Below are 144,179 nucleotides of genomic sequence, written 5' to 3'. Positions count from 1 at the left end.
CACGCACGCTGCTACTAGGTAATAACTGAATACAGGAAAGGTATATAAGCACACACACATTTGCAAATATATTTAGCTTTTACATACAATTTCTTTTTCATATTGGTTATGAATTTAGAGCTGCATGCGTGCTAAGTCGCTTCAGTCGTGGACTATAGCCTGCCAGGCTCCTCTGTCCGTGGGATTCTCCAGGCAAGAACACTGGAGTGGGTTGCTATGCCCTTCTCCAGGGGATCTTCTTGATCCAAGGATCAAACCCATGTCTCTTACATCTCCTGCATTGGCAGGCAGGTTCTTTACTACTAGTGCCACCCAGAAAATCCTTACAGCTGCCTTCAGTTTGGCAAACCCTTGCTTTCCTAATTTGAACAGTCTCCTTTAACAACATTTTTAATTGTTAAACTCTAAGCAGCCTCAGTGTGCAAGACACTTCAAGGTACCTGGTGACTGCTGTCCAAGTCTTTCTGTCATGTTGATGGAACAACTTACCCCCTGGGGAAAAGATTAGAAAAAGCTGAAAGCTTAGTGAGATAATAAAAAGGCCTTCTGCCTGCCTTCATCGTCCCTTTATTTATTGACCAACTGGGGACTGGACTCCAGAACTGTATAAAGCACTGAGATTATAGTGGTAAATAAGACTCACTTTTGAGGTTGTACTTGCTCTCCCATAAAGAAAAACTATCAGAACTTTAGAGACAGATGTTTATAAAATGACATTTAAATCATATAAGGTGACAGTTGTTTCTCAGAAACTGTTAGGCATTCTAAGAGAGAAATAGAGGTAAATTCAAAATGTTTCTGATCAAGACCTGAGAGTTTCTGCTTTCCACTTCCCAGGAAAATTAAAAAGGTGTGCTTCTCCATTCTAACCTTTGGTTCTCTGTGGCAGTGAGGCCAAGAATAGCTGCACTTGAACATTCTTGGGAGAGACCTCAGCAGAGAGAGAAAGAATAAGGGAAGAGAGACAGGAACATAAAGGGAACAATGGGTGAGGGAAATACGGGAAGAGTGGCCAAGGATGAACCGTGTAAATTCTTGCCACAAAATCTGAACCTTCAACCTTTGATGTGGAGAGAGTAAGACCATATTTTAAGATCAAAAAGTAAGGTAAAAAGGCCAATAAAGCCAAATCAAAACACCATAGTATTCCTAAATCCAGTGTTTCCAGAAATTGTAGAATCAGGGGTGGAGAATGAACTTAGACTAGTGTGAAATTTCACTTCTTTCTAGAGTGGCAGAGATGTGATGCAGCAGAGAGCTGGCAGCAACCCATTTTCATCCATCTACAGATAACCCCCATCAGTACATCTCAACACAGCTAAAGCCAGGTCTATCAGTCTCCCCCCAAGGCTGGCTGCTCTTGTTCACCCTGACATCTGCGACAACAGTGCTGTCCTTCTGTGAAACAGCAGACGCAGGAGGGTCCCCTTGGGCCACTCTCTGCCCTTCCCTGCAACATGGAAGCACTCTGGTTTCCCCCAAGATCTCTCACACCAGTCTCTTTGGTCACCCTTCCCCCCGTGTAACCCCCTCCCCCAAGCGCTTTCCTCCAAGAGTACAGACAGCTCTCCTAAAGGAGAGCTGTGTATCCTACCCCTCAACTTTCAAATCACCCGATGTCCATTACTTTAAGCGTGTAGATTTCCAGCCCCTAGTCCTTCCGGAGCTGCGTGGTGCCTACTGGATAAGGTCCAAGTTCCCCTCACCGTGTGTGTGTGTGTGTGTGTGTGTGTGTGTGTGTTCAGTCACTCAGTTGTGGCTGACTCTTTGCAACCTCATGGACTCTAGCCTGTCAGGGTCCTCTGTGCATGGGATTCTCCAAGCAAGAATACTGGAAAGTGAAAGTGAAAGTCGCTCAGTCATGTCTGACTCTTTGCGACTCCATGGACTATACAGTCCATGGAATTCTCCAGGCCAGAATACTAGAGTGAGTAGCCTTTCCCTTCTCCAGGGTATCTTCCGGACCCAGGGATCGAACCCGGATCTCCCACATCGCAGGCAGATTCTTTACCAGCTGAGCCACCGCCCCTCACCTCACTAACACTTAGATCTTCCACAGTCTGGTTCCAACATGAGCTTCCTGGCCCTCATGGCAACGTTTTCTCACTCACTTACCTTTGCTGCTTGCTCCTGAAACCCCTCTTCCCTCTGCCCACTCCTCACGCTCTCTGAAGCTCCCATTCTCTTCATGTTTGATGCTCCATGGGGTTACCTCCCACTCTTCCCCTCTCCCTAGGAAATCCCATCCTTACAGTGTTTATAGTTACCCTCCCCCCGCGGTTTTCTATGAACCTCAGCACTAAGTCAATATCCACCTGCATGCCTCAAAGGTGGCCCCAAAGCAATATGCCTCAAACAGAATACACCCCCAATGTGACCATCATAAGACCTTCCCAACCACTTCTTTCCTGTGATCCTATTTCAGTAATGCCATCTCCACCCACGTATTTGTCATGTCAGAAACCTGGGACTTCCTCTGAACTCCTGCTTCTGTCTCATGCATTCATCCAGCCAATGACTTGGCCTTCGACTCTACCCTGAGTCTCTCCTACATATATGCGCCCCTCCTGTCCTCTGCACCATCATATCTTGCCAAGGCAATAGCAACAGTCTCTTATGCAGTCTGTCTTCCTATCTCCTGTGTGCCTCTTGTCCAGTCCATCTGCCCCGCTGCAGTCTTTCATCCGCACGAGTCAGATCACTCCCCTTCCTGCTCATACACACTGTGACATGTAGAACAGCTGACCAACAAGGACTTACTCTATAGCACAGGAAACTCTGCTCAATGTTCCCTAACAACCTACATGGAGAAAGAACGTGAAAAACTTGCTGTACGCCTGAAACTAACACAACATTGCTAATCAACCATACTCCAGTATAAAATAGAACTTAAAAAAAAAAGATTTAGAGGCTTCCTATTGCCCCCAAGACACGACTTTAACTCTTCTCTATAAAAAGATAGATAAACATCTAAAAAAATATATATGTATATATGTACATATCCTGGAGAAAGAAATGGCAACACATTCCAGTATTTGTGCCTGGAAAATTCCATGGACAGACTCCACTGGTGGGCTACAGTCCATAGGCCGCCAAGAGTCAGATGTGACTGAGTGACCAAGCATGCATGCATAATATGTGTGCATATATCTATATATTTATATGTATCTATATATTTATATATAGATATTTACAAGTATAATATAAATATATCTGAATCACTTTGCTATATACCTAAAACAAACACAACATTGTGAATCAACTGTATTTCAATCATTTTTAAAATTAAAATAAGATAAAAACTTCCTTCCTCGATATGGCCCCCCCTCGCCTTGTTCTTTATCAAGCACCTCCCAGTTCGTTCTGCTCCTCACACTTGACCTCAGAGCCCCCAGCAGACTTTACTTGCTGCCTTTGTTTAGTTAACCGCTATCTATCCTTCAGTCGCAGAAAGCACTCCATCAGGAGGATGCTCCTTGACCCTCCGTTAGGTAAGGTCAGGTCATCCTGTGTCTTCTTGTGGCCTCCCAAGCTGGCCCATCACAAACCTCCCACTGCGTCCTTGTGTTCATGGCCTTTGTCTTCCCCCCTAGAATGGAAATTCTGTGCATGCGGTGAGTATCTAGGGCCTTGATCACATCCTCCATGGAATGCTGTGGCACAGCCTGATCTACATCTGAATTCCTAAGAGCTGTTACCAGAGATCTCAGCCGGAGCCCCAGGCAGGTCTCCACTGGTGCATCTGTTTAATGAGAGGATAGCCCCAAGGGGGACGTATTGACTCTCCAGAGGTTTGAACGTGCCTACTGGAAGCTAGTTCATCCAAGGGAAAATGACACATTTAGCCACTTATAGAACCTCAGAGTCCAAGGGGAACAGTGTATTTTAGGACAAAATGATGGCTAACACCCATATCAAATTTATCTTGAAACCCACCTCTATATATCCATAGTGTATTCTAGGGAGAAATAGCATTCAGTTCAGTTCAGTTCAGTTCAGTCACTCAGTCATGTCCAATTCTTTGCAACCCCATGAACCCCAGCATGCCAGGCCTCCCTGTCCATCACCAGCTCCCGGAGTCTACACAAACCCATGTCCATTGAGTCGGTGATACCATTCAGCCATCTCATCCTCTGTCATCCCCTTCTCCTCCTTCTCTCAATCTTTCCCAGAATCAGGGTCATTTCAAATGAGTCAGCTCTTCGCATCAGGTGACCAAAGTATTGGAGCTTCAGCTTCAACATCAGTCCTTCCCATGAACACCCAGGACTGATCTCCTTTAGGATGGACTGGTTGGATCTCCTTGCAGTCCAAGGGACTCTCAAGAGTCTTCTCCAACACCACAGTTCAAAAGCATCAATTCTTCAGTGCTCAGCTGACTTTATAGTCCAACTCTCACATCCATACATGACCACTGGAAAAACCATAGCCTTGATTAGATGGACCTTTGTCGGTAAAGTAATGTCTCTGCTTTTTAATATGCTGTCTAGTTTGGTCATAACTTTTCTTCCAAGGATCAAGCGTCCTTTAATTTCATGGCTGCAATCATCATCTACAGTGATTTTGGAGCCCAAAAAATAAAGTCTGACACTGTTTCCACTGTTTCCCCATTTATTTGACATGAAGTGATGGGACTGGAGGCCATGATCTTAGTTTTCTGAATGTTGAGCTTTAAGCCAACTTTTTCAGTCTCCTCTTTCACTTTCATCAAGAGGCTCTTTAGTTCTTCTTCCCTTTCTGCCATAAGGGTGGTGTCATCTGCATATCTGAGGTTATTGATACTTCTCCTGGCAATCTTGATTCCAGCTTGTGCTTCTTCCAGGCCAGCATTTCTCATGATATACTCTGCATATACATTAAATAAGCACAGTGACAATATACAGCCTTGACAAACTCCTTTTCCTATTTGGAACCAGTCTGTTGTTCCATGTCCAGTTCTAACTGTTGCTTCCTGGCCTGCATACAGATTTCTCAAGAGGCAGGTCAGGTGGTCTGCTAATCCCATCTCCTTCAGAATTTTCCACAGTTTATTGTGATCTACACAGTCAAAGGCTTTAGCATAGTCAATAAAGCAGAAATGAAAGAGCATTACCCTTTAAAATTATCATTTGAAATCCAATGTGGCACAAGCAAGTTGCAATGTTTACTTCTATTACAGTGTGCTCCAACACACTGAGATTGTCCCTAGATTCATGCCTGGTCTCCAAACAGCACTGGTGGGACTTCCCTGGTGGTCCAGTGGTTAAGAGACTGCCTCCCAGTGCAAGGGACTCAGGTTCAATCCCTGGTCAGGGAACTAGATCCCACATGCTGCGGAGCAACTAAGCTCATGTGCCACAAATATGAGCCTGAGTACCACGAAGAGAAGCCCCCGCACCACAGCAAGAGAAGCCTCCATGCTGCAAGAGAGGCCCAAAGTGGCCAAAAACAAACAAGCAAAAACCCCAAAAGCAAAGCAAGGCAAAAACATGCAAACAGCAGGGGGACATCTGAAGCAGTGCCCTGCAGGAGGTGACAGAAGCAGCAAGATGGTACCAAGGACTGGGCCAGGAGGAAGAGAATGAAAAGGACTCATTCAGGTGGTGGTGGCAGGCTGTGTGGCTTTACCCGGTAAGCAGAGCCACAGTACTCTGGTGAAAGATAGGGTCAGTCATATGTACTTAAGGCTCAATCTCAAAGATGCTCAGAAATATGTGAGCCAGCTGATAATTTTGCAGAGGTGATATTCTGTATTAGCAGATGGGAGTGAAAACCCAATAAAGACAAATGATCACTGTGAACATGGTCCTTTGCATAGCTGAACCCAATCTAGGGAAACTTCAGTCATGTCCAAATTGAGTGTATGTGTCACTGGATTTTGTAGATATTATCTCAAACTCTTGGTTATTATATTAAGAGGTACAATCTATGTCTTGTCTCTCTGACTGCATTTGACAAGTGATGGAGATAAATCAGTCTTATAGCTTGGCCTCTGTTCGGGGAGCTTTGAAGAATGCTATGAGTGTATGGTATTGCTTTGAGAACACAATTCAGAGTGAGGCAGGACTCATATGTTTTTGCCCCTCTGAGGGTGTAAGACCTTGAAAATGTACAGTCACGCCTTGGAGACACTGTAGGTTTCATTCCAGACCATGATAATAAAGCAAATATGGCAATAAAGCAAGTCACATGACTTTTCTGATTTCCCAGTTATTTTATGTAAAAGTTACATTTACACTCTGCAGTCTATTAAGTGTGCAATAGCATTATGTCTAAAACAAGGTCCACACCTTAATTAAAAAACACTTTGTTGCTAAAAAATGCTAACCATCTTCTGAACAGCATCAGAGATCACAGGTCACTATAACAAGTAGAATAATATGAAAAAGTTTGGAATGGTGCAATAATTACCAAAATATGGTGCAGAACCACAAAGTGAACAAGTGCTGCTGGGAAAACAGTGCTGATAGACTAGCAGGACACAGAGTTACCACAAACCTTCAATTTGTGAAAAACACAGTGTCTGAGAAGCACAGCAAAGTGAAACATGGAAAAATAAGATATGTCTGTAAGTGAACTTTCTGTCTTTGGGGCAAATAGGGCCAGAACCCCACTTTTTTCATGATCTTGCCATGTTTTAAACATGGTAATTTCTCTCCAGTATCTACTTGACTGTTTCCCATAGGACATTAGAGGAGCAGGATGTGAAGAGTGAGCGTGGAAGGTATATGTGGGCAAGTAATTATGATAAAATGTGCTCCCTAACTCCATTCTCATAACAGAAAGCAATTGCTTTAGGGTCACATGTTAGCTTCATTATCCTCATCTCTTCTCCACGCAACAGCATAAGTCATCAATAATAGACTATGATTGTTTCCTCCCAAAAGACAAGTTATATGAGATAAAGCACGAAACAACAAAGTCTCAGATGAGATTTTTCACATTAACGTGTTGTTCAAGATGGTTTCTGATTTCTAGTAATTACCCACCAAGGACCAGCTCTGGTAGCCTGTGTTCCCCCAGAAAGGAAGGAATTCCTCAAACCTTTCAGCACCAGGACAGGTAGAATACAACATCTAACAGTCAAGATAATCAGTCAAGTGCCCAAAAAGTGCAATCTGATCATTTATTACCATACCTTTTATTGACTATTGCTCAGTATACTCCCTGAGTAAATCCTGCCCTAGTGGGAAAAAACTGTACCTCTATGCAGGCCTCTCCATACGTCTGTATACACATTAGTGATACTCTTCAAACAGGAAGCTCACATTGGCTCCAAGAATAGACCACATTACATTTCATTTGCTCTTGTTCTGATCCTTTGATGTTTTCAGTGGTTTACCAGCGGGAAACCACTAGCGGGGACCCATCCAGACAAGATTAGACAACATACAATTATCATCTTTAGTAGTCCCACTTGGAAAATTGACTGGCGTTCATGCAGAAAAATGAAATCAAATTTGCTGGCGCTTTAGTCCCAATTCATGGTTACAAAGATCGGATCTGGTAGAGGGGGTGTCAGTGTGTACCAGGGGGAGACACCAGCGAGGAAAGAGCATCCGTATCGATTGAAAACATGTAGTTAAATCACTGAGATCAGTCATTACAAGCTGTCTGTTTCCCCTCTTTCCTGGAAAGAAGCACCAGTGCTCTGGTTTCTTATTTGATTTTTTGGAGATGAGAGAATTGCTCCTTAGCGTTGTCACTGATCAACTCAGTATGTGTTGAACTCTTGCTGTATCTTGAGGACCTTCCTGGGGGAGAGGGGCCATGCCACAGGTCCATTTCACAGGTGAAATTGGCTCATATCTAGTTTTGGACTGTAAAACCCCAAGAGGATAGGGCACATGACAAGGTCCCTTGAATAAATGTCTATTCATTTATTTTCCCCATTTATCCACCCACTCGTCCATCCATCAAGCTGTCTTTGTGTGTTATTCTATGCCAAGCATGGTGTCAGGCACTGTGGTTCCAAAGAGAAATTAGCCAGAGCTCAGTCACTAGTGGAAGAGAAAATAAGTATATTAATATTTATTTTAAGTAGGATACTTTCTAGAATTTGAATCTACTCCAGCAGTCAGGAAGAGACACAATGTGAAAGTCAGCTCCCTAAAATACCAGATACTTAACCAGGTGGGGAAGAAGCCTGTTTTGGATTAAGATGCTTTTCCCAGTTCTTTTTAGCTGTCACTTTTCTCTGATTTTCACCTATTCACCGCCTGTTCACTCCTTAACTCTGATCAAGGCAATAGTTCTCTGTATTTTAACTTCGCCAATGGCTTCCACTCAAGGTTATAATATATCAAGGTTATTTTTAAACCAAATCCAGGGAAATATTTTCCAGTTTAGAGATAATGTAAAACGAAATCTTATATTCTTTAAGATGAAATCTCATGAACCTGAATTGACATTTACTACCTAAAGATTTTAAGTTGGTTTTCTATCTGAAATTGTTGTTTCATTAAGGTTATATATTTTTCTTTTCGTTTTTATCATTTCATCCATTTTTGCATTCTAGCTGGAAAGGAAGCAAGAAAAATCAAATTTAATTGACAGAGATGAGAAAATATTTTTAGTCTTAATTCTCTGAGTCCTATATAATCCCATCTATATGGCATAGCTATAATTTTCAGCCCTCCTTAAATTTAAATACCATAAATCCGGGAGGGGGGACTGGGATGGGGAATACATGTAAATCCAGGGCTAATTCATATCAATGTATAACAAAAACTACTGTAATGATGTAAAGTAATTAGCCTCCAACTAATAAAAATTTAAAAAAAAAAAAAAAAAAAATACCATAAATCCATTCAGTGATTTCAATCTGAATGAGTACCTTTTTAAACAAACAAACAAAAATAAACCTAGAAACCTTAGCATAACTTCTTGTTCTTAAAATTTTCAGTCAGGGTTTCTGCTAACAGAGTTATTAAACTTTATAGGGAAGCCCTATTTTAGTTTAAGAGAATCTATATTTTATTTCTACTGCTGTTTGCAGATTGTACTGTTGTGTATTTATAGAAATTTAACCTGCTTTTCCACAGTTTGCGTGCTCCTTAGAAGGAAAGCTATGACAAACCTAGACAACATGTTAAAAAGCAGAGACATCACTTTGCCAATAAGGGTCCATATAGTCAAAGCTATGGGTTTTCCCAGTAGTCATGTACAGATGTGAGAGTTGAACCATAAAGAAGCATGAATGCCAAGTAATTGATGCTTTCAAACTGTGGCACTGGAGAAGATGCTTGAGAGTCCCTTGGATTGCAAGGAGATCAAACCAGTCAACTCTAAAGAAAATCAACCCTGAATATTCATTAGAGAGACTGATTCTGAAGCTAAATCTTTAATACTTTGGCCATCTGATGCAAAGAGCCAACTCACTGGAAAAGACCCTGACGCTAGGAAAGATCGAAGGCAAAAGGAGAAGTGGATGGCAGAGGATGAGATGGTTAGATAGCATCACCAATTCAATGGACATGCATTTGAGCAAACTCTGAGATATAGTGGAGGACAGAGAAGCCTGGTGGGTTACATCCATGGGATCACAAAGAATTAGACACAACTTAGCAACTCAACAACAATAGCAACCTGATTTTCCACCATCCTTAAGAACATAAAACTTGGATAACTAAGCTTTTTTGGTTCTTTCTAAAGGAAATAAGACCTAGAATATGATGCTTTTTTCTTTTTGTAGTTGCTCTTAAAAAGTTTATCCCATTTATAAGTAGGAAAATAGATATGGCTAATTAAAAAGACAATAAAGCACATCAAAGAAAGAGATTGCAATCTGGCTTCCAACTTAGGAATTGTTTGGACATCGTGGAGAATATGACAATATTTTTCATCTTTGTTGCAATCCAATGATTCATCTGTGACCATTTTCACTCCCACGATTATTGTTCTTCATGACAGAACTTCTATCATTCAAGTAAGACAGGTCCTACTACCCAAACATTGAAAACTGAGGCTCTCCTACCTAGTCTCCAATTTGCCTCCAAGGGAAAATATAGCCACTGAGTCAACCTTGCCTATAACCACCATATTTGCAGGCAATGAAATTTCTTCTCCCATTGAACTGGGAGCCAGGAGGTTGAGCACTGAGCCAGGAGGCTGCCAACAATGTAGGGGGAATTAGTAATCTCTAAGATTCCTCCTGTCTCTTACCTTGTAAGAATCTATAAGGAAGGGATAGGACTTAAGCAATCCTTCCAGTTTAGCAGAAGCTACTCTGCTCTGAGTGGTTTCTGCTCAATTACAGAAGGGGAATATTCCTGATTCTTCAGTGTAATGCCACTTTCTAAATACAATTGGTTTGTACTTCTGCATTTATTCTGCTAAAAGCATATTGAAAGCAGGACATTTCTAAAAACCAAAGATTCAAAAGAGTTGAGTTGGCCTCCTTGAGACTTTATTTTCTACAAATTAAAGCAGTTGCAGATAGATTATGCAATCATTTTTATTTCATTTTAATGATTGGGTGGAGAGGAAGCTATTTCTGAGCAAAGGAGTCATAGATCACAGAATCTGAAAGTCTAAATTAAAACTACAAAGGTTTCCTGGTCGCTCCAGGAAACAATTTCAAGACCGACAACAAACTTCATGTCATTTTCTTTTTTGGTACTTTAAAATATTACTTTTTCTTAATAAATTTTAATGTGGTGTGTTAGTGTGTGGGTTTTTTTTCCATTTATTTTTACTAGTTGGGGGCTAATTACTTTACAATATTGTAGTGGTTTTTGTCATACATTGACATGAATCAGTCATGGATTTACATGTATTCCCCATCCCGATCCCCCCTCCCACCTCGCTCTCCACCTGATTCCTCTGGGTCTTCCCAGTGCACCAGGCCCGAGCACTTGTCTCATGCATCCAGCCTGGGCTGGTGATCAGTTTCACCCTAGATAATATACATGTTTCGATGCTGTTCTCTCGAAACATCCCACCCTCGCCTTCTCCCACAGAGTCCAAAATTCTGTTCTGTACATCTGTGTCTCTTTTTCTGTTTTGCATATAGGGTTATCGTTACCATCTTTCTAAATTCCATATATATGCGTTAGTATACTGTATTGGTCTTTATCTTTCTGGCTTACTTCACGCTGTATAATGGGTTCCAGTTTCGTCCATCTCATTAGAACTGATTCAAATGAATTCTTTTTAATGGCTGAGTAATATTCCATGGTGTATATGTACCACAGCTTCCTTATCCATTCGTCTGCTGATGGGCATCTAGGTTGCTTCCATGTCCTGGCTATTAGAAACGGTGCTGCGATGAACACTGGGGTGCACGTGTCTCTTTCAGATCTGGTTTCCTCGGTGTGTATGCCCAGAAGTGGGATTGCTGGGTCATGTGGCAGTTCTAATTCCAGATTTTTAAGAAATCTCCACACTGTTCTAGTGTGTGTTTTTATTATTATTTTCATAAGTGTTGATCTGTGTCAATCTGCTGCTGGCCTGTGCCTGCAAGAATCTTCTCTGTCAAAGTATTGGACTCAATACTTACAGTATCTCCTGGCTTAGTCTGTCACTAAGAAAGTGATTGTCACATGGAAATTTCTCCTACAGTGACTCCTATTTTTTCCAGGGAGCGGGGTTGACTCTCACTCTTTCTTATTTTATTAGTTACCCACCTCTCCCTAAAGGAAAGAGACTTTAACTCTTTAGAGACTTTAAAGAAAGAGACTTTAAGCAAATCAGACTTGCTAAATGACAAGTAAGAAGATTTATGAATCTGCTTCACAGCATCGAGTGAGCTCATTGAATGAGCAAAAGCCTAAGTTTGGTCATCCAAAGAAAATGACTACGTATATGAGTTTATCCCTTACAACAAAAGTTAATCCTATTGATTTTTATGTTGTGATGTGCTTCTTTTTAAGACCAACTCACATGAAAATAGACATTGAAAGCCGTGGTGAAAGGAGGAAAATGAAAAAAGACTGAAAGCTTTTGGGAAGTGACAGTAAAATAATTATTCTAGATTTTTTTCTTGATTAAAGTGCTGTTTTAGTTGGATTAAATAGTTTCTTTAGGCCTTCAACAGTTTTGGTATCCAATGTATTTGAAGCAGTGGGGCAGACCCAGATTGGCAGATGAAAGCTTAAATAAATTTGGGTGCTCCCTTTAACAGAAAGATTACAAAATTATAAATAGGAAAGTAGGTATGAAAGTGTACCTAGTTTTTCTGCCACTACCTACCTGCTTCTGGTGCTGAACACCATGGGACTCAGTCCTACAGGGATACAAAGCCTGGCCCAGCCCCTTCAAGCTTCTGACTTTAATGGAAAGAGAAAAAGCCTCACGGATTGGCTTCCCTGGTAGTTCAGTGGTAAAGAATCCTCCTGCCAGTGGAGGAGACACGGGTTTGATCCTTGGTCCGGGAAGATCCCACATGCCAGGGATCAGCGAGGCCCGTGCGCCACAGCTGCTGAGCCCACACGGCCCAGAGCCCGTGCACTACAGCTAGAGAAGCACTACACCGAGAGAGGAGCCTTCACACTGCAAGGAGCAGCAGCCTCCGCTCTCTAAACTGGAGCAAGAGCCAGCACAGCCCCAGATAAATAAACGCACACATTAAAAAAAAAGAAGAAGCCTCATGGATGTTCTCCACCCTTGGGAGCTGTACCCTTTTTAGTCGGGATTCACCTAGAAAGACAAACACTATCCAGGGTGGGACTCTGTACCGGAGATTAAGTGACCTGAAAACCCAAACAGAGTAGATAGAGGGAGGCAGCATAGTAATTAACAAGAGCAGACGCCAGCTCTGTCCCCAGGGCAGGCGTGGCAAGGGTTAAAGACTCCAGAGACCCTCTCAAGGCTGCTAATAGCAAAGGAAGAAGCTGCTGGTGGGACGTGGAGACACATGTTTTAGTTACCTGTGACTGCAAAACAAATCACCCCAAACACTGTGGCTTAAAACCTCTACAACATTGTAAAGTAATTAGCTTCCAATTAATATAAATAAATGAAAAAAAAAGAGAAAAAAAAAACTCATGTGTTATCTCGCAGCTCCCATGGGTGAGGAATCCAGGCAGGGCCCTAGCAGCGTCTCCAGGCTGTGGCACCCACAAGTCTGTTATCTAGGGATGGGCCAGGGCTGCCGTCACCTGGAGCCCCAATGTAAGCGATTGCTGGCAGACACAGATCCTCCCGGCTGTTGCCCACAGGTCTCCGTCTGCTTCTCTGCCACAGGTCTCTGCCGGCTTCGTCAGAGCAAACGGGGATGACGAGACAGAAATCAGGCTTTTTATTCTCACCTAGTCTTGGAGGGGACATCTTGTCTCTCTTGCCGCGCTCTGTCCCTTAGAAATGCCCAGCTCACACTCGAGGATAAGGAATCATACAGGCGTGTGAGTGCGAGGAGGGAGGGCTCCTTGGCAGGCCGCAGCAGAAGCTGCCTGTGGCGCGGGGAGAGCCCTGCTGAAGACAGCAGGGGAGGCAGAGCAGGGGAAACCATCCTAGCGCATCCTTTCTCTCACCTTCTCATCTTCTATGGGCCTGCAGCAGACAGGAGAGGCATGGAAACGCAGCTCTGAGCGCTACATACGCGGAGCAGGGCATGGTAGGGGCGGGTCTCAGAGCAGACTGCATACTGGCTGGCAGAGTATCCTTTCGTGTTTTCTGAAGTAATTGGACACATTTTATCTTTAAAAAAAAAAAATGTTTATGTATTTATTTTTGGCTGCTCTGGGTCTTTATTGCTGTGCATGGGCTTTCTCTAGCTGCAGTGAGCATCAGCTAGAGTTACTCTTTATTGCGGCGCCCAGGCCTCTCACTGCGCCGGCTTCTCCTGCTCCGTCGCCCAGGCCTCTCACTGCGCCGGCTTCTCCTGCTCCGGCGCCCAGGCCTCTCACGGCGCTGGCTTCTCCTGCTCCGTCGCCCAGGCCTCTCACGGCGCTGGCTTCTCCTGCTCCGTCGCCCAGGCCTCTCACTGCGCCGGCTTCTCCTGCTGCGGCGCCCAGGCCTCTCACGGCGCTGGCTTCTCCTGCTCCGTCGCCCAGGCCTCTCACTGCGCCGGCTTCTCCTGCTCCGGCGCCCAGGCCTCTCACTGCGCCGGCTTCTCCTGCTCCGTCGCCCAGGCCTCTCACTGCGCCGGCTTCTCCTGCTGCGGTGCCCAGGCCTCTCAGGCCGCTGGCTTCCCAGGCCTCTCACTGCGCTGGCTTCTCCTGCTGAGATCGAACTCATGTCTCCATCATTGGCAGGCAGATTCTTAACGACTGAACCATCAGGGAAGTCCCCAGTTTATCCTAAAGAGGACGATTTAACGATAAATGTGGCTCTTTCTGAAACCAAAGGGTATTATTTTTGCTCTCTTGTAAGCTGGCCCTATGCTGTATTACCTTTCTACTGAACAAAGACCCCCCAACACCCACACATGCATATACACACAACCTTCAGTTTTTGTCCTCACAATGGATTATTCTTGCCTGTTTGGGAGCAGGCAAGACATGCCAAGCACCTACACAGCTGTACCTCAGAGAGAACAACTTTAATGAAATACGATCCAGCTTTGATTCCCCAGACTGCATTTGATCATCAAGACAAGTCTTAGGATATCTGATTGATACCTTTCACAGAAACAGGTAATTGGGTAAAGAAAATGTACACTCAGTTGCTTCAGTCATGTCCAGGTCTTTGTGAGACCCTGTGGGCTGTAGCCTATCAGGCTCCTCTGTCCATGGGATTCTCCAGGCAAGAAAACTGGAGTGGGTTGCCATGCCCTCCTCCAGGGGATCTTCCTGACTGAGGGATCAAACCAGCATCTCCTGTACTGACAGGGGAACTCTTTACCCACTGAGCCATCTGGGAATCCCCAATATATGTACACACACACACACACATGATGGAATACTACCCAGCTATAAAAAAGAATGAATTTATGCCATTTGCAGCAACATGGATGTACTTGGAGGGCATTATGCTGAGTGAAATAAGTCAGATAGAGATAGAAAAATACCGTGTGATATCAGTTCACATGTGGACTCTAAACAATACAACAAACTAGTGACTATAACAAAAAAGGGAGCACTCACAGATATAGATGACGAACTAGTGGTTACCAGTGGGGAGAAGAAAGCAGGGAGGGGAAACACAGGGTAGGGGATTAAAAGATAGCAAGTTATTAGTTATAAAATAAGCTACAAAGATATGGGCTTTCCCTGTGGCTCAGTGGTAAAGAATCCACCTGCCAGTGCAGGAGACACAGGTTTGATCCCTGGGTCAGGAAGATCCCCAGAGAAGGAAATGGCAACTCACTCTAGTGTTCTTACCTGGAAAATCCCACAGACTTACTGTCCATGGGGTCACAAAGAGTCCGACATGACTTCACCACTAAACAACAAAGTAACAAGGATACACTGTATAAAACAAAGAATAAAACAATAACAATAAATGGAGAATTACCTTAAAAACTGTGAATCGCGGTATTGTACTCCTGTAACTTATATAATATTATACATCAATTTGGTCACTCAGTCGTGTCCATATATCAAATATTGGTTCAGTAGCTCAGTCATGTCCGACTCTTTGCAACCCCATGGACTGCAGCATGCCAGACTTCCCTGTCCTTCAGCAACTCCCAGAGCTTGCTTAAACCCATGTCCATCAAGTCAGTGATGCCATCCAACCATCTCATGCTTTGTCATCCCCTTCTCCTCCCACCTTCAATCTTTCCCAGCATCAGGGTCATTTCAAATGAGTCAGCTCTTCATATCAGGTGGCCAGAGTATTGGAGTTTCAGCTTCAGCATCAGTCCTTCCAATGAATATTCAGCACTGATTTCCTTTAGGATGGACTGGTTAAATCTCCTTGCAGTTCAGGGACTCTCAAGAGTCTTCTCCAACACCACAGTTCAAAAGCATCAATTCTTCAGTGCTTAGCTTTCTTTATAGTCCAACTCTCACATCAATACATGACTACTGGCAAAATCATAGCCTTGACTAGATGGACCTTTACTGACAGAGCAATGTCTCTGCTTTTTAATATGCTGTCTAGGTTGGTCATAGCTTTTCTTCCAAGGAGCAAGCATCTTTTAATTTCATGGCTGCAATCACCATCTGCAGTGATTTTGGAGCCCCCCAAAGTCAAGTCTCTCACTGTTTCCATTGTTTCCCTATCTATTTGCCATGAAGTAATGGGACCAGATGCCATGATGTTAGTTTTCTGAGTGTTGAGTTTTAAGCCAACATTTTCACTCTCCTCTTTCATTTTCATCAAGAGGCTCTTTAGTTCTTCTTCAATTTTGCCGTAAGGGTGGTGTCATCTGTGTATCTGAGGTTATTTATATTTCTCCTGGCAATCTTGATTCCAGCTTGTGCTTCATCCAGGCAGCGTTTCTCATGATGTACTCTGCATGTAAGTTAAATAAGCAGGGTGACAATATACAGCCTTGACGTACTCCTTTCCCAGTTTGGAATCAGTCTGTTGTTCCATGTCCAATTCTAACTGTTGCTTCCTGACCTGCAGACAGATTTCTCAGGAGGCAGGTAAGGAGATCTGGTATTCCCATCTCTTTAAGAATTTTCCACAGTTTGTGGTGATCCACACAGTCAAAGGCTTTGGTATAGTCAATAAAGCAGAAATAGATTTTTTTTCCAGAACTCTCTTGCTTTTTTGATGATCCAGTGGATGCTGGCAATTTGATCTCTGGTTCCTCTGCCTTTTCTAAATCCAACTTTAACATCTGGAAGTTCATGGTTCACGTTTGGCTCAGAGAATGTTGAGCATTACTTTACTAGCATGTGAGATGAGTGAAATTGTGTGATAGTTTGTGCAGTCTTTGGCATTGCCCTTCTTTGGGATTGGAATGAAAACTGACTTTCCAGTCCTGTGGCCACTGCTGAGTTTTCCAAATTTGCTGGCATATTGAGTGCAGCATTTAAACAGCATCATCTTTCAGGATTTGAAATAGCTCAAATGGAATTCTATCACCTCCACTAGCTTTATTCATAGTGATGCTTCCTAAGGCCCACTTGATTTCACATTCCAGGATGCCTGGCTCTAGGTGAGGGATCGCACCATCATCATTATCTGGGCTGTGAAGATCTTTTTGGTACAGTTCTTCTGTGTATTCTTGCCACCTCTTCTTAATATCTTCCGCTTCTATTAGGTCCATACCATTTCTGTCCTTTATTGAGTCCATCTTTGCATGAAATTTTCCCTTGGTATCTCTAATTTTCTTGAAGAGATCTGTAGTCTTTCCCATTCTGTTGTTTTCCTCTGTCTCATTGCAAAGAAGAGAAGCCAAAGGCAAAGTAGAAAAGGAAAAATATACATATTTGTATGCAGATTTCCAAAGAATAGCAAGGAGAGATAAGAAATCCTTCCTCAGTAATCAATGAAAAAAGTACCTCAAAATACAGTCAATTAAAAAAACACTTCACCGGGAAATTGGGGAGTCTGTGAAGCCATTGTGACTTCTTTTGTTCAAAAACTTTAGTAGGATTTTTGCAATAAATCAATACTCTGATATTTACTTATTCCTCTTTTCTATAATATAAATATTATTGTTTAGTCACCAAGTCATATCCAATTCTTTGTGACCCTATAGATAAAGCCTACCAGGCTCCTCTGTCCATGGGATTTCCCAAGCAAGAATACTGGAGTGGGTTGCCAATTCCTTCTCCAGGGGATCTTTTGATCCAGGGACTGAACCTGTGTGTCCTGCTTGGCAGGCAGATTCTTTACCACTGAGCCACCTGGGAAGCCCATAATATAAATGGCAAATTATTAATCTCTAGACTGCAACTATGGAAGTAATAGTAAGCAATGACCGTCTGATGTTCTAAGGCACCTTGCAGCAGATTGCATTTTACAAAGGCAGCCGTAGCAACATCTTTCATTCTTTATGCTCTAGGCACTTGCTGCGTCCCTATTAAGCCGTGTTCATGTCCACTCCCCTTGAACCTGGGCAAGTGTTTGTAACTGCCTCAACCAACAGAGTGTGGTGGAAGTGACACTACATGACACCTAAGGCTAGATCAGAAAAATATTGCACGTGTGCACCTTGTTCTTTCTTTATGCTCACTCTTGGAATCCAGCCACCGTGTTGTAAGGAAGCCCAGACAGCTGGAGAGAGGCCCACAGCGGGGGCAACAGGGGCTTCTGACTCCAAGCCCAAATTTTGCCCAGCCAACAGCCAAGACCAAGACCTCGAGCCAAGACCAACCAACAGCTACGTGAGTGCACCATCTTAAAATGTATTCTCCAGTCTCCTGCTGAGCCTTTCTAGCTGACACCACTTGGAATGGAAACAATCCATCCACTCTGAGCCCTGTCCAAATTATAGATTTGTGAGCAAAATAAATGGTGGTGTCGCTGCTTAAGCCTCTAGGCTTTGAGGTGGCTTGTTACACATCAATAGAAAACCTGAGCACAGCTTTTGGGGAATTCCCCCAAAGCTGAGGTCGAGTCCATCAATTAGCAATGGGCTTGGCTAGAAGGACAGCAGCCCTGACTTGACTGGCTTACACAGACAAGGATTGCTTTGCTCACATGGAGGGAAAACTGGAGGTAGAATGCTGCTGGCATTGGTTTGGAGGATCAGCTCCATCAGAGCCATCACCTCTGAAATTCTCCACACGTTCCCTCATGCATGTCGCCTCACTGTAACTGGTCCTGGTTCCAGGTACCACATCCATGTACAAGGCAGGATGAAACAGAAGGGAAAGAGGCCGTGTGAGCCCATTTGCTTCTTCAACCTTCTCCTCAAGCTCTCTCTGCCTACGGATCTTTTTGTCCCCAGTTTTGTTTGTTTATTTTTAAAACTTCTTTTTAAAATGTAGTTGATTTACAATGTAGTATTTGTTTTGGGTGTACAGCAAAGTGATTCAGTTATACATAAACATATATTCTTTTTTATATTCTTTTCCCTTATAGGTTATTACAAGATATTGAGTTTAGGTCCCTGTGCTATACAGTAGGTCCTTGTTATTCTGGTTTATATACAGTAGTATGTGTATATTAATCCTGAGCTCCTAATTTACCCCCTCCCCCCTTGGTAACCATAGCTTCTTTTCTATGTCTGTGAGTCTATTTCTGCTCATAAATAAATTCATTTGTTTCATTTTGGTGCATCTCTAGCTGGAATAGAGACAGGAATAAGGAGCTTCTGCCTTTGCATCCTGTAGACTGTTAGTGAAAGTGTTAGTCACTTAGTTGTGACACTCTTTGCAACCCCATGGACTGTAGCCCACCAGGCTCCTCTGTCCATGTGATTTTCCATGCAAGAATACTGGAGTGGGTTGTCATTTCCTTCTCCAGGGGATCTTCCTAACCCAGGGATTGAACCTGGATCTCTTGCTTTACAGGCAGAGTCTACCATCTGAGCCACCAGGGAAGCCCAGTACAGAGAAGCTGACAAAGCAGAGGGAATTGGGTTAATCTCTGGCACATAAAACAAGGTGTTTGGCCCAGGACTTTGCAAGAGGTACCAGCATGAGGTGAGGAGACCTCAAGTGAGCTGCAAAGAGGCTCTGAAAACAAAAGCCAAAATAAATGGGAAGCCAGACCAGTTTTACCACTCAAGGAAAACTACAATTTAGATTTTGTTGTTAAATATTTAATATTTTCAAAAATTGGTAAATCTCCATATCCATTTGAGCAATATGTATTTTCCTCCAAGTCTTCAAATATCTCTTTGCAGATCTTTCCCAAATTTCTCCCCACCACCCAGCCTCTCCCTGAATTAATTCCCTATTTGTCAGAGTCTCAAGTGGGTTGGCCTCCCACCACTTCCAAACCAAAGCCTCTAACTGACATCACCACCCACTAAATCCCTCCTCATCTGTCTCCCACATTAATGTGAAACTTTAGCCATCTTTAAGCCCTCTTACCCCCAGTTTCCCTTTTTTATAACTTTATGAGAGATCTCTGCTTCTCTGTCCTCTCTGTCACCAACTTAGCTTAGATTCTACTAATTTCATCTAGAACTAGCACAATAAGCCCCTTGGTTTTTTCACCCCTGCTCTCTCTCCTTCTTCTAATTTATCCTATACTCATTTGGGATATTAGGAATGACTTTTATATGGTTTGATAGAGTTTTGTAATTTCCTGGGAAGATAATGTGGGCTATATGAGTGCTTCTCCAACCATATTATCTGCCCTTTTGTAAATAAACACATCATCTACTCTTCAAGAGGTCTCAGGCCAGGTCTTAAGGGTGCAAGAGAGGATTCAGCTTTCATACCTCAAAAACACGGATGCAGAGAGACGGAGTAAATCTTACTACTGAAATACCTTCCCAAGTAAGGGCATAAGAAAGGAAATTCTATCCTAGCTAACACAAACAGATAGCATAATCTTTCACATAAAAAAGGGAATGCCTGACTCCTCTCTAAATTATCTTCTCTCATATTAGTGGGGGAGTCTTATTCAGATGTGCATTTATGGCTGAAGTGTCCAAAACTAACCCTTATGTCTACTTCAGTCTGGGAACCTGGTGAACCATTTTTACCCCCTCTTCCCTCCATTTTTTCAACTTGAAAGAATGGAAGAAATTTACTTGATACACAACTTTCTCAGGTTAAGTTTGAGTCCAGCTCAGCCTTGCCACTTTTCTGCTCACAAATCTCCGACGGCACCCCTTCTCCTGTCTCGACTCCTCCTCATCTCCACACCCACCTCTCTGTCCATTCAGCTACCCTTGCGCCTCCAAGACAGTATGTCAGTGGTTTTCACAAACTGCTTCTTCCGTTTCAGCCACCTTCTTCCCGCTTAACAAAATCCGATTCAAAAGAAGTGAGGTCATGGCAGTGTTATTCATTTATCTAAATAATTTATAAACCACTTCTTTTTGAGCTTTATCATCGTCTTGTATAAGTTTGGTACTCAGTGAATATTTGCTGGAAAAAGTTAATTTAAGGTCCTTTATCTATCAGCTATTTCCCAAACAGGTTCTAATTTACAAGATGTTTACAGTGACTGGCCTTCCCCTGTGGCCCAGCAGTAGAGAATCTGCCTGCAATGCAGGAGACGTGGATTTGATCCCTGGGTCAGGAAGATCCCTTGGAAGGCACAACAACCCACTCCAGTACTCTTGCCTGAAAAACTCCATGGATAAAGGGGCCTGGCGGGCTCCAGTCCATGGGGTCGCAGAGAGTCGGACACGATTGAGCACACGCGCATTCGCAGTGATTACCTGATTAACTCTCTGTAGTCAGGGATGCTGCCAATGCTGTTTCGCACACAGACATTTGTCCTGCATCACAACTCATGGTGCTTGCACTGACATAAGCTACTGACCAGTCACACATGGGTCATTCATATTTATTTTAAAAATGAAATGTAATTGGCCTACAACACTGTTCATTCCAGGTGCAGAATATAGTGACTGATATTTCTGTGCCTTACAAGGTGAGCCCCAGTTATTCAAGGGCTGCACATTTCCCACTACAAACATATACATACTCATACCTCTGGCGCCTCCTCTAGGATTTGCCCTTATATCACAACGGAAGTCAAGTTATGGGAACTTTGGAGGGAAGTCATTTACATATCCAGATGCCTCCTGCATGCAGGGCCTATACACGAGGCTCCTCTGCGTTCCTGCCTTGGCCCTGACCTGTTCCATGACTGAAGCAGATTCACTAGCCAGTTCATAAAGTGGACACAACCCCCAAATTAATTCAGCTTATTCCGCTCCGGTTTTCAACTAGGCACAGTGGAAGCTTAGGCTTATTTGTGGTTCGAGATATAGGAGATGCCAACCTTCATTCTCTGCCGCTCCTCTGCCTCATATCAGCAGCTCACAGAAGACTCCAGCTTCTCCCTGTTTTGAAGCATGACCTTCCATTTGAATATTTTTCTAAGTTCTTAAGGAATTCTCTACTTTTAAATTTTCCTGCAAATCCATGAGGTCTCCAGGCTCTATCCTATACAAGGTCTGTGATTTTACACTGCATCCTCTTCAGATTTTTATACTGTCTTGGGTCCTCATAATTTAGAAAAGTTTTCCAAGCCCAGAGGAGTTAATATCGGAACACAAAGGCTTCCAGCTTACCATGTTAAAATTACTTTACATACAGCTAAATACAGAAGAACATCCCTTGCACTCTCTCTAAAGAGATGGCAATCATTCCTCCTCATAAGGATACAGAGCATATAAAACCAAAAGAATACCAGGTAATGGAAGAAATCTTAGTTATCCTCTTTCTGCCTCTGTTTCTGTTTTGTAACTAGAGAATTCTAGTAGCCATTTCCCTGAAAGGCACTGCTACAGATTACAAGGTTGATTTTACTTGTATTGTTGACTCATTCCCATTTGGTGTGTATTAAATATTATTGGTACGAATCAGTTACATGACATGGTCTCTGCAATAGTTCGTGAATGTGTTTCTCATTATACTTTGTTTTGTTTTGTGCTTTTTTTTAAACATTTTTTTTCTTATAGTTCAGGCTAATATAATTACTATCACTTAGATGTTAAATGTCATAATATCAGAACACTACCAGCAGAAAATTAAATAATGTTGAGATTTTCCAGACACAGACATCTTTTATACTCAAGAAACATCTAAATGTTGTATGTTTGTATTTTATCCTTATGATGTTGATTTCATCTTATTCCTAATCCTATGTTCTATTTATTTGATACCTAAGGCTCTCCAGGGTTTTCCAGGTTTTCCAGGGATTCTTTCCAGTGGTAAAGAATCCCCCCGCTAGTGCAGGAGATGCAGATTCGATCCCTGAGTTGGGAAGATCCCCTGGAGGAGGAAATGGCAACCCACTCCAGTACTCTTGCCTGATAAATCCCATGGAAAGAGGAGCCTGGCGGGCTACAGTCCATGAAGTCACAAAAAGTCGGATAAAACTTAGTGACTAAACAACAACAAGGCTTTCCAGCGCTTCCTTCTCATAACAGCAATGAGCTCAGTGTAGGCTGTATTAAAGCCAAATGCCCAGTGAGAACTTGGTCATAATTTGTTGCATGAAGAAAGCAGTGAATGATCAAAACTAAAGCAACAACATTAACACAAAAACAAAGACTAGAGTCTGCGTGTAATTTTGGTCATATGAATTATAACATCAGGTCACACACGGCTTACTTTTTAAGTTCTATTTGATACTAATTCGAGGCAACCATGGTCAGCTGCCAAAGCTCACACAGTCGACGTAGGAGTTGGGTCTGCTACACAGAAATGTTTCAAACCCAAAACCAGAAAGCATAAGCATACTCATAAAGTGAGAATGCTCCTTTGATACTCTCTGCCTTTTCCAGTTGAAGAAACTAAGACCCTGAGCAATGACACGATTTGTTCAGAAGCACACAGTGGAGCCAAGGTCATGGAACCTAGGCTCTTGACTTCCCTGGCAGCCTTTAACCCATAAAGTTTCTCTCCACCCCCAGCCCATCTGCTGACTCTGGGCATGGCATCTGTATTCGACCCAGCTTCTCAGAGCACATCAGCTGTGAGCCAATTGGATATAAGTACAAAGAGAACAGAAAACTCTCTTTTCCCAGGCAGCTGGAAAGTTTCACTTGGCATTTATTTTTAGCATCTTGTGTGTGCTGGGGAGCAACCATGGCAACAGAGGCACCTGGGAGGACCTGCAGAGACGGTCCCCGGGGCAGGCGAAGAGCACCAGAGAGAGGCCGTCTCGTGTCCGTGGAAAGTGTGGGCAAGCTGGACATGTCCTTGTCGCCAGCAAGCCATCGCCAGGAGAGAATAAACTCAGAAGCAGCAGGACTTGCCTCCATTGGGCTGTCAGTGACTGATGAGATCCTCTTTGTAAAACTGTCTTCCTTTCCTCCTCCCCCCGCAGCACCAATACAACGTGTAAATAAAGCCAAACAAGTCACGACTGACTTGGAAATCTGATCCTATGCCATGTTTTGTTAAGTCCAGCCCTTTGTGAAACTTCAACACACATAGCCCTGGAGGGGAAATGACTCTGAGGCTTCCACTGATGAGTGGCTTCATCACCTCAGCAAGGATGAGATCAAAAGCTCCCATCCTGTCCTGAAAGAGCAGGTGGAAGGGTGACCACGCTCCCAGGATGCACCCGCCCCAGAGAAGCCAGGGTGGCTACCTGGGACCCCTCAGTGCCTGGTGAAAACCTCTCTCATATGACTTCACTCACGGCTCTTACTCTTGGGGAAAGGATGGAGCCCATTCAGGAAACTTTCCCCAAGAGTAAATGGAAGAGTTTGGCTGAATTTCTCTGTCTAGTTCTCCAACACCAGGGGACCCAGTGAGTGATTTATGCTAGGTTATGGTGTGTGTGCTTAGGGTGTTTGTAAATCTAGGCTTTCCCACCTTCTCATGTCAGGCCCACCACCATGTCCTTCTTTCCCCAGATTCTGGGGAAAATGTGACTCCTTCCCTTATGCTTGTTGGAGTAAAACCTACACTGAATGAATCCAGTGTACACTTTGATGAGAAGACATGAGACATTTTTCAGCCCAGTCTTGGTCATTTACTATTTCTCTGCCTATGTGCTTTCTTCCCCCTTTTTTCTTTCTTTTTTTTTAATTATAGTTAATTTATAATGTGCTAATATCTGCTGTACCAGCAAAGTAGCTCAGTTTTATATATATATATACACATATATATATATATGTATATATATATATATGTATGTATATATGTACGTATACATATGTATATATATATAGTTTTCAAATATTCTTTTCTGTTACAGTTTATCCCAGATTGGATATAGTTCCCTGCGCTATACAGTAGGACCTTGTTTATCCAGTCTAAATGTCGTAGTTTGCATCTACTAACCTCAGACTCCCACTCCATACCTCTCTCTCCGCCCCCCCATCGGGAACCACAAGTCTGTTCTTAATTCTGTGAGTCTGTTTCTGTTTTGTAGATAGGCTCATTTGTGCCATATTTTAGATTCCACATTTTAGTGACATCATATGAGATTTGTCTTTCTCCTTCTGACTTGCTTCATTCAGTATGATACTTTTTATTTGCATCTTTGATGCTGCAAATGGCATTATTTCATTCTTTCTATGGCTGAGTAGTATTCCATTATATATATGTACCACATTTTCTTTATCCATTCATCTGTCAATGGACACTTAGATTGTTTTCATATCTTGGCTATTGTGAATAGTGCTTCTATGAACATAGGAGTGCTTGTATCTTTCTGAGTTATAGTTTTGTCCAGGCTCATGCCCAAGAGTGAGATTGTTTGATTACAACTCAGTCAAAAATTGAGCAGAAGACTCAATAGACATTTCTCCAAAGAAGACATACAGATGGCCAGTGGACATGTGAAAAGATGCTCAACATCATAATTACTGGAGAAATGCAAATCAAAACAACAATGAGGTACCACTTCATGCCAGTCAGAATTTCATGATGACTTTAGAAAAGGCTTGAATGTTTCAAAATAAAATTGGTTTCTTTCCAAAGAATATATACAGTTGAGATGTACTGCATTACATTTGTATCTGAATGTTATCTTGAAACATGATAGTGACTGATAAATATTTTTCATGAGAATAGCTTCCATAATTTTAGGCACATTTCAGTAAAATACCCAGCTTCACAGTAATATCACTGCTCTGGGTTAGGCGCATACACAGTCCTCTCATTCTCTCATATTCAACATTGAGGACAGTGTTGCTCACAAGGAGGTATTCATAAATAATAAATAGAGCAGGAAAAGAAATCCATCATTGTGATCACGTGGCTGGAAAGACCTCTATTGATCTTCACTTCCCCACAAAACCGCATAAATATGTAATGGTGATATTGAGCCAACTCCCTCCAAGGAAATGAACTGTGACATTACTCAAGAGATATGCATGTTACTATGGAACAAAATCCTAAAGATAAAATGAGAATACAGTTTCTTATCTGACCCCAAACTGAGGAAGACTGGAGGAAGCTGTTCAATTTATTTCTACTTTCTGTTCCTAACAAATTCTATGAAGCATGATAGATCCCCAGAATTGGAAAACATCCAAAAAGGCATATTCATTGTTGGGGACTTTTTTTCCCTATAAACTTCCAACCACAGTGTATCATACCGGGATGAGTCAATCTCCAATTTTAACTTCCTAGGCAACTGTGTACTTACTAGCGGCCAAGCCCAGATCCAGGGTAAAGGATGGTCCTAGGAGAAAACACTGGGTGCAAAGCAGCTGCTGTGAGCTCAGGAAATGGAGCTCACCTCTGTGAACATCCATCCCCCAAAACTGTCAGTGTTCTAAAGTACAGTCTTCCCTCAGTATCCGAGAGGGAGTGGTTCTAAGACCCACACCCCACCACTTGTCTTGGGAATACCAAAATCAGAGGATACTCAAGTCTCTACATAAATGGCATAGTGTTTGCATATAGTCCATGCACATCCTCCCATATACTTTAAATCATCTCTAGCTTACTTATAATACCTAATACAAAGTAAATGCTTTGTAAATAGTCATCAGTGCCTGGCAAATTCAAGTTTTGTTTTTCAGAACTTCCTGGATTTTTTTCCCCCAACGTTCTCCATCCATGGTTGGTTGAATTTATGGATACAGAATCCGTGGATAGGGAAAGCCAACCATATTATCATTCACAGTGGTCACTTTCCAGGCACAAATAAGGGCTAGCAGCAAAATATAAGCATTCAGAAAGGCTTTATATCAAAACTTCCCAGATGGTCCAGTGGCTTAAGACTTTGAGTTCCCAATGCAGGGTGTCTGGGTGCCTGATCAGGGATCTAGATCCTACATGCCACAACTAAAGATCCCGAGTGCTGCAACTAAGACCCAGCGCAGTCAAAATAAACACTTTTTTTAAAAAGATTTTATAATAGTATGAATTATGCAAGGTCTGATTTTAAACGAGCAGCCTATTGTCAATTTAGAATATTTGCAGTATCTGTATTAGAAAGGAAAGCTGTGGATGGAAAATCGATTCTCCTGCACACTGGAGATAGGACCATCATAATAATCTTTCCTTAAATGTAATGAGATGGCATTTCAAATTGTGCTGCTCTCCCTGCCAAAAGCAAAAACTTCCTTTTCAACTGATATTTTCCCAAAATAGATGATAGAAAACTTTGAATTCTCCAGAAAGTAATTGTGGAGCTAAGTTTTAAAACTGTTTGAATATCTTCTGATCAATTCCAAGTAAACAAATAGGATGTGGCAATTTTGGCACAGCTATGTGCCATGCAAGGCATACTTAACATCTTGAGGCCACATAATTTAGACAGAACCTGGATCACTAAACTTTAGAAATGGAGGAAAATACTTTAAAAAAACAAAACAGCAATACAAATTGAGAGGGTAAATACACCTCTCAGTAAGGTATAGGCACTACACAGATTGCTCCAATAAAAGATTGTGCTGGAGAACAAATAAGCAGAAATAAATAGCTTATTTCTAAAGCCCACATTCCATTAGCACTTCTGCTAAGCCAGAAGGCTATCCACTTGCTCATGCTATCTCACCCCCTGCCTTAGAGAGAGAAACCAATGGGTGCAATTTCTCCCTTGAAATATACCACAGTTTGTATCTTCTTTGCGTGGACTTATAAAAAGAGAAAGAGACACATATATTTTCACATAATTGTAGGCAACTTGACACAGTTGAAAATGCATGAGAAATGCACTCAGTAAACTTGGATTCAAGGCTAAATAAGAAACTTGATCTCTCTGAGACTTGGTATCCACATTTATACCTAGAGACTAATAATCCTTATACAATGGAGATGTCTTGAGGATTAAAGGTTCCAAGGCATGTGAAAATAATATGCAAATAATGCTCTAAAAAGAACTATGGAAAATCATCTTAGCCACCCTTCCAGTTCTCAGCAGAATCACATCGCAGTTTTCATGGACTAAGTTAACCAAGTTCAGAAAAAGAGCTGAATAGAAAGTGTTTGGTAACATTCCAAATACGTGCTATTCAAATCCTTCACATCATAACTTGTCTCTATTCTTTTCTTCTCATCTAAAGACAGTAACGTTACCGTGTAATTTATGGCCTCTGTTTTCATGCAGCTTGTAGAGTCACTCCTTAACCATTTCAGAGATAGAATGTTGTCAAAACTCCACTCCTAAAATCAAGCCTGTAGGTACGCGTCAGGCCCCCTCCAATTTCTCTAGCTCATTTTCTCCTGGCCCTAGGATTCCACGAGTGGGAATTCAGCTCTTGTCCAGCTGTAGCACTTCTTGTTTCCCACTTGGGATCCTCTCAGCCTTCTCACACTACTGACGGGGTGTCAGCTTCTTATCTTTTTCAACCTCTTCGTATTTTCCTGGCATTAACGCACATGCGCATTTTCCTCTGTCCTTGTTGTACTTTTCTCAGTTCATGTTGCAAATTTACCAAGCATGCATTGGGTCCCTGTATTCCAAGGCCTCTGTCCCATCTGTCTCAGTGTTAACTAGAAAATGGATGAAAGGTGGTCTCACCCAGTATTCAGGGGTTATACAGTTCTGAGTCTAGAACCAACAGCCTGGGACACAGTTGTTATGCAATTTTAAGTTAGCATTGCCGTCTTGAAAAAATCACTCTCGTATATTAATTTCTCATCATGTGTAGGGTCACATACTAGCTATGTGACTTAGCTCATGTAGTCCTACAATTTAGTACAGTACATAGTTCAGAATAAAAGTCTCTGTTTAAAATAAAATACCTGTGGTTTTCCCTGGTTCTCTCTCTGGCTGATCATTGTCAGAGAAAAGGATTTGATTAGCTTGACCAAGTTTGTGCTTCAGAAAACTGTGTTTGGTGGTTAACCAGGACTTTTGTCTTCTTTAAGGCAATTTCAAAGGGAGTTTTTCTGGGATGCAAGTTAAATAGTTAATACATATTGAGTAGAACTCCAGGAGATAGTGAAGGACAGGGAAGCCTGGCGTGCAGCCGTTCACGGGGTCTCAAAGAGTCGGACACGACTTAGCGACTGAACTGCAGCTATTAAGTAGAATAGATTCAATATTGACCTTTTAAAAAGTTAAAGTAGAGTTGTTTTGCAATGTTGTATTAGTTTCAGGTATACAGCAAAGTTATTCAGATATAAAATATATATGTATATTATATATATATATATATATATATATATATACACACACACACATATATATTTCCAGATTCTTTTCTCTTATAAGTTATTACAAAATACTGGGTATAGTTCCCTGTGCTATATAGCATGTCCTTGTTAGTTAGCTATTTTTTAATAAAGTAATGTGTCTATTTTAATCTCAAACTCCTAATTTATCCCTCCCCTACTCCTTTGCTTTGAGTTGACCCTTTGCTCACTTTCAGAGAGAAAGGAGAGTGACTTACTTAAGCACAAAGAGATATCTCCTAACTGAACTGAGCAATAGGCTGATAACTACAGCCCCTTATGATGAGAGCAGGGGAAATGTATCCTTTCTCCATTTTGTCTCCAACTTCTAACCACTACAACCTTGTTAAGAAATGAAATAAACTTTGATTTATTAGTTCAGTGAAAACCACATGCTTTGAATGAAAAGAAGAAAAATGGCTTCACTTAACACAGGGGAGATGTTTCAGATCAGCTGCTGGCTCAGTGAGTCAGCTTTCCTCTGTGGTAACTGATGATTTTTACAGACTTCCACATCAACTTGACAATAATTGCAGAGGTAATGTCCAGCTTATTTGGGGGAGAACTACTAAGTGACATGAGATTTCCCACCCAGGTCTAAGCTTTTGACCTTACACTTTGAAACACAGAAGAAGAATCTAAATCTCCACACTGAAGTTTATAGCCATCATCCAAACTAGACCCAAAGAGAACTAAGTCTTGGCCAAGAAGCCTTGTTCACCAAATTTTGGTGAATCTTTTACCCCGTCCATTTCTTCTTCCCTCCAAAAAGCTTCTTACAATCCACACTTAAAATCTTCTACATATCTAGGGAGATACTTTTCCCCCATTATTTCCATTTATTTCCTCTATGATGATTAACTCTTTTTCAAAATGAACACAAAAATCACCTTTTCCCTCCACATATAAGATTCATTCTAAACACCAGAGCCTTTAGGCCAGAGCTTCTTACTGAAATACCAGATTTTATTTTAACAATACAACATATTGCATGTATGAAGCATCTCAGTAAAGAAGCAATTTCTATAAAATAATCTATAAAATAATCTCTTGCTGTGTCACTCTTAAGTTCAGTGATTTAAATAACACTCAGGAGGCTGAAAGGTAACTTTCTCTTTTGTGAGCAAATAAAATGAGACATTGAAAACCAAAGTCACTTGTCTTAAATCAACCCATTCAATAAGTAGTGAACATTTAAAATGAACAAAAGAATATGAGAGTTACAAAGAAACTGTCTGATACAGTTTCTAACCCCTTCAATTTGTATTTCTGTCAAAAACAGCAAAGCTAGCATGCATGAATAACATGGAGAAGAAGCAGAGGATCCAATCCTATGGCAGAAAATGAAAGTGAGGTTATATACCACATGTGGAAGAGGGATTGGGAGATTTAAATGAGCTCTATGATTCTGTAATTCCATTAGAGGATTTAGAGGATTCAGTCACAATGGGTCAAATCCTATGGGTAGAACCTGAGACAAGGTTCAAGATCTAATGCCTACAGACATTCCTGGTGGTCCAGTGCTTAAGAATCCACCTTCCAATGCAAGGGATGTGAGTTCGATCCCTGATCTGGGAACTAAGATCCCATATGCCACAGGGCAGCTAAGCTTGCACAGTTCAACTAGAGAGCCGTGTGCTCTAGAACCCGTGAAAGTGCTGGTCACTCCGTCATGTCCGATTCTTTGTGACCCCCAAGGACTCCTTTGTCTGTAGAAGGCGCTGGGCAAGAATACTGGAGTGGGTTGCCATTCCCTTCTCCAGGGGATCTTCCTGTCCCAGAGATGGAACCCAGGTCTCCTGCATTGCAGGCAGATTCTTTACTGTCTGAATCACCAGGAAAGCCCTGATCTACAGCCAAAGAAGCCATCATTCAACAACTAGAGAAAGCCCACTCACTGCAGGAAAGACCCAGAGCAGCCAAAAAATAAAAATTAAAATAAAAAATGCATGTATTATATACATATATATATGTATTTATATATATATATATATATATATATATATAAAGGATTTCATGCCTGTCTGTCCATTCCTATACACTATCAGAAATCCTGGTTCTACGCAGTCAAGTTCATAGTTAGCACTTGGACTTCAGGAAGGGAGTTATGGCAATCACAACCTCATGTGTCCAGGGAGGCAGGGCATGTGGCCTCAGCCCAAGCCTGTCTGGAGAGATGGTGTCTTACTTCCTTCTGCTGGTGGAGGCTATGTTGCCTAATGCCACTAGAACTCTTCATTTTTAAAAACAGCTGTAAGTGCAGACTTAGATGTGAAACATTATCCCTTAAAGTATTAACTGCCATTTTGTGACTTTGAGACCTCTGCTTTGGGTAGTTCCAGTGTTTTTTGGTGACATATGTTAGACTGAGCTCTCAGACAGTGAACATAGGTGGTTTAGTAACCAGTAATGTCTCTGACTGTAAGCCATTATCCCCTGGACCATTGCATTGATATAAGCTCATTAATAATTGATTGTAAAGGGCCTGTCTACCTGACTTGACTCTACTTCTCAAGTATCCTAAGAGGTTTCTGTGATGCAACTACTACTGAGTTGAAGAATATTTTAAATATCCAGACTACTGCTTGGCCAATAGCTATTATTCATTATAATAGACAGAACCACCTAATATATGAATGACCTCAAGTCAGAGATATCTACCTTCCTAAACTCAGGCACAAGCGATGTCACATTACATTAATAATGACAGAAGACTGGATTGCCCCCACTCTCTCCCACTGTAGCGTAAGATACTCAAAGGAGGAACCTGAGCTTTGAAACAGTCTATGTACAACCTGTTTGCAGGGCAGTAATAGAGACGCAGACACAGAGAATGGCCGTGTGGACACAGGGGAGGAAGGGGAGGGAGGGATGAGTTGAGAGGGTAGCACTGACATACATACACTACCATGTGTAAACCAGCTAGTGGGAACCTAGCTGTCTAATTAGATGGCATGTGGTATGCACAGAGAGCTCAGCTCAGCGCTCCGTGATGACCCAGAAGGGTGGAATGGGGGGAAAGGTGGGAGGGAGGCTCAACAGGGAGGGCATTTATATATGTGTACAGCTGATTCACTTTGTTGTGCAGCAGAAACTAACACAACATTGCAAAGCAATTATATTCCAATAAAGAAAAAAAGAACTTAATATGCCACTTGAAAAATGGTTATTGTTGGGCTGCAATCTCCAACATGATTGATTGGAGTTCTTTATAATGAGTGCGTGTGTCCTCAGTCATGTCTGACTCTTTGACAACCCCATGGACTGTATAGCCCACCTGGCTCCTCTGTCCATGGAATGTTTCCAGGCAAAAATATACCACCTGGGAAGCCCTTGTAATGAATAATCCTTTACATTTCTGTGTGCCTTTGCACTAGTGCTTGGGAAGATAATCAAGGACCTCTATCAAGGGTGCATGCTATTTGCCCAGGGCGCAAGGGGAAGCTTCCCAATGTTCCAAACAGAAAGCACGTCTGACATGAGGCTGGTGGACACAGAGCAGGTCTATCAGGTACCTGTTAAAGGCACGTTCTGAATGGCAGCCCAGGAATTAGCTCACTTGCTGCTCAGTCTCCTTCAGACCCAGAAGTTGGCCACCCAACAGCTAATTGAAAATTCATAGAGTATATGATTTATGTTAGGGGAAGGGAGACAGGGGAAAGGGCCATTAAAGAAGAGAATAATTGAACCCAAGTGCAGCAAGATTGGGGGAGATGTCAATTATCTCATTTTGTCCCTTTTTTCTGGAAGGGCCTATTACTACCATGTAATTTATGGGCCTGGAGAGAGCCGTAAAACTGTGGAGAAGAGGAAACAGAAGAAGCCAAGCTATTAAAACAATGTGAGGTAGGGCTTGTAGATTCTTATCCCTTATTTTTGAAAGAGCTCACTAAAACCTAAACACAGGGTAGGGAAAAAAAGATGATTAGTTTTAAAGACTGCTCTGTCTTCTTCACATGAATTTTTACTTATAAAGAAAACACAACTCCATCCTTAAAGTCTTCTTTTTTCTTTACTGGATTTTATATTCAGTCGTTTTCATATCTTTGACAGTAGGATTACAAGAGTCTAACATATATTTTTATTGATAATAAGGCCCAGAAAAAGGATATTAGTTTCGTAGACCTGGAAAAAATAAGCAAAAGATGAAAGCTGTGTTAATTTTTCCCTTATCCAAGCTATCGTGTTAGGAAAAGTCTTTTGAAAACACATACCCCGACTTTCCAAGCCATCTCCCCATGAAGCATATGTGGGTAGGAGGGAAGGCAGGCGTGTATCTTTAGCTGCATCCACAGCACATGAAGCCAGGGAACAAACACCAAATTGTGTCCAAGACAGAATGTCGACAGTCGCTGCTAGAGGAGCGCCCAAAATGAGGAACAAACAAGCAAGGCTCTGTGCTGGTTTGGAAACACTAGAGCGCAGGGTCAAAGGGCTGGAGATAAACCAAGAACAGAGACAAAGACTTGTGCATTAGGCAAGTGAGAACGGCAGGCCATTGTGTGATGCTCGAGACCACCCATCACTACCCTTGCAGCCTAGCATCCATAGAAGGGAAACAGGGTGGAAGCCCTCTGCTTGGAAGGCTCTCGTCTTCTACTAGGCCTGTAGTGTGCCTCTCACAAGGAAAGGCCTGCTCTGAACACATCCCTCTATGAGGGCTTTTCTCATTAGCTCTGCTTCCATCTTGTCTGAATATTCGTTCTTTGTCTCCCCAACGTCAATATATCTAGTATGTATCCCCCACATTTTTGCTCAATGTTTATCTGAGCAAGTACGAGCTAACTACTGAACATAGATATTCTTAGAAATACTGTAGCTTTTTCCATATTGTCTTATCTTTACCCAAAGATAAGCATTTGTAAAAATTATCTTTCTAAATAAAAGCATAGTAAAATTCAAAAGTAAATAAGTGCATTATATTTCTCATTTCTAGAACATATTTAGTTTCATTCTATTAGTTTTATTTCCTTCATGTATTATCATGTTTCCAAGTAGCAGACTGTTTCATGTAAGCTAGATACTAAATTACTTGTCTTTTCCCTTGCACAATTAGGGGAATATTTATCCTGGTTTAGTCTGTAGACATGCTATATGGGTCTATGTAAATATATATAGTGACTTTTCTAAAAGTTATGAAAGTGTGGTTGGTCCTTAAGATAGATTCAAAGTATCATAAAGTTACCTTTTAAATAAGCAAATATATACTTATCTGATAGATTATAAACCCCCTCAGAACAATTAAAGAGACATTTCATGCATTTTGTATAGCCAGAATCTATTATAATAAGATTCTAATTACAAAAATAAATTATGTAATAAATTAATGCACAGTTATGGCAGTTCAGATGGTAAAGAATCTGCTTGCAATGTAAGAGACTCAGGTTCCATCCCCGGGTTGGGAAGATCCCCTGGCAAAGGGAATGGCTACCCACTCCAGTACTCTTGCATGGAGAATCCCCATGGACAGAGGAGCCTGGTGGGCTACAGTCCACGGGATCACAAAGAGTCGGACACAACTGAGGAACTAACACTTTCGCTTTTTCGTTGATGAATGCATTAGATATGAGACCTTGTTTCTGCGCGCGCGTGTGTGTGTGTATGTGTGCATGTGTATACATCTCCACATTTTGGCTTCCTTTTCTGAATTCCTTACACTCTAGACAAGTAGGATTACTCACTGCTTTTTTCATTTGTTCATTTAGTATTTTTTTATTCAACCAGTTGTTGGGTCAGTAAAATAATTATATTTTCAAAGTGTTGGAAGAAAATAGCCAGTGAAAATTCTTTAAAAATTAAGCTAATAACATAATTTGAGATAAACAAAAATTTGAGGGAATTCATCACCAGTAGACTCCTAATAGAGTAAATATTAAAGGAAGAAATTCTGGGATGAAGAAAATGATTTTATGCGGTAGCTTAGAGATTCAAGAAGAATGAAGAACAATCTAAATGGTAAGTAAAATAAATCTAAATGGCAAATCTAACTGAATATTGGCTATAAAAATTAACAACAATGATATATGGTTTAAAACATATGGAAAATTTGAAAACAATAGTATACAAATTGGGATGGGGTAAAAGATGTTACAAAATCCTAAATTCCTTATATTGTTTAGGAAGTGGGAAAAGTACTCATTTATATTAGTTTTAATAAGCCAAGGAGGGATGTTCTAATCTCTAGATAGTCACCACGGATGGAGAAAGAAATGGCACCCCATTCCACTGTTTTGAGCGCAGAATCCCACGGGCAAGGAGGCCTGGAGGACTGCAGTCTGTGGGGCTGCAATGAGTCCAACACGAGTGAGTGACTGAGCGTGCACACAGGACGTCACCATGAGAGCAGTAAAACGAGGAGATGACAGGGGATGGATAAAACCAGAGCATTTGATACAGAAGTACATAATAAAGAAGAAACTAAGCACAGAAAAGTGCTGGGACAGATAGAAAACAGTAATTACATTAAATTTAAATAGGCCATATGCTTCAGTTGAAAAACCAAAGTACTGAAGTTGGATAAAAACAACCATATTCTGCTTACAAGGGACACTAGTCTGCTAATATATCTTCCCTAGAGGCTCAGACTGTAAAGAGCCTGCCTGCAGTGTGGGAGACCCGAGTTCGATCCCTGGGTCAGGAAGATCCCCTGGAGAAGGGAATGGCAACCTACTCCAGTATTCTTGCCTGGAAAATCCCATGGACAGAGGAGCTTGGCAGGTACCAATCCATGGGGTCGCAAAGTCAGACACTACCAAGCGACTAACATACTCACTACAAGGGACACTACAAGCTTAATAAAGACCTGGGAGATTGAAAGTAAGAGGATGGAGAAAGATAAACTGCAAACTCCAAGCAAATGAAAGATACAATAACTATTTTATTATCAGACATAACAGACTTTAAAGGCAAGAATTACCAAAGGGAAATAGATGATGTGGAAGGTATAAAAGTTTGACAGTCATATCTACCCAATAGTGTCTCAATCTACAAAGCAAAAATTGACAGAACTAAAAATAGAAAACTTGAAATCATAGTGGAAGATTTTAAAAGATTTTAACACTTCTCAATACGTGATAGAATGCACATACAAAAATCTGTAAGGATATGGAAAATCTGAACAATGTGATTAACAGACTTGACCTTATAACATGTATAGAACACTGATCCCAGCAACTGAAAACTATACTTCCTTTTCAAGTTTATGTGTAACAATTACCAATATCAACTGTGAGTTTAGATATAAAGCAATCCCTAGTGGCTTAGATGGTACAGAATCCCCCTGCAATGCGGGAGACCTGGGTTTGATCCCTGGGTTGGCAAGATCCCCTGGAGAAGGGAATGGCTACCCACTCCAATATTCTGGTCTGGAGAATTCCATGGACAGAGGAGCCTGGCAGGCTACAGTCCATGGGGTCGCAAAAAGTTGGGCACAACTGAAGAACTAACACAATCTCAACAAATTATGATGGTCTGTCCTACAGATTTTGTCCTCTGATCTCTGCAGGATGTTAGTAAACTAGAAAATCTCTGTATGTACAAAAAGTAAGCATTAATGTCTAAAGAACACATTGGTAGAATAAGGAATCGCAATGGAAATTAGAAAATATTTTGAATCAAAAGATTAAGAAATTCCTATATGGCAAAACTTTTAGGATGGAACTAAAATCACACATCAGGGAAAACTTAAAATTTAGAATTATTAAAAAGGAGAACCAAACAAAAAAAACAAGTTGCCATCTATCTGAAGAAGTTAGAAAAACTCAAAGAAAGTTTGAGGGAGGAAATAATAAAGATAAGGGTAGAATTTAAGAAGAAAATAAACATACCATACAAAGAATCAGAAAGCCAAGGAGGAGTGCTTTGGAAAGAAAAATAAAATTTCATAAATTCCAGGCCCCCAAAAAACAGATAAAAGAATGGAAAAAAAACCACAACTAACCCATATCAAGACAAAACTACCTATAATACAGATATTAAAATAATTATAAGAGAATATAATGAACAACCCAATGCTAGTGTATTTGGCAATTTAGTTAATTGGACACATTCTTAGACAAATACAACTTTTTAAAATTGACACAAAAAGAAAATAAATTCATAGTTAAAAACCTCAAAACAAAAACTGCTCACCCAGATGACTTCACTGGTGAATTCTTCCAAACTTATTACATACAAATCTTTTCCAAGAATCGAAAGGGAATTTTCTACATCTTTTACTGAGAACAGTCTAATCAAGATACCAAGAATATACAGAAAAGTCCTAGAGCAAGCATCTCCCTTACTGTTAAAATGATGAAAGTTTTACCCCAGACACAAAGATGACCATTATAATCACTTCTATTCAAACTTTTCCTAAAAGTTCTAGCCAGAGAAATAGAACAAGGAAGAGAAAAGACATAAGAACTTGAGGGCGAAAAAGAGTAACAAGTAACAAGATTGTTATGCAGAAAATATAAAGGATCTACAGATAAAGCAGTGGAAATAATAAGTGAATTTATCAAGGACCTTAAATTCAATATAAAAATTCCTTTCCTTTTATCAGTAATATATCAAAAAAGAATGTATAAATGGTACAATTTTTTTAATTTATTTTTTTAGAGGATAATTGCTTTACAATATTGTGTTGGTTTCTGCCATATATCAGCATGAATCAGCCATAAGTATATATATTCTCCTTCCTCTTGAACCTCCTCCCACCTCCCACCCACCCTACTCTCTAGGCTGTTACAGAGCACCAGGTTTGAGCTTTCTGCATCAGACAGCAGATTTCCACAGGCTATCTGTTTTACACATGGTAATGTGTATGTTTCGATGCTACTCTCAGTTCATCCCTCCCTCTCCTTCCCACACTGAGTCCACAAGTCTGTTTTCTATATTTGCGTCTCCATTGCTGCCCTGCAAATAGGTTCAGTGGTACCATCCTTCTAGATTTAAAATGGTACCATTTACATTAGCACTAAAATGGGTGGGATGGGGGGTGGGGATATATATATACATACAGATGATTCACTTGTACAGCAGAAATTAACACAACATCCTAAAGCAGTTATACTCCAATTTAAAGAAAAAAACAAAAACATCAAGCAGTAGTAAATAAAAGGAGAGCTAGGCAAGGCCTATACACAGAAACCATAAAACATTATTGAGAGAAATGAAATAGAACTAAACAAATGAAAGAATAGACCATGTGGACAAGGGGGAGGGTTCTTTTGAGGGGCTTCTACTTCTTGACCTGGCTGGTAGTGACTCGGCGTATTAATCTATGAAATTTAAGTGGCAAATATATGATTTTTACATTTTTCTGCTTGCTATGTTGTACTTACATACAAAGTTCACAGAAAGTAAATGGATAAATTTCATTTTACAATATTAATAAATAGTTGTAAAATCATATATGTGTATTTTCCCTTTTTGACTTTCTTTGGTACAGCTTTGCGTATTTGCGTCATTAAATGTGATTCTAGGAACAGAATTCTAATGATAACATTATATGTATAGGAAATGAGTTTTGATTTGTGACCTATCAACCAGAAATCAATTACCTTGCAGGTGATAGGAAGGTTCACACCTAGGGCAATCTAATTACCACCTTTAAACTGTGTGGAAGGGCACGAAGTATGATGTAGTTTGGACCTTGGTTCTCAATCCAGCTGCCATACTGTCTGCCTGGGCCAGGTTCTGGGTTCAAGGGCTAATATCACCATAGAACACAGGATAGGATGTTCATTACAACATGGCACCTGAAGGATGGAGTGATGCTTCAAGTCACAGTCCAAGAGAGGAGAGAGGCTTTTGTCTATGGTTCCCCCAGGATGGCATTTTACCAAGACACTTAAAGAGGTCTATCATGACCATGCTGGGATAAGTTGGGAAGGAAACATGAATTGTGGGGATGGCGTGACAAGTGGTTTTGACCATCTGGGATCTGAATTCTTATCTTTTATCCTCATGGTGCAATGAGTGCATCTACTCAGGCCATTTCCCAGATAGGGATCCTATTTTTGCTTCTGGCTGTGTCTAGCTTCTCTATGATTGTGATACTGATAAGGTAAAGATGTCAAATGATTTTTTTCACTTCTCTAAGAATTTCTTCAAAGATTAGGCATGTTAGTTTTGATTGAGCCAGGAAGCAATAGAGAAATGAGGAGCAGATGTTGATTGTTGATTGCCAGCTACTTCCTTTTTCCGTCAGCTGGCAACCTTCATGCACTTTCACTCAGGCTATATTTACCCAAAAATCAATACATTCAGTAAAAAAAAAAAAAAAAAAATTAGCAATGTAAATTAGACCAAAACATCTGGATATTAAGTAAATTGGCCAGATGTTTTGGTGGTTTATAAATAAAAGCCAAACAGAAAACAAGAAAAAGAAAAAAAGGTCACAGAGTGAGCAGGGACTTAAGATGTACCAGTGATTAGATAGCATCACCAACTCAATGGACATGAATCTGAGCAAACTCTGGGCGATTGTGGAGGACAGAGGAGTCTGGCACGCAGCAATTCATAGGGTTGCAAAGGGTTGGACAGTACTTAGCGACTGAACAGGACACCCATTCGCATCCTCTATCATCTCCTCAGAGTCTGTGGGGATGAGTCTGTGTGAATCATTATGAGAAGGTGAAGTTAAAGAGCTTATACATTTTGGAACTTAGCCCCGAAAAAAGAGGAATGACCTTCGTTCTACTGAGAGGAAATGGAAGATCGCCTGAGATTTTTTTGTATCTAGAAATTATTTCTCAATTGCTCATGATTTTTAAATTGTATTTATATGGCTTCTCAGATCCCAGCCAAGATATCAATTCTCTAAGAGAGCTGGATACTTTTGCCAAATTGGAAGTAGATTTGTTTCCCGTGTTGGAATTACTGATGAAAACAGCAGGCATTAGTTTCTCTCCACCTCCTTTTCTGTTTTAAAGGTAAAATGCATCTTGTTTGTTCTATTTCTTTCTTTCTCAACACAACATGAGTCACTGAATAATTTTTAAAGCATTTTTGGGAAAAGTTCTGGTTTGGGAATAAGTTCGTGCTCAAAATCAGATTTTTCCTTTTCAATTTTCTAACTTTGGGTAACTTAACCTCTTAGGGTTCCAGTTTCTACCTCCATAAGATGGAACTAATCATTAACTCATTGTGCTATTTATTGGGAGAAAAAAATAATGGACGTAACAAACATAAGAATCCCTTTCCAAGTTGAACCTCCTCTATCGCTTGTGACTTGGAGGTGGCAAACCAATTGGGGTAACTACCTCTTAGCACAGACAAAGTTTTTCAAAATGCTGGCTGTCAGGACTTCTCTGATGGCACAGTGGTAAAGAATCTGCCTGCCAATGCAGAGAACATGGGTTCAATCCCCGGTCCAGGAAGACCCCACATAACTCGAGGCAACTAAGCCTGTGCATTATAGCTACTGAGCCCGTGCTTTAGAGCCCAAGGGCTGCAGCTACCGAAGCTCGTGTGCCCTAGAGCCCGTATTCCACAAGGGAAGCCACTGCAATGACAAGCCTGTGCGCTGCAGCTAGGGAGTAGCCCCTGCTCGCTGTAACTAGGGGAAGCCCACATGCAGCAATGAAGACCCAGCATGGCTATAAACAACAAAAATATTTTAAACACTTTTTTCTAAAGGCTGACAGTCATAGATTTCAGCAAAGAAAAATGGGATCAGAATGGAAAACTATCCCACATGTCATCCAAATGCAAGTTGATGTGATACACTAAAATAGAAAACAGTCCATGTGTATCTTTTTGTATTCATCCAACAAATATTCACTGACTACTTACAGTAACCAGAAATCCTTTTGGGTACTGAGGACAGAGAACTTAATCTATATTAAAATTATTAAATGAAGTGTTTATCGCTCATTCATGTTTGAGTCTTTTCAACCCCATGGACTGTAGCTTGCTAGGCTCCCCTGTCCATGGGATTCTCCAGGCAAGAGTACTGGAGTGGATAGTCATTCCCTTCTCCAGGGGATCCTCCCAACCCAGGGATCTAACCCAGGTCTCCCACATTGCAGGCAGAATTTTTACTATCTGAGCCACCAGGAAAGCTCATATACAAGTTATATATATATATATATATATATATATATATATGTGTGTGTGTGTGTGTGTGTGTGTGTGTGTGTGTACATAACACATATATATAATATGTTAAAATGTGATAAATCTATAAAATAGCACAATTAAGGGACTGAGAGTGCTGAATGAATGAATGTTATATATGTTGGTAACTTGCAGATTTGCTCCTGTATCTGTTTAAAAGGATGATAAAATATCAAAGAGGGAAAATGGAAGAAAAAAAAATAATGGAGCTGTCATGTCATACAGGAAATGTAGAACTCTTGGAACAAACTTTGAATAACCATGATTCTCTGAAAAGAATAAGTGAATCTTCAGACAAAAATTCACTAACTAGATCAAAAATCGGATGGACTCCTCAGAGGAGAAATTGCCTAGACACACTACCCACTGAAAATTTTTCTCCCTCTGAAGAAGAAGGAGCAGCTAAAACCCCTGCACAGAAGGCTGACGCTATCCGTCACTGGCCAAGAGAGAAAAGACATAGCGGGCGTACTCCAGTGGAAAGAATCTTGGGCGTCAGGGCTCCCTGATCTTCCACAGAATTCCATTAAGCTTAAAATAACCAATATGAGATCTGTATTGAAAGATGCTGAGAAGATTTTGAGCAGAGTACAAAGTAATAAAAAGGTGCATTAAGAAAACCTGGAAGCTAAAGGATGGAGCTGCCATATATTGCTTTATCAATGTTTTATCTCCCAACAGATGTCACAGAAGATTCAGATCAGAAAAACACTAAACAGGAATAAAACTATTTCTGCAGATATTTGAGGTGAACTGGCAAGAAAAGATTATGAACAGAAGAGATTTGATCAGAAGAATCAAAGGACCAAGAGAGCTCAAAACATGAGTAAAGATATTAAAACAAACACATAAGATAAAGCTGAAAACAACTCTGTAATTCCAAGAAAGCATTCTCAAAAACATTCTCAAAAAAAAAAAGAGGAGCCCCTTGGAAATCCACCCACAACGAGATACAAGCGTACAGAGAGAGAGAAAAGAAGGGTTTTTGAAAGCAACCACAGTGGTCCAAGACAAGGCTTATATGTTACAAATCTATGGAAAACCAGTTTATCCAGGTCATCATGCTGCTGCTGCTGCTGCTAAGTTGCTTCAGTCGTGTCCGACTCTGTGCGACCCCATAGACGGCAGCCCACCAGGCTCCCCCGTCCCTGGGGTTCTCCAGGCAAGAACACTGGAGTGGGTTGCCATTTCCTTCTCCAATGCATGAAAGGGAAAAGGGAAAGTGAAGTCCCTCAGTTCAGTCCAACTCTTAGCCACCCCATGGATTGCAGCCCAACACAGTACTCTTTAAAAAGGACCATATCTCAGATTTAATTCTCTATCTCCTAAGTCCAGACCACAGGGACCAAAAGTAACAGAATGAGTTAAAGGCACTAAAGTAAAGCCAATAAAAGCACAAGCTGACCTTCATGCCAAAAAAAAAAAAAAAAAAAGACCCTACAAAGATAGATTCTAAACTCAACATTCCATTACTTCACTGTCTCCTTATAATTAGCAGTATTTGTTCAGCCTAAGCTGGAAAATGCCTACTTTTCTAGGTACCCTGGAAAGTCATGTAGTTCTTATGGCATTTCTTTCAGGACAAACCCAAAGTAATAGTGATTCCATGCTACTTGCTGGAGTAATGTAAATAAGCCACACCCTGTAATAGAAACAGCTACTATTCCACCATCATCTCAAAAAGTAGAAACCAGAGTAAAGAAACTCACCATGGCCGTTGTAGAAATGAAGTCAGAAAAAAAGGATTCCCCTCAGCTCACTCTATAGACGTTACCCAAGGCAGATATTGTGTGTGTGTGTGTGAATGCACGCTCAGTCATGTCCAGCTCTTTGTGACCCCATGGACTGTAGCTCACCAGATTCCTCTGTCCATGGAATTCTCCAGGCAAGAAGATTGGAGTGGGTTACCATTTCCTTCTCCAGGGGACCTTCCCAGCTCTGGATCGAACCCATGTCTCTTACGTCTCCTGCATTGGCAATATTCTTTACCAGCTGAGCCATCCAAGAATCCCAGTGCTGTAGATATTATCAGCATCTCGAATGGTAGTGCTGATTTCAGTTTATCTCCTTCTAGTCACAAAGAAGCATTTACTCCTCCTCTGAAAACCTGGATACAGGTATTGCTCAAAACTGTTTCAAGTAACTTTGAGCAATGTCTGACTACAGATTTTAACTAATGCTATTCTGTGTGAATAGCATTAAGGCTTCCTTGATGACTCAGTGGTAAAGAACCTACCTGCCAAGGCAGGAGATGTGGGTTAAATCTCTGGGTCAGGAAGATCCCCTTGGAGAAGTAAATGGCAACCCACTCCAATAGTCTGCCTGGGAGATCCCATGAACAGAGGAGCCTGGCAGACTATATATAGTCTGTGGGGTTGCAAAAGAGTCAGAAATGACTTAGTAAGTAAACAACAACAAACTTACAAACATTTCTGAGCCTATAAAAGATGCTACCTCATCTCAGCACTGTTTATAATAGCCAGGACATGGAAGCAACCCAGATGTCCATCAGCAGACGAATGGATAAGGAAGCTGTGGTTCATATACACAATGGAATATTTACTCAGTCATTAAAAAGAATACATTTGAATCAGTTCTAATGAGGTGGATGAAACTGGAGCCTATTACACAGAGTGAAGTAAGCCAGAAAGAAAAATACCAATACAGTATACTAATGCATATATATATGGAATTTAGAAAATTGGTAATGATAACCCTACATTCAAGACAGCAAAAGAGACACAGATATATAGAACAGTCTTTTGCCCTCTTTGGGAGAAGGTGAGGGTGGGATGATTTGAGAGAATAGCATTGAAACATGTATATTATCATATGTGAAACAGATTGCCAGTCCAGGTTGGATGCATGAGACAGGGTGCTCAGGGCTGGTGCACTGGGATGACCTTGAGGGATGGGATGGGGAGGGAGGTGGGAGGGGGGTTCAGGATGGGGAACACATGTACGCCCATGGCTGAGTCATGTCAATGTTGGCAAAAAACACTACAATATTGTAATTAGCCTCCAATTAAAATAAATAAAGTAAAAAGAAAAAGATGCTACCTCAGTCAGATAACAAGAATAACAAAGGCTCAATAAGAAATGCTGACAGGGTAGCCTTCTTAGGCTGCAATTTTTACTTTGCATTTTAGACCGTCGTGGTTGAGCTTTCATTTAGACTCAGATACAGTCCTTCTGCGAGAAAGATACTGAAAATATTGTTTTATGGGAGGAAAATTAACAGAACCCCCCCACCAAAGTTCTACTTCAAACAGAATATTGTTTATCAAGGAAACTAGCATTGCAAAGGGTTTGCCCCAGTAGTCTTATATTTTCAGCCATCGTGCTCTGATTCTGCTCTATATGCTCTGAAACAATTACCCTATAAATTGCTATAGAAAGAAAATATCTTTCTGATATTGGTTAAGACTTGGGAGAAATATTTCAAGTTTCTAAGTTTTTCTTTGATATAAAGAAATAATTAGTTGGAAAAGAAATTAATACCACAATGAAAAGGTCTATCAAAATACCAGAAGAGGTTGCTTGAGAGTAGCAGTTACTAAAGAACTTTGAAGTGTAGGAAAGGAACTGTAGAATTCAAAGTCAACTTTTTATTACCAGGCAAGGATTTCAGTATTTAACCTCCACAAATGACCTGGTCTCCTACCTCATACAGAAGATAAAGGAAGCTCAAAGCATGTTCTGTTCCCATCTTCAAGTCTATCCCCCCACCTCCATTCTTACTTTGTTTTTCCTCAATGCACTTTCCCTTTATTCCCAAAGTGAATAGCCTCGCCAGATCTCAGAATCCTATGCCATTCAACCCATAGGAATGTTCTCCTCTAAGCTTTAGTCATTTCCTGTCTTCTCTTCACTTTTCTTTCTCCTCTTCCTCCGACTTTTTACTTTGTACCATTGGCGCCTTTCCTTCTGCATGAAACCATGTGTAATTCTCTCCCATCTTCAGTTCAGCTCAGTTCAGTCTCAGTCGTGTCTGATTTTTGTGACCCCAAGGACTGCAACATGCCAGGCTTCCCTGTCCATCACCAACTTCCAGAGCTTGCTCAAACTCATGTCCATTGAGTCAGTGATGCAATCCAGCCATCTCATCCTCTGTCATCCCCTTCTCCTCCTGCCTTCAATCTTTCCCAGCATCAGGATCTTTTCCAAGGAGTCGGTTCTTCGCATCAGGTGGCCAAAGTATTGGAGCTTCAGCATCAGTCCTTTCAATGAATATTCAGGACTGATTTCTTTTACAATTGATGGTTGGATCTCCTTGCAGTCCAAGGGACTCTCAAGAGTCTTCTCCAACATCACAGTTCAAAAGCATCAATTCTTCAGGACTCAGCTTTCTTTATGGTCCAACTCTCACATCCATACATGACCACTGGAAAAACCATAGCTTTGACTAGATGGACTGTGGTTGACAAACTAATGTCTCTGTGCTTTTTAATATGCTGTCTAGGTTGGTCATAACTTTTCTTCCAAGGAACAAGTATCTTTTAATTTCATGGCTGCAGTCACCATCTGCAGTGATTTTGGAGTCCCAAAAAATGAAGTCTCTCACTGTTTCCATAGTTTCCCCATCTATTTGCCATGAAGTGCTGGGACCAGATGCCATGATCTTAGTTTTTTGAAAGTTGAGTTTTAAACCAACTTTTTTACTCTCCTCTTTTACTTTCGTCAAGAGGCTTTTTAGTTCTTCTTCATTTTCTGCCATAAGGGTGGTGTCATATGCATATCTGAGGTTATTGATATTTCTCCCGGCAACCTTGATTCCAGCTTGTACATCATCCAGCCCAGCATTTCACATGATGTACCCTGCATATAAGTTAAATAAGCAGGGTGACAATATACAGCCTTTATGCATTCCTTCCCCAATTTGGAACCAGTCTCTTGTTCCATGTCCAGTTCTAACTATTGCTTCTTGATCTGCACACAGATTTCTCAGGAGGCAGGTCAGGTGGTATGGTATTCCCATCCCTTTAAGAATTTTCCACAATTTGTTGTGATCCACACAGTCAAAGGCTTTGGCATGGTAAATAAAGCAGAAGTAGATGTTTTTCTGGAATTTTCTTTCTTTTTCTATGATACAATGGATATTGGCAATTTGATCTCTGGTTCCTCTGCCTTTTCTAAATTCATCTTCAACATCTGGAAGTCCACGATTCACATACTGTTGAAGTCTGACTTGGAGAATTTTGAGCATCACTCTGCTAAAGTGTGAGATGAGTGCAATTGTGTGGTAGTTTGAACATTCTTTGGCATCTCCTTTCTTTGGGATTGGAATGGAAACTGACATTTTCCAGTCCTGTGGCCACTGATAAGTCTTCCAAATTTGCTGGCATATTGAGTGCAGCACTTCCACAGCATCATCTTTTGGGATTTGAAAGAGCTCAACTGGAATTCCATCACCTCCACTAGCTTTATTCATAGTGATGCTTCCTAAGGCCCACTTGACTTCATATTCCAGGATGTCTGGCTCTAGGTGAGTGATCACACCATTGTGGTTATCTGGCTCATGAAGATCTTTTTTGTATAGTTCTGTGTATTCTTGCCACCTCTTCTTAATATCTTCTGCTTCTGTTAGGTCCATACCATTTCTGTCCTTTATTGTGCCCATCTTTGCATGAAATGTTCCCTTGGTATCTCTAATTTTCTTGAAGAGATCTCTAGTCTTTCCCATTCTGTTGTTTTCCTATATTTCTTTGCACTGATCACTGAAGAAGGCTGTCTTATTCTCTCCCTTCTATTCTTTGGAACTCTGCATTCAAATGAGTATATCATTCTCCTTTGCCTTTATCTTCTCTTCTTAGCTATTTGTAAGGCCTCCTGAGACAACCGTTTTGCCATTTTGCATTTCTTTTTCTTGGGGATGGTCTTGATCACTGCCTCCTCATGAACCTCTGTCCATAGCTCTTCAGGCACTCTGTCTATCAAATCTAATTTCTTGAATCTATTTATCACTCCCACTGTAAAATCATAAGGGATTTGATTTAGGTCATACCTGAATGGTCTAGTGGTTTTCCCTACTTTCTTCAATTTAAGTCTGAATTTGGCAATAAAGAGTTCATGATCTGAGCCACAGTCAGCTCCCAGTCTTGTTTTTGCTGACTGTATAGATCTTCTCCTTTTCCTGCAAGGAATATAATTGATTTCATTATTGATCATCTGGTGATATCCATGTAGAGTCTTCTCTTGTGTTGTTGGAAGAGGGTGTTTGCTATGACCAGTGTGTTCTTTTTACAAAACTCTATTAGCCTTTGCCCTGCTTCATTCTGTACTCCAAGGCCAAATTTGCCTGTTACACCAGGTGTTTCTTGGCTTCCTACTTTTCCATTCTAGTCCCCTATGATGAAAAGGACACCTTTTTGGGGTGTCAGTTCTAAAAGGTCTTATTAGAACTGTTCAACTTATTCAGCATCACTGGTTGGGGCATAGACTTGGATTACTGTGATATTGAATGGTTTGCCTCCCATCTTCCAAAAAAACATAAAACACCACCACCACCACCACCTCTCATAGCTAAGCATCTCCAGCAGATGTGTTCATTAGTTACTCAGTTGTGTCTGACTCTTCACAACTGCATGGCCTGTAGCACACCAGGCTCCTCTGTCCATGAAATCCTCCAGGCAAGACTATTGGAGTGGTTTGTCATTCCCTTCTCCAAGGGATCTTCCCAACCCAGGGATCGAACCCATGTCTCCAGCATTGTAGGTAAATTCTTTACTATCTGAACCACCAGGCAAGTACTTCCATCTTTTCAATCCTCTCCTCTTGCTCAGCAGACAGGTCCTTGGAGTTGCCTCCACTATTTCACCTCCCTGTCCATTCTCAGGACAATCTGGCATCTGGCTGTTTCAATTTTATTAATCGGGTCAGTGATGACCTCTTGTATGCAAAATGCCAAGGGTGCTTTTGAATCCTTATAGCATTAGAACCTTAGACAGGTGACTACATCCCACAGCAATTGGATATATGTTTTCTGCCAGCATGCTGGAAGTGCAAGGACAAGGAAGAAGGTTCATGTGGTTTCGGTATGACTTCTCTTGGCTTCTGAGACTCTGTTTGCCCTTGGCTCTTTTTCTACCTCCTTGACCTCCCTGTCTCAATGTCTGTCTCTTCTGTTTAACAGTTGATTTTCCCTAGGATCCCATCATTAAGGCTTGATTTCACTCCCTCTCCTCCCTGCAGGCTCATGATGGGTATTCAGCCTGTGCAGTTATCTCAGAAGAGTCCTGCCTTAGACAGACGCTCTGGGGTTGCCATCTTGAAATTCCTAATTTTTGAACAAGGGCCTCTGCCTTTTTGTTTTGCACCAGATCCCACAAATTCTATAATCTGTCCTGCTCCAGGTTGTCTCACCTACCACCAAGAATCCCATTACCACCTGTGACTGACTAACTCTCTAGGTGTTAGACCTAGTAGAGAATACTAACCTCTTCCTCTGAGAAATGTATCTTAAAACTCTAACTGCTCTAAACTTCTTAGCAACTCTGATATTTATGAGCTATTCTGAGCTTCTGGCTTTCTGCCCCCAAATGTCTTTACCCTTTCTTTCTGCAGGTAAGGCCACAGTTTTCCTCAGGAAACAGCCTTGAGTCTCTTTTAGCAAATGAACAAGAGTTTGATTGTGTCTCTGTAGGGCTGTGGTGCTGAGCAAGGCTCAGATGACATTGTCTTGGAAAATGTTCAAAGTGGATTTTCACTCATCAGTCCCTTCCAGGGCTATGGGAAAATCTTTAAAAATGTTTCTGTGAAATGTCTGTCGTGAATCTCTCAGCCTCGATTAGCCATAAAATATGCCACCAGGTAACCCAACCAACAACAGTGGCAGGAAGTTATTAAAGTTATTAAAACTAACAATTCTCAAAACCTCCCCTTAATCATGCTTATATTAAAGAATGGTTAGTTTCAAGTGAGTTTTATGAAAACGTTAGTTACTAGAATCTCGTGACCTCTGCTCTTGGTTAACCTGAGTGATCCAGACAGAGTAAAAAGACAAAGTAGGTGATTACATAGTTAATCCCACTGGGGGATTATAAGCAGAGAAAAAATATGGGAGACCCTCATAAGTTAATGATCACTCAAGAAAACAGGTTTGCTTAATCATAAAACCAAGCAGGCTTGCTTAGCAACAAAACCACGCAGTAGAAGCAAATGACATTCCCCAAACAATAAAACAATGGTGGAATAAGACTCATATCCTGCCCAGTCAGTTCAGTAAGTTAATGATTCCTAAGACATGCTCTCTGGGTACACTAAAAGCAAAAGAATAAGGGAAGGACATTATACTGAAACCTGAGATCATTTAACACCACATTTTTGCTTATTTCCGTTGTGCTGTGATAACTCCTGGCTTGACCACATAGGGACAAGAAAACTCCCCTGCCCAACATGGAGGGGGAGCTCATGATGGAAGCTTGACGTCTACTCCAGAACAAGGAAGAAGGTGGTCCTCTTCCCTCCTCCACGCCTCCTTTGACTGTAAGACTCTAGTCCACTAAGCTTTCTGGGTGCAGAACCCTCTCACCCACCTGCATGTAAGCCTCACAAGCATCCTATTCTAATAAATCACTTTTTATCTATCAGTTTGCCTCTAACCAAAGTATTGCTGCTCCAAGACATAAAGACCCCTAGCTTGTCGGAGCCTCCTGAGACACATTTCTGAAGTTCCATGAGCAGATAGGAAGATATTATTTCCATTTCTCTGTGACAGAGGCTATGCATCCAGTTAATCTGAGAGTGATTTTGTATCATTAGTGTTAGTTGCTCAGTCATGTCTGACTCTTCATGACCCATGAACTGTAGCCTGCCAGGCTCCTCTGTCCATGGGATTCTCCAGGCAAGGATACTGGAATGAGTAGTCATTCTCTCCTCCAGGGGATTTTCTGGACCCAGGGATCGAACCCAGGTCTCCTGTATTGCAGGTGGATTTATTACTTTCTGAGCCACCATGGAACTTAGCCTTGTTTTCTGCCACTAATAACAGAAATCTGTCCTTGCCAACCCTGACGTTTGCAATGCCATTAAAATTGTGATCTATACTAGCTTAAAAATAAAGACTCTTTTCCTGGTATCAGAGACAAAAGATGACAAAAAGTCATTAAAAGTGGCATTATTTTATATTGCTCTTTTCATATTTCTCTGAAAATTTATAGAAAATGCAAAGATGGCTGATGGAAGACTAATTATTCTCAAAATCTTCTTGTTCCTCAAATAAAATATTGGAGTAGTAAACCCAAACCTATAGTTTTGTTTTTTGGTTTTTCTTTTTGAAAAGCAAGTTAACATAATAATCTGAAGAAATATTATGCCAAAGTAACAGGCCATTAATGTTGAGGGGATTATACATTAGTGAATCCCAGTAACTATTCTTTTCTCATTGTCCTTGGAATGCTATCCCAGAAATGAACCTCTTCATCCCTACTCCAAATTCTCTTTCTTGTTACAAGCAGTCTGAAACTGTGATGATACTAAAGAAAGAAAGAAAAATCTTCCAGAGCCCGTCTTCTAGATCTGGTCCCTGCCTGTATCTCCGAATGACTCATCTATGACGTTTCAGATCCAACCCTTGCTCCAAAACCTTCTGTAAGTGATGTCAGTCTCCTCTGTTCAGTGGTCCTCACTTCTGTCACATCTCGAGGGTAACCTATGGGAAACTGAAAAGATCTTCAGAGCCAGGTAACATCAAAAGAGCAGACCCTGTAGCAGAAGCTCAGGCACACCTGAGAAGAAGGAAACTTGCACAAAGGTTTTACAGGCGACATCTCTGTCCACATCATAATGTTACTTGCAATTCCCCCTTAATCCATAGCTTCCTGCCCACAGCACATCTCACTCCCAGTTACAGAGTGGGGGCTATTGTCTAGAGAGATAATAGGTAGCATCATTTGGATGTTCACTTCAGTGCCCCCCTCTGGGTTTCCTTTTATCCATGGGTGGGCCATTGGCATCTGGAGATCAGGAATACCACCCAACAGGACTAAAGGTGCCAGTACTGCCGGGCACTCTTGACCTCTGGGAGCTCACTGTGCTCTTTACCTTCATGCCTGTTCTCCCCCGGCCTGCAGGAACATTCATCAGCGTGAAAGCAGTGTGTGTCCAGGCTACCTGCATGTCGTGGGGAAGGAGTGCTGACTTGCTGTGTCTTGATCATACACAAAGTCCATAAGACGCACCAAGTTTTTCAGAGAGTTCCCTGTTCAGCTAAGGATAACGCCGGACTTGAGGGAAGTTGTCCTCCATCCTGGGAACGTTTTCCTTATGTCTTTTCTGAGTAAATGTGACACAGAGAAGATATTATTGCATAGAGGCTTACACTCAGAGACGAACAGAAGGAGAGAGGGCCTCAGACAGGGCTGGATTTAAGATCCCCTGCATCATAGGCTGCAGGACCAGAGCTGCACCCTCTCACCGCTTCGTGCCAGATCTTGCCCACACCTGACGGTCTTCGAATGCAATCTGCCCTCTCATGCTGCTGGGTCTCCACATCTGTGATGCCTGCTACTCGGAACACCCTTCTCCACCTGGCTAAATCCTACACCCTCGAACAGTTCAGCTGTCCTGGAATTAGCCCCCGTTGACCCTCCAGACTGAGACAGATATCTCTGTTCCTTTTCTAGTCTTATTTAGAGAATGGCTCCCTCCATCAGCTCTGATCAGTTAGGTCATTGTGCCTGGTTTGGCATATGTGAGTCACTGAGAGAAGGAAAGGAAATGGAAGGGAGAAAGGAAGGAAAGAAGGGAGGGATGGCAGGGTCGGGGAGGGAAGGAGAAAGGGAAGGAATGAAAGACGAGAAGGAAAGCACAAATGAAGTGAAGAGAAAAGCAGGCAGGGCATGCTGAACTCTCAGACCTGCTGTCTCTAAACACGTTTACTTTTGGGAATTCCATTTCTAAAGAGTGTCACCCAGGTGAACAGCCGGTGGGGACTGTTAACAGATGCATCTATCCAGCAAATCCGTTTTCTTCATGTGCAATTCAGAGATAAGCAATAATGGTCTCTGATTCAACCACTATTACTATCTCTATTAAAACATAACCCTTCACTAAGATCACATCCCTTCAACTAAACACTAATATCTGTCTTTGTTTAACTAACAACCCTTAAAGAAAGAAGCAGTTGAGAATTCATTTCACACAAGGTAAGCGTTGTTTGGATTCTCAAGGAAGTGAAAGGGCAGAGAATTTAGGCTTGATGTGAATCGCTGCCAGCCTCTGCTTCCACGAACCCTCCCCACCCCCTGTCAGCTCTGACCAGGACATCAGAAGTGAGTGAGCCAGTTTAGACATGGAAAACACACTTACGGTTACCAAAGGGGGGAAGGGGGTGCACGTAATTTAGGAGGTTGGAACTGACATATACACTACTATATATAAAATAGATAACCGACATGGACCTACTGTATAGCATAGGGAACTCTACTCACTATCTTAAAATAACCTAAAGGGAAAAGAATCTGTAAAAGAGTATATAGGTATGTATACGTGTGTGCGTGTGTGTATAACTGAATCACTTTGCCGTACACATGAAAGTAACACAACACTGTAAATCAACTATACTTCAATAAAAAAAAATACAGAGCACCGTGAGAGTGGAAATGTTGATCACTCATCAGTTGTGTCCGACTCTTTGCAACCCCATGGACTGTAACCTGCCAGGCTTCTCTGTCCATGGAATTCTCCAGCAAGAATACTGGACTGGGTTGCCATTCTCTTCTCCAGGGGGTCTTCCTGACTCAGGGATCAAAGCCAAGTCTCCTGCATGGCAGGCAGAGACTTTACCAACTGAACCAGCAGGGAAGAGTCACAGAGCACCGTAAGAACATCAGTTTCCAAATAAAAACAGTAACATTGCCAAAAAAGAGAGGAAAAAAGAAGTGAGTGGGTTGAGACTCTGAGCCCGGGAGCTGGTCTCCAGGACCCAGAAGGTGAGCCTTGGACATGTATGTACATAGTTTCTGATTCGAATGAGTCTCCCTGAGACCCGTCACCTGTTTGATTGAGGCTCTCGATAGTTTGCCTAACTCTGGCCAGCCTCCCCTCGCGGGCAGCTTAGTTCCGTGCTCTGAACCCAGGGCCACCCGCTGAGGTCCTGCTCTTGGCAGATTTCTCACTCAGAACCCTCAGAGTGCTCCCTGCCTGAGACGGAGGGCCATCCACCCCACCGGTGCTGCCCGGATCCTCCCCAGGCTTGAACGGCCTTAAATGCTGTGCCAGTGTAAGCAAGCCCAAGCGCCGTGCTTCAGGCATGGAGATTAGACTGACTCTCAGCTAAGGGGCCAAGCCCACAGCTGGCTTGATTCTGCCATCACGGCTGTGTCCTGCCCTGTCTCCCTCTGTGTCTCTACCCACTCAGGCCTTTGAGGTGACACCCTGAAGCAAAGCCAAGCTCGCCAAAGCTATGAAAATCTCCTAGAAGATGATGCAATCAGTTATTAGGCAGATGATTTGTCAACATTTATGAAATAACATGCCCTTACCATGGCAACATCCCTCCCATCAATTCAGAAATAAGATCCAGAAAAGTGAGGAGCTGAGAAGGTCTCTGTGCTTGATTCAGAAAAGGAAACAGCATGAAACCGAATGAAATCTGTAGGCAGAATGCTGTCAAGAGCTAGAGACAATAATCAAGAATTTAGTAAGATAATAGAATCCTCATCATCTCCTCTCGTTTTACATCTGTATTTATATCTACATCTATATTTATATCTGTAATTTGTTTCTCATAATGGTTAGCACTGAAATGCTCCATGTGAAATATGTTAATATTAAAATCAGTTTGATGTCATCCCTGGTACTGTGAATGAAATACACATGGTAAAAGAACACAGATGCAGGGCTAAGACTTAAGGTCACCACACCCTCACCCCTGATTTTCACTCCAGTGCCCCCGCTTCCCATTGTCAACCTGCCCAGAGCCTTCGGCTCTGCCCCACACACTCAGCACAGTCCCACTTTAAAAGACTCTTCAAGGGCCTTCCCCGGTGGGCCAGAGGTTAAGAAGCTGCCTGCCAGTGCAGGGGACATGCGTTCTACCCCTGGTCCAAGAAGATCCCACATGCCATGGAGCAACTAAGCCACAGCAAATGAAGCCCCCAAGTTCTAGAGCCCATAGCTGGAAAAGCCTCCACGATGAGAAGCTGGCAACTAGAGAAAGCCCAGGCAGCAACGAAGACCCAGCCCAGCCAAAAATAAACAAATAAATAAAATGAAAGAGTTCTCAGACAGAATCTTGCCTTCTGGTCTGGCTAATGAGTTCTGGAGCCCATTGGGCACTCTGTTTGGCATTCTGTCCCAGGCAGAGCAGAAGGGCATCCTCCAAGTCCCCTCCGTCCCAACACCCAACCCCCCCAGACCAGCATCCTCAGACCCCATGGAGTCTCAGCTCCCCTGAGACTAAGGCGTCTCAGCTAGGAACCCCTCACTTCCCCTCCTTTATGGATGCTCCATGGAGACTGTCCAGCCACACAGGGAACAGAACGCACAGTTTATTTTCTGTTAAAACAGGTTGTTTTGAGAGGACAAGCCCTTTCCTCTGAAAGCTTTCAAGCACATTTGCACAAACACAAGTTTTTAAACAAAGTTGGAGCCAGGTCTCCTCACACCTTGGAAAAGCTGTCTGGCCTCGGGGTGACTCATTCAGCCCACTGTGCAGTGGGGAGTTTATAATAAACAGCACCTGCCTTCCAAGGCCCTGAGAGGCTTGGCTGGCTCTTCCATTGTTTCTGTTGCCGCAGCGCGTGTATCTCCTGCTTCACTAAAGGGCGACTCTGTGAATCTGAGTCACCCATGTGCGTGCACATGCTGATAAAATTATATGCAAGTCATGTCTTCCTAGCTTGGCAATTAGGTAATTAATTGAGAGCCAGGGTAAACAGTTGAGACTAACGTCTAAACTGCATTAATTACTGTTTATGAAACTCGGTGACAAGCCGATGGGACAAGGTGCCATCTAAGTGGAGGATATTATTACTGCTCTTGAGCTGCAGTTCTCAGAGGGGGTGGGAGTGGGGAGGGCTCGGGAAGTTCACTCAGTGGTCCTGGGTTCCTGATGCTGCCAGGTACCTATTTCGGCATTTGAAAGGAAGTCGCTTCATTTGTAAATCTAATGCAGTGTGCAAAGTCATTAAAATACTTGAGATTCTTTGAAACCTGATAGGTGGGGTAACTAGAAGCTAGTTGATAGATGGTCTAACTAGAGCATGAATAATCCAACAGTGGGGTAACAGCACTCATGGTATACAAATCAAGATGGGTTCCAACAACACATCAGTGTCCAGTCAGGGGTTGTCCCTTAAAATAGTCACTCTGGAAGGCTTTGCTGCTATCAGTTGAATCCAAGAAATATTTATTGAATTCCAACTGTGCTGGGCACTTATGGGAGGAAAAAGATGAAAAAATACCCATTTGCCAGAAGGCCATGATCTTGCTGTGGAGCTGAGACATGAACACAGAGAGTTCAGGCCCTGGGATCAGAGCTGCAAAGTTCAGAAAAGATACTAAGGTGGCTAAGGAAGGAGGTTGGTCTGAAGCTTGGCTGGGGCATCAGGGAAGCTTCATGAAAGAGTTGTCACTTGATAAAAGCTTTGAAGAACAATACTACTGGGGGTTTTTTTGGTGGTGGTTGGGAAAGAGGCAGAGAGGTAAGGGAGGAGATGGAAATGCATTAGAAGCAGAGGAACCAGTGCCAGGAAAGCCTGTCAAGGACCCTGGGAGCTAGTCCCCACTTCCCTTCCCTAGCCCCATTCGCAGCCCATCCAAATCTTCACCGTCTGTGAAGGCATGACTGGAGGCCCACCACTCCCTTCGGTTGAGGACTACGTTTATCCAGGGTGTAGACGGCGACAAGGCCAGGCAGGCAGGTAGCTGGGAAGCAGGACTGAAGTCATTGAGACGTAGGCGGGTTCGGCAGAAGCTACAGGTGTCAGCAGGCAGAGGTCGAAACCTAAACCACTAATTCACCCGCTTATGGTTTTCATTCAAAAGACACGTGTCTACCCTGTTTTTGGCAGTGTGCTAGCTCTTGGGGAGAATAAAGAAAAGTAATAAAGGTTCCCTGTCCTCAAAAAAGCTGGGACAGGCAAAGGCAGGAGGACATGGACCTACGTGAGTAACAGCAGACAAGCACGGGCTCTGAGGTGGGATGACCAAGTCCCCATAGGGCCACGCTGGACAGAGGTGAGGGGTCCGTGAGAGTCAGACAGGCAGGCCTGCGGGCTTTATGAGGGACAGGAATGGCCTGGCAGGATGGAGCTGGGCTCTGGATCTCTGCCAGAGGTGGGGTTCCTCACTTGCCCATGTGAATGGCCCTGGCTGTGGATTAGGGGGTGGAGGTGTGCTGAAACCCCAGCCAGGGTGTGTAATTTGGAGCCTGACATTTGTAAAAGTTATCTTCAATGTCCATGAATGGGAAACAGAAAGAAATTCATTTTCCGTTAATAAAACTTGTAGGGAATTGTCTGGTGGTCCAGTGGTGAGGGCTGCACGCTTCCATGGCAAGGGGCCCGCGTTCGATCTCTGGTTGGGTAACTAACATCCCACAAGTCACATGGCATGCCAATTTTCTTTTTAATATATATAGACACATGTTTGTTTACTAATCAACACTCTCTGAATGCCCCAAGCCAAATCAACAATCTCAAAATGGTTGTCAAGTCTTCTTCCACTTTTCTAAAAGAATCTATTCTCAGATTTCTTCTGATCTGAGTACTTCTGGAGAGACACAATGATTGATTGAATGTGTAGACAGTCACTCTCCGAAACAGTGCTAAGCCATGCATCACTTGGTTTCAGGGTTTCAGCTCACTGCGAAACTTAAGCCAATTTGTCCCGAGTTCATCTCAAAATTCTCAGTAGTCATGGTAGCATCGGAAAAAGCTGTTTTAAAATTTTTCTTCCCTCAGGCCCTGTCAGAGTTCAGTGACAAAGGACCAACTTCTATTTCACCAGCTGGAGGAGAAGCTGTGCAGAGAGACCTGAGTTAACAAGCCCTACGGTTTACATTTATCTTAGTGATGCTCTCTGTCCTCTTCTGATTTGCCCGTGGGGAGCTGCCTAGGTGGCCTGCCCTTTCATCTAGCCATTGCTTAAGAAGAACTCCTGTCTTGGAAGAAAGCAGAAATGAGATGGGAGGGCTGTCTGCCCTTCACTCCTGGGTAAGTGGCGTGGAGTGCTTGGAGAACAGGAAAAGGGTGATCTCTGAGACCTCAGTACACCCATGGCCTGCTCCCACCCTCCCCTTGGAGTGGAGAAAGCACTCTGGGGTCCCTCACAGATGCTTTAGCAGGAAAGTAAGAGTTTTGGCCTTCCTCACCTAAGGACCTTAGGTACGAAGACTTCTCTTTCTTTTCAGACAAACAAGCCCCAAATTTATATATCCCAACAAATACTGGGTCTCCCAAAAGAGTCACCTTGAGGAGTTCTCCAGTTAATCTCAAACTGCTGACCTTTTTCCAAATATAATTTGAAACTCCTCGTGTGGAATGGCCATTAAAATCCATGTCACCTTCTTTGACCATTTATAATGGAGTTAGACTCTGACCCTAGGTTAATGAGTTGCAAAGTAACGTCGATGGTAAACACAGTCACCCAGGGCTTATCTAGTCTGGGACACCTGAGCTACAGCGAGAAGAGCTAAGACAGTGCAGTAAGTGCCAGAATACTGAAATGTGCTGTAATCAAAGGTTAAAAAAAAAAAAATACTAAGATGGCATAGAGGAAGCGGGTAATTAATTCTGGCTAAAGTCATCAGAAACTATTTGTGAAAAAGTTTCCCTTTAAAAAGTGCTTTGAATGTTGGTAACAGTTTTTATTTTGAGGGAGTGGGTTTTGCAAAACAAAAATGAGTTTCTTGGGCACACAAAGATGGGAAGAAAACAGTTGGGGAGAAAAATCAAGGAGGGTAAGTGGTTTTTTTTTCCCCTTTTCTTTTAGTGATGGGGAAAAAACTTATCAAAGAATAGCAGGTGCCTGCCTCAGCACCATGAGGAAAATCATTTCTGTAGTTCTAGGGATGTGCGTCAAGGTCAAAGGCACCCAGGGATGGAGTCTCAGTGTGGTCAGGAGGCTGTTCTCAACTGGGGAGGTGAGTTCTGAGCAGAGGCTGCGGCCTCGCAGAGCCCAGCCCTCCACCCGGAGCCTTCCTTCCTTCTGCTTCATTCTCACTTCCTACAACCTCCCCTCAGGTCTGAGCTTAGAGGTCGGTGGCCGAACTGAGAAGAGCTGCCCTTTGCCCTCTTAGGTAGTTGTGGTCAGTTGCTCAGTCATGTCTGACTCTTTGCACTGCGCCACCAGGGAATTCCTGTCACAGATTGCTTTGGGTTGGTGCCTTCTCGGCCCAGACACAGCTGTCAGCATCCTTACTAGCTGTGAGTCTAATGCAAGCGCCAGCACTGTCTGTGTAGGGTAACACGCTCCATAGAGGATTTCGGGGATCAGCAAGGCTAGTGTGTGCTCAGTTGCTCATCAGTCGTGTCTGACTCTTTACAATCCTATGGACTTTAGCCCGCCAGGCTCCTCTGCCCATGGGATTCTCCTGGCAAGATTACCGAGTGGGTTGCTATGTCCTCCTCCAGGGGATCTTCCCAACCCAGGGATCAAACCTGGGTTTCCTGCCTTGCAGGCAGATTCTTTACCACTGAGCCACAGTGGGCCTTGGCATTTGTAGGCTGCCTAGCAGCTATGTTTGGAGAATATCCAGTTTTACAGACCTTGCATCTTCAAGAAAGAGTATAAAATCTTATCTACTCCTTTAAAGCCAAGGTACAGTGTGAGACCTCTTCTTCACCCATCAGACCTACTTCTGGTAGACTTTATTGGACACCAGAGAAATAATACACTGTCAATGGGTTTTGTAAGTGCAGGGGCAGAACCATCAGCTTTCAAAGGTGGGATTATTTGTAAGATTGTGACCTTTGTCAGAAGTAGTACCGCAGATGACCGCTGTAACGTCCTTTGGCATTCAGCGGGTCAGAGGTCCTAAAGGTTTCTCATCAAGCCCGCAGCATAATTGTGACCGATGTTCCTGGAATTTTAGCCTAAGTCGGGTTGTCTGGTCTTCCCAGCAGTTTCATGAGAATCCCAAATCCTTTTATTAAACCCTTTTTATGCTTGATCAGTGTGAGTTGACATCTGTTACCTTCAACCAAGGATCCCGTCTGATGCACATATATTGATCCAGAATTGATGTAAAATCTCAACTTGAGGAATAAAAGCTTTGAGGAAACCAAGAGTTTATAAATCAGTTCAATTCATTACTGGTTTCTCACCAAATATTAAAGGAAATTTCATTTTACTCAAGAAAATGTCTAGTAATCTCCTTTCACCATCTCTCTTTCTATTTCTTCATTCTTTTTTGTGGGGGTGGGGGGCATGTTGCACAGTCTGTGGAATCTTAGTCCCCAGACCAGGGATGGAGCCTGTTCCTTCTGCAATGAAAGCATGGAGTCTTAACCCACTACTGGACTGCCTCTTTATTTCTCACACGGACAGTAATGCCAGCCAAAGTCTCCCTCCTCTCTCAGACTTCCCCAAACTCGCTGTCCACCCACCCAATCTGCCCCACCTTTCTTCTTACCCCCATCATCTTCCAATCAGCTCTGTTCAACTCCCTTCCCCTGTAAATGCTTTGATGTTTTCAATGTGTGTCTCATCAAGTCAGTCTGGACTCTTTTCATTCTCCCCTCACTTATCAGCCCTGTTCCACTGAGAAAAAGCTGCAGAAAAGCATCCTGTATACTTCCAGAGAAACCATGAATCCAAGTTAAAAATTCTAGTGTTATCTAATCCAACTGAGGTGAGTAAATTGCTCGAAGTTAGCAGGAGTTTGTCAGAGACTGGACCAGAATCCAGGGATGCACATGGTCAGTGGAGAGTATGGCTGGAGCATCTTGGAGTTCTCCATGCAACCTTGGACCAGGCCAACATGGGCTCAGCTTTTAGGGCAGATCAGGTTGAAAATCCTCAAGATGCTGTGGTCATGCATACAGAAAAATATTCTGAAAGAATAGAAGATAAGCTCCATGTTTTCCCCATTGATATATTCCAAATATCTAAAACAGGGCCAGACACGTAAGAGATTTTTAATGCATATCTGTTGCAGAATGGGGATTTTCTTGGTGGTCCACTGGTTAGGACTCTGAGCTTCCACTTCAGGGTTCAGTCCCTGCTTGGGGAACTAAGATCTTGCATACCAAGAGGCGTGGCCAAAAAAACCCAAAAAGCAGAATGAGAGGATGGGCCAGGCTGATGGCGGAAAAGGGGTTATTGGAAGGCTGGGCCAACTGCAGGCTCTATGGAAATATATAGGGAAAAGGAACTATATATATATATACACACATAGGGAACTATAAATACACAGTTTCATATGCATGTGTCTGGTTGGCTTATTCTCAAAGGGGATACAAATTTACTTAGGCAGCTTTAATAGCTTTTTTTCTTCTAATACCCAGAGAAGTAAGAAAGCATGTTGTTCACCTAATCACTCACTTGCTTCTTCATTTATTCAATATTTTTTTTTAGCATTAGCTACACAAATGGTACTAGATTTTATGGCTCTTCTTTTGAAAAAATAAGGTTAAGCACCATACTAGAAGAGAAAGCCACTCAAAAATTTTTAAAATAATTGGCATAAGTAGCTTCTGAGACATATGTAACTCTTTAGTTACATAACTAAAATCTAGTTGCATAACATAACTCTTTGCATATCAAATTCAGTGGCTTCAGTGAAAGGGATTCAAGACCTAGGAGTTAATGTTATCCCTCAGCTGTCCAGTGAGAATCCACATCAGATATGGCCAAATTAACAATGTCTCTATTTTTAAATATTTCTTTTGTGCTCAGTTGTGTCCAACTCTTGTGATCCCATGGATTGTAGGCCACCAGGCTCCTCTGTTGATGGAGTTTTCCAGGCGAGAATACTGGAATGGGTTGCCTTTTCCTGCTCCAGGGGATCTTCCTGACCCAGGGATCTAACATTGACAGATGACCCTCATACAAAAATGTATATATTCAGTTATTCATCAGAGCATTTATCAAATGTCTATTATGCACTAGTATTTGGAGGAAAAAAAGGAACTAAGACGCAGTCTTTGCCCTCAGCGGGTTCCCTGTCTGGCAGGAGATGGCACATGAACAGATATCTTTGCCGGTGCAAAACCAGTGAAGGAGACAGCGTGCCCTAAGTTTCAGAGCTGAGAAAAGATTCGCTTCTACCGATTCAAAGACTTGTTTCCATTTGGGAAAACTGGATAGCTACATGCAAAAGACGGAAATGAACCCTAATCTTACATCATATTCAAATATCAACTCACAGTGGATAAGATGTGAAGGTAAGACCTGAAACTATAAAACTCCTAGATGATAACAGGGAAAAGAACATAACTTTTGTCTTGGCAATGATTTCATGAGTATGACACCAAAAGCACAGACCACAAAAATAAAAACAAACTAGTGGAATTACATTGAACTAAAAAGTTTCTGCACAGCAAAGAAAGCAATTAACAGAGTGAAAAGACAACCTAAGGAACAGGAGAAAATATTTGTAAATTACATACCTGATCAGGGTTAATATCTAGAAAAATAAGTGACTCTCACAATTCAACAGTAAAAATCTAATAAACTGATTTTTAAAAGGGTTAAGGACTTAAACAGGCATTTCACCAAAGGAGACAAACAAATGGCCCACAGGTACATGAAAAAAATGCTCAGCATCACTAATCATGGAAATGCAAATCAAAACCACAATGAGATATTACCTCAAACCTGTCAGGTTGGATGTCACCAACAAAAGACAGTAGGTGTTGGTGAGAATGTGAAGAAATGGAAAACCCTGTACACTGTTGGTAGAAATGCAAAACGGTGCAGCCACTATGGAAAAGAGTATTGAAGTTCCTCAAAATATTAAAACTAGAAATGCCATCTGATCCAGCAATGTCACGTCCGGATATTTATCCAAAAGAATGTAATCAAGATATCAGAGAGATATCTGTACATCCATGGTCTTTGCAGTATGATGATTCATAATAGCCATAAATGTCTACTGATAGATGAATGACTAAAGAAAACATGGTAAATACATGCAATGGAATAGTATCAGACTTAAAAAAGAAGGAAATTCTGCCACATGTGACAACATGAATAAATCTTGAGGCCATAATGCTAAGTGAAATAAGCCAATCTTAGAAAGACAAATACTGCGTGATTCCACTTGTATGAGGTATTTAAATAGTCAAGATCATAGAATCCCAGCAGGAAGGTGATTGCCAGGGACTGGGAAGAAAGGAAAATGGGGAGTTACTAATCAATGGGCACAAAGTTTCAGTTAAGTAACATGAATAAGATAAGCTCTAGAAATACACTGTATGACATTGTACCTATGTTAACAATAGTGTACTATGCATTAAAATTTTTGTTAGGAGGTGAAATATGACTCAGCCACAGAAAGGAATGAAATAGTTCCATTTGCAGCAGCCTGGTTATGATACTAGGTGAGGTAAGTCAGAAAGAGAAAGATAAAAACCATATGATAGCACTAATATGTGGACCCTAAGCTGCAACACAGGGAGCTCCCTGGTGGTCCAGTGGTTAAGACTTTGCCTTCCAATGCAGGGGATGCAGGCTCAGGCCCTGGCCGGGATGCTGAGACCCCATATGCCTCTCAACCAAAAAACCAAATCATGAAACTGACAGAATATTGTAACAAGTTCAATAAAGGCTTTAAAAATAATCCACATCAAAAAAAATCTTAAAAAACAAAATACAACACAAATGAACTTATCTATGAAACAAAAACAGAATCACAGACATAGAGATCAGACTTGTGTTTGCCAAGGAATGGGGGACTGGGGGAGGGAGGGATTGGGAGTTTGGGATTATCAGACACAAACTAGTATATATAGGCTGGATAAACAACAAGGCCCCACAGTATAACACAGGGGACTATATTCAATATCCTGTGATAAGCCATAATGGAAAATAATTTTAAAAAGGAATGTATACATATATAACTGATTCACTTTGCTATACAGCATAAATTAACACAATATTGCAAATCAACTATACTTCAATAAAATACATTAAAAAATTGTAGGAGGGTAGACCTCATGTTAAGAATTCTTCAATTCATTTCAGTTCGGTCACTCAGTCGTGTCTGACTGCGACCCCATGCACTGCAGCACGCCAGGCTTCCCTGTCCATCACCAACTCCCAAAGACTACTCAAACTCATGTCCATCATGTCGGTGATGCCATCCAACTATCTCATCCTCTGTTATCCCCTTCACCTCCTGCCTTCAATCTTTCCCAGCATCAGGGTCTTTTCAAGTGAGTCAGTTCTTTCATCAGGTGGCCAGAGTATTGGAGTTTCGGCTTCAACATCAGTTCTTCCAATGAATATTCAGGACTGGTTTCCTTTTGGATTGACTGGTTGGGTCTCCTTGCTGTCCAAGAGACTCTCTAGAGTCTTCTCCAACACCACAGTTCCAAAGCATCAATTCTCTGGCACTCAGCTTTCTTTATGGTCCAACTCTCACATCCATACATGACTACTGGAAAAACCATAGCCTTGACCTGACAGACCTTGGTTGGCAAAGTAATGTCTCTGGGTTTTAATATGCTGTCTAGCTTGGTCATAGCTTTTCTTCCAAGGAGCAAGCATCTTTTATTTTTATTTATTTTTGTTGTTGTTGGTGGGAATGCAAACTAGTACAGCCACTATGGAAAACAGTGTGGAGATTTCTTAAAAAACTGGAAATAGAACTGCCATATGACCCAGCAATCCCACTTCTGGGCATACACACTGAGGAAACCAGATCTGAAAGAGACACGTGCACCCCAATGTTCATCGCAGCACTGTTTATAATAGCCAGGACATGGAAGCAACCTAGATGCCCATCAGCAGACGAATTGATAAGGAAGCTGTGGTACATATACACCATGGAATATTACTCAGCATCTTTTAATTTCATGGCTTCAGTCACCATGTGCAGTGATTTTGGGGCCCCAAAAAATAAAGTCCATCACTGTTTCCAATGTTTCCCCATCTATTTGCCAGGGAGTGATGGGACTGGAATTCTTACCACAATAAAAATTTTTTTAAACTGTTAGTTGATTTTTATTTCTTAAAAAATATTTCTTTATTTCTGCCTGTCCTGGGTCTTTACTGTTGCGCCCAAGTCTCCTCTGGTTGTGGTGAGCGGGGGCTGCTCTCTGGCTGTGGTGCACTGGCCTCTCACTGCAGTGGTTTCTGTGCTTGCAGAGCCTGGGCTCTAAGTGCGCTGGCTTTGGTTGTTGCACCACTTAGGGTCGGTAGTTGTGGCGCTTAGTCGCCATGGTGCCTGGCAAATCTTCCCCCCACCAGGCATCACATCTGTGTCCCCTGCATCAGCAGGTGATTCTTTACCACTGGACCATCAGGGAAGCTCTAGTTAATTTTTTTTAAATTCCTTTTTCTTCTTTTCCTCTTGGCTGCCAGAAAGTTTGGAGTTAAGGCCTCTGCTCAGTAGTTTCCTTCTAGTTCTAGATTTCTGAGATTCCCATGCTCCCTACTCCATTACTCAGAGCTTAATCCACACATGTCATTTAAAGAGTTTTATTGTACTTGTGCTTTTAACATTTTTGGAAGTAGGCAGGGCATCAATGGAAAATAAATGAATGCCTCTCAGAGGCACTACAGCGATCAAGGCATTAAAACCCAAGCTACCTATTCATCAAATTTGTGGCTCTCTGAACGCTTTTGCAGGGACTGAATTGTTCAAGACTTTAAAAAGCTGTAGCTGTATTTTGGACTTCTAGTGGTATTTGCTTCAGGAGTTGAAACTGGAGGTAGTTGAGCCGGTGGAAAATGCTGAGCTCATCTGCATGGCACCATTGTGACCAAGGGGCAGAGTGCAGAGAAGCAACATAGGGAGCACCGGGCCTCCTTGGGAAACCTACCTGCCCCGTCTCTTGCCTCCAGTGGACTGGGCACACTCGTCTGCTGCCCCCCAGCATCCTGTCTGGAAGGCCAGGAGCACACCGTTCACTCTTGTAACCCTGGCACCTAACAGTGCCTGACTCAGGAGACACACACACAATGAGAGAACACTCCTGCCACGTTTCTTCCGAGCTCATTGCTCCTGAGCTCCGGCCATGACGACGGTACTAATTCAGACAGGGAAACAAAGAGGGGAGCAGGGCGGGGCAGTGGGGCATTTAGCTCCTGAAGTGCTGGCTGTGAGAGGTAGGCCACCCAGATGGCGACATAAATAAAGATTGTTGGAACAAAATAGAAAGTCCGGAGGTAAATCCACGCACCTATGGACACCTTATCTTTGACAAAGGAGGCAAGAATATACAATGGAGAAAACACAGTCTCTTCAACAAGTTGTGCTGGGAAATCTGGTCAATTATGTATAAAAGAATAAAACTAGAACACTTTCTAACACCATACACAAAAACAAACTCAAAATGAATTAAAGACCAAAATGTAAGACCAGAAACTATAAAACTCTTAGAGGAAAACACAGGCAGAACACTTTTCGACATAAATCACAGCAAGATCCTCCACGACCCACATCCCAGAGTAATGGAAATAAAAGCAAATGTATATAAATGGGACCTAATTAAACTTAAAAGCTTTTGCACAACAAAGGAAACTCTAAGCAAGGTGAAAAGACAGCCCTCAGAATGAGAGAAATAATAGCAAATGAAGCAACTGACAAAGAATTAATCTCCAAAATATACAAGCAGCTTATACAATACAACTCAATACCAGAAAAACAAACAACTCAGTCAAAAAGTGGGCAAGAAACCTAAACAGACATTTCTCCAAAGAAGACATACAGATGACTAATAAATAAATGAGAAGATGCTCAACATCACTCATTATTAGAGAAATGCAAATTAAAACCACAATGAGGTATCATCTAACACTGGCCAGAATGGTCACCAAAAAGTCTACAAATAATAAATGCTGGAGAGGGTGTGGAGAAAAGGGAACCCTCTTACACTGTTGGTGGGAATGCAAACTAGTACAGCCACTATGGAAAACAGTGTGGAGATTTCTTTAAAAACTGGAAATAGAACTGCCATATGACCCAGCAATCCCACTGCTGGGCATACACACTGAGGAAACCAGATCTGAAAGAGACATGTGCACCCCAATGTTCATCACAGCACTGTTTATAATAGCCAGGACATGGAAGCAACCTAGATGTCCATCAGCAGACGAATGGATGAGGAAGCTGTTGTACACATACTTGGTGGAATATTACTCAGCCATTAAAAAGAATTCATTTGAATCAGTTCTAATGAGGTTGATGAAACTGGAGCCTATTAAACAGAGTGAAGTAAGTCAGAAAGAGAAAGACAAATACTGTGTACTAACACATATGTATGGAATTTAAAAGATGGTACTGACAATCTTACATGCAGGGCAGCAAAGGAGACACAGACATGAAGAGCAGACTTTTGGACTCAGAGGGAGAAGCCAAGGGTGGGATGATTTGAGAGAACAGCATTGAAACATGTATATTGCCATATGTAAAATAAATGGCCAGTGCAAGTTCGATGCATGAAGCAGGGTGCACAAAGCTGGTGCTCTGGGACAATCCAGAGGGATGGGGTGGGGAGGGAGGTGGGAGGAGGGGTTTAGGATGAGGGGACACATGTATACCTTTGACCAATTCATGCTGATGCATGGCAAAAACCATCACAATGTTGTAATTATCCTCCAATTAAAATAAATTGATTAACCTTTAAAAAGAAGAAAGAAATAACCACCCACCTCCCTGTATTTCCTACTTGCCAAGGAAGTACGGAAGAAAGGACTTCCTAGGTGGTGCAGTGGTGAAGAATCTGCCTGCTAATTCAGGAGATGTAAGAGACGTGACTTTGATCCCTGGGTCAGGAAGATCCCCTGGAGTAGGAAATGAGAACCCACTCCAGTATTCTTGCCTGGGAAATTGCATGGACAGAGGAGGCTGGCGGGCTACAGTCCATGGGGTCACAAAGAGTCAGAGACTCTTTTGAAGGTCAGGTGAACTTCCTAGACCCTACAGTGACCGAACCCTCACCCCTGCTCCCACACTCACAATCTTCCGTAGCTCCCAACGATCATGGAGAAACTCAAAACCAAGCTGGTGTCCTCAGTCTAGCCTCATCCGCTTTTCCAACCTGGCATGCTAACGCCTGTCGTCTCTACCCTCACCCCCAGAAGATGCATTGCTGGACTAGATGGCAGCGGCTGCAGCCCAGCAGTGCACGGTCTGTTCGGTCACCCACAGCCCGCTCATCCATTCACTAACGAAATTTTCACTCATTCCCTAGCAGTGGTTGAAGCCCAGTCCCGTCTCCAGGGCTTCACAGCTCTGCCTGAGTCTCTGCAGGTGACTTAACCCCTCTGGTCTCAGCTTTTTTGTCTCTGATGTTCATATAAATAAGCCAAGGGAAGAAGGAATCTGGCACGTGGGAGGGGTTCAATAAGCTTCTTCATTTCCTAGGGAGCCAGCCCCTCAGGTGTCTGAGGCCTGCTTGGCACCACGAGTCTCTCTTCACGGAAGGAGACGGCAGGGCCCCAGCCAAACTCCTGAGCTGACAGGAAACTCCAGTGCCCCCCAGGGGTCCTCCTCCTGAGGGAGTAACACTGCCTCCTTGGCAGTGGGCTTCGCAGGGGGCTCAGGTAGGTCTGAAGAGAGCAGGTCTGAAGGAGATCACCTAGTCCAGTGACCTCGTTTTGAAAAAGGAAAAAGCTGGATCCTAACAGCGGAAGTTTATGCTGGTTGCAGAGTGAATACCATGCTTCTCAGTTTCTAAATCCAGCCCTGGTCGGCATCATCAAATACCTTCCTCACTGGAAAGACTTCACTACCTTTTTAAAGTATACAAATGTAAGCTGTTTCGAGACAGACTACGTTCTATTTATTGTTGAGTTCTTACCACCCAGAACAGTTCCCCATGCAGTGGGTGCTTGCCACGTGTATGTTGAGTGAATGAAGAAATTAGACTCAGGTGTTGCAGGGTACTCGGCCCTCCATGGGACTTCCAGGGCCCCCTCTAGGGGGTTTCCTGTTGTCAAGGTAGCAATGCGTAGAAAGCCTCCATCTGGTTCAAGACCTAGAATCAACAGGCAAATGTGGGTGCCAAAGCTTTGCATCCATATGAAGTCATCGGGGGACTGCTGAAGCACTCCAGTGTGGACACCAGGCCACTGCGTCCCCAGATAGAACACCTGCTAGGCATTCACAAGAAAGAAATTGACTGACTTGGAAAATGGCTCTTGACACAACACGTTCCAGAAAAGAGAGGTGTTTCTTGGCAGAGACATGACTGTGATTGCAAGAGACAACTAGTCATTACGGGCTGTCCTTTTCAAGATTCCAGAGAGGCGGCCAGATGTCCCGGCCACATGCTGATTTTTCCAGCCTTCTTTCATTAACAAACCTCAAGGAAACCGTGTGTCCAGGTGGCCTGGTTGCAAGTCTTTTTGATGGTTGTGTCTCTTGGTTAGCACATGACTGAAACACATCTCAATAGAATGGGAACCCACGGAAAAGCTGACCCCAGAGACCCAGAACACTTTTCTTGACTGGTAGGCAGAGTGCTGAGTCTGGGTCCCCGTGTTCTCCTCTAAGCCTGAATTCTTCCCTTAGGAAGCTGACCTGGGCTGACTGGCACTGTGCTGTGCACCCTGAACTCACTCAATAAGAGTCACCCACAATAATTCAGAGCAAAGAGGAAACTTTGGTCCTGATGTTCCAGGCCTCCCCAGGGGCCACTTGTCCCCGAATCAGTGCTGACGGGGAATGCAGGCCTGGGGAGGAGTTCTGTCCTGAAGACCATCCTTGTCAGCCCCATGCTCCTTTCAGGGCTGTGACTCAGCTCAGCAGCCTCCCTTGTGGCCCAAAGGCAACATTAGCTAAACTCTCATCATCACCTTCTCCCCGTTCTTTGAGCCTGCGTGCAGAGTCCAGGGCACCTGGCCCCTGTGCCCAAGCGCTGGGGGAGCAGGACTGTCCTGAGGCTGGCCGAGCTCTCACTGGGCAACTGGAAGGCCTCTGACTCCTTCAGTCCTCTCCTACCCCAATGTCAGATGCTGAAGTCTCTTTACTCATCCTTTGAATTTGTCCTGCTCTCTTTCTAGACTAAGCACTGAGAGGAGGCTCTCCGAAGCCATGACCAGTGTTTCAGTGTGAGTCCACTGTTCATGTCTTTTCTACTGGAGAGACAACACCGGGGACAGACCGGGCTTGTCCTCCAAGGATTCTCACACACTGGGCCATGGGGTGGGTGTCATTCTTAATTTTCCTCAGGACTTTCTTACTCTAAATAATGGCATTCACTTCTCCAAAATGACTCAGAGCCCAGGTGTGATGGTCATCGATGGCACCATGAAGGCAGCCAGCTTCTGGTGCAGGCTCCTTTGGGAGAAGGTATTTGGGGTTGCCTGGCTTAGAGTCGGAGAGGTCTGAGGTCTAAGAGGATTGTTCCCTCAGCAGAGGCTGGTTCTGGTCTGTGATTTCACTATTTTCTCTTAGAGACACATGCAGCTTGTTTGTCTTTTCCCTAAATCAGAGGAGGACACATCCTGGTAGTTTGCTCCTAGATCTCTGAATATACCTTTGCTCCAGAAGTTCCCCAGGACTGGCTTGAAGAGAGACAGGGGGAAAGAGCAGCCAGTTTCTTAAAGTCAAGACCAAGCCAGGAACCCAGCTCACCCATCAGAATCATGCCAGGTGGCCTTCTCTTTCTCTGATCTCTTCAACTATCCACCCCCAGGCCCTCCCCACCTTCCTGCCCACATATTTGTCTTCTCTGCCTCCTGGGTCTTGAGCCGTTTGTAACTTGGGATTCACTCCCAAGCCATCAAGGTTGGTTCCGCCCCAACACCAGCTCTTAGCTTTCACTTAAGTGCCTGGGGATGGACAGGGCACCTCCTTTTGCCTCTCAGGCTAGTTTGGTCAGTCCCTAGTGATGTTCCAAGCCTAAATGCAGAAAACACTTCTTTCCTGATTTAGTGCCCTTCTGGGCAGTTGCCAAACTAGCATCCTCTTCTCTCACGTCTTGTATTCAACTCAACTTTCATGACAAACTCGCTCTCCACATCTGACTTGCTCCCTCTCTCCTCCAGACCAGGGATTTGTTTGTTTCTGTGACATGATTTAGTCCCACACATAACTTATCCCGGGGTGTGGATCTCATCGAGAGCAAACTTTATGGAGTTCTTTTCCTCCAGTGGCATCTCCTGTGAATGGAACCTGACAAGTGAGTTGGAGCAGAGCAATCCACTGAACAGGGAAGAAAGAAAAGCACTGAGGTTTTCTAGCTTTCAATGTTTCTAACTTGTGAGATGGCTATCTTTAAGAGAAAAACTCTGCTTTCAGTGGAATGAGAATCAGATGTACTGAGCTTAAAATCCCATCTCTTTCTATTCCAATGGCCAGGAAGTTTAAGCTTTACTTTTCTCGGCCTGGAATGGAGCGTGTGTGTGTGTGTGTGTGTGTGTGTGTGTGTGCACGCACACAAGCATGCATTTGCATGCATGTATGCCCATCTGTGCATTTGCTCACTATTTCCCTCTATATAATGGTGATGTGAGAGCATTTTATCTTTGAGCAGTGTTACTCCAACAACTGTCATCTTGGAGGCTTGGAAGTCTGTATACTTCTCTGTTCAGTCAGGAATAGACATTACCCTTCCTTTCTCCTTTTGAGTTGAAATGAATGTTAATCAATTAAAAAAAAATTCTTTAGGATTTTAAGTCATCTATCATATGTCAGCCCACTCCAGTATTCCTGCCTGGAGAACGCGCATGGACAGAGGAGCCTGGCAGGCTACAGTCCCTGGAGCCGCAGTGAGTCGGACGTGACTGAGTGACTCAGCAGAAGCACCTCATGTGTGCTGCAGGATGGAATCATCTACAGCTGCTCGGCTGGTAACTGCCAGGTTAACACACAGGCCAAAACAAGAGTTGTTTCTATTTCATTTTATTTACCTTATATATTTCATGTATTTATTTTATATCTCTTCCATGCAGAAATCACGTTGGTTTTATATTTCCTTAGCTTCAGTAAGGGGCTTCCGGGTGGCACAGTGGCAAAGAATCCACACGCTAATGCAGGAGACACAAGAGACAAGGGTTCAGTCCCTGGGTTGATCCGGAAGAAGATCCCTTGAAGAAGAAAATGGCAGCACTCTCCAGCATGCTGGCCTAGAAAATCCCATGGACAAAGGAGCCTGGTGGGCTATATAGTCCATGGGGTTACAAAGAGTCAGACATGACTCAGTGACTGAGCGTGCACACACACACACACCCACACACACAGAGCTTCAATAAATGGCAGTTAATTTGGTTAGAATCAGTGATGGGCTTTTGTCTCCCAAAGAGTTTGAAGGTTAAAGATTACAGAAGGCTACCAAATTTATTATTTTAAATATCTGACCATGCATGAATTGTCAGTAAACTGATGAGTGATTTTTGTGCAATATTTCCCAGTATGTGTTCTGTGAAAATTATTTTCAGAGAAAACTATCATCAGGTAAGTTTAGGAAATGCTAAGTATTGACTTCTCACCCTTGAAAAATCATAGTGAAAGATATGAAATATATATATGTATGTATGTATATAATATTAAGCTTATACCGAAGACTGAATTTCCCCAAGGAAAAGAGACCAAGTTGATTTTGTTTAATCTGGTTTGTTTCCAAGCTTGGTTAGCACAGATAATGTACTTTCATCTCAGGGAACTGGTTTCTGTTAATACATCTGTTGGGCAATGTTGCCCTGATGCATATCCTCTTGGAAGTGTGCAGAGCTGCACTCCTCTCTCATCAGTAGGCAAGGCGCATTTATTACTACAATATAAGAAAATAGCTCCTGACAGATAAGCCTCCTAAGAGCAGACAAATCGATGGGTTCATACTGGGGCTTTTTCTCAACTTCAAAAGGCCCAAGTGGTAAACAGCAGCACTTACCCAATCTGCTTCCAATTTGCACATTCTGAAAACAGTCTGGCTTTCAGGTAAAGGCATGATGAAAAAAAAAAGTCTTTTTTTTTTTTCCCTCTCATAGAAATCTGCCTTTTGTAAATGTCTTCAACTTTCTGGCTCCAGATAAATCAGAAATATCCCAAGAAAAACTGTCTTTTGAGTATTTTGGGTTTTTCACACTGTCTCCAAGAAACTATCATAAGATTTGACCTCCCAGTTGGCAGAGATTCAAGTTGGTCACATTCCATCTGTTCAGTCCTAATTTCAGCTGGGACAGGAGAGTGAGGGGAATTGAGGTATTCTGCATCACATCTGGGCACAGAAGAAGATAGCGGAGGGTGGGTTTAACCAAGCCATCCAGGCACTGATGATATGGGCCTCACAAGAATAAGTCTTTCTTTGAGTTGTCTATTGGGCAGATTGCTTTGGGATGGGGGCAGGGGGGGCGCTGGCTAGCCCCCCCTCTTCTCCACCCCTAAATGATCAGGTAGGAGGAGCTTATTTGCAGCTTACTTTTTCTTCTGACCACCCTTCACATCCTGTCCTTTAACCTTCCTCCTGTGATGTCACCCCATCCAGTGACCAGCATCTCTCATACTTCATGTCCCATCTAAAGAATGGATGGACAACAAAATCCTGCTGTAGCATAGGGAACTATATTCAATGTCCTGGGGTAAACCACAAGGAACAAGAAAAGAAAAAGAGTGAATAAATAAATATATATATATATGGAAAAGAATATATATATGCATAAACGAGATGCTTTGCTGAACAGCAGTTATGAACACCACATTGTCAATCAACTATACTTCAATTAAACAAAATCTGAAACAACAAAAAACAACTCTCAGGTTCTTCCCAACCAAGATGCGAAGTTTTGAACGTTATTCTTCCTAGGAGTCTTTGAATGTGAACAAATGTCTGAAATTCTCCTGAAATTTTCTGCCTGGCCCAGGCCTACCCCCCATCTCAGCTGTTTTCAGTGAGAATCCAGCCTCTCCCTGCAGTGATAGCTTCTAGCAAGAATGGCCAAGGATCACTTTTCTGTCTTCATGGGAGGCACTGTACTGTGTGCATTCTCCTGAGAATCCATGAGGTCAAATAGTAGCTCCATTTTATTATTTTTGCCTTGGCCATGCTGCATGGCATGTGGGACCTTGGTTCCCTAACCAGGGGCCGAACCCACGCCCCCTGCCCTGGGACGAGGAGCCATAACCATTGGCTTGCCAGGGAAATCCTGTTAGTAGCTCCATTTTGGAAATGAGGGGGGAAGTCTGAGAGTGGTTAACTCCCCCGCAGTGGATGGACGGCAGAGCTGGTTTGACAGAAACAGAGGTCCAAACCACAGGCTTTTGATGGCTCTGCATGCTTTGTGCTGAGAGCCCAGCCTGGTTGGGTAGCAGTGGTTCTCATCCAGCAGCTGGAGCTGATGGTGAGCAGATGCAGGAGGCCCCTGAGCCCCCTCAGTGGCCCACAGAGGGGTCCGCTCTGACCCTCTTCTTCCAAGAACCTCTAAATACACAGGACTTCTGTCAGCCCTCACCACTGGGTCCCTAGAATATAGGACTAGAGATTGAAGATTTGTCCTCACTGGGAGTCCCTTTTCCTTTCTGTTCTTCTTTCCCAGAACGGTGTCTTTGCTCCTGAGAATCCATCTCCTGGCTCTCTATATCAACCTCTCTTCCTCATATGAACCACTTCTTACATTCAGCCCTTGACTATGGGGAGGTAAATTATACTTAAAATACATAAAATGTGTTTTTATTAGTGGTTGTCTCAGTATTTCCTCAAGATCACACTATACGTGTGCATATGTGGGACTATACTTTGGCACGTTAATCTCTGCACACAGGCACACACACAAATGTGCATAATACATATGCCACCTCATGGTTAATGAGGAGAACTGTCCTTGCCATTTTGCTACCCTGAACAAGTGATGCTTTCTGGAGAGTGAGGGAATCTTGGCTGACGCTCGCTTTATGATGCTCATATGATTCTGCTTTATTAACATCATGCCAAGGACTTCTGAATCATTAGGTAACTGAATAGCGAAACCCTGACTGCTCCTTGGCAGTCAATGTGAAGAAGCTGGCTCCACCAGTTTAGCCCTTAGAAAATTTAGCACCCAGTAAACACATGTAGAGGGTTTCCCAGATGGCACTAGTGGTAAAGAAACTACCTGCCAATGCAGGAATTCAAGAGATGTGAGTTCAATTCCTGGGTCAGGAAGATCCCTGGAGGAGGGCCTGGCAACCCACTCCAGTATTCTTGCCTGGAGAATCCCACAGAAAGAGGAACCTGGCGGGCTACAGTCCACAGGGTCACAAAGAGTTGAACAGGACTGAAGCGACTTAGCATGCACGCATGTAAACACATGTAGAACACCTAGTGGTAGCAAATACCATAACATGCCTTGGGGATGTGAAATCAAAAAGACCTAGCTCTGGGGATTTCCCTGGCAGTCGGTCCAGTAGTTAAGACTTCACCCTCCAATGCAAGGGGTGCTGATTTGATCCCTGGGTAGGGAACTATGATCCTTAAAGCCTCACAGCCAAGCATAAAACAGAAGTAATATTGTAACAAATTCAATAAAGACTTTGAAAATGATCCACATTAAAAAAATCTTTAAGAAAATAGCTGGTTCCTTAAAAGACACTTACTCCTTGGAAGGAAAGTTATGACCAACCTAGATAGCATATTAAAAAGCAGAGACATTACTTTGCCAACAAAAGTCCGTCTAGTGAAGGTTATGGTTTTTCCAGAGGTCATGTATGAATGTGAGAGTTGGACTGTGAAGAAAGCTGAGCACCGAAAAATTGATGCTTTTGAACTGTGGGGTTGGTTGAGAGTCCCTTGGACTGCAAGGAGTTCCAACCAGTCCATCCTAAAGGAGATCAGTCCTGGATGTTCATTGGAAGGACTGATACTGAAGCTGAAACTCCAATACTTCGGCCACCTGATACGAATAGCTGACTCATTGGAAAAGACCCTGATGCTGGGAGGGATTGGGGGCAGGAGGAGAAAGGGATGACAGGAGATGAGATGGTTGGATGGCATCACTGACTCGATGGACATGAGTTTGAGTAAGCTCCCGGAGTCTGTGATGGACAGGGAGGCCTGGGGTGCTGCGATTCATGGGGTCACAAAGAGTTGGACGTGACTGAGTGACTGACTGACTGAACTGAACTGAATCTCATGGAGAGAATCTACATTCAAGACAGCAGAGCTACGCCTCCCAGGGTGACAACATTGCCACCAGGGTCTTAGGGCAGCAGAGAAGATGACTCGGTTCCTTATGAGCTGGAACTGGTTTTGCATTTTTGCCTTTCTTTAATTTGGAAATATTTGGTGTCTAAAGCTAGATCTGAAGCCTCAGAAGAGGAAAAAAATGTCCCACCTCTGTTCTCTCACTCTCTGTGTGGTCGCTGAGCAGTCATCCACCTGCAGTTGAACTGTGAGTGCAAAGGCAGCCTGCTTCTGTGCCACGTAGGGGCGCTATGGAGAGACCTCAGGGGTGCTCAGAGGGCCAGCTAACAGGAAGAGGGCCGAAGCATTTCATAGGTAAACTTGAAGAGAGTTTACCTCTTCCAACAGGAACTCCTCACCATGCCCCAATAAAGGAGAAAAGTGCTGGAGTATATCTTTCAGACCCCAGGAGCACTCCTAGGGGGCACTGTTGTTCAGTTGCTCAGCCGTGTCCAACTCTTTGTGACCCCACGGACTGCAGCACGCCAGGATTCCCTGTCCTTCACCATCTCCCAGAGCTTGCTCATACTCATGTCCGCCGAGTCAGTGATGCCATCCAACCATCTCACCCTCTGTTGGCCCTTTTCCTTTCTCCCTCAATCTTTTTCAACATCAGGGTCTTTCCCAATGAGTCGGCTCTTCACATCAGGTAGCCAAAGTGTTCAAGCTTCAGCTTCAGCATCAGTCCTTCCAATGAATATTCAGGGTTGATTTCCTTTAGGATTGACTGGTTTGATTTCATTGCAGTTCATGGGACTCTCAAGAGTCTTCTCCAACACCACAGTTCAAAAGCATCAATTCTCTAGTCCTGTTTTCTTTATGGTCCAACTCTCCATACATGACTACTAGAAAAACTGTAGCCTTGACTATACGGACTTTTATTGTCAGTCATGTCTCAGCTTTTTAATTCACTGTATAGGTTTATCATAGCTTTTCTTCCAAGGAGCAGGAGGTGTTGAGAAAATATGGAAATCCACCATGTGACCATGATCACATCAACCAGGGAGCTGTGGGGCAGACACTGGGGAGACCTGGGTACAGAGGGACACCCTGCCCTGGCCAGAGGCCCACGGGCTCTAGCGCTCACTTTGTTGTGTTGGAGGGCACGTTGCCTGATCAGGGATCATCTCTCTCCTAGCAGGCAATAGGGACTCAAATATATGACTGTCCATAGTGGTTGCGTGTAAAACAGAAATGACAAGAAATCAGGGCTCACAAAATTCACATCAGACCAAACAGACTCTAAAACAAAGGACATAAAGAAAGATAAAGAAGGACACTGTGTAACAATGAAAGGATCAGTTAGAGACGAGGCTGTTATACTCATCAACAAATATGCCCCCACTATGGGTGTATGTGGATCCGTCGCTCAGTTGTGTCTGACTCTTTGTGGCTCCATGGACTGTAGTCTACCAGGGGATTACAATCTGCCCACAGAATCTTCCAGGCAAAACACTGGATAGGATGCCATTTCCTCCTCCAGGGGATCTTCCTGACTCTGAGGTTGAACCCCCATCTCCTGCAGTGGCAGGCAGATTCTTTCCCAGAAGTGCCATCTAGAAAACCCCATGCCCCCAAAATAGGAACACCCACATATATAAAACAAATACTCACAGACCTAAAGGGAGAAGTTGATAGGAATACAATAATAGTAGAAGACTATATATCCCACTGACATGAATGGACAGATCTTCTAAACAATCCATAAGACAACAGAGATCCTAAATGATACAATGGAACAATTAGACTTAATTGATATTTTCAGGACATCACATGCAAAACAAAAAACAGAATACACATTCCTTTCAAGTGAACATGAAACATTTTATAGGACCAACCACATAGTGGTTAGATGTGTGGTCAATCCCACTTGGCAATCATCTTCTTCCTCCAGTTAAGGCTCCTCTTCTGCTAATCATCACCCAAGTCTCCTGCATGTTATTACAGAGACTTGGTTGGAAATGCCTGAGTGGGGCAGGATTGTTGATAGTGTTGAATAAATGGGAGATGATGTCACTAGTATTAAGCAGAGCACCACTCTGAACCTCAAAAGTCTGTTTTAGCATCTGCTTTTTAACGTTTGTTTTTATGAACATCTTGATAAACACCTAAGTAATGATCCATGAGAAACAGATATCTATACATCACATGTGTGAATAGATATACATTTAACTTCACGGATTCTATAAACATTCTATGGATTCTTTGCCTTGGAATTTTTCTAATTATAAAAATGAGTTGTGGTGTTTCCTGTCTCAAAACTGTTGTCCTTGTTGATTGCTCATCATCTGATTCTTATCTCACTATATTGTGATTTTCTATCCACATTTCTAGGTCTTCCATGAGACTGAACTTCTTGGCAGCACTCTGTTACCCGTTTGGCATGCACAAGTCAGTGCTAAAGTTTCAATTGAATGAATGAATGGATGGACACCATGTTTGATATGACAGAGGTGGGGTCTTGGGCTTGCACTAAGGTTCTCAGTTGAGCCAGGATGGATTTTGGTCTTAATCATTTTTCACACAAGGGAATTCGTACCCTCCTAAGCTGTGTTCATAGTCACAAAACTTCTGTCTCCATCCTCAGAAATGCCTAATATATATAGCTTTCTATTTATATTCTGAACAATCAATGTAAATTCTCAAATTCTCTCATTTTAAAAGGACAGGGACAGACCTAGTGCTGTTTTGCAGAATGAGATGAAAAGACCAAAACAAAGCTGTTTCCTCTTCTCCTTGTGCCTTCAGCTCTGGGCGGAATGCAATGCCACCCAGCTGGGTCCCAAACTTAGGGCTTCCCCTGCTGGGAGCAAGAGTGCAGACTCTACTGGAAATTCGTCTGAGGAGTCTTTAGGCTCACATACAGGCTTCAGAGAATTCTACACACATGCTAAAATTATTTGCGGTTAGGTCTCCAGACTGACACATGAATAAACAGGGCTGCTTCTCACTGACGCACGAGAACTCGTTAGAGAGTATTAATAGAAGGCCAAGTATGTAAAGCATGAAGCTTCCCCGGTGGCTCAGTGCTAAAGAATCCACCTGCAATGCAGGAGCCACAGGAGACATGGGTTCAATCCCTGGGCTGGGAATCTCCCCGGGAGAAGGGCATAACAACCTACTCCAGTGTTCTTGCTGGGAGAATTCCACAGAGCCTGGTGGGCTACCATCCATATAGTCACAAAGAGTTGGACATGGCTGAAATGACTTAGCATGCATGCAAGCATGTAAATGATGAACCCCTTGATCTGGGAAATCAGAGGCTAGTGAATCCTAGGAGCCATGCCAAAGATAAAGAGCTGAGAGGAGGTGCAAATTCCTTGGTCTCTGTGGAGCAGGAGGTGAGAGTCAGGGAGTGCTGGCTGGGTCACAAGTGACTAAAGAGAAGGCGTATCTCGGTTTGTGATGTGATATGACTTTTTCCAATGTCATATAACCCAACAGCCCAGGGAATCAGTAGGACAACAGACAAGGAAAGGAGAAAAGATGAGGAAAACTTATAGTTGAGATACACATTGCCTTGAAGAGATTGCATACCATTTGAGCAAAATCTACTTTCAGTTAAATTAGTCCCTCCTTTCCCACCCACTCACGGGAAGTTTCCAAACATGACCCAGCACTGGTGTTCAGGCTTGCTTTTAGCCTGAGCAAAGAAAGAAGACATTCTTCAAGTAAGTTCTTTAAATTTAGAAGACGTTCTGACCTAGATTCTTAACTCCCAAAAGAAAAGAAAGAAGCAAAATCTCAAAGGGGCCTGGAAAGCATATTGGAGATCAGAGAATTATTTCCCTGCGCAGAAGAACCGTTTTCACAGACAGAGGGTAGGCCCTGCAGAACCTCGGATGTAGGGAGGGAATGGAGCAGGCACCCAAGACAGCCCCATCCTTCTTGGGATACGTTGGGGTGACCAACGCCATCATTGGAGCATGACAGCCCCATCTCCCTTTTGTCTTTACAGTTTGTAAAACACTTGTGCACAGCTCCTTTCATGCCCTCCTCACATGGTGGGGAGGTGAACCAGCAGTTCACCATAATCCCACAGTGAGCGGTTCCCCCATCGCTCAGAGCACTGACCAGGTTGCATTCTGGCTACTTTTCCTAAAGCACTCATGTGGGGTTGGCGCATGTTGACGCTTGGCTGGAGAACTCGGGAATACCTAACGTGGCTCCACCAAGCACCCTTCCTCCCTCCTGATCCCCGGCTTTTTAGCTGAGCTCCTGGAGCTCCAGGACATGGATGAACCTGCAGCATGGAGAGGGACCTCTTCTACTCCCTAGACATAAGCCTAGTGTTCAACTCCAAGCAAAAAGCCCATTGACTGGTGAAGAAGACAAAAGAGAGTAAGAGACTCCACGCTAGCAGGGCGGGCTCTGCCTTTCTCTCTCCAGCTCCTTCTCACTCAGCCAGGCAGAATGAGTTTGGAGCAGGAAGGATCAGAGGGCAGCCCATAAGGGACTTTCTAAAACTCGGGGGCCCTACCCACTGGAAAAGAAGGCCCAGTCGGTGTCCTGGAAATGGGCTCCCTGGGACTAGAACTGGGGAGAGGGGGATGGGAAATTTGTACACTAACCCAGAAGGGTGCCAAGGGCAGTCTTAAGCATCTCTATAGCCCCGTCCCTGTTTGACCACTGTGTGACACGTATTACCCTCAGGAGAGATTTCTCCTCTCTAAAAGAACGTGGGGCTCTGATCTCATGGCTAGTGAGGGATGGTGCTAGAGCCTGGGCTCAGGTTTTCTAATTGGGTGTGATTTTCATTACATGATGCAGTTATGCCACAGGATATCTTTCTCGGGCAAGTAGAAATGTGCCAGCTGAGTTCAGGAGTACCGTGAGTCTTTTGAATTTGAATGCACATTTTGTGTGTGTGCATATTCTGGGGAGAGGCTCCCTGGGTCTCAAATGAGTCTCCTTTCCTCTCTTCTGAATGGATAGAATGCCCAAGACCTCCTTGTGCTCACATCTTCACCTTTGGAAGGTGTCTAACCTGTACTTTCAAATCAGAATTGACTCACTTAGGAATGCATCTTCTCTAACTTGAAAAAAAGAAAAGAAAATCACTTTTCAGCCCTAAAATATATCTGTCAAGTGAGAATGACAGGGAATGTCATGAAGACTGTTGAAAGACAGATGCTCCCATACACTAATCCCCACCAGTAACTATACTACCTTGGAGGATCACTAAAATAGTCACTTTAAAAGGCTCATTACCTCATAGAATCTGAGCTGGGAAACAAATAAAAAGAACTAGTAATATTAGAATTATGCTCCAAATGTTTTTTTTTTTTTTTTCCCCCAGTTGTTTCTGGTGATGGCTAGGGGAGAATTTGGAGATACAGGAGGAAGGGAAGAAAACCTTCAGTGATTAAGTGAATTTTTCATATTTCTTACTTAAAGTGAGTACTAGTCAGGATAGGGTTGATTGTGCTGCTGTAATGAATAACCCCCAAATTGCAAGGGTTTAAAACCATTAAAGTGTATTTCTGCTTATGCTGCAGTTACCACTGAGTAGAAGGGGTCTTTGATCTTCAGAAGTGCCAAAGGACCCAGGCCAGTGAGGGTTTCATCATTTTCTGACAACGCCAGCTTCACACAGACTTTCAGAGTTGACTGGAGCAAGGTCATTTCTGCTTGCATTCCTTTCAGCTACAGCAAGTCACATGGCCAAACTCAGCATCAAGAGAGGCAGGGATACCCTGGGTGGTATTTAATCCCCAAATCCTGTCTGCATCCAAAGGATGTCTGCATCCTTTTCTACCCTGAGATGAGCTCCCAATAGTCATGTGGCATAGAAAGAAACAAAACCAAGGGTTTCTGCACTTCATCTAAATAAACTTTTAAAAAATCTGACCTGAAGCTGAACAACCATATTTACACTACAGAGTTAAAATGTCCTCTACAAAAGACACATGTCTAAAATCTATGGAAAGGATATGCTTGTTTGAGAAAGAATTTATTTATTTATGTATCTGAGTATAGTTGATTTAAAATGTCATGTTAGTTTCAGGTGAATCACAGTATACTGATTCAGACAGATATAGGTACAGATATAGACACAGATATAAATATAGATATCGATATAGACATAGATATAGATAGGCTTCCCAGGTGGAGAAGTGGTAAAGAAGGCGCCTGCCAATACAGGAGACATAAGAGACATGGATTTGATCCTTGTATCAGGAAGATCCCTTGGAGGAAGGCGTGGCAACTCACTCCAGTATTCTTGCCTGGAGAATCCCATGGACAGAGGAGCCTGGAGGGCTGCAGTCCATGGGGTTGAAAAGAGTCAACATGCCTGAAATGACTGAGCATGCACACACATAGATACAGATCATCTTTTTCAGATTCTTTTCCCTTTTAGGTTTTATTACAAAGTGCTGAGTAGAGTTCCCTGTGCTATAAGGAGAGCCTTGTTAGTTATCTAGTTTATATATAGTAGTATATATATGTGAATCCCAAACTCCTAATTTATTCCTCCCCCTTTCCCATTTGGTAACCATAAGTTTATTTTCTATGTCTGTGAGTCTATTTCTGTTTTGTAAGTAAGTTCATTTGTATCACTGTTTTATATTCCACATATAAGTGATGTCACTTGGTATTTGTCTTTCTCTGACTTACTTGACTTAGTACGATAATCTCTAGGTCTATCCGTGAGTCTGGAAAGGGCGCTATTTCGTTTGGGAAGAATTTATTAACCAGTGTCTCCAGCTACTTGGTGACAAACACATTTGAAATATTCAGGCTCTAGTTGTCTCTAAAATGGGTGGCCGCAGGATTCACAGTGCAGTGTTTCTGGAGAGGTGTGTTGTCGTAAAAGAATTGCATTATGTTTAAATGTAGTTACTCTGGCAGGTACGTTCACACACATTGGTCACTTTCAGGCCATCCACAAAGCCCCACGTGCTGTGCTGTTTTGGGTAGTGGGCAATAATTGAAAATGATATGGAGAAAATTATCATGGACTCTTCTCAAGGGTGACAGTCAAACTTGTGAAGCATTCCACATTTTGAGGAGAAGAGGAATAAAGCTCTGTGAATGGATGATGCTGGCGGCTGTCACCAGTGTGAATTATACTTAACGCCACTGAGCTGTATACTTAGTGGTGAAAATGGTAAATTTTGTGTGATACGTATTTTACCACAATAAAAGTATCATGTTAAACGGATAATATTTTGGATATACTCAATTAAATAAAATGTATTGCTATCATTACAAAAAAAGTCAGGGCGCTGGTTGAAACATGGCTGGAGCAGACATCTATCTTGCAGTCATAGGCTGTTCTAGAGAAAGGCGGATGCTGACTGCCCAATAACTGTAACGCTTTATTTGAGTAACGGTTGGTGTCATTGGGCCCAATCATTGCAGATGTAGTAACTCGCTCACCCCTTACAACAACACTGATGGAGTTATTAGTCTCTCCACTCGACAGATGAAGAAAAACAGAGCCTTAAAGAGGTTGACTGGCCCAAGGTCATTTGGCTGATAAGAGATATTGTTGTTGTTTAGTCACTAAGTCGTGTCCAACTCTTTACAATCCTGTGGAAGGACTGTAAAGTCTCCTCTGTTCATGGAATTCTCCAGGCAAGAATACTAGAGTGGGTAGCCATTTCCTTCTCCAGGGATCTTCCTGACCCAGGGATCAAACCCAAGTCTCCTGCATTGCCAGGTGGATTCTTTACCACTGAGCCCCCAGGGAAGACCAATAAGAAATGGGTCAGGATCAAAGCCAGGCAGACTAGCCCCCAAGCGACCAGACAGGGAAACCAGATGCTGGGGGAGAGGGGGTACCAATGTAGGGGCAGAACTGGCCAGAAACCTAACTGACTAATTGCCAGCAAAGACCCAACAGGAGGGAAGGTATGGATCAAGTCAAATCTGGCCCCAGAGAGAGAAGAATGAAGAGTTAGGGAATCTCAGGCTAGGACTTCACACTTCCAAAAGCAAGGGTCAAACTGAACTTCTTTGGCTGGCTTCGTGGCTCTCATTTTCTGGTCCCTAATGAAAGACATCCTGTTGGGATCCTACCAGGCCATGTGTGCTCATTCTGGTGTCTTCCACGGCTTCTGATGTTTTGACATGACACACAGCAAAGTCGATATGCACTAAAATCATCCTATTAGTATATAGGCTGTTCTTTAAGAGGCCAAATGAAATCAGAGCTAAATAGTATCAACTGTCTGCTTAGCACATGCATATAACTGTATAATCTCACAAGAGGCGCAGACAGAGAAAGAAACAAAGAAACATCAATTTAAAGGAGTCTTGTTTGACCATCCATGGTGACCAATAGCTTCTTGGGTGTAAACACTCATGTTGCTGGGTTCAAGTCTCCCAAACAGTCAGCAGGCAGAAGGTCTTTCTGTTTAATAGTAGTCCTAGGTCTGTCAGGTTGGCTGCCAACCCTAATATATAAGTTCTTTTCTCTGAAGTTTGTACAGTTGTCTTCATTCTCTGAAGACCTGGGCTGGCTCATGGCTGCACGTGGGTCAACCTCTCAATGACTCAGCATTGCTCCAGTCACAAGACAGACCAACTCCTCCCTGAATCTGCTAGAGGAAAACGATGCCATTCTTTGAGAGTTTGTCCCTTTTGGTTCCTGCTGAGACCACGTGACCTAGTGCACTGCGTGAAGCATCCTACCTTCAAGAAGCTCGCTCCTGCCACAACCTGGTTGGGCTTAAAGGGTGTTGTGCTAAGTGAAATAAGTCAGACAGAAAAAGACAAGTACTGCATGATCTCACGTGTAGGTGAAGGCTAAAAAAGCTGAACATGGGAAGGACAAATTGGTGGTTTGGGACTGACATGTAGGCACTATTGTATTTAAAACAGATTAGCAACAAGGACGTTCTGTATAGCACAGGGAACTCTGCTTATATTATGTGATGACTTATACGGGAAAAGAATTTGAAAAAGAATGGACACGTGTGTATGTATAACTGAATCACTTTGCTGCCCACCTGAAGCTAACACAACATTGTTAATCAACTATACTCCAACAGCAAATAAAAAATAAAGTAAATACAAGTAGAGAAATAGAGGGATATGTAGATGAAGAGAGAGAAAGGTTTTGGATTTGGGTTTCTTTGAAAGAAATGGAGAGATACAGTAAACACGTGTGTGTGTGTGCGTGTACACACATGCGTGTGGTGTGTGCATGTGTGGTAAGTGCAATATGTATTCTGGATTGAGTTCATTAGTTTAAAAGGACATTAGTGGAAAAATTAGTGCAGTCTAAGTAGTTTGTAGTTCAATAAATAGCACTGCACCAATGTTGATTTCTTGCTTTTGATATATATATCTTGCTTACAAAAGATATTAAACTTGGGGGAATCTGGGTGAAGGATATAAGGAAGTCTGTGCTCTTCCTAACTTTCTTGTAAATTTCTCCAAAATAAAATATCTATAATAAAAAAAAAAGTTGAACTCAGAGGAATAGGCAGTAGGATAGGAGTTGCCAAGGTCTTTGGGGTAGGGGTGGGGGAAATGAGGCAATGTACATCTTCTAGCTAGAGATGAATAAATTCTAGGGGCTTAATGGGCAGCATGATGACTAAAATTAGCTGTATTACATACTTTAAACCTGTTAAGAGAATAGATCTTAAATGTCATCAGCACACACACACACACACAATGATAAGTACGTGAAGGAATGAAGGTGTTAACATTGTTTTAGTGATCATTTCACAATAAACATGTGTATCAGCTCACCACACTGTACACCTTAAATGTACATATGCATATCTCAAAAATAACTCAATTACTCTGGGGGGAAAAACCAAAGAACTCACTCTACTTTAGTAGAGTAGTTGTCTTTGGTAGTTGACTACTATGAAATCAAGAGGAATTGTCAAAGCTCTTGGTGTTTGTTTTTCTCTTTTCCTCACTTCACAATGCTTGCACCTGGATTTTGTCTGGTGAACTTGAAAAGTCTCATTTTCCTTCTTGTGTAAAATGTGCATTGTGTATCGTCTTCCATTGGTAAGAGACACAGAAGATGGCTGGGCTTGGGTGAGCTGGGGCTGTGGACTTACCCACAGCCACAAGGGGACCCCAACAGTGGGATAGAAAATCAGGAATAACTGAACAGTCAGCTCTGGTGGAAACTTTACTATGTAAGGGATGCTAAGCAGTTTCAAACATGTTTCTCTCAAAGACAATTCAATGTGGTACACACAACTATTAAATTGGCAAAAGGTTAATCTTATCACCAATAAGATGCTTTACATGATAAAAGGGTCCCTTTAAATGATGTCAAACACCATGTTAAAAAAATATTTCATTAAAGTATAGTTTGATCTACGATGTGTGTTCATTTCTGCTGTACAACAAAGTGACTCAGTTATACATATATATTACATTCTTTTTCATATTCTTTTCCATTATGGTTTATCACAGGATATTGAATATAGTTCCCTGTGCTATACAGTAGGACCTTGTTGTTTATCCATTCTTTATATAATAGTTTGCATCTGATAACCTCCAATTCCCAATGCATCCTTCCCCAGCCTCTCTTCCCTGCTGGCAACCAAAATCTGTTCTCTTCTATCTGTGGGTCATCCCTTTCCTTTCACCCAAAAATATTGGAACCAGCGATTTCTACTGAAATAAAAGTGTCCACAAGCCTTAAACCATCACCATAGCCACCAATTACTTGTGCAGCCCTCTGATATGTTGCAACACTGATGTTGAGTGAGAACTCTTTTTCTGGAAAAAAAAGCAATTGAAGCTCAAGGATGCTTTATGACTTGCGGAGCTAGAAAGGAAACTAGACTTACTGACTCCAACCTGAGTGTCTTGTCTCCGAGCCCCACGGATTTTACACAGACACGGGGACCAGCAACACGTCTGTTTCAAGAAGCTCAGACTCTGAAAAGTGCCTTCCTTTTACATACGGAGGTGTATAGCTTCCATGACATTCTCTGCATTCATCTCACCATCTCTCCTTCCTCCCCTCTGCCTGTGTCCTTAACTCTGTTCTCTGTGTCTGCATTTCCATCGCTGCCTTGCAAATAGGCTCGTCAGTACCATCTTTCTTGGTTCCATATATATGTGTTAACACACAGTATGTAAAATAGGCAGCCAATGGGAATTTGCTGTATGGCTCCAAGGAACTCAAAGCAGGGCTCTGTCACAACCTAGAGGTGTGAGGAGGGGTGGGAGGTGGAGGGAGAGTGAAGAGGGAGCGTGCATATGCACACCCATGACTAACTCCTGTTGATATGCGGCCAAAATGAAACCAATATTGTAAAGCAATTATCCTTCTGCCGCTGCTGCTGCTAAGTCGCTTCAGTCGTGTCCGACTCTGTGTGACCCCATAGACAGCAGCCCACCAGGCTCCCCCGTCCCTGGGATTCTCCAGGCAAGAACACTGAAGTGGGTTGCCATTTCCTTCTCCAATGTGTGAAAGTGGAAAATGAAAGTGACGTTGCTCAGTCGTGTCCGACTCCCATGGACTACAACCTACCAGGTTGTAGTCCTACAACCCCATGGACTACAGCCTACCAGGCTCCTCCATCCATGGGATTTTCCAGGCAAGAGTACTGGAGTGGGGTGCCTTTGCCTTCTCTGAATTATCCTTCAATTAAAATTAAATAAAAATTTTTAAGAAGTCACTTCCTTTTCTTGTACTTCAGTTTTCTTTTCCTCAGTTCCAGCCAGACCAAGCTACCTTATTTTCTCCTGAATATGTTACCCAATTCCTGTGTTTGCAACTTTATTCATCGCCTTCCCTGGCCCCAAAGCCCCTGTTCACTCTTTTCCTTTGGCCTCAAAGCTTCCTCAAGGAAGGTCTTCCTGCCGCCCTTTCTTCTCTCTTTCCCCATGCCTGGGGATCTCTCACATCCTGCCCCTATCACCTGCCATCTCTCCCACTCACCCAGGGCTTCAAAAACATCTCTAATGTCCTTAGAGGTCTTTCCATTACGATATACTGGGTTGGCCAAAAAGTTTGTTCGGATTTTTCCATATGATGTTATGGTAAAACTTGAATAAACTTTTTGGCCAACTGTATATATACCACTTACAAGCAGGGATTGTGCCTTCTATCATCAACTAATTATATTTATATTACTAATTACTTATTTATTGAATAACTTATCACCCCCAATAGACAAAAGATTTGTGGTAGCTCACAAAAATGAATACAGTTGAAGAGGATAAGATGAACAGTTGAAGCAGTTGGAGTGAAAGAGGGAACAAGAAAAGCAGAGGAATTTTCTCTTCCCTCACACGCCCAATAGGGTCTCACCGGCGACACTCATGGAGACTGCTGTTGATAAGAATTCATGGAGGACAAGATCTTATGAAGTTATGTTTCATGCCATCTGTAGGTCACTTTATAATTTTAAAGGTATTTTTATATAGTGGGGCTTCCCTGATGGCTCAGATGGTAACAAATCTGCCCGCAATGCAGGAGACCTGTATCTGATCCCTGATAGGGAAGATCCCCTGGAGAAGGGAATGGCTTACTCACTCCAGTATTCTTGGCTGGAGAATTCTATGGACAGAGGAGCCTGGAGGGCTAGAGTCCATGAGATGTCAAAGATACTAACACACAAACACACACATTCTCAAATAGTACATCACTGGAACAAAGGTCCTTCTAGGCAAGGCTATGGTTTTTCCAGTGGTCATGTATAGATGTGAGAGTTGGACTATAAAGAAAGCTGAGCACCAAAGAATTGATGCTTTTGAACTGTGGTGTTGTAGGAGACTCTTGAGAGTCCCTTGGACTACTAGGAGACCCAACAAGTCCATCCTAAAGGAAATCAGTCCTGAATATTCATTGGAAGGACTGATGCTAGAGGTGAAACTCCAATACTTTGGCCCCCTGGTGTGGAGAACTGACTCATTGGAAAAGACCCTCATGCTGGGAACGATTGAAGGTAGGAGGAGAAGGGGATGACTGAGGATGAGATGGCTGGATGGCATCACTGACTCAGTGGACATGAGTTTAAGTAAACTCCGGGAGTTGGTGATGGACAGGGAGGCCTGGCATGCTGCAGTCCATAGGGTCGCAAAGAGTCGGACATGACTGAGCAACTGAACTGAACTGAACTGGAGCTAATGTATTCTCATAAACATATTTTTTATCTTTATAGACAAGGAAATCAAGACTCAGAGATGTGAGCTGACATGGCCAGGTGCACTGGCTGGCAAGCTGCAAGCTGGCACTTAAAATCCAGTTTTCCTCATGCAGTGTCCCGCCTCCTGTAAGAGCAAAGTTTATATGAAAAGAAAGAGACATGGAAAGTGAGAACATTCTTGGAAACTGAAGTGGGGATACCAACAAGCCAAGGAAAGAAAAAAAAAAAGCAGCTTTGGGTGAGGAACTAATACAGCAATCTCAAGCCTTTCCAAAATCAAATGTCTGCAAAAGAAATGCAATGACCCCTACAGGGGAGAGAACAGAGTATCAGAACTATCTTGAGGGGCTGCTGATGGTACCTGGGGGGTGCTGGAAAGCACGGCAGCTTAGGGCCATCACAGATTCAGTACACTGATGATCAGAAGCCTGTAGTCAGTTGGCATGGTCAGCACTTGCCCTCAATCAGACTGTGATTTGACAGCTCTGGAGCGTTAAAAAGCAATGAAAAGCCTGTTGACCATCAAATGCCTCACACGTCTGCTCTGAACGATGAAAGTTGGAAGCAGAAAAGGTGAGCTGGATCAATGATCCATCTGCACGTTGTCCTATTGAAAGAATTATTGGTAGCACCATGAAAAAGAAAAGTTTCCATTGCCATTTAAAAGGAAATATAAAAATATATTATACATATTTAAAAATACATGAAAGGCAATATAATTGCCAATATTCAAGACAGAGTTTTCAGTTTGATTGAAACTTTTATCCTTCTCTGGGCATTGTCTCTCCCAGAGCCCTATCTGGTGAACCAGTCCAGGCACACAGAGTTTCCTTGGGGGCTTTCACTCCGGGTACCCTGCGAATGCTGTGTATGTAGCTGGTGGTGTGATGCACTCAGCATCCCGTGTTCTGTCTGCTGGCAGAGAAACATACCCCAGTGACTTCTACGAGACAGCGGCCCGCATTCTGAAACACAGCTCCTCAAAAAGTCCAGCATCTTGAGCAGAACAACCATTTTTTAATAGTCAAAGTGTATTTGAAATTAGAGCAATAACAGAATTTACAGTAAGTCCCCTGCATACGAAGCTTCAAGTTGTGAACTCTCAAAAATGCAGACGTGCATTCTATCAAGATCAGGTGTGAGTGACATTGCAGCTGGCCCGCCGTCTCCTATCGCTGACTCTACCATCTTCCGCCTCTTCTCCCTCCTTCAGCCAGCAACTCTTCTTGCCTGTTCACCCAGTCCCAGCCCCTATATGCCAGCGGTTGTACTGTGCTTTTCAAGGTACTGTATTGTAAGATTAAAAACATTTCCTTTACTTTTTGTGTTTGCTTTTTATGTATTATTTGAGTGAAAAGTATTATAAACCTATTACAGTACAGTACTATAAAGCTGATTGTGTTAGTTGGATGCCTTGGCTAACTTCATTGGACTTATGAACAAATTGGACTTATGAACATGCTCTTGGAAAAGAACTCATTCAGATATAGGTCACTCTACCGTATTTGTATTTAGAGTGGTAAAGCAATTAGAATAGTAATTCTGTCTGACTCTTTGCTCCCCTGTGGATGCTAGCTTGCCAGGCTCCTCTGTCCATGGGATTCACTAGGCAAGAATACTGGAATGGGTTGCCATGCCATCCTCCAGGGGATCTTCCTGACTTAGGGATCGAACCTATCTTCTGCACTGGCAGGTGGGTTCTTGACCACTGAGCCACCGGGGAAGCCCGCCGAGCCGGGTACTGTGGTGTATACCAAGTAAGTCTAGTGGCAGAGAAAGCAGTGGGTCCTGCCCTTGAGGGGACTAGAGTTCAAGTGATTAGAGACAGTCACTTGTCCTAGTCTACGTCCTCTTTTAGATTTGGGCCAGGTAATGTCTCACACCTGTCAACTGCATCTAACTTAGGTTCCGGTTAAGGCCTCAGGCTGTGTCCTTCTTGACTACCCCCCCCCCCCACCTCCTGCCATGGGAAGGATGCGATAACCAAAGTCAAACAAAAGAAAAAGCATAGACCACAGAACACTGGAAACCACATTGGGAGGTACGAGCTATAAGGGTCTAGTCATTCTGAGAACCAAGGATAATGCAGATAGAAATCAGGGGAAGGTGGCTTGAAGAAGGAGGAAAGAGACAGAGAGGCCTGAGCAAAAATTCCAGTCCCTTTCCTTATGTAAGTGTGACCCTGGAAACATCAATTGACCTTTTATGACTCAATCTCTTCATTAAACACAAAGCAAGGTTTGTTGGCAGCTTTTGAAGACATGGCAGAGGGTTTCACAAATTTAGAAAGCGTTACAAGACAGGAAATTAAAACCAATCTGGGGATTTGCTCCTTGCGACAACTCTGCACTGGGGAAGCATTTATTTTTAGACTTTCTAAACCTTTGCAATTTATTTCAGAGCATTCAGGGCAAGAGTATGGATTTTCCCTTTGGGATGAAATGAGTTCCAAAGCATGAGTCATCACTTGACCTGTGTGACCTGCGTCATCTGATCATTCAGTTCAAGTTCCACAGGGCATTTCCTGGCTTCCTGGACAAATTCACAGTTGGGGGAGTGAGAGAAACATTAGGGACCTCTTCCAGGAAGACTGTTGAATAACTGCAACCAGGTGCATCCCGGGGCAACGGCGGTGCTGGGAGACGCAGCTGCACCCTGCATTAGTGCATCAGTTCCACAGTGAGGATGGGAGCTCCCAGATCAGGGCATCAGATGGGGGGAGAAAGGGGTGGAGGAAGAAGCAAGCAGAAAGTCCTGGAAGCCAAACAAGGACACCAAGAAACTGAGAGATGATTTCCCTTCCCTCAGGCCATCATCAGTGGTCACTCTGGGCTCTTCCTGGAGCTTTTGCATCCTAGTCCAACTATGTGCCTGATTTCCGAGGCTCTGGTATTAAAGTTGAATCTGATGGTCCAGCCTGACCTCACATCCGGGGCCCACTCAGCTGCTCCACTGGAGGAGCCCATGAAACTGGACTTTGTTACTCGATCAGGCCTTTAAATGTCATAAAATGATGGTTCAAATAAGGTTAACAGCATGCTCTGCATGCGTGCTAAGTCACTTCAGTTGTGTCTGACTCTTCGTGGCCCCATGGACTATAGCTCGCCAGGCCCCTGTGTCTGTGGGATTCTCCAGGCAAGAACACTGGAGTGGGTTGCCACGCTTTCCTCCAGGGGATCTTCCTGACCCAGGGATCGAATCTGTGTCTCTTTTATCTCCTGCATTCCAGGCGGATTCTTTACCTGTAACCCTACACTACCCTTCAAAGTGACTTAGTCCCTATCAGTATAGTACGAATTATATATTGACTCCAATGACCACGTATTTTTGTTCTGAGATTCTCTACACCACAGAGAAAAGCTGAAGTGCTACAACAGAAAAACGAAACAAAAACAATAACCAAAGCCCTTCCCCAATGCCGCTTTTTTTTCCTTACTATCATGACTGCTTGGTTTGTAGCAATTGACAAGTTCATTGTTTCTGTTAATTCATTCCTGACTTTGGGTAAACTGGTGGCCTCTGTGGCTGTGACTTTCAAAAGCTCTGTAATTCCAGTTTCCCTTAGGAGATGTGGGTGTATACCTGTTATTCGCTCAGTCGTGTCTGACTCCCTGCGATCCTGTAGCCTGCCAGGCTCCCTTCTCTGTCCATGGGATTCTCCAGGCAAGAACACTAGAGTGGGTGGCCACTGCCTTCTCCAGGGGATCTTCCCAACTCAGGGATCAAATCTGGGTTGCCCACATTACAGGTAGATTCTTTACCGTCTGAGCCACCAGGAAAGAGTGCTATTTAGATTTTTTAAGTTAGCTGCATTTCTTTCTTGAAGTTGCTGTGTACTTGCTTGTATCATTGTTGCTGAATAAAGTCTTTAGCTAAGTAGTTGTCAGGTGCCACTTTCTAATCTACGTTAGAAATGCCCTGGTATTTTGACCAAATCTTTCCTTCCTGGAGCCACATTCTGTGACCCTTCTCTGAGTCACCCTGTTAGCCTGGCTTTTTCTCTCGCTCCCAAACCAAGATACTTCTTGGTCAAACAAATGTTTCCCCAAGTTCTCAAGGCTTTCCAACACTACTTCTTCCCCAGCCCCACAAATGTGGTTACATTTGTTTTTCCCTTTTAAAGATTCTCATCTTGATTACCATTTTTAATCTTCAGATGTTGTGATTTTAAAGCCACAATTTTAAGTCTTCTCTGCTTTGCCGAAAGCCACATTTAACTTATCTTTTTACTTAAGTAAAAAACAGTGAAAAAATTTTTTTCCAAATACAACTCAAATATTAAACAAAATCCAGACTAAAATATCTGTGACAACAACAATATGAAAGTAATATCAAAGTGGGCAAGCTCCCATTTACAGCCTATTTAAACTGGAGGATAATTACTTTTACAATATTGTATTGGTCTTTGCCATACATTAGCATGAATCAGCCGTGGGTACACATGTGTCCCCCATCCTGAACCCCCCTCCCACTCCCTCCCCACCCCATCCCTCTGGGTTGTCCCAGAGCACGGGATTTGAGTGTCCTGCTTCATTCATTGAACTTGCCCTGGCCTTCTATTCTACATATAATAATATACATGTTTCAATGCTGTTCTCTCATATCATCCCACCCTTTCCTTCTCCCACATAGTCCAAAAGTCTGTTCTTTACATCTGTCTCTCTTTTGCTGCCTTGCAGACAGGATCATCATTCAGTTCAGTTCAGTTCAGTTCATTTCAGTCGCTCAGTCATGTCTGACTCTTTGAGACTCCATGGACTGCAGCATGGCAGGCTTCCCTGTCCATCACCAACTCCCGGAGTTTACTCAAACTCACGTCCATTGAGTCGGTGATACCATCCAACCACCTCATCCTCTGTCGCCCCCTTCTCCTCCCACCTTCAATCTTTCCCAGCATCAGGGTCTTTTTAAATGAGTCTGTTCTTCGCATCAGGTAGCCAAAGTTTCAGTCACCTGATGGAGTTTTAGCTTCAACATCGGTACTTCCAGTGAATATTCAGGACTGATTTCCTTCAGGATGGACTGGTTGGATCTTGCAGTCCAAGCGGCTCTCAAGAGTCTTCTCCAATACCATAGTTCTAAAGCATCAGTTCTTTGGTGCTCAGCTTTCTTTATAGTCCAACTCTCACATCCATACATGACCACTGGAAAAATCATAGCCTTGACTAGATGGACATTTGTCGGCAAAGTAATGTCTCTGCTTTTTAATATGCTGTCTAGTTTGGTCATAACTTTTCTTCAAAGGATCAAGCATCTTTTAATTTCATGGCTGCTATCTCCATCTGCAGTGATTTTGGAGCACAAAAAATTAAAGTCTGTCACTGTTTCCACTGTTTCCCCATCTATTTCCCATGAAGTGATGGGACCAGACGCCATGATCTTAGTTTTCTGAATGTTGAGTTTTAAGTCAACTTTTTCACTCTCCTTTTTCACTTTCATCAAGAGGCTTTTTAGTTCTTCTTCACTTTCTGCCATAAGGGTGGTGTCATCTGCATATCTGAGGTTACTGATATTTCTCCCAGCAATCTTGATTCCAGCTTGTGCTTCCTCCAGCCCAGCGTTTCTCATGATGTACTCTGCATATGAGTTAAATAAGCAGGGTGACAATATACAATCTTGATGCATTCCTTTCCCTATTTGGAACCAGTCTGTTGTTCCATGTCCAGTTCTAACTGTTGCTTCCTGACCTGCATACAGATTTCTCAAAAGGATTATCATTACCATCTTTCTAAATTCCATATATATGTGTTAGTATACTGTATTGGTGTTTCTCTTTCTGACTTACTTCACTCTGTATAATAGGCTCCAGGTTCATCCACCTTATTAGAACTGACTCAAATGTGTTCTTTATTGTAGCTGAGTAACATTCCATTGTGTAACCGTACCACAACTTCCTTATCCCCTCATCTGCCGATGGACATCTAGGTCGCTCCCATGTCCTGGCTGATGTAAACAGTGCTGCGATGATCACTGGTGTACTTTTGCCTCTTTAATTTCTGGTTTACTTGGTATGTATTCCCAGTGTGGGAGTGCTGGGTCATATACAGCCTGTTTATTTTAAGCAAAAAGTCAGTACACAAAGATTTCAGCATATAGAGAGACCACCCCGCCAGCTGTCCATCATGCCAGGACCTTATCTGTGGCGCATTGTGATACTTTGTAGAAATAAATATCAACACATACAGGCATGGCAGTCCAGCCCCTCCATCCACCTACTTCCTAAAACTGGTTCTGTGGGTTGTAACCACTGGTTTATCAACCTTAGGGCTCAGGGTTCTTATTCCTGTCTTAAAGTTCTCTCTCTCCCGTTGATTCCTCTTCCTCGTCCATGTTTTAGATGTCGACGTTCTTTCCTTCCACGCAAACAGTTCAGTTCAACTTCACAGAATGTAGCTTCACTCGTTCCCATTGTCTTTGCCTTGAGACCTACATATTGAAAATGTAAAAACGCATCACTGTGTAATATATCCAACTAAGCTGCTCCTGAGACCCTGCCAAAGTGACTTGATATACTGACTGTGACATCTTATTTAATTTCCATGTGTTTGAATCATCCTCAGTAGGTTGTTAAGCGACTTGAGTTTGCAACCCATCCATCTTTATAAACACCTCCCCACCCAAAGTCTAGCCCAGTGCTTTATGCTTAGGTACTCCTTATGTGTTTATTGAATGAATAACTATCCCCTTTAGCTACAACAATTCTCTTTAAATCCAGCTGGAAGTTTTCCAGTTTCAGACCTATATTCTGTATACTCTTTGCTACATAGCCTTTGCCAATCTATCTCCTCATAAAATAGTGATAAATCAATGTTTCCTCTGCCAATATTTCTTGGGAAAACAGGACATGTGTAATGACTGGCTAGTCCCTGTGTGGGTGGAGAACACGACAGAGTTGCCTAGCTGTTCTTTTTCAAGACCTAGTTCATCACTCTCTCCGAATATGTCACATATTACTTCACTGCTAAGGCTTATTTTATTTTCTTCATTCGAAAAGTTGGAAGCAATTTGGATAGATCTTTTAGGAGTATGACCATGATTCATTATCAGTAAGTCCACAATCTCATCTAATTGTAATTAAATTTTAATTTTTTATCAAAGTAACCCAGAAGCAGCTTAGCAAGTCAAACAGTAACATAAGGCTTATCATAAAAGAGCAGTCCCCTTACCATGACTGTTTTTTTCCTAGTTCCCACTCCCCAGATGGACTCACTTTGTACTCTCTTGGCTGTTTCTTCTGGTTTATATCTCACTATTTCAAAACAGCATCCTATAAGAAAAAGTTTTCTTTTTATTTTCAAGTTTAGACATTGCCTATTAACCTTCTATTATAAAAATGGGGCTTAGGTCTCTCTCATATCCCCCAAACACACATACATATACATACATACACACATACACACACACACCAATACATATATATGCACATACACACATCTATACATACTCACACACCTTATTGTCCCTGCACCCAATTATATTCTTACTTTGTTCAAATCAAGATTGAAGGTTTACATTCAGATGGCTAACATATGATTACATCATTATTATTGGCCAAGTCATTTAGCTTTATTTAATTTCTTTTCATGTGGTATATTCACTTAGTTTGTTAGTAGAGTTTAAATATTACTTCTTATGTGTGTGTGTGTTAGTCACTCAGTCATGTCCACCCATGGACTGTAGCCTGTCAGGCTCCTCTGTCCATGAAATTCTCCAGGCAAGAATACTGGAGTGGGTTGCCAGTTCCTGCTCCAGAGATTACTTCTTAGTTGATCACCAATTTACTTTTTATTTTATTCAGTTTTTTAGTGATTTAGATTTTAAGATTATTTAGTTTATTATTTCATGTCATTTTTTAGCACATTGCTTAAATGTTTGGATATTCTTTATACTGACTTATAATTATTATTTTTGTTCCTACTACATTATTTTTAGAAAACATCGTGTATTCCTTTGAAATTTTCTTTGAAACTTTCATTATGACTTCACACATGGTCAGTTTTTGTGACTATTCCACTTTGCTGCAGAAGCCATCTACTCTGCATCCTTTGGGTATGGATCTGTACACATAGTAAGCCATATACACAGGGGGTGTGTGCGCTCAGTCATGTCCAACTCTCAGCAACCCCACTGGTTGCACTCCACCAGGCCCCTCTGGCCGTGGAATTTTCCAGGCAAGAACACTGGAGAGGGTTGCCATTTCCTACTTCAAGGGATCTTCCTGACCCAGGGACAGGACCCACATCTCTTGCATCTTCTGTATTGGCAGGCCAATTCTCTACTGATGCGCCACCTGGGAAGCCCCTATATACACAGTACTTCAATCTTACTAATTGTGTTATTTAAACTCATTTGCTCGTTTATTTTTTTCAGTGAACATTTATTCCACACCTTATTATTCACTGGACACTCTTCTAGGCATCAGAAATATAGTCTTAAACAAACAAAATCCCTGCCTTTCATGGACTTTATATTCTAGGGGAGCTAATAATAAATAAATAATAACAACTTATGTTATACACACCCACAGAGTAGTGATAAATGCTTTGAGAAAAATAAAGTAGGAGGATGATAGAGAATTTAGGGTGTACAAGGCAAGAGTTAATCCATAAAGGGTGGGTCAGGAAGATCTTTCTGAGAAAGTGATATTTAAACGTATCTTTATATGTTTGTTTATTTGTCTTTGATTGAGCTCTTATTTTGAAGATACATATAATTGTTTTTCTTTTCACTCACATCTGATGTCCCTTTTTGGCTAGTATGATATTTTTTGTCTTGAATTCTGTTTTGTCAGATATTAAAATTTGAGCATCTATTTTCTTTCAACCCATATTTGCATAACTTTCTTGATCTTGTTTTATCACTTGGTTTGAATCCCAGCTATGATACTTGCTGGTTATTTCATCTTGGATTGATTATTTAATCTCCACAATTTAACGATCCATTAGTGAGGATAGTAAAAGTATAATAACTATCTCATAACACCATTATGAGGATTAAACGAGTTAATTCTTGTCATGTGCTTACGACAGTGCCTGGCACATAGTAAGAACTGCAGAAGTAAGACGCTATAGGAAAAAAACAAAAAACAAAAAACACTGTGCTTCAAACATTTGTTTGCTTTTATTTCAAGTTTGTCTATTGCTAACAACAAATTAGGTTTCAGCTTTTAAAATCCAGAGTCAATTTTAATAGATGTTTTCTATCCATTTACATTCACTCTATGTATTTTAACTATATTAGAACATATTTCTGTCACCTTATTTAACATTTTCCCATTTATTATACCTTTAGTATTTTTCCTTTATTTCCTACTTTATACTATCTATGCAGCATTTTCTCCCAACTATAAACATAAGCAATTATTTGCACCTAACTTCTTAAGAAACCATGTCCTTCCCTTTTCCAAATATTTCTGTTTCTTCTTCATTTCCTTTTATACATATTTTGTATTATTGCTCATGATGGTTATATATATTTTGATTTCCATTATACAGTTTCCATATCACATACCTCATTTTTCACCTTCCTATAGCATCTTCACTTCTACATGGTCTTTTTATACATCCATGACTCCCACTACTCTCCGTATATATAGACTGCCATGTATGTATATATAGGCAGATATAGACTGCCACATCCTTATCTCTGGCTCTAATTCCTCTCCTGATCATACACCTGTGCATTCAGCTGACCCAGACCTCCCATCTGCATGCCCCTCGATCATTCAAACCCAGTGCATCCTAAACTGAACATCTGCTCTGCGTTTCCCTGCTTCAGGAATGGTACCACCAACCTCACAGTTACCAGCCTATCGCCTTGATGCTCCTCTTTTTTCCCCCACCTTCCAATATAACGTGGTGTTCTGTCAATTCTACTTCCTAAATTTGCCTTGAAAGTCTGTGTTGTTTTCTACCATCCTTATCTGGATTCTTGCATGATCTTTCTACACCCATCTGAGCATCTCCTCCACCCTCACCCCAGTATAATCTTCTACCCTATAACCTGTGATCTTCATAAAATGAATATCTAATGATGTCATTACCTACTTAACACTCATCAGTGGTGTTTTATCACCCTGTGGATTAAATGTTGATGCCGTAACATGGCTCACCAGTCCACAGGTGATCTGATTCCTGCTGACCCTTAGCTTTTCCCAACCTCAAATATATCAGGTGTTGTCTTACTTTCACATGTTTTCATAAGTTATTTTTTCTTCCTAGAACATGTTTTCCTTTCTTTTTGCTAAACTTTCAGACCTCTGTTTAGATGTTTCCTCTAAGAAGTCTGTCTGCCTCATTTAGGAAGCCGGCAATCTCTCAAGGTCCCCTGCCTGCCCCCACCACACCGTGTTTCCTCCTTAATATGGTGTTTTATGAATGTTCGGGTTTTCATCTTTGATTCAATACTCTCAGCAAAGGCAGAGGCTGTTCCAAGTCATGCCTAGGATGAGCCTGATGTAGGGTAAGTCCTCAGTGACATGTATTGACTTGAGTTGCATGTCCATACTGTACTTTCGGCCCCTTGGATTCTTTTAACTCTATACATTTCTTTCAAATTCCATTGGCTTCTTAGAGACATCCTAAGCATCCCTAACTTTATACTTTACTAACTCATATCTCACACTAAAATAATCCTAAGTTGTTTACAAGGTAATTTTCATAGACTGTTCCATCTAACTCTCTCCATGTTCCTGGGATATGATTAGGAATAAATTCGGCTCCCCGTTCTACAATAAAGCATCTAAGTTCTGAAGAATTTAGCGAAAGGCACAATAAGACCAGAGTCAGTTCATCTATTTAGGTTTTTGATTCAATTTGGTACTTTTTAAAAATTGTGGCAAATATACATGGCATACAACTTATCATTTTAACTGTTTTTAAGTGTACAGTTAAGTTGCCTTACGTATGTTCACATTGTCATGCAACCAATCCCCAAAACTCTTTTCACCTTACAAAATGAAAATTCTATACCAGTTAAATGACTCTTCATTCCCTCTGCCCCCCAGCCTCTTACAACCACTGTTCCACTTTCTATTTTAATGAATTCCACTAGTCTGAGTATCTTATGTAAGTTGAATGAGACACTATTTTTCTTCTTGTCATTGACTTCATTTAGCACAATGTCTTCAAGTTTCATTCATGTCGTAACATATGTCAGAACTTCCTTCCCTTTTGCTGTGTATATATTCAATCATCTGTATATATTACAATCACAGGTATACCCCAAGTGTTGTTTATCCATTCATCTGTTGATGGACACTTGCATGGGTCTACCATTTGGCTATTGTGGATAATGCTGCTATGAACAATGGTGCACAAATACCTCTCTGAGTCCCTGTTTTCAATTCTTTTGGGTGTATACCCAGAAGTGGAGCTGCTGAATCATGTGGTCATCATATTTTTAATTTTTTAAAGACTTGCCATACTTTTCCCACAGCAGCTCTACCAGTTCGCATTCCCACCAACAGTACACAATAGAGCTAATCTCTCCACATTCTAGCCAACGCTTCTTATTTTCTGCTTTTTGATAGTAGCTATCTTAATGGGTGTGAGGTAGTATTTCACTGTAACTTTGATTTGCATTTCCTTAATGATTAGTAATATGAAACATCTTTTCATGTGCTTGTTGGCCATTTTCATATCTTCTTTGGTGAACTGTTTATCCAAGTCATTTGCCCACTTTCTGATTGATAGTGTGATTTTTTATTGTAATAAGATTAAATATTTGGGTATTAATCCTCAACAGATATATGATTTGCAAATATTTTCTCCCATCCCTTAGGCTGTTCTTTTACTCTGATCATTGTGTCCTATGACTCCTGACACTATTTTGAATGGTCTCTTTAGAGGACTATTTACAGAAGTGGTACAAAGCCTATGTGGAGTCATGGCAAAAGAACCAGAGCCCAGTTATCAGAACAGATACACAAGGTCAAGGATTGTATGAGGGGGTGGATGCTGAGCCCCAGGGTAGGGGAATGTTGCGGGGATGGAGACACAATGTTTTCCTGCTTAGAGTATATATTTGTCATCGAGACTGAGCTAGGCATAAGGCAACAGATGGGGGTCAAGTGATCCCAGGGGGGCGTCCCAGGTGGCTCAGTGGTAAAGAATCTGCCTGCCAGTGCAGGAGATGAGAGTTCAATTCCTGGGTCGGGAAGATCCGTTTCCTTCCCCAGTACAACCCACTCCAGTATTCTTGCCTGGAGAATCCCATGGATAGAGGAGCCTGGTGGGCTGCAGTCCATAGGGTCACAAAGAGAAGACATGACTGAACATACACACACACACACATACAGACACACACACACACACACACACACACACACAGCTGACCCCAGGAGTGGAAAAAAGGAGGGACACCAGAACTGAGACATATTTAAGCCTCTTTTATTGAGTCATATATAGAAGACCAAAAGATAGTTTCATTTCTTCTCTAAGAGCTTTGAACCACTATTCAAGTGGTAAGAAGTACCTGGGATAATCCCACCAGGTACTCAAGGAGACACCTAAGGATCATACAGTTGGGGACTTCCCTGGTGGTCCAGTGGTTGAGAAGCCACCTTCCAATGCAGAGGGTGCAGGTTTGATCCCTGGTCTGAGAACTGAGCCCACACACAACTGCTGAGTCTGCTACAAGCCACCATGACAAATTTCAGCTAAATAAATATTTCTTATAAAAAAAGAGAGAACCATACAACCAAATATAGGCCTTTGAAGAACTAGGAACCCAGGTTAAGATGATTATCTGTTAATTAAATTCTTGACTTTTAGTAAGGAAGATCCAGGACCTCAGGCTAGATATCACCAACTCAGTTGAGGTTAGGATTTATGATTTGTCCACAAGAAAGAAATTAGGAATTGTATGTATCAATGTCAGATCAGCAGTAGTGAATTGGTGCCATTCAGTTAAAGGCTAACCTACCTGAATCAAGTTAGAAATAGGATCCAGGTTACCAATTAACCAGGACCGGCAGACTAAAGGTGTTCTAAAAGAGACTTTAAGGGTGAACCGGTTTGCTGTCTGAAGTCCATAGGTGTCATTTCCCCCTGTTTGTTCTAAAAGGATCTGTTTCCCAGAGGGAACAGATAGCCATGTGACATTATCTATATATACCCTTTAGCCATATAAATGAATACAGAATCATCTCTCTTTACAAGTTTTTCAGATCCCAGTGCCACAAACAAACAACATTAGTGGTCTGCATACTCATTTTCAACTCGGACACCATGCTGTTCAACAGTCTGTTTTTTATTGAGCTCTTTTAAGAACATCATTAAACCATAATATTTTTAAAGCATCACTGAGAAAATATCAAAAGGGTTCATAACAGAGACTTACAAGGAAAACAGAGGAAGTGACTTTTAGAAATGGAAAGTGGTGAGGAAGTGACAAATGGACCACATGCACCTGGGATGAGTCATTTGACAGGAGAAATGATTCTCGGGGATGAAGTGAGTCACTGGCGGTTAACAGGCAAGATGAAGAAGAGAGAGGGATGTTGTTGAAAGATCAGATGCTATTAGTCGACTGAGTAGGCTTTTTAGCTTTAGTTTATTTGACTAAATCGTCTAAAGTTAAGGGACTTAAAGGGAATGCACGGTGGGGATGCTGCCAAGGAAACTTCTGCCACAGGCCATGGATGGTTGGGTGAGTTAACAGCCCCTTGAATCTGAGCAAAAGCGAGATTCTGCCATGACACCCATGGCAGATCCATGTTGTGTAGCATCTAAGGAGTTAACAGAACCACTTTCAAAGATCCTCAGGGATTAGAATGGGGATTAACTGCCTCCAAAACGTTTAATGCCCACAGAACAAATGTCAGCTAGGAGAAAATGGATGCCTAATTATAATGCTCCAAAGGCATGCCCCTTGCCTGTTTCACTAGTGATGGATCCAGGGATTTAAAATTTAAAACAGCCCCCCTCCCTGTGAATTTATGAGCAAAGAGCTTTTCAAAATGCCTTTTAGAATGGGACTGGTGCATAGGAAGAGGAACATCTGTGAATCCATTGAATTTGTTTTCCACTTTGTTCTGTATTGGCTGCAAACTCGATATAAATGCTTTCTCTGGTTTCATAAATATCACCGGTAAGATATTTTAGACATGATCAAGGACGACACGTAAAGACGTGCAACTGGAGGAACATTTCCCAGAGTTTGCTTCATAGGAAAACATGATTCCATGACCAAATAGATTTAGAAAATAATAAAACACTCAGTTAATAAAAAGTTGAATGTATTTCTTAAATAATTGTACTTCTTAAAACAGGGTTGTTAGAATACACCTAGCTGACCTGCAGCTACAGAGAGCATCCTGACCACGAACCGTCACTGCGGCCCTTCAAAGCCGTCCTCACATGTGATAGGCCAGTTGCCCCCGAGGCTGCACCCAGACAGTGGCCTTGACCCAGAGAGCAGGGTCTGAGGTAGGCTTGTTATCCGAAGACACAAGACTCTCCTGACTGACAGCGCTGTCTCAGGGATTTCCTGGCAGGCTTGCTGAGCTGATAATTCACTCAGGCAGTCTCGAAGTTCCTCAGTCTCTCCTGTACTGGGGGTCAGACTTGCAGGATCTGGTGGCTCTTCTGGGATTCCCCAGCTCCCTCCCACTTCCTCTCCCAGGCGTTTCCCCTAACAGAATTCTGCCATGTTTAATTCTGTCCTGGTGTCTGCTTCTCAGATAACCCAGACAAACTATTAAAAAGCTTATAATAACTCATAAAACTCTGCGCGCACACACAAAAATAGCAGCTAAATCTATGAAGCAAAACCTATTAGAAGAGGATTTATATAAAACGGTAATATTTGTGAGAGATTTTAATCCAACCCTTTTAAAATCAGTCATAAGTGACAGAAGAAAATTGAAAACATTAAGAAATTTATGAATCCATAGCTCTGCAAATAGATAATAAAAAGTATTTTCTAACTTAATGGAACAAAGAAAGAAGAGACATTTAAAGTCCATATTTCTTATCATTATTCAATAGAGTTAGAATAAATAATAAAATATGACAAAATTATTACCTGGAAATGAAGGAATATGACCTCAGACAAATTTTAGAGCAATGAGACAATCAAAACTGAAAGGTAGCATAAGTTTCACTAAGTGAGTGAAAGTCGCTCAGTCGTGTCCAACTTTTTGCGACCCCATAGACTATACAGTCCATGGGATTCTCCAGGTCAGAATACTGGAGTTGGTAGCCTTTCCCTTCTCCAGGGGATCTTCCCAAACCAGGGGATTGAGCCCAGGTCTCCTGCATTGCACGTGGATTCTTTACCAGCTGAGCCACAAGGGAAGCCCAGTTGCACTAAAGGAAATGTTAAATACCTAAATGTTTTATTTAAAGAGAAAGATTAAAAGGAATGAAGCTTATTCTGTATTACAGAAGATTAGAATAACAACAAAAGCAACCAAAAGAAAATATGAGGAGGATATTAGTAAAGATAAAAGTGAAAATAAAAATAATAATAAATGATAAAAAATAGGAGAATAACTAAATAACTGAAGAGTAACTAAAGCCAAGGGCTAGTTTTGTGAAAATATCAAACACTTATGGATGTAATTATGATAAAAATTTAAATGTTTAAATAAAAATGACTGAAAAATATACTTGATTAGGAATAAGGGGGAAAAAAAACCAACCATAGACAGAGAAGAAACTTTTAAAAAGAACAACAATGTAATACCTCATACTACTTCTCAGTAGCAAATTTGCAAATCTAGAGGAAATACTTCCTATATACTATAAATTGCCAAAATTGACCCAAGATAGAGAACAGACAGAGTAATTGCCACAGAAGACTTGGGAAGGTGTTTAAGGAGCTAATATTACAGAGGTTCCATGTCCAGATGGTTTTACTGTTCCTTAAGCTTCTAACTCTAAACCATAGGAAAAGATGGAAAGGCTGTCATGACTATAGTTACGAAGCTGACATAATTTCAGTACCAAATTCTGGTAAAAATAATTATTTTTAAATATGTTTACTAATATTTTTAAAATCTCAACCAATATCATATATAACTAAGGAAGCAAAAATTATAAACAAAATACAGCAAACATACGTCAATATCTTCCATGTTTCCAGAGATTAATATACTATGGACAATTGGGATTTATACATGCATTATATGGGTGCTTCAATGCTACAAAAATCTATCAACAAAATTCATAGCATTGATAAATTAAGGGAAAATATGATCACATTAATAAATCCTTAAAAGGCATTTAGAAAATCTAATAGGCATTCTTAATAAAAGCTTTGAATAAAGTAGGAATAAATGGTGACTACTTGATGATGATTTGAAAAACTGACCTATCAAAACCAACAGAAAATATTTCAAATAATGAAAGAAAACCATTTCAGTTAAAATCATAAATATCATAGAATTCCCTCTATCTGTGTTATTAACCAATATGATATAGGTTTTAGTAAGTGCAGTAACAAGGCAATAGAATAATTCATGAGAACATTAGTAAAGAAGCAATAATAATATCTCTATTCACTGAATTTCATACCTAGAAAACCCAAAAGATTCTTTGAGAAATTGCTTTAATAAAAGAGAAAAATTGGAAAATTGGATGGATGTTAAAAATACAAAATTCAACAGCTTTTCTTTATATTAACAATGAAGACCTGCATATGAAAATAGAAAAAAAGATTATTTTATTTACAATAGTTCCCCCAAATTTGCATGAGCTAGGAATAAACGTAAAATGAAAGACAGAGGTCTAAAGAAACAAAACTATAAAACCATGTTGGAGAAGATAAATGCTGAGTAATGAGAAGGCATAAACTTTTTGAATTAGAAAAACCTAATTCCATATGAAGTATATCTTTGCAATTATTTGTTGCTACTATACTGCATTTGTTGCTGCCCTGCCACTCAGTCGTGTCCAGCTCTTTGCGACCCCATGGACTGCAGCACCCCAGGTTTTCTTGTCCTTCACCATCTCCCAGAGCTTGCTCAAACTCATCTCCATTGAGTCGGTGATGCCATCCAACCATCTTGTCTTCTGTTGTCCCCTTCTCCTCCTGCTTTCAGTCTTTCCCAGCATCAAGGTCTTTTCTAATGAGTCAGCTCTTTGCATCAAGTGTCCAAAGTACTGGAGCTTCAACTTCGGCATCAGTCCTTCCAATGAATGATCAGGACTGATTTCCTTTAGGATGGACTGATTTGATCTCCTTGCAGTCCAAGGGACTTTCAAAAGTCTTCTCCAACAATGCAGCTCAAAAGCATCAATTCTTCAGTGCTCAGCCTTCTTTATGGTCTAGCTCTCACATCTCACTTACACAAACCATAGCTTTGACTAGATGGATCTTTGTTGACAAAATAATGTCTCTGCATTTTAATATGCTGTCTAGGTTGGTCATAGCTTTTCTTCCAAGGAGCAAGGGTCTTTTATTTCCATGGCTGCAGTCACCATCTTCAGTGATTTTGGCACCCAAGAAAATAGCCTGTCACTGTTCCCATTGTTTCCCCATCTATTTGCCATGAAGTGATATGCAATTGCAGTTAGAATCTCCTGGTAGAGAGGAATCCATTCTCTAGTGTGCATGCTCCTTCCTGTCTTAATACGTACCCAGGGCTATTTGTAACAACACTGTATTTGCCATTGTTCTGGAAAAACCCATGGTTCTCCCCTCTCTCTCCTGAACTTTCACACAGAACATTTCCCTTCTGACACCTCTGGGTCACTAAAAGTATAGGAACTTTTCCCATACTAAGCAATTCCCTGTGACACTAACTGGGTGTGCTACAATTTAACTCTGTTCTAACATGATCTACCTGGGGTTGGTATCAGATCCCACAGGTTAAGGGCTCAGTTCCACAAGACTGCCCCCCATTTCAGATGTCACCCCAAGTAGTATGTCCCCATGTTACTCACAACTTCTGTCCTACCTGCTACAAATCTGAGGTTCCCATGACTTCTTCCCCCCTTGGATTTGATTGATTGCTTGAATAATTCTCAGAACTCAGGGAAACACATTTACCAGCTTATTAAGGGATCTCCTGAAAGATCCAGATAACAGCCAGTTGAAGAGATACATAGGGTGAGGTCTGGATGGATCCTGACTACAGGAGCTTCTGTTCCAATGGAGTTGGGGTGCACCACCCTCCTGCAACATGGAATATCTCCTGGTAGACGCCTGTGTTCACCCGTGAAATCTTCCCCAACCCTGTACTGTTGTGATTTGTGGAGGCTTCCTCATGAAGGCATGAGCAAACATTAATGCTTTTTCCATCCCATCTTCTCTCTGTAGTAAGTGGTCAGGGCTGAAAATTCCAAGCCTTTAGTTCTGGCTTTGTCTGCTGGTGGCTAGCTTCCCTTCCAGGAGCCATCCAGGAGCCCACCCAGAATCACCTCAAACAATGAACAAACAATGCTCCTAGTGCTCTTAGAACTTAGGAACCTACAAGAGCTTTAGAAGCCTTGTGTCAGGGACTGGGGACAGAGACCAAAAATGTATTTCTTACTATAAATCACAGTATTACAGTGTCTTTTGCTTCCTTTGTAATGGGACACTCTTGTGTGATCAAGTTCAGGCCAGTGGGATGCAGATAGAAGTTATGCAGTAGTCCTCCCCTACCTGTGGTTTCACTTTCCATGGTTGCAGTTACTCGCTGTCAAATGAGGTCTGAAAATAAATTGAAAATTCCAGAAATAAACAAGTCATAAGGTTTAAATTTCTCACCATTTTGATGTGGACCGTTACTTTGTCTGGTGGACCCTGCCCATTAGACTCTGAGTAACCGTCTGAGTTATCAGATTGACTGTCACCTTATCACAGGGCTTGTGTTCAAGTGACCCTTATTTTACTTAAAAGTGGCTCCAAAGTGCAAGTGTGATGATGGAGGCAATTCAGATATGCCAAAGAGAAGCTTAAAAAGCTTCCTTTAAGTGAAAAAGTGCAAGTTCTTGACTTAATAAGAAAAGAAAAAAAAATCATATGCTGAGGTGGCTAAGATCGACAGTAAGAAAGAAACTTCTATGAAACTGTGAAGAAGGAAGAAGAAATTAGTGTTAGGGTTGCTATCACACTCAAACCACGAAAGTTACAGCCACAGTGCATGATAAGTGCTTGGTTAAGATGGAAAAGGCATTAAATTTGTACAATACTATGAGAGAGTACACATTCACATAATTTTTACTACAGTACATTGTTATAATTCTACTTTACTATTAGTTACTGTTGTTCATCTCTTACAGGGCCTAATTTATGAATTAAGCTTTATCATAGGTATGTATGTATAGAAACAAAAATGGTATGTATAGGGTTCAGTACTTGATACAGCTTCAGGCATCCACTGAGGTCCTGAAACATATCTCCTCTGGATAATGGGGAACTACTGTTTGCACAACTTCCATTCTTAAAAGGGGGTGGCATGGTTTGACCTCTGCTTTTCCATTTTGTCTTTTCTGCTGGAATGTAGGCAAACAGCACACCATTTTGTATATGAAGTAGTAAAATGAAAGATGGTGAAAAAAAAACTTGGTTTTTACACTTAAATCTGAGACACCAACCCTAGACAGCTTATATTTTCATTTTTGGTAAGAAAAGCACAGATAAAACTAAAACCCTTATCTTATTTAAGTCACAGTTACTTTTGCTCTTAATTAATTACAGCATCTGAAACCACATCCTAAGCAAAGCAAATCTCAATGATTTTTAAAGTCATTACATAAGATCATATATAAGTTTAAACGGGAAAATAAATACCAATAGAAAGGTAGAAAAACCTTTTTTTAAAAAAAAAGAAGAAGAAAAGAAACTGAAAAGCTGTTTAAGGCATCTGATTAAATAAATATGGCAATGGTTTGGGGATAGAAACATAGATCAGTGAAACAATGTAGTTAAGCTAGAAAAGCAAGTTTACATAAGAATGCAAAATAAGCAAACGTGATTTTTTTTAAATTATGTGTGGAAAATGTTTGATTTAGTCAATGAACTGTCACAACTGCCTGTCTACATGAAAAAAAAGTAAAACTGCACCCCTGTCTCAAATCACATGGATATCTAAATTCCAAAAGGACCAAAGACAGAAATGTAAACATATAACCACAAAAACCTTCAGAAAAAAAAATCTAAGAGATCACGTTCAAAACTGAGAGTTCCTTCTTAACCAAGGCAGGAAGTTCAGAAGCTGTTAAGGAAAAACAGGTATATTTATATGAAAGCTTATGTAGGAAAAGATAGAATATAGGTAAAGAGAAATTATACTTGAAATCTGATGGCAAAATAAAAATTATACTATACAAAGAGCTCTTACAAATTGACAGGAAAAAGACCTACAACTCAATAGAAAAATGGGCAAAGTGTATGAACAAGCAATTCACAGGAAACAACTCCAAATATTTGATGTGTATAATGAAAAGACATTCAAACTCACTAGCATGAAAATTGCAAATTAAATTAACAGTGACATATGACTTACATCCATAATGCTAGGTTTAAAGAAGAGCCTTTTGCTGACAGGAATGAAGAAAAGAGCATACTCTCCGAAGTGATAGTGGAAATGTGAATATTTATAGACTTTTGGGGAGAGCAACTGGCAATACCTATTTCAAAATAAAATAAATTGCAATCCCACCCATGACAATATTTTCCACTGAAAAAAAGTATCACTATATCATAAGGCTAGATGTATAGAATGCTTGTATAAGGTGTTTGTAGAGTTAAAAAATATAAACATGAACAGTACAACTCCAAATAGAGAAACTGTTGAATAATTTATGAGACACCCCGTCCATGGAGTTTTAGAAAGCCATCACAAATAATGAATTAGAGCTCTACTGAGCAGGAAAAGAGGATGCAAAGAAATATGATTCCATTTTTGTAAAACAAAGCCAGAGGACTATATGTGAGTACAATTATATTTTATGAGCCTGGAGGAAAGCAGGGAGGAATTCACATCACGTTGGTAAGAAAGCTAAATTTGAGACAAGTCACTGGGTCAGCAGTTTGATAAAGACAGGAAGAGGAGGAGAAGAAAAGAGAAGGCAAGTCAGCTTCAGAACACCCTGCACGTGCAGCATCATCCCATTAGAGTAAAATGACACCTGAGCGACACAGGTGAGTGCAAATAAAATTAGAAATAAGAAATTACTATGAGGCAATATAGGACTTTTTGTAGTGTAAGTTGTTACAATATTAAGTAAACAATAAATAGTTACAAAGTCAAGCATAACTTATGTGTGTGTGTCAGTCGTGTCCTACTCTTTGCGACCCCGTGGACTGCAGCCCACAAGGCCCCTGTATCCGTGGGATTCTCTAGGCAAGAATACTGGCATGGGTAGCCATTCCCTTCTCCAAGGGATCTTCCCAACCCAGGGATCGAACTTGCGTCTACTATATTGCAGGTGGATTTTTCACCATCTGAGCCACCAGGCAAGCACCTAGCATAGCCTATGGTTATGTCTAAATAACATGTGGAGAGAAAGACAAAGATTAGAAATTGTAGACCACAGTTGGTGGGATTTTAGATTATCTCCCATCTTCTTTTTAAAAAGGATTTCTGTACTTATTTTTAATTTAATTTTTACTTTATATTGGAGTAGAGTTACAATGCTGTGTTTCTTTCAGGTGTAGAGCACAGTGATTCAGTTATACACATACATATATCCATTCTTTTTCAGATTCTTTTCCCACATAGGATAAGACAGAATATTGAGTAGAGTTTCCTGTACTATACAGTAGGTTCTTATTATCTATTTACCTCATATTACTATTATATACTGTCTTTTAAAATTTAAACAAAATTAATAAAAATAATAATTAGCAACGAAAGACTGTGTGTCATGCATTTCTTGAAATTATAGACTCTATAAGGATGTCAAGATATCATATGAACTGGACAAATGCTAACAAGAGAAAGGGGTGAATTTTGGCATCCTCTGTTTTCTCTGATTTTATGGTCATTTTTCCATTTACTACTTTCTGTCACTGTGTAAAAATGAGATCTTAAGATAATATGCTGATCTGCAAAAATAAACTTGGAAAAAAAGTGCTTAAAATAAATGTGTGTAGTCACTGAAATCCTCTTAAGAAACCAGACAGAACCTTGGATGACTTCTGAAGAAATCAGCAATTCCAAAACTTTTTTCACTCTCCTCTCTTCTGCTCTGCCAGCCCTGTTCATAGCTGACCGACTCTGACAAGAGGTCTGGAAAAACAGGTCCTGTCAGATGGTTACAGGGCCCCCCGCAATGGTGTCGAGGACATGAAGACAGCCCCCTGGGGCGAGAGTGGTGGTGATGGGGAAGCATTCAGTGACCGTCACGGCAGCAGGGTGGAAAGGCAGCCGGGGAATCAAGTTCACCCAAGTCTGCAAGGTTCTCATCGCGTGGGTTCCCCTGAGGTCATTGGTGCTTTGAAGCCGATTATCAAAATGTTTGTGACAAAGTGTGCTTTGTCCTCCTAAGTGGAGGTTTCCCGTAGTGTTGGCTCAAGACAGCTTTCCATGGAACTGTCCTGGGGACAGACAGAGGGCGACCTTGGTCCCCGCCTTCCTTCTTGAGCATTAGTTTTCTCCAAGGTCAGAACTGTAGGGCTAGAAAGGGCTGTGGCTGGGGAGGGGAAGCAGGTTAGCTACATCCACGTGCCTTCTTGTGGCCATGTGGGCTGTCTTCATGGGCCACCAACTTCCCTACACCTGGCATGATGCCTCAGTCAAGGCGGACACTCAAAGTTGCTCCCTTGAATGTACACATTTTATACAAATCTAGAGGAAGAACTGAAGACAATCTGTTGCTGGGACACACGGAACTCTCTGTTGCCTCTCTCTGCCTGAGAACACAGTGGTTCCACACATATTATGCCTTCCATCCTGAGCTGTTGAAAGGAAGGCTTTGAACTATCAGAAGCTCTCAGACTTGTAGGAAGCATGGGATCCAGATTTGCAGATAACCTGGATCTTTCTCTCACACTCACAGGCTCATTGTTCTTGCCTCTGAATGTCTCCTGTCCTTAAGGTGAATCCTACACACTCTGTGGGCCAACTCTGTAAGCTGGGGTCATGGGCCTCCCAGGGAGGCAGTGTTCTACCAGGAAGCATTCCTTGGAAGGGGACTTGAGAATGCAGGTCCTTCGTGTCACCACACATCACTTGGGGGAGTTCTCGCCTTGTAATCTGCAGGTGTATGCTTGAAACTGCTCCCCAGGCAGATCTAAACAACAAAGCATGTAAGTTGGCAACACTCTCTGCTTTCACCTGCTCCTTCAGGCCCCAGGTGAACACATTTCTCAGGAACTACCCAGTTCCAGAATCACAGACCCGGCTTGTTTTCTCAGGAAGGGGCCTCAACAGAGCAGTAAAATAAAATGATGCTACAGAAAACCATTTTTTTCCATTGGTTTCAACATAACCCTAGCATTGCCCGTTGCAGCCTGCACTTTCACCCCTATTCTATCTGCTACCTCTCCTGGCTGTGAAGCTGTGAATGAATTCCTCAGACAATGTCTTCCTAAATTCCCTCACCAAGAGGAGGAAAGGTATTTTCAATGTGCATTTAACTGAAGGATTGGGCATAAGAAAGATGGTCCAGATTCATTTCACTAGTAAATCAGAGTGATTCAAAATCCTGTACATTAGTTTTACTCATGGAGACCAAACTGTGCCATCACAATGCATCTTCACCATAGACAACTTCTCATTGTCCAAGGAAGTTAAATTTAGAATCCCATCCTATCTGGGCCTGAGTTTCCATTTTCTCATTTATCAAAGGCAACTATTTCAAAAAATTAACTAGCTCTCTTTAAAGTTCAGTAAAAAGTCTTCCTGCCCTGCATTTTACACCTGCAAGATCCGTGTTGCTTTGTGAACATCGAGGTCACATGTTCTGTAGTTCTGTGTGCTCCTTAAAGGACTGAGAAACAACAAAGAGTGCACACTCTCTGTAAATAGCTTGAATCTCTCTAGGATGCTCCTTCCTTGGGAAATGCACGGAGAAAGTAGTGAGCAGGTTTACCTGGAAGGTAAGTCATAAAGCTTGAAATGATTTAACCACCAAAGGTCAGTCTTAGTTCACTGGCACTATGAAAGGCTTTCAGAACTAATCCTTAGAAAGAGTTCACTTTCTTCTCTTTGGCATGACCTCACGAATTTCCTGGCATTGCCTGGTGAGAAGGAAATGCAATCCTGTTCCTCTTCTGACAAAGGAGGTTTGGAGCCCTTAAATGACTCCTTCCTGTACATCTTGATAGAAGCCTTTTTTTCTTCTGCATTCCACTCTCCTTTACTTAGTCTTGTATTTTGTATCTTGGTTCATCCCCAAGAGTGCAAAGATGTCCTACTCATTGCCAAGTGCAGTCTGTGACCATCAACAGGGTACCACTGACGTCCCTTTCAGCTTCACTTTGGATTTTGTCAGCAGCACTTCCTAGACCCTCCAGCCTCTGTGCCATGGGGTCCTGGCAAGAACATCACTCCGGGCAAATTCTCAGGTGGAGAGCGGTCCTATTGAAAGCCAGAGAACTTACACAAAGCCCAAGTGTGAATCCCTGCCAGGTGGGTGCTCTCTATATACCCAACTGATGCCAGGCAACTCTGTGAGCACATTAGTACCTGGGACCTCACTTGTGCTTCACCTTCTTCCTTAAGGCTCCTGGGGACCTTCAGGTTTTTAGTATGGGGAGAGAGAAGGTGACTCTGATTCTTTCCCTACCATCTCCACCTGGGCAGACGATTACTTTCTCCTGAGGATCTTGGAGCTCCTGGAAGTGCTCCATATGAACACCCCTTCCTGTGATCTTGCCCATGATCAGGATATCTTTGAAGGTGATGCATGAAAGATGCTGTTCATCCTCAGATGGCCTCGCTAGTTAAAGCACATCTTACATGACTTCCTGGACCTGAAAGTTCTGGTCAGGAATCCATTGACCCCCCAAATAGATCCATGGATAGCAAGGATTCTTCAAACTCCTTAAAATTGTGTGTGAATTGTTCTCTATGTGTTTTTATTTTCCACAGTGTCCATCATGTATTTGAAGAGTTCTGCAATGCTAAAATGATTTGAAACAGATGCTTGCTTGGGCTACTTTTCTCATCCTGACATTTTATGGGACTTTGATCATGTTTGTAGCTTTACCACCAAACCCAAAACTAAAAAAAAAATATTTATCTGAGAATGTGACATTGTCAGAGTGGAATTTCTGGGCTACATCAGTGCATGCTGAAGAAAAAGACACTTGAAGTTCTGGAGAGAACACGGCTCTCCCTCATCTTGGTGAAAGTCGCTCAGTCATGTCTGACTCTGCAACCTCATGGACCACACAGTCCATGGAGTTCTCCAGGCCAGAATACTGGAGTGGGTATCTGTTCCCTCCTCCAGGGGATCTTCCCAACCCAGGGATCGAACCCAGGTCTTCTGCATTGTGGGTGGATCCTTTACCAGCTGAGCCACAAGGGAAGCCCAAGAATACTGGAGTGGGTAGCCTATCCTTTTCCAGCGGATCTTCCTGACCCAGGAATCGAACTGGGTTCTCCAGGATTATAATTTCTAGCTATTTTTGAGGCTTATTGGGTGGGACCATAGATTGTTTTCTGGGCTTCCCAGGTGGAACTAGTGGTAAAGAACCCTCCTGCAGATACAGAAGACTTAAGAGATGGGGGTTCAATACCTGGGTCAGCATGATCCCCTGGAGGAGGGCATGGCAACCCACTCCAGTATCCTTGCCCAGAGAATCTCCTGAACAGAGGAGCTTAGAGGGCTATAGTCCACAGGGTCCTAAAGAGTCGGACACAACTGAGTGACTTAGCATGCACACATAGATCATTTTCTACTTTTCACAATAACTGCTGTGATCAGAGTCTTCCCTGAGAAAGACGAAAGATTTGTTTGGTTCCTGGAGACTATCTAAAGACCTTACTAAATGCTGCCCCAATCCTGATCTTTTCCTGTCCCAGTCTTATCTTGAAAGATCAGGACCATACAGGAAAAGCAAGATGCATGTTAGACTCTAAAACTTTTGAAAGAATGAGTCAGCTTCCTAGCACCTCTCAGCAACAACCAATGGTGGTTTTTCTTTTCAGTATCATTTTGAGTTCGTGAATAATAAGATATGTGATACATTTACCTTTTTTAAAAATATTATTCATTTTGAAAAACAAAGTGGCCCATCCTTGGTGAGTGGGGACCTCGTCAGGTTGAATCTTAAGCCCTGCAGACCCAACCTCAGTGGTCTTAGATTCTCGTATCTCCCGAAGAGAAAAGTTGTTCCAGGTTCATCTTGTCTATTTCCTGGACCAGATGGGAAGCAGCTGTTTCTCCAATGAGATTTGCAATAGGAAAGCTTAGAGATCATACCTACTCATTGCTCCTAGGTGTATTTCTTTGGCTCTTTCAATAGATAGAACTAGAAAATAAGCATTCTTAGAAGAAAAAAAAGACTACCCCATGAGCATAATGGTATAGCATAATGAAGTAGAAATTAAGGAGTTTTTACTTCATGATTTTATATTCGTAACTCTGATCACTTTTGATGAAAATCTTGTTCCTAGTGATGTTAACATAATTACTTTTTTATTTCATTTTATGTGTGCGTGTTTCAAAAAAAACAATGCCAATGTTACTAGTAACAAAATAAGTATTCAATACAGTTAACAATTTCTTTGGGGTTTCTTTTCACTATTAGTATATATCTCGCTAGGGAATATCAGTCAAAATTATTGAATTTTAGAATCGCTTGAAATAATTTACTTTTATATAGCTAAGTAACTATTTTAAACACTCCAAAAAGATTCATTTTTTTTGTTTACATAGTCATATGTTTTCACATAACTGTAAAGGTTTTTTTTTTTTCTTTATGGGAGCATATTATGATTCCTCATTAAGAAACAGAGGGGACGGACTTAGCTACTCCATGGTATGTGGGGTCTTCCTGGACTAGGGATCAGACCCACATCTCCTGCATTGGCAGGCAGATTATCACTGGGCCACCAGGGAAGCCCTACAAAGGGCATGACAGAAGTAACATTCCAAGAATGAAGAGATGGGAAAGTAACATCCTATTGTGTTAATAATGGGAAAAAATGTACACAGAAGTGGGATGGTTAGTTGGATCTTGTAGCAGAAACGGAACCTGACAACAGGGGTCTGATTTCACTTCCTATTTTCAGGCCACTCCCCAGTAGCGACTACAAACCACCTAACGGCCACAACTGGGGGAGAAAGTCAATGAACTACCAGTGATTTTTCTAACAAAACTCTCGGATGTGCTAAAAACTAGGTAACCATTTTCCATTGGTCTCCCTTCTAAATAGTCAACAAACATTTACAGGATCTTCTACCAGTCCACAGAATAAATTCACCCTGTTGCTCAAACTTTATTTCACATAAAATCTAATATAAGTTATTAGGTTAATAATAAAGGTTGCTACTGCCTTTATTTTATGACAGTATTTGGTCTTCAAATTTCATGAGTTTGTCTGTAGGATGCATCTGCTGCATACCCTTTGGAAATCGTAAATGAGGTACACTATCCTTCTAGTTAAGTGGGGAGCACGCCACCCAATAGAAGTGCCTCTGCTTCTGTGTTTCCTCAGAGATGGTAACTGTGATTTCTTATTTTATATAAGGATCTCCAGAATATCTTTTATGTGGCTTTTATACTCAAATGTTTCTCTAGAGACAAGTGCAGTAAGGCATTTAGATGTTAACCGCTAGGAATACGCATGTTTTTAAGTACCTAGGCAGTGTTCTGTGTGTCGGTTCTTCCCTTTCCATCTCTCAGGATTAAAAATGTACGACAGTTGTGCAGGGACCCTGAGGAACACGTAGTCTCTGCGTCTTAGCAGCATCCCTCATGAGGTTGACAACGTGCTCTGGGCCCTCTGACAGCTGCAGTATGGCTCAAACAAATGACCAAAGTCCTGAGAAGGCTCGTCTCAGCTCTGTGGCTAACTTGTTGGGTTGTTTTAGGGAAAACATTTACCTATGCTGATCTGACCACTAAAATATACTGCCTGCTATGTAGCTTACAGGAGTGTGTAAGCAAGTATCCATAGCACTCTCCAGGGGAAACAATTACAGACATCCAGGGAGAAATACACATCTTCCTTATTATACCTACAAATCAAGTCTGCTCTCTTGGTTTACATTTGTTGTATTTGCAACCCACATTAATTTATTCTTCTCCTCTTAGATTCCCGATCTTTTTGAAGGTTCTGTTCAAGACTCTGTTCCTGACACTCTGTTCCTGAGGGCCACTACCAGTTCAGATTGTCTTTTTCTCCCTTCTCTTAGTTTACAGCTAAGCAGTGTAGACATAGAGCAATTTTTCTCAGGCACAGAGGCCAACTATGTGTCCTGCTGTGCTCTGTGCAGAGCTGGGCTGTTTGGAGCTGTGATTAGCATCATTTCCATGTGAGCCTGGAGGGTCTTTCAAGGACTCTTTGCAAGTTTCCGTGTTTCACGTTTTGTTTGTTGTGGTTTGAATAGGGCATGGCTGAATTTGTTCAAGCATCTCAAGCATTCACAACAGAGAATTCTATTTATAAGAACATCTAATCTGCCCTTCAGTTAGGAAGGCCAAAACCCATTAGGTGTAATGACTGTGAACTCACTAAGATTCCATGCATGTCAAAGGCTCCCTCCTGAGCCTTAATACTTGCTAAGGCCATATTGGTTTGTCAGTGGTGTGATTTCTTACATTTGATCTCTGTACTGATTTTTGTTTGTTCGTTTTTGAATTTTTATTTACCCGTTCATTCTTGGCTGTGTTGGGTCTCTGTTGCTGTCTGGGCCTTCTCTAGTTGTGGAGAGCTTGAGCTACCCTCTGGTTGCAGAGTGTGGACTTCTCATTGCAGCGGCTTCTCTCGCTGCAGCTCACAGGCTCTCAGTGCAGGCTCAGTAGCTGTGGCATGTGGGATTAGCTGCCCTGCAGCATGTGGAAGCTTCCCAGACCAGGGATCAAACATGTGTCCCCTGCATGCAAGGTGGATCCATAACCCCTAGAGCACCAGGGAAGCCCCTTATATTAGTTTCTTAAAAATTCGTTAGGAAAGAAGCACCAATTGAGTGACTTAAAACTACAAAACCTTTTTCTTTCACAGCTCTGAAGGTTGGACACTTGAGATCGAGGTGTTGGTTATTAGAAACACTCTCTCGCTGAGACTCTGAGTGGAATCCTTCTCACCTGCTCCTAAATCCTGTGCCTTCCTTCATTTGCATCATTCCAATTTCTATTGCTGTCATCATATGGCTTCTTCCTTCTGGGTGTCTCTGGGTCTCTCCCCATCTTATAGGAACTCCAGACCTCTCCTCTAAGATGACTTCATCTTAACTAGTTATATTTTCAATAACGCTACGCGTAGGTGTAACTCCTTTCTAAAGTTCTGCAGGTTGGGACTTCACGTATCATTTTGGGGAAACACAGCTGAATCCATAACACTCTTCTTCCTCTGTGGTGGTAGCCAACAGCTATTTCTATTTCCGTGTTCCTTCACTGTCCCCTGTTGGCCATTTCCGCTCTTCCAGCACCTTCTTAACTAGTCCCCTGTATTAAATGCCTTCCATTGTGCTCCCTAGGTTGTGCGTTGTTTTCTTGATTAAACCTAGATGATACACTGAGAGAAGAGGCGTGTCTCTTTGCTTGTTTCTTTGTTTTTTAAATATTCCTATTCCTTCCTTGTAGATACTAATTTAAAGAGGAAAAGAGGGTAGTGCTGAGTCTTTTCAGCTGAAGAATCAGAACAGATGTTTTCCCTCTCCAAAGCAAGAGCTGCTAAAGGGCATCCATTCACTTTAGAAAAAATCCTTCGGCCCACTGATACGAGGAAATAATCATTGTTAACTGTTTTTTTAAAATTCTAAGTGGGTACAATATCCATCTCAGATCATAAAGAAGTGCTCAACAGTTATGAGTCACCTGGCTTCATCAGATGAGAAATATATCAAGAAATCAAAAGAGTGACTTGGACCATTTCTAATTCTCTTGGCCTCCATTACATCTCCTGCATACTATTTTTTTTCCCAAAGAATTTGTTTTATTTTTCACTCAGCAAAAATCTTTATTTTCTTAGAGTAAAGTTCATGCCTGTGGAAGACAGACCCACGGGAGCTGAAACCAGCTATGTGGCTAGTGAAAGTCTGTGGCATGGAAGTAATGACGTCAGTCTCCCAGGGCATGACAGAGGTATTCTCCATGTGCTACCATCCCATTGCTCTGACTCCCAGCAAACCTTGACAAAATACCACCTGGGAAGGCAGCTTGTTCCCAGGATAACATCTGCTGTGAATGAGTCTTAGAGTGAATGGTAGACAATCAATGGACTCTGAAAATCTTCCTACTATAACGGAGGTGGAAACTTGCTCTGACTAGATTGACATGACGTTAAAGTCATGGAGTGAAAAAGGGCTCTAGCGGACTTCCCTGGGGGTCCAGTGGTTAAGACTTTGCCTTCCAATGCAGGGGATGCAGGTTCAATCCCTAGTCAGGGAGTCAGGATCCTACATGCTGCTACTGCTGCTAAGTCACTTCAGTCGTGTCCGACTCTGTGCGACCCCATGGACTGCAGCCTACCAGGCTCCTCCATCCACGGGATTTTCCAGGCAAGAGTACTGGAGTGGGACGCCATTGCCTTCTCCATAGGATCCTACATACCTCATGGTCAAAAGGCTGAATTATGGAATAGAAGCAATATTGTAGCAAATGTAGACTTTAAAAATGGTTCTCATCCAAGAAAGGAGTTTTGTCATTTATGAAGGGTGTGCTGACATCAAAAGATACACAGAATATGCAACTTGATTCGTTCATTCATTGAGTTCATTCTTTCACTCTTTCAGCAACAGTTGCCCAGGCCTGTTATAAGTCAGGCCAGCTTCTAAACAGTAACGGATAGCTGTGCTGTGAGCTGTGCTCTTTATGACTCTTTATGACTCCCTGGATGGTAGACCTCCAGGCTCCTCTGAACATGGCAATTCTCCAGGCAAGAGATTCTTCCATCTCCAATACTGGAGTGGTTGCCATGCCCTCCTACAGGGGATCTCCCCAATCCAGGGATTAAACCCAGGTCTCCCACATTGCAGGCGGATTCTTTACTGTCTGACTCACCAGGGAAGCCAAACATTATATAGCAGAAAGCAAGAACATCTTGCCTTTTAGCTTTTGTTCTTATAGAGCTTTAACTCTAGTAAGAGAAAGACAGTTAATAAATGACAAAAAATAGCAGTGAGTGACAGCTTTAATAAAATTAAAACAGAGTAATGTTAGGGAGGCAGCTTAGGTTGCTGATTGGGAATTATCCTTGGTTTCTCTCTTCCCAAGCAGGGCAAGCCTCTTCAAAGAAATGCCATTCTAGCTGGATCAGAATGACAAGAGAGAGCCAGCTTTGCAAAAACCTAGGGAAAGAACACTTCAGGCAGAAAAAACTTTAAGTGCAAATTCCACAAAGCAAGAATAAACTCAAGGAGGCTGAGGAACACCAGAGACCTGGACCCTGGAGCATGTTGAGCTGAGGAGCAGGAAATGAGGTGAAATCGAAGCGATAAGCAGGCCAGGTCAAGTAGGGTCTTGCTGGAAATTCAATTTCATTCAGTCATCAGTGGTAGCTTTCTAGAGGGTTTCACAGTGTGGGAGATAGATTATATAATCTTTTCTACGTGCAGAATAGGATTCAGGGAGTAAAGAACGAAACCAAGGGGACAGAGAACAGTCCAAGTGAGAGATGGTCCCTGGGCTTGGCGTGGTGGGGTGACAACGGCTCTGGGAGACACACACCACCTTCATTTTCTTGTCTGTCATTGACGATAGTAATGTTTACAAGCTTACTTCCTAGAGTTACGGTGAGGATGAAAGGAGAAAAAATACAAAGTGCAGAGTACAGTGCTTGGCACACAGTAAGCACAGTAAATGGTACCTATTTTTACAATTAACTGACTTCTGCTAAGGTGAAAAAAAATCTACTACTGTGCTAACAAGACACCTATTTCTCTTATATTCATGAATTTAAAGGAATCTTCAAGAACGTCTTTACTTCATGATTCCTATTGAGGCCTGAGTCCTCACATCTTACAGGCTCAATTAAGGCTGTTTCCATAACTGTCTCAGTCCATCCGCACAAGTTCGCTCTATATCCACACCCACTTAGTGTTTCTATCACCTGCAACCTAGATCTCTCCTCCATCTAAGTTGAGTCCTTCCCCCGCACTCTAGATCTTCTCTTGTGTACTTCCTCAATGATATCTTTCCATTAATCTTCCTCTTCTCTTGAGTGTTCAATTTCCCTCAAGGCTTTAAACTACTTTCATCAATACTTAAATATGTTCTGGGCACACTTGTCTTTAAAAAAAAATTCAATCACGTCACTCTCCTCATGAGACACTCTCAGTACCTCTCCCATTTCCTTCACCATCATGCAGAATTGTCTGCCCTCTGTCACCTTCACCCCACCACTCCTGTACTCTGTTCTCTGGCTTCTGTACCCTTCAGGTCACTGTTAGAGTTTTGCTTCTGAGGTCACCAAAGACCTTGTTCTTATTCAGCCCCATTGAGCCCTAGGTTTGTGACTGCCACAGTTCCAGCCTGTTGATAGTGATGCTATCAGCTAGCAATGCCTGCAGCATTCACCTGCCTCCATCCCCGCCCCCCGCCAGGGGCATTTCTCCTTTCAGAGTCAGTATTGTGGTTGGACCTGCCCTTGTGGTTTTTAGTATAACTGCAGGACGAGCCTCAGCAACAACTATCAGGGAACTTGAAGGATCAAGATTTATTACTCACAGTTACTGAAGGGTACACAGCACATTCAGTGCCACGTGGTGAGTTTGGAGGGAGAGAGAGCACCCTCACCTTGGCTTCTGCCTTTATTAGGGCTGAGGCTGAGGTGCCTATGCCTACGCCATAGGTTCACCATTTGCTGGTGAATTTAAGAGTGGGAATTAAAGCCCAGGAAGCGAGGTGGTGTTGGTCAAGCAGTCAGTTGTCTAGAGCTTTCCGAAAGGGGAAATTTATGGATGAGGCCACCTGGCTTTTTATCTCGTTGTGCCGCTGGCAATGCCTATAACTGAGATGGATGTCTTTGAATAGGTGCCTCAGCAATTGAAAGCTTAATGTCAGGCACTCACAGTACAGTCTGGTACTGTCCCCCAAGGAGACCAGTGGAGATGCCAAATTTACTTCTACCGTTAGTGAAGGAGGCGGTATTTTGTCCTTAATGTTCAACTCTATCCAAGGCATGGGCTAGGCTTCATGGCCTGCCCTACTTCTTCTAGAACCATTAACTGAGGACTGCAGGGTCATTTCCCAATGTGGGAATCTCAAGTAACACCACCTGGTACCCAAGGATCCACTTTACATATAAGGAAGTTTGACAATGGGCACATCATCATGGAATCCACTGGTACCATCAAGAACTCTGTTAACCCAGAAGTCATCCACCTGATGGAATATTGGAATGACCTCCAAGAGGCTCAGCTAAAGGACCAGCTGGGATGACCTCAGATGGGGTTGGAGCACCCTCCTCCAACAACAATCATAACATGCCATGTCCCCAACAGCAAGAATCCGCAGTCCAGAAATCAAGGAGTAGAAGTAGTGTGGGGTCCTATCACCATTCTCAGACTTTGTGCATCAGCCCCCGCAACTTTAAGGTCTGTTGTGTTAGAAATTGGAATGTTTCCACTAGGCAAACCAGTAAGGGTCTCACTGAACTCCAAGATACACTGAGGCCTGGTTAATTTGGACCTCTGTGCTCACAGCAGCAAAGGAAACATTTACTCTCTAGCGTGAGTGATGGCCATGGTTATCACAAAAAACTAGAAATGCTGACACACAAACAGGGAAGAGTGTGTCTGGAGCTCAAGAGACACACCGGGGTACTTCCTGGGGTTTCCATGTCTGCTGGTAACCATGGCAACAAGAGCCTGACGCAGGAACAAGGTGACTAGGGTCCAGACTCTCAGGGATCAGGTCTGGGGCCCACTGGACAAGCCAGCTTAGACCAGTAGGAAAGTCTGGAGGGTGAGAAGAATCCAACAGATGGGTGGGAGAAAAAGGAGTGGATGAATATTAATTACGGTTTCAAGCCCAACTGCTGCCTCTTGCCACTGGCTCTTCCCATGAGCCTTTTTGTTTTAAGTCTTTTTGGAATTGTAAATGGCCACTAATTGCAACTGAGCCACTAGAGGCTTCCCTGTGGCTTAGTTGGTAAAGAATCTGCCTGCAATGCAGGAGACCTGGGTTCGATCTTCAGTTCAGGAAGATCCCCTGGAGAAGGAAATGACAACCCACTCCAGTATTCTTGCCTGGAGAACTCCATGGACAGAGAAGCCTGGCAGGCTACAGTCCATGGGATCGCAAAGAATTGAACATGACTGAGAGACTAACACTTTCACATATATACAGTGATCTTTTTGTTTAATGACAAGGCTATTCACACAGAAATATCTCTATCTTTCAGAATCATACTTCTAGTAAACAATTTAGTTGGAGAAAAATCCTGGGTCTAGAAACAAGCAAAACGTTTCTGCATCTCTGAAATGGTTTACAAAAAGCCACCTTTTCTTTAGCACCTAGTCCTAAAGTCCATTATCTACAGGCTGTGCTTTTGTAAGATGCTTTGTTATATGGTTTTCTATACCACAGAAAACTGAGAGGGAAGTTGAAAGAAGAGCAAACATGCTAGCAGTCGTAAACTAAGAGCGGAAAACTGCTTGATGTGGCCAAAGGGACCGAGCAACAAAAACAACAGGAGGCCAGAAAAGAACCAGCCAGAAAGTAGGACACGTTCCACAACCATCCATGTAAACACGTGGTTGGTTCCGTGGAGGTTCCCTCAGTTACCAAACCAGAGAAAGGAATGTGTGTGTCAATGCAATTTACAACAACGTGGTTCAATTGTTAAAGCTTTGACTTTTGGATAGTATAATTTAATTAGTTATAAAATTCTTTGATGGAAAGTAAAATTTCCTAAAACTGAAGAATAAAAGGGCTTTTGCCATATAATGTTTTTTATCTGCATCTTGCAGACATGGTGGAATGGGTGAAGAGGACAGGCTGACCACACTTGTCTACCAACCCACACCTCCCCAGCAAATCCTTTTAAGTGCCAGGAAAAAGAAATTTTTTAAAGACTAAATTCATGACAGCGCTGGGAGACTAGAGAGTAACAGGAAGGGGTCCTGAAATTGTGAGGAATTTCTAAAAGATAGAAAGCACATGGATTAAATTGTCAAGGATTGATGAAACCACAGTCCAGCTTATGCATAGAAGGAAAAAAAAAAAAAACCTACTCAGGAAGATAAGAGCAGACCTAGAGAAACCCAAGTTCACTGTCAACAACTGGAGCAGAGGGTCCTTCAGCGATCATCATGGTAATTAAAGAACTGCTTTCTGCTCAGTTATAGCTACTCTCTCCTCTGGGGAAGAGCAAATCCAAACCAGCTATTCGTGGGGCACTGGTTCATCTCGTTCTTCCTCCTTAGGTGTAATTAGAGGGAGTCAGAACACCAGAAGTTCAGGAGAAAACCATTAAAATACAAAAAGAAGAGACAGAACCTTGACTCAAGGGAAAATTTGTGAAAAAGAAATAAACTTTTAAGCATTAAAATTAATGTCATCAGAGAGATGATCTTGCATGGTAAAACTAGAATATGCTGTTGGGAAAAACAACAAAAAAGCAAGTAATAATTCTTGAGGTTCTAAAATTATAAAGACAGGAGATGTCATGGAAGGAGTGAACGGATAAATGAACACAGCAATGGACAAATTAATGATCTAAAACGGAGGCTAGCAAAGGTTTTCCATAAAAGGTCAGACTGAGGAAAAAGTTTAAAGTTGGTTTAAAAGACTTTTAAAAGGGTTTAAAGAGTCGAAAGTTAAGAGTCAAAAGAGTTAAAGAAAAAAGTTGAAACATTTTAAGAGTTCTATTGTGGGTTCTAATAAGAATTCCAGAAACAGAGAAGCCTGAATGGAGGAAAATATGAAGAAAAATAAATGAGAATTTATCTTAACTGAAGAAAGACACAGATTTTTACATAGGATGGGTCACTAGTATCATATAAGAGAAATATAAATTGCCAAGAGGTATCTTTATGAATCATCAGAGCTTTAGAATAGAGATTTCTCAAAGCTTGTAGACATGGAAGCCCTCAGAAATAAACCTGCTCTAGAGTTGCTTGTTCAAGAATTATTTACAATGGAATGAAAACTCAACCCAAGGAAGAACCTACATATAATATAAGCTAAATAACAGTAAGCAAAGAAGCCATAGATAAATTGAAATATGTAGTAAATAATAAAGTTCACAAATCTAAAACTAAATTCTTGAGTGATGTGGCATGGGAAGTAATTAGAGAGAAAGGGAAAATAATGGTGTGCTAAAATTTTGTCCTTTTAGTAAAGAAAGAGATAAAACTTAATTTAGATTAATACATGTTGAAATAGGCATGCTAAAAATGTAAGAATGATGACTAATACAATAGAAAAAAGATGGAATAACTTCTAAACCTCCTAGAGGAAAAAAACAAAAATGGTACCACAATTTTAGTCATCTAACAAAAGAAGGAAAAGGGAAATTAAATAAGAAATCATGATGCATAAACTAATATAAAATAAGATGACAAATTAGAAATTATAATAAATGTAGATAGGTTAAATGTCAAACATTTTCAAATTTTGTACATGTGTAAAGCCTTGAAAATTTTTGAAATGGTAGAGTGGGCTATTTATAGAGTATCTTTGGAGATCAGAGGGCATAGAAATGAAAACTAGGGGTTAAAAGTTGACAGGGACTTCTGTGCTGTTGCATTTTACACATGGGGACCATAATCATCTATTTTATACATTTTTTAAAATTGAGGAATGTTAGCATACAACCATTGTACAGCTTGTAAACAGCTTATTTCTCTTCACCTCTCTCCAGCTCCACCCTCAGTTAGTTCAGTCGCTTAGTCGTGTCCGACTCTTTGCAACCCCATGGACTATAGCACACCAGGCCTCCCTGTTCATCATTAACTCCCGGAGCTTGCTCAAAGTCACGTCCATCGAGTCGGTTATGCCATCCAATCATGTCATCCCCTTCTCCTGCCTTCAACTTTTCCAGCATCAGAGTCTTTTCAAATGAGTCAGTTCTTTGATCAGGTGGCCAAAGTATTGGAGCTTCAGCTTCAGCATCAGTCCTTCCAATGAATATTCAGGACTGATTTCCTTTAGGATGGACTGGTTGGATCTTCTTGCAGCCCAAGGGACTCTCAAGAGTCTTCTTCAACAACACAGTTCAAAAGCATCAATTCTTCAGCACTTAGCTTTCTTCATGGTCCAACCCTCACATCCATACATGACTACTGAAAAAACCATAGCTTTGAATAGATGGATCTTTGTTGGCAAAGTAACATCTCTGCTTTTTAATATGCTGTTTAGGTTTGTCATAGTTTTTCTTCCAAGGAGCAAGCGTCATTTAATTTCATGACTGCAGTCACCATCTGCAGTGATTTTGGAGCCCAAGAAAATAAAGTCTGTCACTGTTTCCATTGTTTCCCCATCTATTTGCCATGAAGTGATGGAATGGGATGCCATGATCTTCAGTTTTTGAATGTTAAGTGTGAAGCCAGCTTAGCTCCACCCTCATCTCCTGCATATTTCCTTAGCCTAGACAAACATAGAGTTCTTCCTGCTTCATATCTGGTTAATTTATCATTTTCATCCATAAACTGAAGTTAGTATGGTAACTATTTAGAGCATGTTTCAAACATAATCTTTAAAATGATCAACTGCTGCTATCACAAAAATACATTAATTGTAGCATATTATTACTAATATAGTGTTTGTATTTAATTTTACTTAACAATATAAATATTATTTACTTAATAATATTTAATGATGCTTCCACATAGAGCTCAGACAATAAAGAATCTGCCTACAAGGCAGGAGACCCAGGTTAAAATTTTAAGTGACAGGAAAACTTTTAATTTTAGAATATTATTTATTTAATAATGTTTATTAAATATTACTTGTTTACTAATAATAGTCAATGATAAATGTTGTTAATAGTATTTATTTGATTTTGTTTAATATTTTAAAATAGTAAATAAAAATATTTTGAGAAAGGAAAAAGAAACCCTCTATAATTTTATCATCCAGAAATAACCAAAATAGAAAATTCATAACTTGACATTTAAAAAACCGGTTATGGTACCACCTGAAGACATTTCCATCCTAGCACCTAAATCTGGCTCTCTCTAGTCAAGGCCACATCCAGATGACCTGGGAGTGAGCTTGGCTAGAATAATCAGGTTGGATGCCTAGGGTAGGTTGATAGGTGTTCCCCAAACTATGGTCACACCCTAATCCCTGGAATGTGTAAATATTGTTTGGAGAAAGGGTCTATGCAGGTGAGATTAAGGATCTTTCGACAAGGGAAATCATGGAAAGTATCCTTAAGAGAGAGTGGAGATAGACACAGAAAGATTAGTCATGTAAGCAAAAGGGAGAGTTAGGACTTCCCTGTTGGTCCAGAGGTTAAGCTTTGGTGCTTCCAATGCAACAAGCGTGTGGGTTCAATCCCTGGTACAGGAAAAAAATTCTACGTCCCACATGGCACATCTGGAAACTTAAAAAATTAAAAAAAAAAAAAAAGTAGAGGGAGATTGGACCCAGAGAGACGCACAGAAGAGGCAATAGTGTAAAGATGGAGGCAGAGGATGAAGAACACAGAGGAAGCCTAGCAAAGGTTGACCTCCAGAAGCTGGTGATGCCTAAAGCTCAGCTTCTCTGTACACTGGTGCTGAATCAAACCTAGGAGACAGAGTTTTGGGTGAAGAAGTAAAGGATAGTTTTATTGCTTTCTCAGGCAAAGGGGGACACAGAGGGCTCATGCCCTCAAAATCCCTGGGGAGGGTAGTGACAAGTTTTATAGTAATTGTTCAGAGGGACTGATCATTCCTTCAACGTTCTTCTCATGGATTCGTGATGAGGCAACCAGAGATCAATATCTTCAAACTTCAGATCCACTTTGCCTGGGGTCTACAGGCTTGTAGGCAGCATACCACTGTTAATCATTAATGTCTCCCACCTAGAGGGGCTTTCAATATTTGCAAAATAGCTCAAAGACATTGTTGTGTGTATCCTTTGATGGGGAAGTAAGACCTTGCCCAAGGCTGCTCTTGACTGCTTCTCCTTAGTCTCCCATCCCCTTCCTTCCCTAAATAACAACTGCTTGAATCTGCCCATTGGAACTCGGGGAAGGTCATGGAGGATGAATGAAGGCTGTTTCCCATAATCAAAGAAATGGGGACACAGAAAGTCTCTGTGGCCAGGAGCCCCACAGAGCCCTGCATGGTATCACTGGGAGAGGCAAGCAAGGGTCCCCCTCCAGCGCCTCTGGAGGAAGCATGGCCCTTTGGCACCTCCATCTCAGACTTCTGGCCTCCAGAACTACAAAAGAATACAGTTCTGCTTTAAGCCACCAACTTTGTGGTCATTGTTACGGCAGCCACAGAAGTGTGTGATACAAAACCCCTTACCTCTCCCGTAGATGAACACACACTACATAAACCCACGGAACTGCCCCTATCTGTGCTATGGCAGTGGTTTCCAGATTCTGGATTATTTGTGCGTGAAATTTCAAAAAACGATCTACCAGTTTTAAGTCATTTTTAAATGATCTGACACTGGGTTGTTCAATTTTTATTCCCAAAATGACGTGAAAGAAAAAAAAAACTATCATTTATTATCATTAGTCCATAAAAAAAGGTCTTTTTGAAAATACAAAGATACTTTAAAAGGACAGTTCTTTAAATCAAATCCTTATACATTTATTAAAAACTCATCATAATATCCTTATTCTAACTTAGCAATGGTGCTGACGGAATTTCACTACAGGTGGGTTCTTGTCCATAAACAAGAATTTGGGGTCCAAAGCCATGTCAGTTTAAACCACATGTACATATTTACTTACCCATCTTTACTCCATTCCATTCACCATTCCAGCCAGCTCCTGAAAGAATTTTGTGAAAATTCAAGAACTCTTCTTTTTTCATTTCCTTCTATGAATTAGATTTAAGATCATGGACATACAGTCAATGAGTAACATTATATATACTGGTTGGCAAGAAAATCAATGAGACAGTAAAACACTAACTTTTAGGAATTCCCTGGTGGTCCAGTGGTTAGGACTGCATTGCCAAGGGCCCCCATTCAACCCTCAGTCAGGGAACTAAGATTCCACAAGCCATACAATGCAGCCAAAAACAAGCAAACAAACAAAACCCCCAGAACAAAAGAATAACTTTCTAATTTTTTAAGTATGAAAAAAAATCTCTTTCCATTAATTTTTAAAAGTATAACACTCATAAGTTTTAAGGACTCATTAATGAAAAGAGCTAGTTAAGGCTATGGTTTTAGCTAGTGGTCATGTATGGATGTGAGAGTTGGACTGTGAAGAAGGCTGAGCACCAAAGAATTGATGCTTTTGAACTGTGGTGTTGGAGAAGACTCTTGCGAGTCCCTTGGACTGCAAGGAGATCCAACCAGTCCATCCTAAAGGAGATCAGTCCTGAATATTCATTGGAAGGACTGATGCTGAAGCTGAAACTCCAATGGTTTAGCCACCTGATGTGAAGAGCTGACTCACTGGAAAAGACCCTGATGCTGGGAGGGATTGGGGGCAGGAGGAGAAGGGGACGACAGAAGATGAGATGGTTGGATGGCATCACTAATGCAACGGACATGAGTTTGAGTAAACTCCGGGAGTTGGTAATGGACAGGGAGGCCTGGAGTGCTGTGATTCATAGGGTCGTAAAGAGTCGGACACGACTGAGCGACTGAACTGAACTGAGTGAAAAGAGAGAAAAAACAAATACATAGCATCAAGAGTGAAAAATGGGATAAAAAATTTAGGAGGAAATAATAAATTATGAAGAAGATAAAAGATGGAAATGATCATACGGAATTTTCTTTGTTGTTATTTTCTTCTTGCTTCACTGCCCTCTGTTCGCCAATCCAGTGGCAGAGGTAAAAAATAGCTGAGAACAAAGAAATTATCATCTAGACGATGCCATTCATATTAGCAATCTATAAGAGACCTAAAAAGTCTTAAGAAAAACATACAGTATATACTTGAAGAAAACTATTGATACAAAACTTAACTAATGTACATATTGGACAAACCAATCATCAGGCTCATTCCTTACTGGTATCATCCATCTCAGATTTAATAACTCTGCTATCCCTAGGCTCCCAATCTGAAACTAACCTCCTCATTTTGCTGGCAGAGATGAAATTAAAAAGGTAAATTATTAATTCCCAGAATATCTCCAGGCTGCAAGCCTATTCTCCTAAAGCCATCAGGTAGATTCAAAACTGACCCTCAACTGTAAGACTAAGTTCCCTGACACCTTTTCCCTCTTGTTTTTTCTCCGCAGACTTTAGTACCTCTTCTTGTTTTATCAGCAAACCAACAAGATATTTCTAGAGAAAAAAAAAATTTTTAAGAATTTACTAAAGTGCTCAAGTGACAATGATCTCTCTTTTTTAATTTATTTATTTTAGTTGGAGGCTAATTACTTTACAATATTGTAGTGGTTTTTGCCATACATTGACGTGAATCAGCCATGGATTTACCTGTGTTTCCCATCCTGAACCCCACTCCCACCTCCCTCCCCACCCCATCCCTCTGGGTCTTCCCAGTGCACCAGCCCTGAGCACTTGTCTCATGCATCCAACCTGGACTGGTGATCTGTTTCATACATGATAATATACATGCTTCAATGCTGTTCTCTCAGATCATCCCACCCTCACCTTCTCCCATAGAGTCCAAAAGACTGTTCTATACATCTGTGTCTCTTTTGCTGTCTTGCACATAGGACCATCTTTCTAAATCCCATATATATGTGTTAGTATACTGTATTGGTGTTTTTCTTTCTGGCTTACTTCACTCTATATAGTAGGCTCCAGTTTCATCCACCTCATTAGAACTGATTCAAATGTATTCTTTTTAATGGTTGAGTAATATTCCATTGTGTATATGTACATATACACAAGAGAGTAATCTCTTTAATCACCATTTCCTAAGGTGAGGTCATTCTCAGTGCAGACAGCCTCTTTTTACCCCAAGCTTCTTCAAAAATTCTTAACTGATCCTGAAATCACAAATTAGACTCTCTATTCCTGAATCAAATAACAAAGAAGTGGAGGAAGTTGTGACTTGAGAAAGGAGAATTTAGGATGAGACCTTGGTTTCTGTCTGAGAACTTGCCTGCTTCTCCATCGTTGTTCTTAAAGACAGCGCTGGAAAAAAATTTACAAAAAGAAAGGATTTGGATCACCTCATCTAATCTCTTTGAGATTTTTCAAGATGTAAAAACTGAACTTCAGAGTGTATTTGCATCATCAGTAGACACAGAGCCAGTTATGGGGAAGTAAGATCTTCAAAATCACAGATCCATTTTCACATCATGCTGTCCCTCCTGCATCTCCTCCTTTCTGTTCTAGAAAGTTGGAAGGCAGAAAGTTCAAGAACAAGGAAAGAACCCTAACACCAAAAGGTTTTTAACATTGTTGCAACATTTAAGGGAAAAAAAAAACAATATTAAATTGCATTGCCATTTAATCTTCCTACCTGGTCCATTTCTGTCAATGTCTTATTCCCTTATCCATGCAGGCAGACACAATTACACCCCGAGACTGTCCCCTCTCAATTATATAATGAAGTATTTAACAATTATCCAGACTGTTCTCTGGCAAGTTGATTTTTAAACATGCGTTGCCAGTTTGCCAGATAGCAACCTTGTATGTTATTGCAACAATGTCAACCAAAACCAGGTAAAAAGTGAATATGTTAAAAGGTTGACTTACCCTTACCAATCTTGGCTTTGAAAAAAATTCTGGGGAAAATTGCCAATTTTGGGGAACCAAGTATGAGGAAGTTTGTTCAGGGTTCTTATTTGGCAGTTTCAGCTGTTTTTCTCTGAGGTTTATTTTTGCTTTTTAATTCTTCAAATATATGTGATTGGATGTTGACTTTGAGGCTTAGTCTGGCAAGATCTGAGTGCAGAGTTCCTTGTTCAGTGACTTTTATTAATTGTGGTTTTCACAGCCTTCCCTCCAGCCCTCTTTACAGCACCTTGGGTGGCTGTAAGCATTGAGACTGGATTATTAGGATTGGAGCTTTCCTGAGGAAACTCTCAGGTGTGAACCTGGAGCATTTTTCTTGGTGGCAGTATATTCTTCAGTTCTACTAGCTACATGACTGGGAACATATTGATGCAGTTAAGCTTAATTATCGCATACCAACAGAAGGCACTTGTACAGACAAATGGGTTATCATCATTGCAACAATACCATATTGCTGAATGGTGTTCATTCTGCCTTCACTTCACCCAGCCTTGGCATCATTCACTGTGTCTTTTTGGGACAAGCAATGCTTTGCTTTCAACTAGCTCAAGCACCCTCACAGTTAACTCCTGAGTGCCCGCTGTAAAGCCTACTGAAGCAGGAAACAGAAAGCCCACAGCATGGCCTGTTCCTCTGAGATTGAGAGTTTCTCCAGTGTGCAATTTAGACTTGGGGAAATAAGGTGACCTTTTGGAAATGGAACCTTCTCTTTCAGGTCTCTTAGTGGGTATCAATTTTCTAATGATTTAACTATTAACCTACAGCAAATTAACTCATGCAAACAGAACATTTTGACCTCAGCCATTGGGCATCATTTGCTATTCAAGTTACATATTAACTTAATGCACCCAATAAATCAGTAGCACAACCTTCAGCTGTCAGGGAAAGTAGCAAGTCTCATGCTGAAACTGAACATTTGTAGAGGAATTTTTTTCTCCCCAAGAAAACTGAATGTGAAGGATTTCCTCAAGAATGCATTTCCTATTTTGGAAAACAAGCAGGTTGCCAGGATGCCATTAAGTACTTTTAAGTCACTCACGAATAGGCACCCTGAGGCCTGGAAGAGTTCTAAGCCACTTCCTTACCTCTGTGACACGGGTAAGTGGCAGATTTTACCAGCCCACTTCCTTCATGGGATATAAAAAGTGGTCCAGTCTATACCCTGAGTCACAGATGATAATAATAATAATAAAAAAGAACCTTGTTTTCAGGAAGCAGAGCTTCTAGAAACAAACAAGGAATAGGAGATGGGGCCAGAAGCAAATCTCAGGCTCCAGTGACAGCTCGAAGTCCCTTTATCTTTCTTTGTTAAAAACTTTTCTCCCTTTCCTCCCTATACAGATCTGTTCGGTCTCCTTGTTTGTGCCAAGTTCTTTTGTACCTACTATTCAACATGAAGAGATCTGAATGGAAAAGGCCTGTGTTGGAGTCACGGTGGAGAAAAACTCAAGTTTTCTGGGAGCTTCATCATTTACCAGATGTGGTGGTACTGATGTCTTCTCCCCCCCCCCCCTTTTTTTTGATTGTGCAGGTTGCAGGACCTTAGTTCCCCAAACAAGGATAGAACCCTGGCCCACAGAAGTAAAAGCCTGGCACCCTAACCACTGGAAAGTGAAAGTTGCTCAGTCGTGTCCAACTCTTTGTGACCCCATGGACTGCAGCCCGCCAGGCTCCTCTGTCCATGGAATTCTCCAGACAAGAATACTTGAGTGGGTTGCCATTCCCTTCTCCAGGGGATCATCCCAACCCAGGGAACAAACCCAGGGCTCCTGCATTGCAGGTAGATTCTTTACCATCTGAGCCACCAGGGAAGCCCCTAACCAACTGGTCTACCAGGGAATTCCCATGGTGTTGTGTTAAAACACCATGCATTTCTGGCTCATGTTTCTAGTTTGGGTCCTAGAGTATTATTTGACCCAAATCAGCCCTCTCCTGTGTGGTTCAACTGGTGATCTCAGCCTTTGGTCACATCCCATCCCCCCACCCCCATGGGGCAGTGGCAGATGTCTTGGCAACCAGCTGGCTGTGACATTCCTCTGTCCCCCTTCCTCCTCTCCTGCTCTCAGCAGTAAGTCAACATCCACTGGAGCTGTTGCTGCAGGAACCACGCACATAATTTACCCAGGAAAGAAAACATACCTTGGCTCTTAAACTAAAATAAATCTTCTGAACAAGAGAAAACAAAACATCCTCTGGGCAAATGGGGTCCCTGCTAGTGTGAGATGCATTCTTTTTCATTTTGCTTATCCCCAACAGTTTATTTTAAGGACATCCACAAGTAGGATATCACAGGCACATTAATTTGCATGACAAATACTTCATGGAGCCCTGGGAAACTGAGAAGGCACAGAATGAATCAAACAGAATCCAGACCAGAGCCTTAAGGAGTGAATGTCTCCAAGGGGAGTTATTGTACTCATTGTAAAGCAAGACAGAAAGATCCAGCTAGTAAGATGTTGGAATTCAAAGGACCAGTTAAGGACTTTCAACTGGGAGAGCTGGGGAAGAGGTGGCTGCCCAGATGGTCTAGAAGTCCAGTCAGATTTGTGTGTCAGGTTGGGCAAGATGTCAGAGGGCCTGGTCAGAGGAGCAAGAGGGGGCACCCATGGACTGCAGCATGCCAGGCTTCCCTATCCATCACCAACTCCCAGAGCTCGCCCAAACTCATGTCCATCAAGTCCATCAAGTGACGCCATCCAACCGTCTCATCCTGTGTCATCCCTTTCTCCTCCTGCCTTCAACTTTTCCAGCATCAGAGTCTTTTCCAATGAGTCAGTTCTTTGAATCAGGTGGCCAAAGTATTGGAGCTTCAGCTTCAGCATCAGTCCTTCCAATGAATATTCAGGACTGATTTCCTTTAGGATGGACTGGTTGGATCACCTTGCAGTCCAAGGGATTCTCAAGAGACTTCTCCAACACCACAGTTCAAAAGCATCAATTCTTTGGCACTCAGTTTTCTTTATGGTCCAACTCTCACATCCATACATGACTACTGGAAAAACCATAGCTTTGACTAGACAAATATTTGTTGGCAAAGTAATGTCTCTGGGTTTTAATATGCTGTCTAGGTTGGTCATAGCTTTTCTTCCAAGGAGCAAGCATCTTTTAATTTCATGGCTGCAGTCACCATCTGCAGTGATTTTGGAGCCCAAGAAAATAAAGTCTGTCACTGTCTCCATTGTTTCTCCATCTACTTGCCATGAAGTGATGGGACCGGATGCCATGATCTTAGTTTTATGAATGTTGAGTTTCAAGCAAAACACAGATCTAAAAGGCAAAAAAGGGTCTGCAGCAAAGGTTTCACCTAGTTTTTCCTTGACACATTTAATGGAGTTAGTTTCTATTCTTCCTTCCCAAAAGTTTCTAAAGTGTCCCCATACTATATCTGTAAAGAAGTTTAGTGAAATTAAAGTTTTTTTAAATCACCTGCTCTTTGCTTGATTTACCGTGTGGTTTAAAGTGCCAACAGATAAGCAGGTTGCAATAGCTGCTTGCAAAGCACTCTCTGAGCCACAGGGCCATCAGCTCAGCCACAGAGCAAGAGGAACAAGGTCCTGGGAGGCTGCCCCTTTGTGAACGTGGTTCTGTGATCTTCAGGGAGCACTTAGCAGCAGCAGAAAGAACACCCCAGGCACAGCTCTAAGTCATAAGTCTTAGAAGTTTTAGGAAAGACAGGAGCCGTAAGAAGTAGGCACCAGGCTTTGGGACAGGCTAAAGGCTGGGGAGAATGTTCCAAAATCAGAAGGTGGTTTTGAAGAAAAGCAAACATCAGGAATTGCAGTTAAGATTTTACAAATGTGTCTTTTAAAAAAATGCATGTCCCACCTGAAAAGGTTAGTGACCTTGCTTAAAAACACTGTTTATGTTAATGTATGGAGTATAAGTGCCCATGTGTCCCCATGGGCATTTCTGGCACCAGACTGTCAATATTGGTTCACAGCCCTAATGATAACGGGCTATTCAGATTGGACTGGACTCTTGGCAGTATTTGCTCTTCAAATTCCTCTAGTCCAGGGGAGCCTGATTCTTCAACTCTGTCCGTGGTTAAGGCTATGTTTCTCCCATGATCCTCTTCTCTCTCTCTTTTCTTTTAAAAGTGTGTTTTTTTTTTTTTTTTTTTTTTGATGTGGGCTATTTTTAAGATTTTATTGAATTTATTACAATATGGCGTCTGTTTTGGTTTTTTGGCCCCAAGGCATGTGGGTCTTAGCTCCCTGACCAAGGATGGAGCCAGCATCCCCTACATTGGAAGGTGAGATCTTAATCACTGGGCCACCAGGGAAATCCCAATCCTTTTTTCTTGAGCTTGATTCTAATTATCCTTTCTCCACAAAATCAGCCACAGATAACGAGGCGATATTATCAAGAACTGCTGTTTGTTAAGTGAACTTTGTCCCAAGTTGTATCATTCTTCCTCAAAATATCACAGCACATAAGGCTAGAGGTTATCCCTAGCACCGTATGTTCCCCCCTCCTCCTCCTCCTTCTCCTCCTGTGTGATGGACGAATACTCTATGAGAAATCCCCCATATTTGGAACTGCATTTTGCTATCATTGTGGCCAAGAATTTCTTCCTAACACTTATACCACTTTTCTCTGCTGTAGTGAACCCCACAACTTCTCTCCCTATACTTACATGTGAATGGAGTTTCACTGCCTGTGTGATTAAGACGCAGTCTGTAAGGCTGGAACCCAGCACCTGAAGGGCCAGTACATCCATCTCTGCTCCACAGTTAGAGCCCCTACCCCTCAGCTAAACCCTTATGACAAATAGACAGTCTGTAAAGCGACCAGCTTGAGAGTGCGCGTATGAATTTGCACGAATCCATCCCTGTGTTAGTGTTGCTGATGAAACATCAAGCTAATAATCAATATAACAGGTTTCACTGTCAACAATATTTGTTTATGGAAATTATTGCATATCTTTAAAAATATCCTCTTTTCTAGATTAACTATCCCAAAGACGTTTTCTGCTTAGAATCAAGTTTCAACATTTTTAGTTTTGCCTTTCCCCTGCTTCACCTGTAAGTGGTTTCCTATGACCCATAAGGGCTAAGGTGTTTTTTTAAAACTTTTTATTTTGTACTGAAGTACAGCTGACTAACAATGTCATGATGGTTTCAGGTGAACAGCAAAGGGACTCAGCCACACACATGTATCCATTCTCCCTCAAAGGGATAAGGTTTAGTTCTGGTCAATACCTTTAGGGGACTAGCCAAAGTCATTATCTTGGCTTCCCATTGTGGTGACCATATTTTTCTGACTCTCATATCAGAGAAGAAGGTTAAACAAGGAATTTATGTACCATATTTGTATGTAAGAGGGCAGCCAAAATCAGTCTAGATGCTGTTATATTAGAATTCCTAGGATATTCTAAGAATTTGTGAGACTTCAGTATCCAATCCTATAAATGGAAATAGGACTGGCCAGGAAATTTTAGACATGTTACTCCAACTGTGTTTCTGAACCTAATTGCTATGTTTTGCTATATTTCATTTTGGGTTCTCTTTTTCTTTTTTAAAGTATGAAAATATGATAACACATTTACAGGTGACTTGGAAAATATAGACCAAAATTACAGTTTCACTATATATTTCAATTGCTTGTTTTAAGTAGATAAATTAAGATTTTTAGTTGGAGTGTTTCGTTTCAAATCTTACTACCTAAGGCAGAAAGAGGATTTTCTTTTAATGTACAGTTAAGTAAGGCCTTTGAAAATCACACCAATAATGTTCAATTTCACAAATGTTTAGAAGCAAAACACATTTTCTAAGTAGATTCCATTCTACTTCTATTCTTTCGTTAGCAAATGAAAATAGTCTTAAGATTTAGGAATCCAGTTACCCAGACACACTGGGGTTTACTGAACCTGAATACCACCCAGGAGCTATAATGGAAGCTCCCAGCCTCAGCACTCCATGGATCAACTGGCAAACAGACTTCTTTCAGGGACTCAGGCACCGCTACCCGCTGTTTTCAATTACTTTTTCCTTGATAAATACAGCGGAAGCGACTTGTGTCGTCTCTGTAAACTCCACAAAGTGCAGAAAGAAGTCTACAGAAGTCTCCCCACTGTGGCGAGACGGTCAAAGGCATCTGTCATGTCTGTAGGAGAGGGGCCTGGGAGGATTCTGAGTGTTAATAAAGACGTCTTAAGAGGGGACTGCGCTGAGGGCCTCTGAGCGTCTTCAAAGTGGTTTCTATCTCGGGCTTTTCACTCTTCTTTATTAGAATCAAGAAAACCTACATCAAGGAACTCTAATGGGAAATTCATGCCTCCTAAAGCTTCTGTACCCTTCAAGAAAGGTAGTTTACTGGATGGTTAAAAGCGTTTCTAGAAGTTGTTTGTTATTCTTATATGTTTGTGTTCATTCGTTTTGATTCCTTATGTCTTAAACAGCATGATCAGACATTTCTATCATCTCTTCTGAGAAGGGACTGCCAAGTAGGTACAGAGTAAAATAAAAATTAAATTAAATATAAGATGTCGGTGTTCTCCTGTATTGTGTTGTTGTTGTTCAGTATCTAAGCTGTGTCATGCTCTCTGTGACCCCACACACTGCAGCTGTCCTTCACTGTCTCCTGGAGTTTGCTCAAGCTCCTGTCCATTGAGTCCGTGACGCTATCTAACCATCGTATCCCCTGCCCCTCTCTTCTTTTGCCTTCAGTCTTTCCCAGCATCGAGGCATTTTCCAAGGAATCAGCTCTTCACATCAGGTGGCCAGAGTGTTGGAGCTTCAGCATCAGTCTTTCCAACAAATATTCAGGATTGATTTCCTTTAGGATTGATTGGTTTGATCTCCGTGCAGTCCAAGGAACTCTCAAGAGTCTTCTGGTTTTGTTTTTTTTTTTTTAAAGATTCTGGAAACTTCTATAGAGAATAAATATTCAACCTTGGTTATATAGTATTGGACTTTATTTTAAAACATGTATATTATATATGTCTGAACATATACACATCTTAGAAAGCCTGGGGCCCCTCCACTTCTTTCCCACAGACTCTGAAGTCACTGTCCTCTGTTGAGCTGAAGTGAGACCAGTGGCTTCAGCATGCCCCCAGGTGGAGGAGGCCTGACTCAGCACACCCCATGAAGCCGCCTGAGTATACAGACAGCAGAAACAGTGAGTTTCCCCATGTAGAACTACAGAACCCTAGGACTGGAAAGATACTTAGAGACCACATAAGGTAATCCTCTTGTTTTTGTTTTTCTTTCTTTTTTTTTTTTTTAAAGTAAACCAGGAGCTGAGCTCAGGGAGATGAAGTCATTTGTCCAAGGATATCACCTGATTTTTGATGAGTTAAAGCTTGAGGTCAAACTTCCTTATCTTTAGTATGGAAGCTTTCCACTCACTGCAGGATGTTGCTTGTTTGGATTTAAGAGGAGTATGAGAACTCAAGCCCTGGCTTGATCGTAGAGAGAAATGCTATGAAAGACATAAATGATATGATATGATATCAGCTGTCCTCCCTACCGCCAAAATGGTCTCTACATCTCTAGGAACTCCAGAGCTGCCGTAGGGACTGAACAGGGATGAACCAACCTTCTAAAGGTGTCTTATCTCCCTTCTTCCCGAGTCTATCACCACTGATCCCTGGGTTGGGAAGATCCCCTGGAGTAGGAAATGACAACTCACTCCAGTATTCTTGCCTGAAAAATTCCATGGACAGAGGAGCCTGGTGGGTTACAGTCCACGGGGTCCCAAAGAGCTGGACATGGCTGAGTGACTGAGCATATCTAGGAAACAAAATGGATACACAGAGAGGAGAAATAAAATTATCATTGATAAATGGCAATAAATCGAGAGATTGAGGCTGATATATACACCCTACTATAATAAAACAGATAACTAATGAGAACCTGTTATATAGCACAGGGCACTCTACTCAGCACTCTGCAGTGACCTATATGGGGAAAGAATCTAAAGAAGACTGGATATATGCGTATATATATCCATATACATATATAACTGATTCACTTTGCTGGACAGCAGAATCTAACACAACGTTGTAAATCAACTATACTCTAACAAAAATTAATTTTTAAAAATAGCAATAATAATTGTAATCATACTAAGAGTAAAAACAGTATTGGTTATTTAGAATGCATTATGCACTGAGCCAATCGCATGCATTGTCTGATTTTACTTTCATAATAATTCTTTGAAATGAATCCTTTCATTATTCCAATTTCAGATGAAGAAAATGAGACTCAGAGAGATGAACGTGCCTAAGCATCCACAGTTCAGCAGTGGCAGTCCAGGGATTTGAATAATGACCATTCAGGTGCAAAATTAACATCTTCTTAATTCTTACACTACGAGATGGGCAGAGAGGAGACAGATGAGAATTTCAGATAGAAGAAATAGTGTGGGATTTCCTCGGTGGTCCAGTGGTTAAGACTTCGCCTTCCAGTGCAGGGGTTAGGAAGCCAAGATCTCACATGTCTCACAGCCAAAAACCAAAACATGAAACAGAAGCAAAGTTGTAACAAATTCAATAAAGCCTTAAGAAAAAAAAAAGAAAGCACATGCAGAGACAAACAGGATACCAGAGCAAACCCTGTTTGAGAGGCTATGAGTACTCCACGAACCCACAGCTGTTGTTTTTGTTTACTCACTGAGTTGTGTTCCACTCTTTTGTGGCCCCATGGACTGTAGCCCGCCAGGCTCCTCTGTTCATGGGATTTCCCAGGCAAGAAAACTGGAATGGGTTGCCATTTCTTCCTCCAGGGGATCTTCCTCATTTTGGCAGTTGAATTCTTTACCACTGAGCCACCAGAGAAGCCCTACAGCTCAGCGTGAATCCAGGTGAATTAACTGTGGGCCACACGACCAGCAAGTGGGATGGGGTCGCATCACAAGGACTTGAACAGAAAACCAGCTTGGGAGTTTTACAATAGATTTGACGTTGGGCAGTAGAATTGGGATGAAGAGAAAAGGACCAAGTCAAACACTGTGGAAATAAAAAACAAATAAAACCTAGTGGTTTCCTGTTTCTCCATCTCCACTGTAGTCCCAAGTAATATGATAAAGTTAATCTATCCCATGTACACATTGAACGTGTATCTTATAAAAGATGCCACAGAAAAATGATCAAAAGAGACAAATGAATTTACTTATAAAACAGAAATAGACTCACAGACATAAAGAACAAACTTATGGTTACCATAGGGGATATGGGGGATAAATTAGGAGTTTGGAATTAACAGATACACACTATTATATATAAAATAGCTAAACAACAAGGATCTACTGTATAGCACAGGGAACTATAGTCAATGTTTTGTAATAATCTATAAAAGGAAAGAATCTTAAAAGGAATATATACATGTATAACTGAATTACATTACTGTACATCTGAAACTAACACATTACAAATGAACTATACTTCAATTTTAAAAATGCTTAAAATGTTTAAAAAATTATCAATAAAGAAAAATGACTAACTATAGGGGCTTCCTAGGTAGTTCAGTGCTTAAAAATCCTCCTGCAAGAGACACAGGAGACCCGAGTTTGGTCCCTGGGTCAGGAAGACCCCTTGGAGTAGGAAATGGCAACTCACTCCAGTATTCTTGCCTGGAAAACGCCCATGAACTGAGGAGCCTGGTACAGTCCATGGGGGTCACAAAGAATCAGACTCGACTGAGTGACTAAGCACAGGCATGCAAAGGAAACACAGAGAAATAATTTCTCAGTTTGTTTCTCAGTTTTGAACTTAGTCATATTATTCTACTTCAAGTTTAACAAATCTTATTATGTGCTGTTCAATTAAAGTCATGTTTCACTTTAACATTGATTAGATTATGGGGGAGGAATTGTCTAAACAGAAAAACCAATGAGGCAGAGACAGTTAATAAGCTTCTAAGCCTTGGAGCAAAGATATTGGATCATCCAAGAGATGCTTCATTCCAACAGGGAGATGGCATTTCCCATGTTTTTCTTAATTACTTTTTTTTGCAAGATGAACATGAGCAATTGAAAGGGAAGTTGAAATTTGCATATTGAGGGCTGTTTATTAGTTATGAGATGGAAATCAAACTCCTATATAACCGCACTCATTAAGGCTCACATAAAGCTTTTCCCATCTTCTTCCAAGGACACTACTTCTGTAACAAGTGAATTTCAGTCCCAAGCACATTCAAGTCTGAAATCCAAGTTTATTACCCAGGACTAGATGGCTTTACTCCAACCCACACCTCCCTCCTCCGAGCAGAACGTTCCATAAACCTCTTCCAGGAAGCAGGCACTTCTGAGAGCTGGCCCCACCTACCGTCTGTTTCTGCACACACAGTACAGACCCCACCGTCAGCGTCCACCACCCCCTTGGCTTGGGTCCACCACCCCCTTGGCTTGTGCCTGCCTCGTTTTACAATTCTCCTCTGTTTTTCAATTCTCTCTGCCACTCTCTCTGTGGGAACTCACCCCTTAGCACCCTCGAGGGACAAACCCAAGAGCGGTCCTCTGCTCTGTCTGGAGCGTCGGCAGGCATCCTCGCTGCGCTCACTGGGCTCAGAGCAGGCTTCCGGCTCAGCCATCTGACGTGTGCCTGTCTACCCCACGTCGACTTGAGCTTGTTGACCGTCATGTCCCCAGTGTCTAGAAGGCAGCTCAGAAGACAATCAATGCTCAGTTAAATACTTGTTAAAGGAGAAAAGCTGGTGTGCTATGTTGTTAACAATAACAACAAAAATTTACACTTAAAAATAATTCCATTAATCACATAGTTAGGTAGTTAGTAATACTAAGTAATGAGAAATTCAACACAATGTATGCTTATTTCATCTACAAAAAATAATTTTAAAATTAAAACAAATAAATAAACAATTAAAATAATTACATCTATTCACCTTTCCCCCATGGTGTCTGTTTTGGTGTTATGAATAGAAATTCATTAATAACTCCAAATTTATGAAGTTATTTTCACCAATGCATATGTCTATTTGGAAATATTTATAGAATACATATTGCATTGGCCAAAAAGTTCGTTCGAGTTTTTGCATGTTTAAGGAACCAAGGCTGGAGATTTAGGTGCCTTATCTCTTTATGCACACAAAGGCTATTTTTATGTTTAATTTTAGATTTAAATTTTCAATCCATCTGGAATTCACATTGCCATTTGACTGAAGTTCTTTTCAAGTTCATGGCTTCCTGGTTCTAAAACCCATTGGAACTGCATAGAAGAATCTGCATATACATACATCTCTTTGTATATAGATATGTGTGTTTGTGGTGTGTGTATGTGTGTATGTGAAAGAGAGAAAAGTTTCCATCTCTCATCAGATGATTTAAGTGGTTCATGAACTGGAAATTATTAGAAATCATTGGTGTAAGTGGTACTTTTATTTTAAATGAAATGCCAGTTTTCCTAACACTATGCATTAAAAACCCATCCTTTCCCCAATAATGTAAAATGTTAACTTTATCAAGTTATAACCAACCTAGACAGCATATTAAAAAGCAGAGACATTACTTTGACAACAAAGGTCCATCTAGTCAAAGCTATGGTTCCTCCAATAGACACGTATGGGTGTGAGAGTTGGACTATAAAGAAAGCTGAGCGCAGAATTGATGCTTTTGAACTGTCGTGTTGGAGAACACTCTTGCGAGTCCCTTGGACTGCAAGGAGATCCAACCAATCCATTCTAAAGGAAGTTGGAACTGAATATTCATTGGAAGGACTGATGCTGAAGCTGAAACTCCAATACTTTGGCCACCTGATGCGAAGAACTGACACATTTGAAAAGACCCTGATGCTGGAAAAGATTGAAAGGAGGAAGAGAAGGGGATGACAGAGGACGAGATGGAGGGATGGCATCATCAACTCAATGGACGTGAGTTTGAGTGAATTCCAGGAGTTGGTGATGGACAGAGAGGGAGGCCTGGCATGCTGCAGTCCATGGGGTCACAAAGAGTTAGACACGACTGAGTGACTGAACTGAACTTTATCAACAGCTAGGGCTCTGATGTTAGAAAGACCTAGATTGTGATTTGAATCACAATTCAACTATCTGTGATTTCAAACAAGTTACTTAACCTCTCTAAGTCCATATCCACATCAATAAAATGGGATACTATAGTAGTATCTCATAACCAGGTTTTAGAATTAAATTAGGTAATATAAGCAGAGGACATAGCAATAATCTTGGTTCGAAGTAGGCCTTTAATAAATGTTTAAATGTTGGCACTTATTAATACAATTCTCATGTATGGCTCTAGTTTTGAATTCTCTATATCATCCATTGATATAGATAAATTTGCCTATTACTCCAAGGTATGAATATTTTAAGGTCTTGGTTAAATAGCTAAATTGCTTTCAAGGAAGTCTGTCCATCCTCATCCCCGCAGACAATTTAGCAGAGTGTCACATTTCACCTAGTATTATTATGTCAAAGAATCTTTGCTTACTTGAGGCATGAAAGGTATTATGTCACATAAGTTTTAATGATGTGTTTCTTTGGTTGTTAATGAGCTTTCTGTATTCCCCCATATGTACTGACAATGTGTATTTGCTCCATAGTGAACACAGGTGACCGTTCTCCCATCATCAGGACAGCAATGCTGGACTCATGGCCACATAGCTCACACTGCAGTTCCCACCTCCCTTGCTGACTGTACCCATGTACCTAAATTCTCACTCATATAATGTGCACAACTCTCACCTCACCCACAGAGGGCGGGATGTTCTTCTCTTCCTGCTAAACATATATCCACAACTCGTCCCACCATGCAGACAGGGAAATTCCTCATGATGGAATGGAACGGCAATCTGGAAGTAACTTAGGTCTTAGAGCAGAGTTGTCTCAACCTGCTGGACCACTAACTTTAGGACTGTTACTCAAGAAAGACTTTTATTGTCTTTGAAAAAAAATGTGAAAGTGTTAGTTGTTCAGTTGTATCTGACTGTTTGCGACCCCACAGGCCCCACTGAGCCTGCCAGGCTCCTCTGTTTATTCAAC

At 41.8% G+C, this 144,179-nt stretch overlaps 2 long non-coding RNA genes and 1 pseudogene across 2 annotated transcripts in view; 2 read left to right on the top strand and 1 right to left on the bottom strand.

Moving 5' to 3' along the window:
• The first annotated feature begins 23,492 nt into the window (after window positions 1-23,492).
• Window positions 23,493-91,392, top strand: LOC139035902 (protein TALPID3-like; annotated as a pseudogene).
• Window positions 91,393-132,118: 40,726 nt separating this feature from the next.
• LOC139036096 (uncharacterized) lies at window positions 132,119-134,648 on the top strand. Its single transcript, XR_011488840.1, has 2 exons — window positions 132,119-132,321; window positions 132,565-134,648. It is a non-coding gene; the product is annotated as an uncharacterized lncRNA (long non-coding RNA).
• Window positions 134,649-134,688: 40 nt separating this feature from the next.
• LOC139036097 (uncharacterized) overlaps window positions 134,689-144,179 on the bottom strand; it is a 9,633-nt gene continuing 142 nt past the window's right edge. The window contains exons 1-3 of the long non-coding RNA XR_011488841.1: window positions 141,646-144,179; window positions 139,842-140,176; window positions 134,689-138,959 (exon numbers count right to left, since the gene is read on the bottom strand). The exon at window positions 141,646-144,179 is cut by the window's right edge and continues 142 nt beyond it. This is a non-coding gene — a long non-coding RNA (uncharacterized lncRNA). The remainder of the gene's footprint in view (window positions 138,960-139,841; window positions 140,177-141,645) is intronic.

This window comes from Odocoileus virginianus, chromosome 7 (genome assembly GCF_023699985.2).
Source record: "Odocoileus virginianus isolate 20LAN1187 ecotype Illinois chromosome 7, Ovbor_1.2, whole genome shotgun sequence".
NCBI lineage: Eukaryota > Metazoa > Chordata > Mammalia > Artiodactyla > Cervidae > Odocoileus > Odocoileus virginianus.
Note: the sequence above shows the minus strand (reverse complement) of the source record. Positions and strands in the feature narration are given on the sequence as shown.